Here is a 144,179-nt window from a genome sequence, read left to right as displayed (position 1 = left end):
TGATGGGCACTTTCTCTTTTCTTTCATGCTTAATGGGTTTGCTTTTTAGGAGCTTTTTGGGGACAAAATTTTTTGGTGGTTTCTTAAGGTTACCAGAGACAGAACTTGAGGTGACATTGGGATTTTAATCACAATCCAATAAATGTTTTTTAAGACACATATTAAGTACACTAAAAATAATTCTAATAATTATGTCTATTAAACCGTGGGCGGCACAATGGTGCAGTGGTTAGCATTGTCGCTCGAACCCGGGGTGTGGGAGCCCCTCTGTGAGGAGTTTGCATGTTCTCCCCTGTCAGCGTGGGTTGTCTCTGGGTTCTTCGGCATCCTCCCAATTAATTGGTGACTCTAAATTGCCCATATGTGTGAAGCTGGAATAGTTGTCTGTCTCTATGTGTGCGATAGTCTGGCGACTTGTCCAGGGTGTACCCCGCCGCTTACCCAATGACAGCTGGGATAGGCTCCAGTCCCCTGCGATCCCTAACAGGATAAGTGGTTATGAAAAGTGAATGAATGAATAAACAGAGGGTTCACGTCCACTCAAGAATTCAGGTGACTCAGAGAAATCGGGTTACACAGGTATTTTAACCATATCAGTAATAAATGATCCACCTCTGATTGTTTCTGTGTGCAAGCGTGAGTATCAGTGTTTGTGTGAAACCAACAAGGAACTGCCAAAAGCTGCAGTTCCTTGAATGGCCACTTGAGACTGGCTCCAGGAGCCAGTCAGTCCCCACAGACCCCCATGTTGGAGCAGAAATAAACATGTTTACAGCTTTGTACAAAAGACAGTTTTGGTCTCCATGTCACCTTCATGGCAACTGTTTTATGTAACTTACCCATTTACATTTTATTAAGGTTTAAAGTTAATGAAGGGTGGGGCCACTTGACTGACACGCCGTCTGTCAATAGCGCCCTCGGCTTCACAGTCAGATCCACCCCTCGCTCCTCCACAGCGTAGCCTCTTGCCCAAATATGGTCACTGCTGTCTCCAAAGATCCGGGATGGTGACCGCTGGAATGCTAAACTCGAGGCTTCAAAACCAAAAGAAGTCCAGTGGGTGACGTTACGGTAGCTAGGTCCATTATTTTTACAGTCTATAGGCCCGTTTCCACCGCAGGAACTTCGGAGTAATTTTACGGGGCCGGGGCCGTTGGTGCATGTCTCCACCGCAGGAACCACCCCCGAAGGACAGAGTTCTGGAACTTTTCCGGGGGCTAAACAAGTCCCTGCCTCGAAGTAGGTACTCAGAACAGCCCAGAAAGAGTCCTGGCTGGGGCTTGGGATTCACTTGGTGCTGATTGGATATACACAAGGAGGGATGTGACGACAACAGAAAGCAACAAAATATTTTAAAATTCAGCAGACGAGGGTTAGCTCGTTCATATAGCTTCCGCCGCCATGTAAAAAAACTCACTAAATGGCCTGTGAAAAAAATATTTTTTCCAGCGGATATCTTAGTTACAACATGATTGAGCTAGCAAAGCAGTTTTGTGTGGATATGTGTGGTATTTATTCAGTTTTGGGAAATCACGATGTCTAGAAAGCATCAGTGGCTGCAGCTGACAGGGACAGCTAACAGCAGCAAAGCTAACATCAGGACGTCATCTGTTAAAAGCCTCCTGTTGTCGGATGCGACATGAAATTACTCCAGTTAGCTCAATCATGTTGTAACTAAGACATCCGCTGGAAAAATATTTTTTTCACGGGCCATTTAGTGAGTTATTACAGACACCGCTAAGGGCTAACAGCTAATGACATCCCTACGTCGCCCCGGTAAATGGTCGCGCAACGATTACGTCACATCCAGAGCCCGTAACTTTACAGGAACCTTCCTCCTACTCCGCTCTCTCAGTGGAGACACGGCGGTTGAGAGGGCCGAGCGAGAGGACATTCCTGTAGTAGTTCCTGCCCCCAAATAGTACCAGGAACTTCTTCAGTGGAAACGGGCCTTATGGTTGGAGCTAACTAATCTATACATCATGGTTCTAGGGTCTTTGTTTTAGTTTGTTTCCTGTTGTATTTTGAAGGTCAACCCTCATGTGTCAATGTCTTGTTTTACTTCCTGTCTGTCCCTCATTAGCCTCAGTGTCACCTGTCCCTTGTTAACACTCTCCTCCTCCTGTGTATTTAGCCTCTATGTTATCCCAGTTTCAGTGTCAGTTCGTTTGCATTTGCTGCTGGTGTTTCTTGTCCCTCCTTCTCCTCATGCCATCCCGCTTTGTGTTGAAGATTTCATGAGGCTACTTTATGTTAGTTTCAGTTTTGTCAGTCTGGAAATATTTTAAATACAAGGATACATTATGATCTCTCCTTTTACCCCTTTCATTCCCCTATGTGAAGTCTTCCCCGTGCACAAGCACAAAAGCCAATTAGAAACCCGATTATGCGGATACATGGCCAATAAAATTGGCTTCCTCCTGAAGAGATCTAGGCGTAAAATCAGGCTTCACTAATCACCTACCACGATTGGATTTAAGGGATTGGCTTACTGCAAAGAGCTAACCTTAATACACTTACTGGCGTGCGTGTTGACGCATTGATTGTACAGTTGATTGGTATGCACCACCATCAAGTGATGTGTGATGGAAAATTGTGTAGTTGTAATCCATGAAATAACCATTACACACTTGCTAAATGTAGTGTTAAACAAATTTTAACAGAATTACAGTATGATGTGCTGAATTACAATCTGTCTCATTTCTGTGAAAAAGGATTTTTTGGAAATACTGGTGGGGTGCTGGCTCACAGGCAGACATCATAGAAAGAATAGGAAAACTCTGACGTACTATGAATGTAAGAGCTGATTTTTTAACCCATGGCACCTCCCAATGACAGAGCTCACATAGATTCAGGAGGGAAGAGATAAATATGATATAATTAGCATATTAAGCCAATTCCTTAAATAACTGAAGAAGCTCTTGACAGTACCATAAAGTTTAAATTGTTACCACTGTAGCAAACTCGATGACAAAAGCCTGATTAGAAAACATGCCTGCATCAAACTTGAGGCAAAAGAACCTCTTCCTCTAACAGCTGATATTGAAAATGCTTCAGTTGGGGTTTTGACGGCTGCAGAGCTGTAACACAGAGAGAAATGAGAAATGTGTCAGGCTGAGATGTGGAGGAAATGCTGCTCATGTCAACGCAGGAATCACAATGTGTCAAACAAATTCAGAACAAGATAACAATGACAGCTCGGCATTGGATTCACTTTTATAAAGTAGCATATAGTGTATTGTACACTATATATGTTGTCAGTTAAACATTTTCTTTTAATGTGTAATGTATTGAAGCATATTTATACTGCATATTTTCAAATAGATGACAGTGTATTCCTTTCAAAAGAGCCCAGGCGTGGCAATGTCAAATGCTGCCTGTTCTGCCTGACGTCCTTGTTTGCATCCTTATTTGTCTCCTGACCTTTAATCTCAATCTCCTCCCTCTGTTATTATGCTGTGTCATTAATAGCCCTGAAGTGTTTATCGTAATCAGAGGGGAAATAAAAGGGGAATGGCGGGGTGACAGTGGCAGAGAAAAGCAGAAAGAGAAATTTCTGTGTGAAAGGCATCAACCATCCAGACAGCGTCAGGGTTATCAGCCAGAGTAAACACATAAAATGCTCCTTAATGCGGATGCATGTGTAGGTGCTCCCCAGAGATTGCAGACACACCAACGCAAAGGCCATTAAAGGTTTATCAGAGGTTTGCAGTGGCTTGGCCGGAGCCGCTCACAAACAGATGAATATGTTTTTGTGGCATTAACAGCATCTGCTTAAATGGCTAAAGGGGCGTCCGACTTTTTCCCAGGATGACGGGAGGTAAGGCGAAAGACAAATGTGTTCTTTACTGCTGTAAAGAGAAAACCAGCTGAATGAAGCAAAAGAGGCAGCCTTCCCGCTGGTGTTAGCATCAAGATGACATCCCCATGGTGATCCCGCATCACCACCAATTCCGGATAAGCCCCCAGGTCAGAAACAATAAGGTGAGGACATGACCCCCATTAAATTCCTGTAACACATACATGTAAACAGTCCCCGTTCCCACTCGCCTGCGCGTACGTGCAGATGCTCCCTTGCAACAGCTTAACGCTCTCGCTGAAGAGGGCTCAGTTTGCAAATGACAGCACCAGCAGAGTTAAATCCCTTTAAATGTCCTGAAATGACTCGCACAGAAGGGTTTAATAGAAGTTATATCTGCAAAGGTCGACAGCCACCAGACCCGACAGCTGTAATGACCAACAACATGGCCTCGGTCACATTGGACCTGCAAGTAATCCTTTGTGTTTATTTTATCCAGCTGTACTGGAGGGATCAAAATGGGTGACATTCAAACATGAGGAATAATCCACATATATGGTCTCAGCTGAAGAGTCATTCAACATCAGGCTAAAAAGCAGTGTTTTACTGCCCTCTCTATTTGGAAGTCTGTTTCACCTCTGACCACAACCAGTATCACTATTGGATGTAGTCGGAAATGTGCTCTGTTGCACCTGTAACCACACCCAACAGTGATGTCACAGTGAACCGACACTCCCTGTTGTGCACTTTTACATGCAGCAGTTTTTGAGATCAGCAAAAATAGGAGTTTCAGCTGATGTGATGTTGCTTTTTTCGTCAAAGTATGCTGACTTTCAAATGGTCTCACAGTCTCAGTTTTCAGTATCGTATCTTAAGTGACATAGCTGTGATCACATATGAGCTGATCTTCACATTGGGAGGTGGAGGGGATGGTTGATGACCTGACACCCTAGTGAGATGACTGCCAAGCTGCGGACCACTGCAGACAACAGTTCAACGCCAACACACAATGAAACTGGAGACATGAAAATGTCCAACATGTCATACAAATCTAATGTATCAGTGGTTTGCAGAGATGTATGATGCCGGCATTTATTCTAACAATTAGGTTGTGGTGTTGCATCACACAGTGTTTAAACACATCCACAGTCATGTTAATGGCTCTGTGAGGCTACTCTCAGAACAAAGCATTGCTGATGATGAGAATTTCATTAGATTTTCAGGTATTAAACCGACTATTTAACAACTACATGAATGTCTGAAACAGATATCTTAACAATTCAGTTGTTGACATTTTACTAAAAACCACAGATGTGAACTTTATGGTGGCGCTAAAGGAAAAGTCAAAAGATCACAAAGTCAGTAGGTTTCATCCTCTGAGGACCATGAATCCATGTGCAACGTATCAAAGCAATTCATCCAACAGTTGTTGGGATATTTCAGTCTGCAATAGCCGCTGCACAGCTGCATTCAAAAAAAAAAGAAGCTTTAATGAAATCACTGTATTGGTGTCTATAGCAACACACCCACACCAGTACGGCCCCTTGCATTTCTTGAGGCAAATTAGTGCCAGTCTGAACATGGCCTAATAGATTGATATATGATTAACAGAAACTTTGATTTGAATAGTTCATATGTGATATGAGATATCAAATTAATGTTGTGAGTGGTCCTATTAAATGGTGTGTGGACACAACATGGACACCGAATTTCCATTCAGCCTGATAAATTTCATAAACGTTCTCTCTGGGGTCTTTAATTCTACATTATTCTCTAGAAAACAGCATACTGATCCCAAACTAATTGCTCTAAAGCGGTTGTAGTTGTGAAATCAGGTATACTAATTGACAAAGTGGGGTATAAAAGTCCTTAAGGCACCGTATTGATACTTATCATCAGTTTATGTGATGCAGTAATTTACAGTATGAACCACAATTATGAGATATTAGGTTAAAGGGGCACGGCATCTGGCACGCCACACTCTGTTTCACACTCATTAGCAGCTCATTAGGAGAGTGGTGATGGTTCATCTGAGCTTGCAGAAATATTGGATGTGAAAATATCCTCATAATGCATCGAAATCAAGGCTTTAATATCAATGCTTTGCCTCTTTTTTATATGCTAAAAGTCAGACTGTCTACCATCTCCAGCCAATCACTTTTATTGCACTGTGACTCTTAAATACTCCAATTTCAGGTTTTTTTTATTTAACAATTACCAGGCTATTATTGTAGATTTGATGGCGTCTAACTAGAAATACCAGCACAGTCACCAGAAGAAAATGTAGGTGTTGTATATTTCTGCCAACCACATACTTGTATCACATTTACCATGATAATAACATTAATAATCTTTATTTATAAAGCACTTTTCAAAACAGAGTTACAAAGTGCTTTACATGTCAAAAATTAAAACAGATAAGACATGAAACCAACAACTTTTAAAAGAACTGATAAAAACAATTTAGCATATAAAAACTGAGGAAAGAAAAGACAGTTTAACTGAAGTAAAATCAGGAAAGGCTCTCCAATAAAAGTATGTTTTAAGAAGGGATTTAAAAGAGATCACTGACTCGGCCGACTCAGGCAGATTGTTCCAGAGCCTCGGGGCCCTGACAGTAAACGCTCTGTCCCCTTTAGTTTTCAGCCAAGCCTCTGGAACAGACAAAAGACCTCTGCCCGAGGTCCTCAAAGTAATTCCTGGCTTGTATTGTACTAGGAGGTTGCAGATATAGCTGGGGGAAAGCCCATGAAGAGCCTTAGAAATAATCAGTAAATTCTTAAAATCTCTTCTAAAACATACTGGGAGCCATTGTAAAGAAACTGAAACTGGAGTGATGAGATCATGTCTCTTGGTTCTGGTTAAAAGCCTGGCATTTTGTTTCTGAAGTGATGTAAGCTAGTATATGAACTGGCTGTGCTGCTAGGAGGTGGAGGGTATGGTGGATGGTGTGTCACCATGGCAAGATACCTGCCAAGCTGCAGACAGCTGAGACCAACAAACAAGCAACAGCGGTTGTTTTTTAGTGAGACATCGCTGTGTTTCCAGCAGCTTATTGGCCATTAAATGTAGATGTTTTTTGCAACCCACTGCTGTGTTCACCAGGGATAGTACCACAAAAAAATGATTGTTTTTTAGTTGGGGAAGTTTGTGCCACCAAAAAGCGGGTATTTCAAGCCAGAACATAATCTTTTCCTAACCATAACCAAGTGTTTTTTGTGCTAACACCCAACTACATGTTAACCACAGCTTTGCTGAAACATTAAGGAATATAAAGTTTCAGCAGATCGGCCACATAATAATATACAAATGACATGTATCTGTGGTTTGCAGCTACCTTACAGTGCCCGCATTTATTCTGGCCTGAGAAATACATTTTAATAATTGGTCAACATCAGATGTTCTTCAGGTGTTACACTTGTTCTATATCTCAAATGACACACTGGCATTAACCCTCCCATGAATAGCAATGTTCAATCATAGCTCAGCAACCTGAGCTTGAACTTGACAGTTTGGGACTAGATGTTACAATCCCTTGATGCACATACTTGAGACTATGAGTGGGAGCCAATGGGTTAGATGGATAGAAAAGTAGGAAAGAGCTGTTCAGCTACATCAGAGAGGGCTTTGATGGGCATGGCCTTGAATTCCCATTTCTTTAAGCAGCCTGGTAGTTAACTTGCCTACGAAGCCTCAAATGTGTACTGTGTAGTATCTCCCCGTTGTGTGGGAGTCTGGTCCTATATCAGAGTTTAGGGTAATGTTAGTGTGTCTGTCCTTCTCTTCATTGGTTTGGATTCAAGCAAACCTGGACGAACTTGTTATCTGAGAGAATGTTACATTCAGCCCTGATCAGTTAGGACTGAAAGTTGTATGCCATAGAAAATAAACACCAGAGTTTCACCATGTAACTGTAGACAGGATCTCTTTCTGGAGTCAAACAAGGGGGACAGCCTGAAGCTGAAACAAAGACAAATGAAGTGCTGTGTGTATTTTCTAACCTTGGACTGATAATCCTCTCCCTGGGGTACACTATGACATTCCATGTTTCACTGAAAGTGCATTTGAGTGAGTCAGCGCAGTTCGGCTGCTCTGCACTCACTACCATTCTCCATTACCATAATGATGACTCAGTCGTGTTCTCTACCACCCCGTCCTGTCCAATCCTGTCTCAGTCCTCTGCTCTCATGCCCTCTCCTCTCCTCCCTTCTTCTCCTGCCTCTCCTTCCACCGTCCTGTCCTTTATCACCTTGTCCTGTCGTCTCCTATTCTTAGACTGCTCTGTCATCCCTTGACCACTCCTCTCCTCTTCCCAGATCGCTCCTGTTCCTGCAGTTATTCACTTTCTCCGTGCGCTGACAGAAACTCCCATAGCTGTCTGTTATAGTTTTTCCATTATGGTCAGGTAAAAGGATTTGAATCGCGACATTGTATTAAGGGACAACAATGTCATCGGTCCTCATTAACTAGTATAGTGATAAGTTACACTGGGTCGATGGATACTCGCCAAGTGTGCAGCCAGACTGTTCTACCTTCAGCCAGCTTTGTGTTTCCTCACCCCTCCCAGCAATCAGAGCTCATGTGCCTGGGCTGAAAATAGAATTTGCTGCATCAAATTCCCAGTCCTCCTGGTAAAGTACCTACGGCTTAACATACTGCTGTGACTGCTCGTCTAGGTGAAACTGTCCTGGATTTGGCAGAGGTTTTTCCAGAGGTACTGCAGTAGATATAGACAGAAGGATAGAATCTGCTATCTTCATCCCTGAAAACATATATTCTGGAGTTTCTCACCCAATGCAGTGGTATGGTCAAGGTAAATACAATAACATCTCTGCTGTTATTATGCTGTTGTGTTACATTTCTGATACTGGATCTGATGCTGGTCTTTACTTCCTCCACTTCCATCAAACGCATCCTCATACATCTTACAAACTATCTTCCAAAAATGGACATGATATGTGTGATACCTAACAAGTTAGCATTGTCACTTTCGTACTTAACATAAAGTTATATACCTAACATAAACTTAGGTTTAAGAAAAGAAACATGGTTGTGTGTCTTTAGGTTTAGGCAAGTTAAGTTACACAGGTAAGATTTAGAAAAAGAAACGTGACACGGTACCTTACAATTTGTCAAAATTTATTTGGTTTTACATGGTTCTGCAACCCGGTGTCACCCTAAAGTCACTGAAATCCAGCGCTTGGGCGGTGACTTGCTGTGTCAGACACTGACAACAAATGCTGCCCTTTAATGTCTGCATGATATGCGGCCGCTCGCTGTTATAGTTTAACAGCCCCTGGCAGCGTCAGGGGGAAACGCAATGGGACGTGAGCGAAAGTTAAGGTGGCAAAAGGCCGAGTGGGGCAGGCATGAGGGGTGGTGGATGGGTGCAACAAACACCAACTTTCACCCGAGCACCTAACTAGGTGCTTTTATTCTTAAACTCAACCACATGCCTTTGTTGCTGAAGGGGGAAAAAACGTCAATTTGGGGTGCTGTACCAACGTAGTGCGTTTATTTTGAAAGACACTGTATGTAAACGGTAAATTTCCTGTGAAAATGGAAGTGTATCTTGAAAGAAGACAATGCATGTAACAGGCAGAACATGGAAAGTCCATGACCAAACATCGTTATGTGACGATGTTGGAGCGAGAATGTGTTAGGTTGCAATCACTGGTCTCCTGGAGAAAAGTCCTGTGATTAAAGTCCTGTGTTTTGTGATCCATCTACCACCCCAACCTGCCCCATTATGTAGACTAGCTTCTTATTTACTCCTGTCAGCACATTGGTCACCTGATCAGAGCCTTCCTGATTATGTGGGTTATACACTGGCTCATGACTTCATGGGCTATGTACAAATTGTGGTGCATAGCTTTTTGTAGGAAAACATTCAAACAGAGCATGAGAACAGCCCAAATAAAGCAAATCACAACACTAAAGTATTGCATAAATTGCACACACAAAAATAAAAACTCCATCCAGCTAGATAGGTTTCTGTGTAGCTATTGATAAAAAACATAGAAAATCTAAATATGATAAACTGCGGGAAAATACTCATCCAGCCATTGTCAAGATACTGCTAGAGCGGTTACTGTGAGTGAATGAATAAATCAAATGGGGAATTTAATTTTGGGATCTTTCCTGGCAGGGCTTAAAGACTATTGGATGGCAGCATCTGATACTCTGGACCTGCCAGAGTGAAAGGATAATGAGTTTAAATGAAGGGTGCAAAGGGAGGCTCAGACCTCTGTGGACCATCAAGATCACATCCAGGCTCAAGGCAGGCAAAGATGTAATGCCATGCAATATGTTTGACTTGAATAGCAAATATGTGAATTTGATAAATGAATTAACAGCACTCATTGACATCGGAGTGGCTCCCTAATAAACTGAAGGATTTTAAAAAGCCTACACATCAAATTCAAGGTAATCTTTGAAGTGATTTGTGAATCCTTGCCAAATTATCTTTGAATGATGAAGGGGTGAAGCTTTCACAACTTTGATTAGGAAGCTGCAGAATGTTTAAAATAATGATCACAAAAAAACTACGAACACATTAATAGGTCAACCACGAAGGTCAGTTGTTTTAAAAAAGTTCAGTCTTACAAAAGCTAAAAGTTCATGTTTAATATACAGGAGAGGGTTTCAGTATTGTGATTTAAAGCTGCAAACGCCTGAACAACTGTTTAACAGATGTTTAACAAATGTACTAACAAATAATTTATCGCACATTAGTTAAACAAACTGGAGTGCAGTCCGGTGCAACAATTTAACATCCATGAATATTTCAGTGACATTGACTCAGTAATAATTAGGTTGTGGTTTAGAAATCATTAGCAAAAACTATGATGATAACTTTTTTATGTTGGTTTCACACATTTGAACACAAATGAATTGGCAATGATCTACCAGCAAAAGCATGGTTCAAAATTCAATTTATTTCATCACTTAACATAGTGTTTTTCATTTAGCACCAAGTAATATAGGAACCAATGCTTAATTCGTTCAACCTCTTGGTTTTTTTTAAAGCTATGCATTTTTATTCTACTCATATGATAGTATTTAAGTCAAGGAATTGCACTTCAGTGTTATGGTCAGACAAGCAAAATGCCACTAAACAGGGCATGAAATGTTTTGGCAATTCTTTATGGGTTTGTATAACAAGCATTTCAAGAATTTTCAGTCTTTAAAGGAATGTTTAGACTCCAGGCTTTTCAAGGTTTTTGTCACACTGTCAAAAAGAGAACTGTGCAATCAGTATTTCAGATATGAGGGATTTATATTATAACAATCATCCTAAGTTTTAAGCCTGGTTACAATTATAATTCGACAGCTGCTGTGATACTAAAACCTCAGTAAAAGAGGAAATTCAAAGAATTGGCATGCCTTAAAATCTGATAGCAACAAAGGAATGTACTGTATGGAAAATGAAATGTGTATGCTCCAACACAATTTATTAGAAAACAACAATGTGAGATAATGCAAGGCAAGCAAGTTAGTATGAGTGACATGGATATAGTGCATCAGATGTTTAAGCTTTTGAGGGTTTTCAGTATAAACCATTTATTATTTATACATATATTCTCCAAAATTGGTGGAGGACTCACACTGTAGGCCACACAGAGGATAGATCTCTCATTATCAGATGGTCAGAAAGCCGACATTCAATCCTTCAGCACCATGAGGTCAAGCATTATCAATCAGACTGTGCAATGATCAGTGAATTCATATCTAATTACTTTCTTACATCTAATCAACATATTGACTAACTCCACTGTGCTATCAATCAGAACAGGGATCTCTGATTTATTAAAGTTAAAAGAGGTATCAACTCTCATTGTCATTTATGCCCTATTTTCTATAAGACCTGTCATTTGTAGTCTGGTGATTTTGCTGTGTCTGTATCCATTGCATTGTAAGGCTAATCTGGGATAAGCCATTCATAAGGAGAGAAAATGCTAAAACAGTTGGCTTTGATAGAATTTTTTGGCAAACAGTAGAGACAATTTAATAAATGTCAAATTCGGACAGTGATGAATTATGAACACATTATTTCCTTCACGGCTTTAAGACAAACACTGTCCATCATGTCCAGGTAAGTCACAACCTAATGCTGTAAACTGTCTTGCAAAGCTCCACTGAGTGATACTTTTGACATCAACATCAAATCAAAGGACTCCCTTTAATGTGAAAGGGCTGTTATAGCAATGCTGATCCCACTGAGAATCAACACCCAACTCTGCAACCTGATGCACCTCTCAGATGATTGTTTGTAGCTAATACAAACCAATATTAAACTTCACAAATCCATGATACCCTACCTGACCAGCATGAAACCACTACGGATTTAAAGGCATCATGTGGTGGTGCTATTGAGCAATGTTTTTATGAGTGGTTCCCCAGCAGGTAAACAGTAATCTCAGAACCCACTCGCTATAGTGTGATGGCAATTTAGTTTTTTGTTTGTTTGTTTATATCTGCATTCAGATGCAGATATCTGTTTATAGAGATGAGCCAACATGACTGGCACATGCAAGAGGAAGTCTTGGCTCAGATATCTGCCGGCTAAACTGGATCAGCCCAATATACTGGCCCTCGTCCTCAGATTGTCATCAGACAATAGCTGAGAGGTTTCCAGATTGACGATGACAAATATTCACCAACTATTCACCTCCACTCAAAGCGAGTGAAGGACCACACGAAACATAAGCTTCTAGTGACAAAGCAAATGTGTCTCTTCACATCACATGGAGTTCAGACCATCAAAGTTGCAGCCACAACCAATAACAAAAAAATATGTGTTGCTGACCCCACCTGGCCATCATTGGCTGTGGTTTTCCAGCGGAGGAGATTGTTGCCATGTCTAACTGGCTGATATTGTATGATATTGGCCATAAAAAAATAAAAAATAAAAACCTACCCCATGTGAGAGATGCTGCAACATCATATCTCACCTTATTAGCAAACTAAGGAACATTCATTTTACCTCAGTAGACGATGGTCATTCGCCTGTGTTCGCTCATGTGTGACTGCCTTTGAGTGCACACAATCCAGTGGTGATTAACCGCTACACTGTGGGAATTAAATGCTTTAAATAGACTGCTACACTATTACACCAATGTTGCATGGTGGTCTAATTTTGCCATCACTGAAGCAACCTCTGGTTTAATTTAAGTGTGTAGCTGCAATTACAATGCTGTCTATGTATACTGATCTTTGATCTTACCGTCCAAAGGGATTACTATTATATCAAAGAGACTTTTTACAGGGTCATTCCACAGAGTCTGCAGCTAGCAATCCCAAAGTCTAACCCATTAACTGCTGGTCTTGTTCAAAACGAAGCGTACTTGATATTTGCCATGCAGCTCGGCTCACAACCCCCCACTGTGAGGCTCCAGGTTTCATCTGATCATGGTCAAACCTGTGTGATTCACATATGATCAAAGCTTTGATAAGTGTTAACCTTCTTTTGAGCTTCATCCTTACAAGGATGAGGAAGTACTTAAGTTACCCTTGTATGTATGTGAAAGGGTCACAGCGTTTGTCCTCAGTTTCATACGTCTTCATCAGATGAGCATAAGATGTGAAGAATATGAGATACGAGCTCTGCGACGTCTAAACCTAATTTAGAAGGGAATGAATGTTGTTGTTAGTCAATACTGAGTGTATGATTCAACACTATTGCTCGGCTAATTTAAAGTTCGGTTTTACAGTCAGGTTTAAAAACATTTAAATACTCCAAAGTGCAGGTGCACCACTCAGTCACATTAAGCAGCTTACAATCAAAAACAAACCTCTCAAGATCACTCACTCATTCAGGTATGCACAACAGCCTGGGTCCTTGTACTCCACCGTGGAGGAGTAGAGGTAATATTGATGAGTCTCTGTAGCGATTGTCCACATTCATTTGATCTGGTGGACAATTACTGTCCCAGTTGAGGGCTGTGTGTGTGTGCGTGTGTGTATGAAGCTGCGTATCAGTGCATACATTTGTGGTGATACAGATGCTGGCAGAAGGTGTTCATCATTCTCCATGTCACCAGAGCATCTGCCTGCGCACTCCTCCAGGCACTGTGGTTCAATCAACAACAGCTGGTTATTACAGCAAAAGGAGGAGGACTAGCTCGCCTCTTAAGGCTTCAACAGGCTCCAGCTGAAGCCTCAGTGGTCTGAAGCCTGTGGCTTCACAACTGAAGAGCATATTTCAATTCTTTCTTTCATTTAAGACTTGCCCTGTAACAAAAACAATAGCATTTTGTGTGGTAGACATTCTTCTTTTTCAGGACGAATGCAATATTCTGAAGATATGAGAGAAATAAATCTTAGTGTTATGGGATTTACAGTGTGAGAACAATTCATGGAGGGTCTAAATAACTGCAAACCACAGACAGGTATACTTGACTAATTCCCACATTTTTCTGTGTGATTTTCTACCTTTTAACATTTTGTTCTTTCACAGAGAAACATACACTCTCGGGGCACTGCAATTATTCTTAAAGCAAACACTAGTTTTATCATGTTTGGCACAATTCTCAAAGAAGATCCCTTGCTGATTGCACATGAATTTGCTTGTGCTGCCAAGGTTTAACAACACAACAATAAGCAGTGCTTTGATACATTAATGACCATAAAAGAGCTTCTACTCATCAACAAAACTGATCTCTCAATAAGGCTCACCAGCATCCAGAAATTTGTAATTTTGGGCAAATGATTAAAAATGTGCTCAAAGTTAACTCCACAATCATTTATCATGTTGTATTAACAACAGCAGATAAAAAATTCTCCTTGAGGATTTTTTTCAATACACAGTGATCCATTTTCATAGAAACATGCTTAGAGCAGAAAATACATTTTTGCCACATCACCCGATGGACAAGCAAATCATTTCTCTGACTTTTATTTTCCAAGTGATTAAATGAGCCATGCACGCTTCTCTCTGCATGGTGTAATTTAAATTTTCAACATCGCAGACAGATGCGTACATCTAACTGTCAAAATGTCACAATATCAAATATAACCTTCAGAGGAAATATACAAAATTAGACTGTCTGGGAGAGATTACAGAACACTCAAGTGTGTCATCATTGGCTATTAGTTTAAAGCTCAACTGTGTGATGGGTTTAATTTGTGATAGAGAAACATCGGTTGGTAAACAATGGGGTGAACTATTGTGAGACAAATCGATGTTTCCGCCACATTCTGCATGAGATCCTACGCACACTGGTGGGTGAACTTTAAAAAGGTCACTGCTGAAGCTCGTAATTGCTGTTAACAGCACAAGCTAGGCAGATAAGATGCTAATTAAAGCGCTCCAGATGACCCTTTGCCTGGTCATGCTCTCTGTGCAGGAGCACATTGATACAGACAATACAACAGAGATCTGCACAGATGCAGATAAAGGGATTCCTATTACTCTTTGTGTCATTAACATGAGACGATCACAAAAAGCATGTATTAGTGTTCTATCTTACACAGGCTCTGCCCTCTACTGGACTCTATGAGTAATACTGGACAATAAGGATTTGCCTACTCGAATACATGCAAAGCCCACAGTATATAAAGCCTACAGTCTACACCAGTGGTTCCCAACTGGTCCAGCCACAGGGTTCAGGGTTTGTCATACCTGCATTTGGCCATGTCATCAAGCTAGTTTTCTGTCTCTGTCAATTAGCTGTCCGTTAGTCACTAACTCTACAGCAGGAAATGGCAGTTAAACATTAAAGCTCCGTGCTTGTATGTTGAAGTTACGTTATAGGTTATATTGAAATGTACTTTACTTCAAAATAAAGCGTTTTTTTTTACAAACTCGACATGTTCGTGAGTCACTTGCGGTCTAGCTGGCAACTACTGTTCTATATCCTCCACAGTGAGCTGTGTGGGAATGGCAGGGCCCTTATATAAAGGGCTATGCCTGTGCGGGTAGAGCTAGGGCTACGACAGTGGTTCCCAACTGGTGAGTCGTGGGCCAAAAGTGGGTCATGGGTCCATACTGTGTGGACCACAGGTGACAGGTTTCCTGCTGTAGAGTGAGTGAATAGCTACTTAAAGGAGCTATATGTAAGAAATCTAAAGCAAATAGTCGTAAAATCCTCCTAATATGTCACAGAGACTAAGGAATAATGTTCATATAACATACTGATCTCACCGACAACAATAGTACAGCCAGAATATTCGCATTTAAAAAAATATTTTACAGTCCGCAAATCATGTTTATGTTTTGAATTTGTGTTTTGGCCTGTTGCGCCACCCACCGCCATCCACCAGTCACGCAGTCAGTAGAATCTCAGCATCAGTCACAGTTACGACTGAGCTACAGCAACACGGCAAGCAGCATTGTCCACTGTCCAGCAACCTCGAATCTGTAGGGGAGGGGGGGGCGGACATGACTCCCGGCAGTATTTTGAATTGGAGTGCAGTAACCGTTTTGGCCACATTCTTACATACAGCACCTTTAACAGGTGGCAAACTAGCTTTGCATAACACAAGTATGGCGCAACCTTTTCATGCATGAGTGTTTATATTCTTCTTCAGGCATGAAAAACAAAAATTTGAAGTTCATTTTTTTTAAACATGCATTTTTCAAGGAGCTTTTTGCATGTCCATTTGGGTGGACAGCATGCGTTTTCAAAGTTTTCAACTTTAGAATTATAAACCAATGGAAAAAATGAATGTATTATGTGAAACTATAAAAATATATTTTTACTGCTGTTAAATTAAAGTGTTCGCATTTTTGATATACTCCAACTCTGTTCGATGCCATTCAAAAGCTCTCCTCCTCCTCTCCCCTCTCTCTGTCTCCACCTCCTTTAAAAACTGTATTTCGTCTTGGATGTTACTTAATGTTTACAAATTTTACCTGCAAGAAGCTCCTATTTTAGTAGGATTGCCGATAAATTCCAGTGCTGCACAACATTTCTTGCGACCCGTCGGCCATCTTGGTTTTCAGAGCTTTGTGTTGCACTTACAAAATCTGGCCAGTGGGTGGCAGTGTATAGCAAGACGCACTGGGGTCCAATGTAGTGGCTTACATGCAACTAAAGCATCAAAACCCATACATAAAGAAAATGGCTTTTAAATAACTGTGGGTGAAAGGGCGTGGACCTCGAACTGATGTTTTCTTGAGAAATCTGGATCCAGTGGCTGGACCAGTTGGGAACCACTGGGTTACAATATCATGACTTTTGTTCTGTTGCAGCGCTAGATTGTGCTTAACTGTGCAAACTATGCAAGCGAGTGGCAGTATGGAGCAGAAATTTAATAACTGATTTTACCAGCCTGAAGTGATTGAATGGCCTTCTGTTACAGGTGAAAGCAGGTATTTGTCACTAGAATTTTGTCAAGTCTGAACAGTTTCTTTCATGAAGGATCCGCAGCTTTTGCCAGTGCAGGACAGAGATTTAAAAAGAGTACAAGAATGTTTGTCCTTCATCTTTGTCTGAAATCGGGCTGTTCAAAAAGCTAAAAGACAAACTGCAGCTCACAAAATAGTCTTGCCTGACACGAGCCGGTCTGTGATGCTGTTTTAAGCTCTTGGAGAAAAGGCATTTCTTAGAGATTCAGATGGCAAGCAGGAAATGCAAATGCACAAAGAAGATATCCCCCTGTCAGACTTATGAAAAAAACCTAGTTAATTTTATTTATCGTTCTTCTTATTCATGTGTCATAACATTTTAAATGTCAGACTTTGTAGATTTCGTGAAAAGCACTGTGGCCAAGGCGACTTTTCATAACAAGTTAAAGGCAATAACACATTTCAAGGGCAGTATTTGGAGGAAAAAAAAGAGGCTGGAGAGTGCAGAATTATAGTTTCATTTTCAATTGGTTTCGAGCAATTAAGCCAAAGATATCTGAGGAAAATAAATTTAATTTAATTATTACATTCAGTGCAGCAAATCATGCCGAGGGTAGCTTGTATTTCTATGTTTCTATCATTTCTGTTTGGATGTGTGCCAAGTGGATTTTTATTTATTTATTTAATTTTATTAAATCTGACTCATTTGAAGACTGTTGTCTGTAAATGATTCACACGTTGCAGTAAATACATACCTAGACCTAACCTGCTTAAGGGAACTAAAATGACTTTTGCCAGATAAAATCCAGAAATTAGGCTAATTATTTCTGTCACTCATATAAATGGCATTGATTATTTAGTTTTGTTCATTTCTCTAAAAATGTCAGAAATGTCTTTCAAGTTTCCATTTTAGAGTTTCCATAAATGATAAACCTCAAGCACTGATAAAGGTTGCAATAGATACTTTTTTGGATATTCAGTTGTTAAACTAAAGTACAGCACATGTGATTAAAAAAATGCATACAGATCATAAATATATATGAAGTGAGTGGGAGTATGTGGGAAGACTTAATAAATCTCTCTCTGCGTTTGTGTGTTGCTTTTGTCATCTACCCCGTTCAAGGTGAATCCAGATGGCTGGAAAAGGACCAAATGCTCTTCCTGTCCCCTCTATGTGTTTTGCTGTGATGTCCAATCAGCATGTCTGTTGCTCTACATGGTCATTAGAGAGATTTAGCAGCCTGACAGGTCTCTCAATTAAAACAGCAGCGCATTACAATAGCCATTCATTATTGTATTGTCACACTGTATTGTGAGCCATTGTGTTGGGACTGTTGTTGTTTGGACCACTGTTTCTGTGGGAGTTGTATGAAGAAGGACACAAAACTGGGAACCAAACATAATATATGCATATATAGATTCTACCAATGACAGCACAATAGTAACCTTGCATGTCAAAGTGAATGAAAAGGACACAGGGGTTGCTTGATTGACTCTGCCTCTTAATTTACTGTCTGACGGACAGCTCAGCGTGCGTGATCAGCAAATATTAAGCAGGTAAACATCAGGTCAAGAAAAACTGTGGTCTTTGCTGACTACCCAAACGAAACGCTCCCTTCGTGAGATTTCTCATCAGTGTCAAGCATATGCAAAGCTGGGTGTGTCAATTAAACTCAATATCATCAAACTCAAAACCTTTTCAAATGTGAGAAATAGTGCAGCATTCTGCCCGTAAGAACACCTGAGATACTTTTTAGTTTGAGAACATGTTAATGTGAAAATGTTTCCATATGAAAGAGCAGCTAAGTGGAGACATTTCTTCCTCCTGAATGTCAGGAAGCTGTCGGGAGGAGCGTACTCGCCTCCTGTGTTCATCTGCTCAGACAGCCACGGCAATCGTCCCATTTGCCTTTTCACTGCCTTCTCCTAAGTGTGCCCCAAATCTGTAAATTGATTTGGAACCTTTTGGTTAGTAGCTGCTTTTGATTATCAGCCTTGGCGGTTCACACTGTTAAGAGACGCTGGCACATTATCTAAGCAAGTACCCACTCTCAATGTCTCCCGCACCCATCCGCTAATCTGCTTATCAGCCTCTGAGAGCATGGGCCTGAATGGGCTCCACTAATGCCAGCTTCTCAAATCATAGACTTTTCTGAATAGCGACATTCAGAAATATGTTGCATTAAATGATGTATGTGCTGTATATGCATCTGCCTTATGGATTCAGATTTCATATTGTATTCATTTTTATTGATTTCATTTTTATGTTTCATGAAATGAAAAAGTCAGTGTTGTCAGGGGCCAGTGTAATAAACCTTGCCTTTTTATTCGGGGCACTGTGAATTTTATTTGATCAGTGGGAGGCAGGAGCACAGAATGGCAAATACCAATATGTGGGTTGTCATTCTTCCATGTGTCAGTCTGCTCCTTACAGATACTGAACCAGCAGCCAGGAATATTACTTGAACATCACAGCCCAAAAAAGCCCTGTCTCACTGTGCTGATTATTAGAATAATCAGATTAGACACACTATAGTGCGAACGCATTGTTCTGTGACAGTGTGGTGATCTAAGGATTGTTGTTGTGTCAAATTAAAGGCTAGTTAAGAAAAATGATCTAGTACATGTAAGTATAATATTTGAGACTTTCCTACCTGAGATGAAATGCCTTTTAGCGAGGCTACAAATCTTTCTGTGTCTGGTAGCAAATTGCCAGCGTCATGTCTCTAATTGTAACTGAGCAAACAATAAAATGTTTATGCTTATCCAAAAACACCATATGGGAAGCATGACGGCCAAGCAGCCAGCTACGAGCCAACAGCCAGAAAGTGTTAAGCTTTAACGACAGACAAATAGTCGTGCCTAATCAAAGATACCCAAAATAAAAGTACTACAGAGACAACATTGTCTGTGGAGGCACAGTAAATGCCAAAGATGTGCAGTTACATTCTGCATTTTCCATATATCAATAAAATACCAAATCTACAACAAAATTGTTTTACTAAAAAGTATGTTATGTGTATCCAAAATTTGATATACTATTCCTCTGCACCAAAAAGCTCAATTGTTGTCCAAAAATGGTGGTTGATATATTGTAACTCTTATATTCACACAGGCAGAGCCCTCCACTGAAACATAACCTGTCAATCAGGACGTGAACATCTGAATACGTGTGGACTTCACACAATATAAGGCAGTACCACAACAATGTCCGACAACCCACCCCCCTCTTTTTAGTGAACGGCATACAAGCATCATGGCACCTAGGTAGCGGACTCTACCTGTGCTAATAGAACTGGGGTTTCAATATTATAACCTTTGCTCTATCTCACTCAAGCTCCACTCCCCACTGGACCCCTTGGGTACAATGGGAGGAGCTGAAAAAATGAACACCCCTTTGAAAAATAATGATAATCCCGACCAGCTAAAGGTTAGACGGGCAGTTCACCTACTTCTTTGTAACCTAGGCCGCCACAGCAGAGGCGACTGGGGCCCAGGCCAATCCAGGTGGCAAGCAACCACACAGGGTTGAGCTTTGGTCGAACCTTGCAGGGGTTAAAGGACAAGCAATACAAACCCTGCACACCACATTGCTTGGGTCATCAAGAAGCACAGAAACATGCTGAGTGTATCATGCACGAAAGGGAGCCAGTCAACCCTTTTCACCAGTCCTGTGGCATTTCAGCGAGCACAGACCCCAAAAATGGATAAGCCATTGCTGAAGAGAACAGGATAACTGACATTGTTGTGGTGCTCCCTTATCTACTGTGGGCTCCACATGTTTATTCAGATGGGCAAGTCCTAATTGGAGAAATTTCAGTGAGTGAATGCATGCTTGTGATTGGAGGAGTGTATTATCCATAGAGTCCAGTAAAGGGAGGAGCCTGTGTGAGATAGAACTGTTTAAAACACATTGATGTAGCACACTTTTGCGCTGGGTGGCACATTATGATGAGTACTGTAACTTATTTTGGCTCAATCCCACATAAGCCTACAACATGCTACTGCTGTAAAGTCACTATAGAGCACCAGATGTGTATGAGTCCGCTGTTAAAAATAATCCCCACAAAGTACACTGTTTACTTCTGTTTGAATAAAGTTTGCTCAAAACTACAGTGCCTAGTTTCTTCAGGAAATTATTGAGCATTTAGTAGGAATAAAACTATAAGTAGTTTTCAACATGTACAGTATGTCTAGTGGAAAGGAATGGGCATGGGTGCATGGGAAGAAACTACTGAGATTGACCAGAACTTTGCTGATTCTGATCTTTAATGGGATTTTGACAATAACATTAACCAAATGTGGAATATTTGGAGCATCATCCAATAAGTGAAGTTGTCCTTGCATCCAAAATAAATGAAAGTGGATGAATGTTAACCATAAGAAAGTTTCGCCATATAGAGAATACAGTATGCAGTAGCTTCACACATAATAGCAAGGTTGATGTGATAATGTGACAACCTTTGAGATATTGCTGTCCACCTGCTTATATTGTATATTTTCAGGCATTAGACAAAATGAATAATGTACAAATTGTTAAACAATTTCATTTCGTGGTTAGGGTCTGGTGCACTATGACACCACGATGCATTTAAGGATGCAAGGTAAGCTATAAAAACACAGAGCTACTCTTATTTTTTTTCTCCGTGTAAAAGCAATACTAAAAATTCCTCAGGTGTCACAGTCGAGCTCCTGAGTTGGATAAAATTCGTTAGATGGGGATCAACCAGCTTATTCCCCCTCATTTGATTTACGATGGCCTATCTCTGTTTGTGGAATTTGCCTACATGATAGCGCTGTCAGATATAACCAAGATAAAGTGTTGGTGCTGTGTCAGGCGTATCTATAGGGATTCACTCTGTGTCATTATGGCTAAATCTTGTTTCCTTATATACCCAGCCGCTGGTTTTATCCCCCTGTATCTCCTCCCTCTGGGTACATAACAGAATTTAGATTGGATAAGGAACTAATATGAGATATGAGAAAAGCCAGAACACATGAATCATTTATTTAAGTCCGTAGTGACGTCAATTCCTCTGTGAGTATTTGTTTTATTGTTTGCTATTGTGATACATTTATGGTATAATCTCTAAATATCCCAAGCATTGTATTTCTCCTCAGTTAAGAAACAATATCAATTTAAAGTAACATAATAAGTTTTTTTATTGTAAGGGGAGCTCAAGTACCTGAAGTCCTATCGATTAAATGACACATTGCCTTTTTTGTTGATGCCCTCTTCAACGACACAAAGTTTAACACTTAGTTGTTAAGGGAAAAATCCATTTTATTATGTGACAATGCAAGAGTTGAGATTTGGCCAGGTTTAGGCTCAACAAAGTTTGAATAAGTACTAAGTAAACATTGTGGTTAGGTTTTAAATGATTCATTTTAAAGGTTAAGGGACCTTTATCACCATTGTTACCTTCATAAACATGTGGTTAAGGGTAGGGAACAATCGTGACCACGGCTGAAAGGAATGAGAAGTAGAAAAAAGGAAACAAATGGCTGTCGCCAGAGTGAATGTTTCATTTTGTTGACCCAACCATATATCCATCTCCTCCCTCTCTGGACTGTGTCATTTATAGCTGCTAGAGGCTTTTGTCACTTGACCATAAACATGTGTCGTTTTGGGGCGCCTTGTAACCTTGCAAACACAAATCTGTGGTAACATCACTCAGCTCCTAAGACCAGCCAATAGATAGGCTGTTCTCTAACAGTAGATATCAGTGTTTTTACAGATTTGGATTCAGTGTTTGGCTAACATATTAACTCCCTGTCTGTGTGTCTGGATGTCTGCATGGTTTACACTGGAGCATTGATGCTGGACAATTCTGTAAAATCCTGCATTACGTTAGTATCATCTAATGTAATGTAAATGTAAACTGTAAATCTCTGATCACTCACATTTGTAAGTGATTATTTCTACCATATCCATGTGCAGAAATCACACAGAGGTTAAGGTAGTTCTAAGTGTATGCAATTAAAACTATGTGAGGAGGAAAAATATTTTACATGCAAATATCACATGTTGATAGATATAAGGTTTAGCTGTCGTTCCTAAGTTAAAATGAGCAATGACGCTGCGTATACCTGCTGGAATATAAACCTGATATAAAAAAAACAAACTCGTCTGTTACTAGCTTTCAGTATTTATACTGTTGAAGTCCAAGATAGACCTTCTGCTCACACATTAACAGCGGACTGTAAACTAATTACTGTCAAGATTGTTGTCATGTTTATATATTATATACTCAAAAGAGCTGACTGGCTTTGTATTGGCATGATCTGAGCCTGAAATGTCAGAAGTGAAAAATGTTCCATGCCTGTCCAGCACCCTGATCTCCAAAACTTTTCTTCCTGCTGCATCATATCAACATCACAGCACCTCCGGCACTACATATTATAAACTTTACTGCAGGATTGTCTATAATAAAGTCTCATGTTATCTGTTTTAATTATTTTTCATATGAGTTTATTAACTTTTCATTCATTCATTACATGTTTCTTTTTTCATGAACAAAGTCTGTAATCCGTACTTTATTGAATCGTATCAACTGGGAAAAGATGCCAATCCTGAAGAAGACTGAAGCAATGACAGGAGTGATGGAGGCTGTGTGCTTACCGGCAAGCCGTATTAACAGCAAGAGTGACACTTTCATTAGAGTAACAGGAGGTTGTCTTAAATGGAGTGTCACATCGGTATTTTGGATTCTGATATGTGCGTGCGTGTGTGTGTGTGTGTGTGTGTGTGTGTGTGTGTGCGCATGCCTGAGCTTGTATGAGCAGCTATTTTCTTCTTTATGGTTTCATGTGTACATTTCAGTAACCTGATCCCAAAAGGGCAAATGTCATTTACGACTTCATATATATATATATATATCACATGGTAATAATTTAAACTGTCTTCTATGCAAGTTTGGGCTAAAAAAAAGGTGTCCTTCTTGTTCAGGTCATCATTTTGAAAGAGTAATCAAATTAAAATGTATTTCAGAGGTGCATCCCTGTCTTTCAGTTTGTCATCAGCTGCTCTTTGGTTTTCAGAGGCTACAGTCCTGTGAGTGAAAGCTCAGGTTTTCCCCTTTTGGACTTTTTGGAGGAATGAGACAGGCTTAAGAGGAAACTGGAATGCAGGTGTGCATGCATGCCAGAAATACCACAAAATACACGTTTAAAATTGTACTACGCTTCCATTTTGTGCTTTAAAGTCACATGAGGCATTTAAATGTTAAACACCAGGAAGACAGATTTCTCATAGGTGCACAACGGGGAAAGCGGAGTAGCAAACTCAGTTAAACCAGAACCAGAGACCATTTTCTGCTGCCTTACACTGAGGCTAGATAGGGGAGTTAAAATGCAGATGTGGTTAAAACATAGTGAGTAGTGCAGCAGATTTACCTGCTGTTTCTACGTTTAAATGAGCAACTGTGCAGCAAAGACCTACAGGAGTCAGAATTTAATTTCAGTAACCCACTTTGCTGCTATTTTTTTCTTCAATATTTACTGCACTCTAAAGCATATTAAAATGGAGGCTCTGCTCACACATTAGCATGGAATGTAAAAAATGTTTTCCTATGTGGTATTTAAGCTGCTCTACTGGACATCTAAATACACACTAATCAACTAATTACTTCAAGCTGCACGTTCCATCAGCCAAATAGATAATTAGCCCAAACGTAAACAGCCATGGTGGCTATCCATCCGTAAATGTCGAGTTTTATCTTTGAATGTTAGTGTCCTCTCTTCTCTGACACTTTCATTTTAACTGAAGCTTGCTGGGAGCTGATTAAAATAAAAAAAATAAAAAAACCTTACAGTATGTGAGCAGTAAGATGCCTTTTCACAGGAGATGCGGTTCAAAGTCAGTCTCTTGGATAAAGCTATTAGCATCCCTGCTTCCTATCTTGCTCTGCATCGTACTCTCATCTCATCTCACCAGAAATGGGTATGCAGTAGGAAATTTGTGCGTGCAGGGAGCGAATCTTTCACTTTGTAAATTAAAGGAGACAGGCTTTCACTACGGCGCCTTAAAAATGTGCATCTCTCCACGCTGCCTAGTATTAAATTTGAATGACTTTGGAAAGTATTTATTCCTAGATGTGTTTTGCACTTTGTCACACTGATAGCATGCAGAGGTTGACAGAGTTTGACCAGATTTTAAGGAGTGCATTTTGCTCATAAAAGAACTACATGTTCACAGACTATTAATCTTGAGATCTGTATGGGTGAGACAGTAGGAGCGTGTTTTCCTTTTTCTGCCATACTGTTAACACCTCAGTCACGATTGATTGAATATGAAGGAAATTGCTGCACTAGCCTCTTGAGCATTCAACCAAGAGGAAACTGCAAAGGGGGCAGGAGTATATATGACCCCAACTCTTAATAGAGGGAGTTTAGGTCCAAGGTAAAATTGGAAATACTCAGCTAATTTCATCCAGTGCATGACCTCTGCCATTCTGGGACTTTATTGCCTTTAATTCATCAAGGGTTTGAATTGGAGGCCATTATTCCTGCTGATCTGAGTTCTCTGCCAGTGTACAGGAGCATGTTGGGAATTGTACCATAATTTTATTTTCACTGTAAACTGCAAACTCTGCGCACCTGACAGGTCAGTAAGCCTGGATAGACACATGATTACTGCTGATAAGCTGCAACAGCTTCCTGACTTCACCTGTGCTACGCAGAGAGATGAGAATTTGTGAAATAGATTTTGTAATTGTCATTCTGCTGTGAACCGGCCGCAGTTTTGTGATGCATGCAGGTGTGCTGAAGCTGATTCTGTCATCCTTAATATTCATGGAAAGGTAGAGAAAAGTTACTGTCAAGACTGCAGTTATAATTCTGTAATAAATATCAAGGTAATTGCAAGGCAATCTCATAAACCAGGGTGTGTTGTCACTCCATCATTTGATAATGTGTCGCATCGACCTACAAAATGAAGCTTGAGTGTTTACAGGAAAAGTTAATTAAAGATACCAGTTTCAATACTAGTAACAGTGGTCACTGTGTTTCTATGTATACTATATATGAATGAAAAAAGAATGTTTTGATCCATCTTCCTTTATCGCATATCAAAACTCCTCATTTAAATGTTTTATTTTATAAATTAATTTATTCATATGAGAAGGCAAGCAGAAAGAAAAGGAAAAAGAAGGTGTTTATTTTACAGTGCATCAATATCTCAGCTCCTGCTGTTATACATAACGATCACATTAAAGTGATTTCACCTTGTTAGGCCTTGGAGCTTATGCATGCCATTAAAAGTGGTATATAACATTAAAAGCACCATTGCTATTCATAATATTCAAGTATCAAACAATATTCACGTGTCATTTGTCCATAAAATGGAAAAAAAAATCCCTGTGTGTTGCTCTGACGTGGCTTATCTTTGAAACCCGGTTATTATAATCCAGATGACTGAAGTTGTCCTCTCTGAAAGGCTTAAGATAAACTAAAAGGCAAACACATCAGCTCCCTCAGTGTAGCACACTTCCTCCAGCTAAATTAATCTCACATCCTGTCAAAACACACAAGGCCGTGCCTATTTTACTGACGTGAGAGTGCCACCTGCTGATCTGAAGCATGTCCAGCATCGATCTGACATCTCCACTAAAATGGCCCCTGTGTGTCAAGATGAAAACACAGCCAATCTTTAAATAGGTAAACAGCAGTTTCAGCTGGTTTTAAAACAGTTTATTATGCAAATACTCGCGGTTTTATTTTAAATCTCTTTAATCATCTGGGGAGGGGAAACTGTGATATAAGAGGCGAGAGGCACTGAATCCACCTAGTGTGTAATTGCAAGTGTCTTTCATGCAGCCTGTTAATGATGATGGAGATGTTCCATTTTTATAAGGAAAAGAGGAACAGGGGGATATGAATGTAGGGCTAGCAGCAGCCATGACACTCAGGAAAACCTGAAAAGAAGAGCACTTTCTTTCATGTACAAGCTTCCACACTTAAAGTGTTGCTTTCCAAGAAGCGATAAAGGATTTCTCCCCTTTTTGCAAGGTTTATGTGAAGATACTGGACATATTTCACACCACAGGCAGGCAAAAGAAACAAACCCCACCACTCATAAAATAATAAACTTCCTTAATGTCTGTATCCTCCTTTTATGTGCATTTTTATGATGTGCCTCTTTAAATGTATTGCTCTGTACCCATCCTCGTATCCTCCACCACAGACCGTGAGACAGCAGGTGTTTAAGATAAAATAATGATTTACAGTGAATGTCAATGTGCAGCTAATTGCATGGGGTATGATTAAATAATTGCAGTTGTGTGTACTGTCTGTCCCTGTGCATGCTATTGTCTACTCCTGCTGGTAATATAAAAGAGCTATAGTCTTTTATTTTCATAGGCTGGTTGCTTGGCAACACAGCATACTTTGAGGGTTAACAAACAAAAAAATAACAACAATAATGACAATAATAAAAATAAACTTTTTAATCATTCTTGTAGTATTTTTCCTATCTTCGTATTTCTTATGCATCACAAAATAACAGTAACAAACATGTAAATATAACAATGCTGTCAAACTGCACCTTTCACTGCTATTTGAAAAATGAGTATGGTACACTGACTTGTGGTATTTGCATCAAAGCAAAAATCACAATAGCTGATGAGCCAGATAAGTCCATTTATTAAGGTGACACTCAGCCAGGATTGTTCCTTCCAGGCTTGTATCAGTGTGGGCTTTGGTTTATGATCTAATGGCTTGCCACTGAAATAGAAAAGGTCATTAATAATGTTGTATTTGCATTTTGCTTTGCTGTCATTTTCATTTTTGCCCCTCTGGTTATTCAGTGGCAACATATTAGAAACACAAGGGTGAAGAGCCATCCTTCCACTGGTGCAGTGTTACATCGTATGCCAGCAGGGAGTGGATTTTCTTCACCATCTACTTCCAGCTGTTTCAGATGAAGCCATATTGAATGTATGACAGCAGTTCAGGTGACTAACACTCACTGTGTCTAAAACCTAATGCCATAAATAATGTCAAATGTACCTGTGCACTTATTTCCTGATGAGTAAGTAGAGACATTTCCTTCTGCAACAACAGCATTATTAAGTAACGTGGCAAGGCCTTAACCCATCATGATGCCAGGAACCAATTTAGATCTGTGTAGGAGGCTGAGAGCTGAAGCGGTATGTGAGGCTGGATGTGACTGGGGATATTTGTTTTGTTACTTTTCTGTTTCACATAAGAGCACAGCTCATATGCCAGTAATTAACTTCTGTGACATCTGTATGAGATTTGGTTTTCGAGACACAGTGCAGTGCAGTGCAGGACTGAGACATCTGAGACTAATATTAGCCTAATGAGCTAGCTCTGGGCTGCCCAGTTCTCCATTCCCTCAAAAGTCTGTACTGTCAAGAGGTCAACACAGCCTGCTATTGGTCTATAGCGCAAATTTGTGGGTCAAATTTGCTTTGCTCACTCCTCATGAACTAATTTTGCTCTGAAGTCTCACTGTTTTGACTGCTGGAATAAGAAGCTCTTTATATGAAAACATTTTACTATAGTGAGAACCTAACAATGATGACAACACTCCAGGGGTGCGTTCAAATACTCACTCCAATTATACCAGGGTACACTCTGGCACAAACTAAACCGTTAGTAAATTCAGAGTGGAAAGTACCGTTCGGTTATTCAGAGCACCAGCAGAGCGTAATCTCTTTCTGGGCAGATAGAGCAGCTGTATCTTCAAAAAACAGTGCTTTCATTTGTGTCAGATTGGATTTATGAACACACCCCAGGAAATTACTGCACCTGGCAAAGAAATAACACCACATAAAACCACAACATGTCTTTACACTTTTGTATGAATTGAACAAACAAGATATAACATGTTAATTATTGAGCTTCAGAGGTGCTGGCAGGCATTGTTTCCAGTCTTTGTGCTAAGCTAAGCTAATCAGCTGCTAGAAGTAGATTCATATTTATAGTTTTATCAGTCTACTAATCTAATTCTCCGTATTTTGAGCCTGGTCTCACTCCGAAGTCATCAAAATCCGATGCTTGGGCAGTGACTTGCAGCGTCAGAAACCAAGAAAAAACAAGGCATCCTTTAACATCGGCATGATACGCAGCCAGTTGCCGTTATAGTTTTACAGCGCCCAGTGGCGTCAGGGGGAAACGCGGAAGGACAAGGACAAAAGGTAAGGCGGCAAAAGTCAGAGTGGGCGGGCGTGTCCTGTAAGATTATAAAGCCAAACCCTGTTCTTTTTTCCGAAACCTAACCACGTGTTTTTGTTGCCTAAACCCAGCTAAGTGTGTTTGTTGCTGAAGTAAAAAAAAAAAAAAACATCAATTCACGGTGTTGTACTGACACAGTGTGTTTATTTTGAAAGAGAATGTAAATTTCCTGTGAAAACAGAAGTGTATTTTGAAAGAAGACACACCCAGGGTACCTTGCACGTTGTATCTGGACGTGGAAAGTCCATGGCAATTTCAAATTGTTTGTATGTTAGCTATAAGGGTTTTTTGAATTCCTGCCGAATTCTTGAATTGACTCTCTTTTCTTCAGCAGCTTGTTTTGGCACAAATGGGGCAGGGCAGTCTCATGTGTAAACTGATTTAGGTGGCAACGAGTGTGAAAGTGTAAAAGCGTGCTGCAATGTAGGCTACAGGAGATGATGCTCGGGCTCCTCTCATGCACCTAATAGCTGCCGAGTGACTTAAAGGGAGGCGCTAATTCGGAGGATTTATCACATGATGGATGGGAGCTGATGTGTTAAGAGACCTATGAGGGCCCTAGACAGCAGTCATAAATCTTGGTTCATGCATGAAACCACAAACATATTTGCATCTCTTATTTCACCACATGAAATTAGCTGTAAAATGTGATGGAACAGACCAGAGCCCATTCCACGGATCACTAGAGGAGGGATAGCCATTTTCAACCCAATTTCTACAATCTAATTTGAGCACTGGCTTGGACTCTGAAGTGGAGTGGTAATATTGAAGCATTACTCATACGGAAATGCACTGTCACATCAGTCTGATGCTGTCTTGGTCTGCATGTACAGAAACATGATAAGTAAATTACAGGTCTGGAGGTGCTGATGATGCCACATTTTTTCATTTCAGAGAGAGACTCAGGAATGCGTGTATCACTATTGATCTTTGTTGTGTTGTGTGTGTGTGTGTGTGTGTGTGTGTATGGTGGGGGATGGGGTTGCAATTAGATAATTGGAAGCCGGGTAAAAGTGTGCAGGCTGCTGTAATTGGTGAAGTGCTTCACAAGGTATTGTTCTCTCTCTCAATACAGGTAGAAGCTGTATATGGAGAAAACACCATTTTCTGTATTCCTAATGGCATTTGTCTTCTTGATGTGTGATATTGCTCACCAACCATATTGTTGTGTTATTGGTGTTGTTCCACGTTATTGATTTTTGTGAAGTGATTTTGTTGTTGTTTTTTTATGAAAGTGGCCAAAAACATCTATATTCCTTTTACTCATCATTTTTTCTTTCTTAATTGTATAATAAAGGTGTTTTGTATTTGACATATTATGTAAAATCAATAATGAAATGATTATAGCAATTATTCTGCACATCAGGAGCACATAAAAAGTTACCATTTACTGTTTAAAGCAGAAAATATGTATGAAAAATTATGCAACGCAAGGATTCTCTTAGTGAAAAAGGCTTCACGGTGACTCAAAACAACAGGCTGTTTTCTCCACTGTCAGTCAAAGCTTAATTTCAGGTTTGTATATTTATCCCCATGCCAGGGGATTGAATACATGTAATGGATACATCTTGAGGCAAGTCAAAGGAGCTTTAAGAGGCCAAGGCCACATCACTTTTGCTTTTTAATGGCCTATTCACAGAGTTTCTACAAGAGATATGTTAGAGGAAAAGCATCCTAGATAAATCAAAGATGAAAATATATGGGTCTTTTGTTTTACAGTCCCCTTCATTTGGTTGTACTTTTCAATTATGTGTACTTTTACCTCTTGTATGAATTATACAATGGCTTTTATAATGCCCAAAACAGACAAACAGTCTCCAACATGTCTAATAACCCAAAAGAAAAGCCCAATGATTTCCTAAAATATTTCAATCTGATGCTTTTGTGCCTTTATACATTGCTTCAAAATGAATAGCATTTTTAAATGAGCTCAGGAAGGTTATTCTAAAACCATTCAACCTAAATGAACAGCTTTTACTCTGTTAACTCAAATATTGTTGATAATTTGTGTAAAACACTTTCATAACTGACAGGTTTCAGTTCAGTAGAGCTGAGTTGATATAGCCAATGGGAGCAACAGTTTGTATTGTCTTGTGCATTTACTTCAAATTATCTCAAACTATGTCAGAGAGAGAATAGTAGCCTAAATATTTTTGACCTGCCTGACTCATTGTTTAAAATCCTAATCTAAGTATACTCAAAACTGGATTTTAAGGGTCAGAGTGATTCACTTTTGGGAACTTAAGCTCTCATTTCCAAATGGAAAAGAATAATTTTAGGTCTAAAATGTGTAGCATATGCATCATTATTAAATACTTATAAATACTTATTAAATACTTACTTAAAAACACAAACTGCTGTTAAGAAGAATTAAATTTAGTTTAAGAAATCCATTTAACCTCTGTCTTTGCACCTCAGTTTTGCAGTCTGAAGCCATGAACTAAAGAAGAAAGTGGTAACAAGACGCTATTTCCATATGAGCATTAATAATTATAGCAGACAAGATGTGAAGATTACATTCAATATTTTACATCGTAGCGTGTATCTTTCAGATATATCTCTCCCAAAACAGTCAGTTCAGAGAGATAACACCCATTCTGTTTCCTTTTCATCATGTTTTAAAGCGACATTGTTCAACTGCCTCTGTGTTAGAAGCTGTTTCACAGATGCTGTAAGAAGGCTGTGGTAGCTTTGACGGCTGTGTCAATTAGCAGTCAATCTGATGGGAGATAGGCAAGACTTTAGGAGACAAATTAAAAGTAAATCCATGGAAAAGAAAAGAACAAAGCATTCACTACAGAGTATTTGTCTCACATATATCTATTGTGTGAGATGTGAGTAGCAGCACACAGAGGCTGTGCGTACTACCCTGAGTCTTGGGCTTACATCAAGATAAATGTCCTATTTCAAATTTCAAATGTTATCACTGGCCTTTGAAGGGGTTTGTAATTAACACGGTAAGTGAACACGGAAAGCTGCAGGGTAAGGGCATATAATTTCATGTCTCACTCATGTATGTAGTTCCTCTACATCTTAATATAAATATACCCCATGAGCACTTTTCTGTACTGTTCTCTCACTGCTTCACGCCCCGACCAGCAGCTTTCCTGTTCTCTGGCCTATATCCATCACTTACATCTAAGTGTTGAGGTTTTGTGTTAAATAGCATGCCACTCAAAAAAATTAAAATATAGGCACAAAAGAAAAGACAAACAAGAAAACAGCCCACACTGGTTTACAATAGGTGATGTCAACTCTTGAATAGCCATTGCCACAGCAACCAGCAGGAGAGAACTAAGACATCACACAGTTTTACATTTTGATTTTAATGTCTTGTGTACTTTTTAGGCCCATAGATGGCAGCAGGCACACTGATAATAAAGAGATTTAATTAAAAGGTGTGTTTGATTATCTGACTATACCATTTGTTGTTCTGTTGGTGGTGTATGAATTATTATATGATTTATAAGGTCCAGTGTGTCGTATTTAGCGGGACATATTGGCAGAAATGGAACCCCAAATTGCTCACGGTGGCTGTCCCATCGTTGTGTGAGCGCATGTGAATAGTTACTGAGTAGCAGGTGGCACCATGTATGATAGCCTCGGCCACCAGTGTGTGAATGGGTGAATGTGACATGAAGCGTAAAAGTGCTTTGAGTGGTGAAAAGAGTCACCAATTAACCTATCCCCAACCTGCATGTCTTTGGACTGTGGGAGGAAGCCAGAGTACTCTGAGAAAACCCACGCTGACATGGGGAGAACATGCAAACTCTGCACAGAAGAGCTCCCTCCTGGGTTTGAACCAGGAACCCTCTTGCTGTGACTGACAGTGCTAACCACTACATCACTGTCACCCTAGTTCTACACATGACACATTTTTCTTCCCCCTTCAAGCTGCATTATAAATATTTTTATATTAACATTGAATTAGTAAAATAAAGAGGGAATTTTGCACAAAAGGACTGCAGCACTGGAAGATACTCACCTGACTTGTCAGACTGCCAAAGCCCAGAGCTTCAGTTTCACTTTGCAGCATCAGGACGGTGAAAGTTAGTCCCCAATCTATTCTTTATAGGAACTGCTTTAAGAAGGGCTCACTTCATTTCTAGTTTGGACAAGAGAAACAATTACAGCAACTAAAAAGTCTTGAAATGTACATATGGACTTGTGGATATTGTTGAATGTGAAATGTTTGAAATAAAATAGTAAACTTTATTTTTTCAACATCATTAAAAAGAGGTTTGAACTTTTGGGTTAGACACTTAGACGACATTATTTGATTAGATAAATATTCTTTTAAGATGATTTCTATCATGTTTGCAATTTGGAGCTGTCGTGCTTTTATTTTGAAGGTGCGCAGCCAGATGCTGACGTCACACAACAAAGAAAAGGCTGGCTCGGAAACACGGAAGTGTCAGTTAGTTACAAAGTTTTCTGTCTGTAACACGATATGCCGCTTAACATATCAGCCAACTGACTTCATAGTTTCTGACGGAGTTGTTTCCAGCTTTTCGTTTACGTGTGTTGTCTTCATCTTCCTGTCATGGCGATAACTCTGTGTGTTGTTTTGATATTTGTAGCTGCCATTCACAGATGTGGTGAGTACCGGGTGCCAAACTGTTTGTCGGCGTTTAACTGCTGTGCACTGAGGTTTAATGGCAACGTCACAGCTCGCTAAAATATAAGCTAGCTGAATATTTTAGCTTGCCAAAACCAAAACCCAGCTCTATTTGTGTTTTTATTTCTGACTAACCTCCTTTTATGCGGTTTTCATTCTCTAAATATTGTTCTCTTTGCATTGTTTTTGAGCACTGAATTGTTTGTGTGTATATGTGCAGAGGGGGACCTGAGCTTTGCCTCCTACTATGGGGACCACATGGTGCTGCAGAAGTCTCCAGAGAGAGCTGTGCTGTGGGGCTATGGCTCTGATGGAGCACAGGTGACCCTCATCCTGTCAGGACCAACAACACAGAAAACCTCACCAGTCACTGTGACAAATGGTGAGTACAGCCAGGTGGGGAGTTTGCACTCACAACCACAGACTATTGAAGAGGTCAAAGCAAAGACTGTCAATTATACATCGTCTTTTGGGCAAGCTGATTGAACCTGACCTGACAGATATGGCAGAGACTGCATTGTTGTAGTTAAACCACTGTCAGGCCAGTTCATCTGCGGCCTGATAAAAAGTGGAAGTTAGGAGGTTTCAGAAATCGCTTCCGGTTACATTTTTCAGTAAGCATTGTACAACATGTAACCAGGATTGCTCTTTTTATATTGACTTACATCCAGCATCCCAAGTACATGTCTCAGGTCAGGTGTCTAAAGTACATAAATGTATTATGAATCTGTCTCAACGTACAGCCCCTAACGTTAGAGAATATGAGCTGGAAGTCAAGTCAGGTCAATTTTATTTATTAAGATGTGTCACAGTTGCACACGTTTCTGTTCTTAGACCCTCGAAAAAAGGGTCAAAGTGTACAGCTTTCACTTATTCATTTGGTCACCGTCACAAACTGGCTCAGGGAAAGTGATAAGGAGGGATCTACCTAAAAGAAACTAAATATATTAAAGACAAAACCAACAATGGAGTTGCTAGATCAGCAATATAAGCAGTACAGGGATGTGTATCATGTGCTTTTGAGGTTTTGAAAGTGCAAAAGCAAAGCATGGTGGGTCTGAGCTCTAAGAGAGGAGGGACAGAATGCAGAAATACCAACTTTTCCAGCCTGTCCAGCTCAAGGGCTCAGGTTAGTCAAGTCAGCTGACAACTCTGTCATGTCAGCTGACTTGACTGCTGAGGTTGGCAAGAAATCTGTCCAAACCAGTGGGAGGAGCGTCACAGTCACTGAATGTTGTTTACAGCCACGGTTGCAGTTTAGCAGTCTTTTTTTTCTGACAAATGATCTTAACTGACTGAAATGACCAGAAAGTGTCTCAGAGGAAGTAAGAACTGGTAGAATTTATGAATGCTTCCTTATCTCCTTCAGCATAGGGTTCATTAGAAACAGCCTTTACAAGACTGAAGGAGGTAATAACATCCTACAATTCCTCAGCTGGTTTCAGCCATAATAACTTAAAAGCACAAGCAAGACAACATGAACTGTGTTTACTGAGTTGTGTGGTAGTCTAAGTTATTATATGCTATGCTTATAATCAGATTTATGCCTTGAATGTATGGTTGGTTTTTTTTTTTTGTTTTGTTTTTTTGGGTTTTTTTTTTAAAAACATGCTTATTCTGTTATTATATTGTGTTTCATGTCTTTTTATATTTTGTATTTACTGTGTTTGGAGCCTCTCAGCACAAATAGTTCACACCATTGTTGTTGTTTAACTGGAGTGAAAACAAATTCATCATGTTTGAAATTTAAAAATAATAAGTACAGTAGTATATTTGTAGACCAAACAAGTTATATTCATCTTGCATAAATTTAACGATTACTTTCATATGATGGAATTTAGTCAATAAATTTAAGTGGACAGGAGGGTGAGCGTGAGCAATCATTGTCAACATGACAACCATTTTGTTTCACTTCTGTGAATGGCAGTGTATATTCCTTTTTTTTTTTTCATTTTAATTCCAATCTTGATAAAGAAGTAATATTTTTCATCAGGTTCTCCATGTTTTTATAGATTCTTTTATCACTGCAGTTGTCTTTTTCAAAGTCCTTTTGAATTCTCCACATCTTTCCTTAACTCCACAATGGTTTTAATCAAGGTCAAGGAAAAGTGTTTTGGAAAGGAGACTTTTTTGACTGCAGCCCATGTATCTACAGTTGCAATCAAATTTATTCAACCCCCATGGCATATTAGGCTTATTGGCAAAATATACAATTTCTCAGCTGTTTGCAATAAACAAATTACACAAGAACTGTTTAAGTAGTTCAATGAAACTAATATTACAAGGGTTTTGATCCAAATTCAACACAAAATGCTACTTTTAATGACTACTGCAGTCTCAAAATTATTCATTCCCTTCATGACAAGCATCTTCAGTACTTAGTAGAGCACCCTTTTGCTGTTATGACCTGCTGTAAACATGCATAGCCAGACACCAGCTTCAGACAGCGTTCCTGAGGAATCTTAGCCCATTCCTCATGGACAATGGCCTCCAGTTCAGTAATGTTCTTGGGTGTGCGTTTTGCAACCGCCTTCTTCAAATCCCACCAGAGATTTTCTATGGGGTTCAAGTCAGGCGACTGTGACGGCCACTCTAGAATCTTCCATTTCTTCTTCTGAAACCAAGCCTTGGTGGACTTTGAGGTATGCTTGGGATCATTGTCCTTTTGGAAGGTCCAGTGACGCCCAAGCTTCAGCTTCCTCACAGACGGCACAACGTTTTTACCTAAGATTTCCTGATACTTGACTGAATCCATCGTGCCCTCCACACGCTGCAGGTTTCCAGTGCCAGAGGCAGCAAAGCAGCCCCAGAGCATCACTGAGCCACCGCCATGCTTCACTGTAAGCAGGGTGTTCTTTTCAGTATATGCTTCCTTCTTCTTCTTCCAGACATACCGCTGTTCCATAGGCCCGAAAAGTTCCAGTTTTGTTTCATCACTCCACAGAACAGAATCCAAAACTTCTGTGGCTTATTTATATGGTTTTGAGCATAATGGAGCCCACTTTTCTTGTGCTTTTGGGTCAGTAGTGGTGTACATCTTGGAGTCCGGGCATGGAGCCCTTCAGTGTTTAGTATGCGCCTTATTGTACAAACTGAAACCTCAGTGCCTGCTGCCACCAAGTCCTGCAGGTGTTTTGCAGTCACTCGAGGGTTTTTGACCACTTGCCTCCTCAGGAATCTGGTGGCAGCCGCTGATAGTTTCCTCTTTCTGCCATGTCCAGGTAGTGTAGCCACTGTTCCTTTAACTTTGAACTTGCGAACTATGCTTCCAACTGTATCTCTAGGAACATTCAGAGCTTTTGCTATCTTTTTGTATCCTTTTCCTTGTTTGTGCAAGGCAATGATTTCTTCTCTGAACTTTCTGGACAATTCTTTTGACTTAGCCATATTTCCAACATGCAATCAAACGTCACTCTCAACAAACCCTTAGCCAGTCCAGGTATTTATGTGTTATATCTCAAGCACACCTGAACTAATGAAGCCCTTGATTAGTTGCACCAGGTGTGCTTGAAACAGGGGGTTGAATAATTGTGATTAGTTGCATCAGGTGTGCTTGAGACAGGGGGTTGAATAATTTTGAGACTCCAGTAGTGATTAAAAGTAGCATTTTGTGTTGAATTTGGATAAAAACCATGGTAATATTAGTTTTATTAAACTATTTCAACTGTTCTTGTCTACTATGTTTATTGCAAACAGCTGAAAAATTGTACATTTTGCCAATAAGCCTAATATGCAATGGGGGTTGAATAATTTTGATTGCAACTGTATGGCTGTTTTTCAGGAATCTGGCGAGTCACCCTCGACCCTGTTGAAGCTGGTGGTCCCTACAATGTGACAGCAGTCACCAAGGACAGCAATGCCACTCTGACAGATGTGCTGTTTGGAGATATTTGGCTGTGTGGGGGGCAGAGCAACATGTGGTTTCATATGTCTATGGTAGGTCAAGTCAGGTGAACATCTGTCTTCTGATGAGCTCATTCACTGTAACAAAAACGTGCAATAGAAGTCTGTCTATAGGGTCAAATCTCAAAAGAAAACACTTTCACTTATATTACATACACAGCATAGGAGTAAGTATTAAAGTGGTGCAACAGATTTGGTTTCAGATAGCTGTAATTGTCAGAAAGATTTCACATAGGTGTTATAAAGGACTTTCAATTAATATGTATGTATGTATTCATATTTTGTTGTTAAATGATCTCTTCATTATTCATTCTCCAATAGGTTTTCAATGCAGCAGAGGAGCTGAAACTCTCAGAGAATTATACTGATGTGAGGTTTTTTATGGCGTCTTTGAGGACGGGTAAAACTGAGCAGCTTGATTTGACTGCCGTGGAAATTCCCTGGTCTGTGGCCCCAACAAGTACGTCAAAAATGTATTTATTAACTCATAGGGTTGTTGAGACGTGTTTGCAGCTAAAGATGTAGGTTAGAGATATTGAACTTGAACTGAGCCACTTCTATTTGCTGTGTAATGTAAACATGCATCCATTGCACAAGGTCGTAAATCCAAGCTAGTTTCTTGTTCAGGTGACAGCACAGGACTCCATAGTTCTGTATATTGTAATCAAATTTGATATATTAAACAACAGATATCAACCATGTTGCTGTTTGTTTGTGGGTGTACAACCACCCACTTGCATTGTGCTGATGGACTGATTAACAGGCAGGTGTATTTTCAGATCTGGAAGGTTTCTCTGCAGTCTGCTGGCTCTATGGACGTTACTTGTACAAGACGCTTCAGTACCCCATAGGACTGGTGGAGTCGTGCTGGGGAGGCACACCTGTCGAAGTCTGGTCATCTGCAAGAGCACTGCAGCAGTGTGGACTAGAGAATGCCGGGTAAAGTTATTAAAAAAAAAAAAAATACCAAACATAATTCAGCTAACCCACCACCTGATGTGTATGGTAACGGAACTAGGAAGGATATCGAATTTTACCATGTGGCACATTGTTCTTTTGTAAGAACCAAGAAAAGTGAACTTGCACTAACAACATTGTTGCTTTTTCCCACATTGAAATCTCTCAGTCCTAAAAATAATTCTGTCTTGTGGAATTCAATGATCCACCCGCTGCTCAACATGACCATCAAAGGAGCCATCTGGTACCAAGGTAAGACAACCTGCACAGGTATCAGACGGTCAGTATAGCCATGTGTAGTTCATGTAGGGTCGAGCCTGATTATGTCATGCATCTAATATTTGTGTTGATTTCAGGTGAGGCAAATACGTACCATAATGAAGACAAGTATGCCTGCTCCTTTCCTGCTATGATCGATGACTGGAGGATGTCGTTTCACAAGGGCTCAGGGGGACAAACAGCGAAAGACTTCCCTTTTGGATTTGTCCAGGTATGTTAGTATTAGTGTTTTAGTTTAATTTGCATAATAGAAACAACACATTTGAGAGTCAGCTTTATGAAAACTACTTCATAGAGTTAGTAAATTTCTGACATTGGTGCCCCCTTGTGGTTGTATAAAAGACACAATGCGTGCTGCTATTTGAAACTAAGTGGGTAAAATAAACCATTAATGCTTTTGCAAACATCTTTTGCAATACTGTCAATCTGTTCCACTTTCTATCTGTATTTGCAGCTGTCAACAGACATTAAAAACTCCACCAGTGAATCCTTTCCGAATGTCCGCTGGCACCAAACGGCAAACTTCGGCTATGTCCCGAATGAACGGATGGCGAATACCTTCATGGCCGTGGCTTTGGATTTACCAGATCCAGATTCACCCCTTGGCCCGTAAGGATTGTGTTTACATGTTCTTATAGCATATGAAATCTGTGCACCACAGAGGAGCATTACACTTCGCTCATGGAGGTATTTCTTAACTTGTACCACTAGATGTCCTAACGACTATTTTTTTGACATTTAAACAGATTATATTTAGACTGTTGGAGGAGTCCAGAAGTAAGGACATGCTCAGAAAATCATGACATTTAATTTAAAATTAAGCATTGTTGGAAAGAATATTGAGTATAAGAGACATTTGAAATCGTTAATCACATTTTTCATTAACCAAATTATATTTTAAAATGCTGCTGAGATGTGTGGCATTTTGCACTGTACTATGCAGGTTGCACATTATCCTACAAAACATGACAACAAATAACATTATTGAAAACAATATTCTCCAGGAAAATAAATCTTTCGGAATTCTACCTTTTTAGAATTCCAGGTAAAACCAACTCTAAATTTAGGACATACTGTGTGGTGCTATTGTTTAACGTCTTAGGCTATATTTATTTTAATGAGTTTTATTAGAGCAAATGGCATAAATCACACCTATTGAAATGTCTCTGCTCCGACTTCCAGTTAGTCTTTGGATAGATTTAAGATCTTTGCAAACATCTATAAAACTTTTCATGGATTTGTCCCTGATATGCTGCCAAGACCCAGCAAGTCCCTGGCATTATTCTCACATCAACAGACTTTTGTAATGTACTGAAGACTGGAAAACCAACAGGGAGACAGCTTTCACCTGTTTGTCTTCATGTAAAGTATACATATGATGATGTGACCTGCTTTTGTATGTCGTGTGATGAGTATGAGTACTGTATTGACTTTCAACCTCCCTATCTGGTCTTGCCAACTGGCTCACCCACTATGTTTGTTAAAATGATTAGTGTTTTTTTTGTGTGGTTTGTTCAGGATCCATCCCAGAGACAAGCAGGATGTAGCCTACAGACTGACACTGGGAGCAAGGGCAGTGGCTTATAATGAGAAGGGCGTGGCCTTCCAAGGACCTTTCCCCAACCAAATTCTGGATAACGGAACGCATGTCATCGTTAACTACGACCAGAAGATCTCTGTCAACAAGTCTGATCACATCTTTGAGGTAAGACCAGTCAGTGTGAGTTAAGGCTAGATTTTGGATACCGTAATATTGTAAGTGTTGCCCTTTCCTGGTTTTAGAGACAGTGTTACAGTGAGGGGATTTCATTTAATGAACTTATCAGGCTGATCTAGCTGTTCTATTATTTGCCTTTGCCCACTTAGTCACAGTCTCCACATTAGCGATGTGGATGTAGCAGTTTTCTTGGTATCACCTGGCTCTGGTGTGAGTCAAGTCCCACATTCACCTGCTGGCTATAACAATGCCAACACAAACTCAGTTTTAATGAGTATTAATATACTTGATGTTTGCTCTGATCATTTTTTTAACAAGCTTAATTCTTGCTAAATAAATAAATAAGAACATTTTCTTTTTTCTTCCATCAAGATCTGTTGCACAGAGACTCCAATTTCATGTGGGTCTAAGCCTCACTGGGTTCCGGCTCCCATCGTGTGGAGTAATAAGACCTCTGTCGAGTTGTCTACCAAGTTTTGTGAGCCTTCTCAAGAAGTGGGTGCCCTCCGTTACGCATGGAGAGACTGGCCCTGCGACTTCAAAGCCTGTCCAATCTACAGCGCCAATAAGATTTTGCCTGCACCTCCTTTTATTTTCAACCACTATTAGCCCTAAGGAAAGGAGAGAAGGAAACTGTAAGATGTGATAAAGTGCCTTTTTGTTTCTTTATGTCAAAGTTGGCTTATTTGTGGCCAGATTTGAAAAGCCAGATCAAGATCAATCAATCAATGATGAGATGAAAAGTGATAAGCTCTGAACAAAATGACAGACAGTGGATTGTTACTGTGAGAAGCTGAATTTAGAAAATTTTTGTTGTTTTTTTTACTGATAATTATGGCACTGACAAAGCACTTTGCCATACAATCTTAAAGGGAATGGTTTTGGGTTTTTTTGTTTTTTTTGTTTACTTGATTGTCAAGTTTTTTTTCTCTTTCCAATCAGTATGGGTGAGTTATAGGTAGAGTGGGGCAGTGCCAGATCCTATGAATCGTCAAGCAGTAAGCAACACTTACAATTCATGGCATCTGGATCCCAAACTTATCTTAACGTTTATTTTACTTTCTTTTTTACCACAGTAGTCAGGTTTTGTACAGCATCCACTGTGTCTCATCAGAGCGGAGAATACCACTAGACTAAGGCTGCTATGTCTTAGGTTGTAATGTCTGGCAGTTTTAGTAGTTAGTCTGGCTGAAGACTCGCCATCCATTTTATAGGTTTATTTTTTTATAGATTTATTGAAGCTTATAAAACCCTTGTGGCAGATGATTATATATTATTTTGGTTTCATCGTTTATCCTGTTTGAAGTGTATGCTGGTACAACCACTGCCAATAATTGCTGTAAATAGAAAAGCATGACAAATGTTTTATTTGAACAAAACTCTGGAATGTTTTTAAGTTTACAACAGAAATGAATCTTTATGATTTTACAATTTGCACAAATAAATGACAGCTCAGCGACTTTTGGTGGGTGATACTTTCAAACCTGATGCTTTTACATTTTTTTAAAATGGATGGATCACAATAAAATCATTGATAAATCAAATGTTTGAGCATCATTTGAGTTACTGTATGCCTCTGTTTACTGAATCACTAACTCAGGAAGGATTATAAAAGAAAACCTTGTCGATAAGTGATGTTTGCAAATAAGAATCAAAGGTCAGGAGGATTGTGTGATGTCAGGCTTTCAGAATCAGGAGCTGAAGTATGAGGTAGAGGGCTTCATGTTGGAGGAGGTCAGGTGGTGCTGATGAGAGGAGCTAGGAGACTGTGGTGCCTGTCCTGGGTAAAGACAGATAAATAGTAGAGAAAGAGTTACTGTCAGTGCTGTGTGATCATCATGTCAGCAGCAAATGATAACAAAACCACAATTTCTTTAAAATACTTGCCATTTGGACATACTTTTACTTTGAAATCCTAAAACTTAAATACTGCAACTCCTGTATAGGAGTACACTTTTATGTTTCTGCTTCCCGTGCCACTTACATGTATGATTTTTACAGCAGAGGCTGGAAGGAGCAGTTGGTGGGGTGAGGACAGTTATTCACAAAAACTCTAGCAGAGCAAAGTGTAACTGAGTTGTTCACTGCTTTGCTCAGACATTCTGACGGCAGTTGTCGAGAAAGAGGACAGTTTTTATTTGTAACTCCACCAGGGGACTCTTACCTGTGACCCCTGAGTCACAAGCCCAGCTGTTATACCTAAAGGCTAGCCTGGTTCATATTTAGCATGTTTGATGGACGCATTGGAACCAGGGTAGCCTGCATGCAATAATCAACATCCTCTAAATGTAACATGCACAACAAAACATGAGGTCATCTACACTACAGCCAAGCTAAGAACATCACCAGTTTAGAAAACTGATAATTAACCTGTAATGTGCTCCGTCTTGATGTTCTCATCAAAGCCCTGGTGTCTCTGGTAGGCCTCAAAGTTGACTGAAGCATCGTCCTCTGACGGGCTGCGAGGAAGCTGGCCGTCACCAGGGCGACACACCTCAAAACGTATCCAGCGGTAGCTTAATAAACAAAGTGAAAAAACATATCTATTAATTAATAAATCTATAGTCACAGTGGCTGTAAACTGGCTGAACACATGTATGTAGAGTGTATTGACATAAAATATTAGATAAATATAAATTCAGCATGTTTCCGTGACTTGGAAATGTTACTCCTGTTGTGTTTTCCTATTAAGTAAAGGTCTGAATGATTTAATATTGTGGTTTACACCTCATCCAGACATATTATCATCTTAATGTTTTACATCTGGGAAAACAGGTCGGAAAATATGTTTCAGTCTATATCCTGAGCCCGAACTGGAGATGGTATTCTGCTGCGGAGAGCCGAGGAAAGACTGTGCAGTGAAGGCCTGCAGGGCCTGCTACCTCTCCTCATCAGTCTGTGAGGAAACAGAGGGGGGAGAGGGAGACGGAGATCTGTTCATGTGCACCAGGAGTACCTGAGAATAACACTTGTGTGGCCTTCAGGATGGATGAAAATACAGACATAAATGTAAAGGATAAAATAACACTGATGGAGTTCACACTTAAACCGCTGTATGACACACAACAGAAGTTACTGAAAATCAACCGTGTACAAGATCTTCAAATTAAAATAAAAATGGAGATTTCTACTGTAATTTATTTCAGAACTTCTCCATGCAAATTTTCCCTCTTCTATTGTTTTGGGCCTTAGCAGTTTAAGGATTATTAAGGGCTTATGAGTACTGTGGAGTACTGCATCTATAATTAGATATTAGGTGGGACTTCTCGCTATCTCTGCTTTAAAATTGTCTGCAGCATGCAGATGAATGAGCATTACCATCACGTCGTCTCATCAGTTTAACTAAGAAAATACATAGTAGATATTCAGATTACCAGATAGCATTAAATATCCACTGGAAAACACTGTGTGTACCCATATAATTTTCAACATAAATACATGGTGTCATGTGATAGAATTATATCAGGCAGTGACGTGTATCAAACTGCAGTTCAGGACGAAGATCTTTTGTGAGCAGCAAAGCCTCAGAATTTATCAATGACCAATAGCCAATGACATTAAAGGTCAAATTCACTTACAGTACATTAAATATTCAAATTTTGTGTGAAATTGGCATTAGTGTCCTATATAACTCACCAGCAGTGCAAAGACTCCGTTTCTGTTCTCAGTCCTCTTGAATCTCCTGCTGCCTTTTTGTGTCTGAAACATAATGTGAGACTGAGGCCGATGCACGGGGCTGGAAAAGCCAAATCTGATTGCCAAAAGCTGGGGGTCAATTTAGACTCATTCCACCATTATTAGATACAGCAGGTTCAAGGCCTCTGCGTTTGAGCACAGAGCATCCTTTGTTCTGCTAACAGTGAAGAAATGTCTGTCTCTTTTTAAAGTTGTGAAATAAGGCCAAAGAAGCAGGATGGAAAAACATGGAGAAAGAAAAAAACAGCAACCGAAATACAGATGGTGCATGTAGTGTGTTAACAGAATTGACACAAATGTTAAATGAAGGTGCAAGTTATTACACTCAACAGCAGAGGTTGCTGTCAGACTGCATCTTAAACATCCTCCTTACCTCACAGTACATGACAGCCTCCAGGCTTGACTTTGCACTGCAAGGAGAGAACAAACACATAAGCAGAGTCTAAATGTAGACTCAGCAACAAGTTTACATTCTACTCAAGAAACTTATCATTCATAATTTGGCTTAACATGTGAAAACAAGGGCAACAAGGTGTGCAGTTAATTGAGAGGACTGCTGTACTTGGATTGAACAAGCCCCCTGTCGATGATTCTCTGTTTAATCTCCTTTATGTGCATGGGACGTCCAGCTTCTTCCAAGACAATCTACATGAGGGAAAAGGAGAAACAAAAACACTTAACTTTTAGCAAACTGTTATCAATAACAACAAACTAAAACATGACCAATAAAAGGCTATGTGAGGTTTGGCTTCTCTGCAATTTCACTTGGTGGTTCGCTGCAAATAGAAAAAGTTAAAATTATCCAGTGTACCATTATTTAATTTGTTGGCATTTTGAAAATCATCACTTATTCATTCATTTTCCATAACCGTAGGGGTCGCAGGGGGGCTGGAGCCTATCCCAGCTGATATTAGGCAGAGGCGAGGTACACCCTGGACAAGTCATCAGACTATGACAGGACTGACATAGAGACAGACAACCATTCTTTGTCATCCTATAACATCAGCAGCGCACACACACGCACATGTGCAACTAGCTCTCACTGCTGCACTGTGCCGCTTCAAACTGACGAGGCGCGTGTCCGCGTGCCGAAGATGCGCGTGTCCGCGCACTTACTGGCGGGCGCATCCTGAAGACCTGTGTGAATATTCCACAGGAGATATTTTTACTTTTTTGTCTATTCAAGAAATTACCCACAAATGCTATACACCAAGAATTATTATTTTATTTATCCATGTTTCTATTTATGTATGCCTTTTTTACTTATTTATTTCAATACTGTACCTGAAGTTATATTTGAGCAAAAAGGAAAATGTTTCTTAATAGGTTAAGAATTATGTCACTGTTTTTGTTTGTTTGAGATGATTCTTGAAAAGCTGCTTGTATCTTGGTTAAAATGTTCTAATAAAGCAAAGATAGAAAATATTGCAATATCTTGTGTGCTGTAAAGTGGTTTGAAAAAAATGAAATCGGAATCAGACAAAATCTGAATCGGCCATCCAAACACTCTGCAAATCGAAAATCGGTATCAGCCCAAAAATTGTAATCAGTGCAAGTCTAATTTGGAACCACACTCCTAACTACCACGTCCTTACCCCCAGATAACAACAGCTTTGTCCTGACCTTGGTACATTTAAATTCCTCTGTTAAACTAGATACTGGCAGCTGAAGTATCCCTTTTCCATACAATGCAACACTACTTAGGCACCTGGGAGCGCCCAACCACTTCCTAATATAGGAGCTAACCGACCTTTCAGTTCTCTCCACAACGGATGTTGGAATTTCATAAACTGACAATGGCCACATTAACCTAGGATATAGCCCAAACTGCAAACACCACAACTCAACTTTCCTGGAAGTTCTGATTCATCTGTTCTATCCAATCCTTCAGCCACATCCTTTCTGAATTTCACCACCTGTTCCTCATCATTCAACTCCACATTGTACCACCTACCTAAGCTCTTTACTGACTTTTCCCTAATTGTTGGGATTTCCTCATCATCTATGACAAACTTCCTATCACTGAACTTCCCTCTATGTATCGAGATGCTTCTAGATTTATTAGGCTTGATCTTCATGCTAGCCCACTTGAGGTTCTTATTTACCTTCTCTAGTAGCCTCTTTGTACATGGCATTGTTGTGGTCACCAGTGTCATGTCATCCATGCAAGCTCTAACTGGTGGAAGATGCAACCTGCCAACCTACCAACCCTGCCATGATGCCTATTTCTAGCCTCTTCCAACCTGTTGTGAAACCTGCCATACTTAGACACAGCCTAATTTCCTGAAAGTATGCTTTCACTAAGTTAACAACAACCTGTGGCACTTTGAAGTAGTCAAACACACTCCAAATGAGGCTATGTGGTACTGAACCAAACACATTTGCAAGATCTAAAAATATTACATGCAGGTCCCTTTTTTTAATCTTCGCTGCCTGAATCTGGTGCTAGATCATGCTAGTATGCTCTCAACACCCTGTAAAACCTGGTATTCCTGCCTTCTGTGCCATAGTATCTATTAAGCTATTCCTTTCTAAGTAGCTAGCTAATAGCTAATCATCCGGAATTGGCTAAGGTCCACAGACTCCTTCTCCTTAGGAATGAGGACACCCCCTGCCCTATGCCATGCTCTTGGGATAATTTGTTTCTCCCAAACTATTCTTAGCTGTTTTCACACAAATTTAAGGATATCAGGTGCACTTTTATAAACCCGGTAGAGGACTCCATTAGGCCCTGGGGCCGAAGAAGCCTTTGCACGCCTGACCACCTCCTGAACTTCCTTCCACCTGGGTGGCCTGGCATCCATCTCATGCTCTATCCCTCCTGGAGGAATGGAGGAATATCCGGTGGAAAACCTACTATCCAATTCTTCTCTAAATCTGAATATGTATTTCTCAAATATTCTTTAACCTCTAGCCTTTCTGCTTTGAGCTGCACTCCATTTTCCTGGCTGAACAATCCTTTAACAAACTTAAAAGGGTCCCTGAAATAACCTGTCCTTCCTTCTTCCTCCTCTTTTTCCTGAGATGCTCTGCCCTTCTAAGAACTGCTAGCCTGCTTCTCAACTCCTCTTACAACACATTCATTCCCTCCCTTTCTTTTTCTGTAGCCCTTTTCCACTGCTTTCTTAACTGCCTCCTTTCCTCAACTAACTTCTCTATTTCTCATTGCCGCCTAGACTTACCTTACTGTACCCTCTCACCCCTCTTCCTCTCATGCACCCCAAACCTCTCTGTACCATATGAGTAAATTATATCTCCCATCTTTTCTAACCTTTCAATTGCATTTCCTCTCAGCCTACTTAAGATTACTGACAAATCTCTATTAACTACCTCCCATTCTTTACTGTCATTTGCCCTAGGCCATCTAACTCTAACCTTTTGCTCCATGGGTCTCTCTCTGACTGGCAAACTGACCTCAGTGTCACCTGCATCCTCTCTTACTACCCCCTCCTCCTCCTCCTCAGTGGCAGTGTTACTGATATCCTGCGCACTGTGGTTTTCTACCTGCCACTGGACTTCATCCGACTGACTTCTTAGGAAGTACTGATCAATGCGGCTACTCTGCCCTTTCTTTGCCACACACTTCTTCTTTCCTTGATGAGTTCTGAGGCCTTTTATTGATGTTACTTTCTGCCAGCCACAAGGACAAACCTGAAGCATCTTGTTCTCAACTGTGCTATATGCGCTGGCCTTGCCCTGAGTGCTGCTAATTCTAGCCCTGATGGATAGGTCCGTGCCCCTATCCTTCACTGAGTCACAGATCCAATGCATAGTCCTGTTTGTTCCAATGTCTGTACCGTGTAATCCACCTGTGAGTCATTTTCCACCCCAGCTCTCACTGACTCTTGGGGGGTATTTTCCCTGTGTTGGCTGTAGCTAATTTTGGTTGTAATAAAGCTGCTAGGCCTCACCACTGCTACCATGGGTTGCTAGCCCGTGCCAGCACCTTTGGCGTCTTTTCCTTCCTGTCAGCTGTCTTTCCAAGCGGTCACATGGTCTTTCCCTTGTTGTCAGCTGCCCTATTAACAGCAGTCACTAGCTGGGCTAGTTCTGAATTCAAATAAACACAAGAAGTTTGTGCTCTAGAGAAAGGATCAGCACTCAGTGAATAACTTCCTAAGCCCTATGATAAGCTATTATAGCAAGGCTTAACTATGCAGACCAGTGAGCAGTGATAACTAACATGTCTTTGAAGTCATCAGGTGGGAACCTCTTTTCACCAGTGTTTCGTCTAGTTGGTCCCACGACACCTCCAGGAGGCTAGACAGTGATCTCTGGAAGAGTATATTGGATTCAGTGGACTAGCAATGAGGATTGCACATTGCAACCAGCTAAGACTTCATCCATGTGCCAAGCATGAACTGTTAGGTTAGGATTTCTTGAGTGTTCATTGTTAAGGAGATTTTTACCAGGAGACAAAATATCTGTAGACATCTCCGCTGTTCAGTTCGTTGCAGACAGTCCACTAGCCCAGCACCTGCTATTGTGTGCTCACCTTTTATCTCTGATAACTTGATGTGTACTAACCTTTTTTTATCCAAATGGTCAGGAAGCTTTACCAGGAGCGAAATTATCCACAAGTCTCTTCCTCTCCAAAACGGACCTGGTGATTAAAACCAGCAAAAACACTGAATGAGGCAGTTTCACGTTACAAATCGCTGTTTCTCTGACACTTGTTTGGCTCATTGCAGATGGGCCGCTGCCCTAGCACGTGCTAATGTGTGCACGCCTTTTTCTCAGACAACTTAATATCAAGATGTTCAGGTGTTTTGAGCCAAATTATCTGCAGAGGTGTCTTTCTGGCCTAAACAAACAGACCTGATGATTTATAACAGCAAAAAAAAGTCAGTGGAGTGACTCCACTGTTGAGGGCCCGCTCCCTGTGTAGATATAAATTGGTCATTCTAAGATAACAAAAACACTAGTATTCTTATTTTCAGGTTATTACACATTAAAGAAAACATACTAGACTTACCGATTTGTAGTGTTTGGAGGGCCGATTCCAATTTTGGCCGATTCCAATTTCATTTTTTTCAAACCACTTTACAGCACACAAAATATTGCAATATTTTCTATCTTTGCTTTATTAGAACATTTTAACCAAGATACAACCAGCTTTTCTATGATCATCTCAATCAAACAAACAAAAACAGTGACATAATTCTTAACCTATTAAGAAACATTTTCCTTTTTGCTCAAATATAACTTCAGGTACAGTATTAAAATAAATAAGTAAAAAAGGCATACTTAAATAAAAACATGGATAAATAAAATAACAATTCTTGGTTATAGCATTTGTGGGTAATTTCTTGAACAGACAAAAAAGTAAAGATATCTCCTGTGGAATATTCACACAGGTCTTCAGGACACGCCCGCCAGTCAGCGCGCGGACACGCGCATCTTCGGCACGCGGACACGCGCCACGTCAGTTTGAAGCGGCACAGTGCAGCAGTGAGAGCTCCGCAGTTCAGTTTAACACGGACAATTAACAACTTTCTTCTTCTCTCTGTTGATGTGTGTGCATGAATGATTAAGGTGAGAAGTCGCCCATGTTTCACTTCCTCACATCGCCCAAGCTGTGAGTTGCACATGTGCGTGTGGTCAAATTCCTGGCGCGCCGCATGATTGACATCATGTAACATCAGCAGCGCGCACACACGCACATGTGCAACTCACAGCTTGGGCGATGTGAGAAAGTGAAACATGGGCGGCTTCTCACTTTAATCATTCACGCACACACATCAAAAGAGAGAAGAAGAAAGTTGTTAATTATCTGTGTTAAGATGATTTCTGTGATTTCTGTCAAAATTGCAAACATGACAGAAATCATCTTATCTGTGTTAAGATGATTTCTGTCATGTTTGCAATTTTGAGCTGTCGTGCTTTTATTTTGAAGGTGCGCAGCCAGATGCTGACGTCACACAACAATGAACAGGCTGGCTCGGAAACATTGAAGTGTCAGTAACTTACAAAGTTTTCTGTCTGTCACAGGATATGCAGCTTAACATATCAGCCAACTGACTTCATAGTTTCTGACAGAGTTGTTTCCAGCTTTTCGTTTGTGTGTGTTGTCTTCAACTTCCTGTCATGGCGATAACTGTGTGTTGTTTTGATATTTGTAGCTGCCATTCACAGATGTGGTGAGTACCGGGTGCCAAAATGTTTGTCGGCGTTTAACTGCTGTGCACTGAGGTTTAATGGCAACGTCACAGCTCGCTAAAATATAAGCTAGCTGAATATTTTAGCTTGCTGTGGCACTGCCTTAAATATTTAAAACCAAAAGCCAGCTCTATTTGTGTTTCTATTTCTGACTAATCTCCTTGAATGTGGTTTTAATCTGTCTTCATTCTCTAAATATTGTTCTCTTTGCATTGTATTTGAGCACTGAATTGTTTGTGTGTATATGTGCAGAGGGGGACCTGAGCTTTGCCTCCTACTATGGGGACCACATGGTGCTGCAGAAGTCTCCAGAGAGTGCTGTGGGGCTATGGCTCTGATGGAGCACAGGTGACCCTCATCCTGTCAGGACCAACAAAACAGAAAACCTCACCAGTCACTGTGACAAATGGTGAGTACAGCCAGGTGGGGAGTTTGCGCTGACAACCACAGGCTGCTGAAGAGGTCAAAGCAAAGACTGTCAATTATACATCGTCTTTTGGGCAAGCTGATTGAACCTGACCTGACAGATATGGCAGAGACTGCATTGTTGTAGTTAAACCACTGTCAGGCCAGTTCATCTGCGGCCTGATAAAAAGTGGAAGAGGAGGTTTCAGAAATCGCTTCCAGTTACATTTTTTGTACAACATGTAACCAGGATTGCTCTTTATATATTGACTTACGTCCAGCATACCAAGTACATGTCTCAGGTCAGGTGTCTAAAGTACAGAAATTTTTTTTGAATCTGTCTCAACGTACAGCGTCTAATGTAAGAGAATATGAGCTGGAAGTCAAGTCAGGTCAATTTTTTTTTATAAAGATGTGTCACAGTTGCACACATCTCTGTCCTTGGACCCTCGAAAAAAGGGTCAAAGTGTACAGTTTTCACTTCAACTCATTCATTTGGTTACTGTTAGACTTGCACCGATTACAATTTTTTGGGTCGATACCGATTTTCGATTTGCAGGGTTTGGATGGCCAGTTCTGATTTAATTTTTTTCAAACCACTTTACAGCAAACAAGATACTGCAATATTTTCTATCTTTGCTTTATTAGAACATTTAACCAAGATACAACCAGCTTTTCAATAATCATCTCAAACAAACAAAAACAGTGACATAATTCTTAAATTGTTAAGAAACATTTTCCTTTTTGCTCAAATATAACTTCAGGTACAATATTAAAATATGTAACAACGGCATACATAAATAAAAACATGGATAAATAAAATAATAATTCTTGGTGTATAGCATTTGTGGGTAATTTCTTGAATAGACCAAAAAGTAAAAATATATCCTGTGGAATATTCACACAGGTCTTCAGGACACGGCCACCAGTAAGCGCACGGACACGTGCATCTTCAGCAGGACATGGCGGTTTCATACGACCTGTCTTCACCTTGCAAACTCACCCACTTCGAGACAATTTCCGATGAAACTCTTTCTAAACTGGTTTTCTCCTCCAATTCCACTACCTCCCTACTGGATCCTATTCTCTCTAAGTACATTAAGGACCTCTTCCCAATTCTTAGCCCACTACTACTATATATAATTAATAGCTCTCTTACCACTGGAATTGTACCTGCATCTTTTAAAACAGGCGTAATCAAGCCACTACACTTACAGACCAATTACAAATCTCCCCTTTCTTTCAAAAATCCTAGAAGAAGCAGTAGCCCAACAACTCACTGATCACCTCTCCTTCAATAATCTATACGACCCTTATAAATCCAGTTTCAGGAAATTCCATGGTACAGAAACCGCACTGACAAAAGTGGTCAATGATTTACTACTCGCCTTTGATTCCGACTCAGCTTCAGTATTGCTGCTACTAGACCTCACCAGAGAGTTTGATACATTTTATCACCATATTCTACTTCACTGTCTAGAAAACCACATAGGACTCACCAACTCTGCTCTCTTCTGGTTCAAATCCTACCTTACTGACATATCTCACGTTGTTTTTCATAATAACTGCTCTTCAGAACGCAAAAAAGGTCAATTATGGTGTACCACAAGGGTCTGTGCTTGGTCCCATTCTCTTTACTATTTACATGCAACCCCTCGGTTCATTAATTAATAAATAAAAAATTAGGTTCCCACTTTTACGCAGATGATACTCAGCTCTACATATCCATCAAGCCTGCCACCTCTCATCAACCGATCCATCTAGAACAGTGCACCCAAGAAATCAAACACTGGATGTCGTCAAACTTCCTTCTCTTAAATACTGAAAAAACTGAAATGCTAATCCTAGGTCCAAAGCACATCAGAAACAAATTCTGCAATCTCACTTTAAACTTAGCTGGTTCTATCATTTCACAAAGCCCCTGTGTTAGAAATCTCTATTTTATTCGATCCTAATCTCTCCTTTGAAGACAACAACAACAGCATATTTTCACCTACGTAATATTGTCAAGATTCGTCCAATTCTCTCCATGACTGATGCAGAAACACTGGTTCACGCTTTTGTCTCATCCCGATTAGATTATTGCAGTACACTTTTCTCCATCTTACCAAATTCAACCATTAGGAAACTACAACTCGTTCAGAATACTGCCAGGATATTAACCAGAACCAGAAAATTTGACCATATCACCCCTGTTCTCATCTCATTACACTGGCTCCCTGTACACACTATAGATCGGACTTCAATATTCTGCTTTTAACTTATAAAATATTACACGTACTTGCACCATCCTACTTATCTCTACTTACTCCACGTTTATCAATCAGGCTTCCACAATCCCATGTCGGTCTCCTATCCATCCCCAAAATTAATAAATCATCAGCAGGTGGTAGAGCCTTCTCATACCGAGCCCCTCTCCTCTGGAACTGCCTTCCCATTCAAATCCGCGAAGCCAACACAGTCGATTCCTTCAAAAGTAAACTCAACACACCTTTTTGCATCTGCCTTTAACATCACATAGTCTCTGTCCTTACATACTACATCATAGTTATCTACTACCACTCAGTCATTGTGCGCATCAATTTATGTTTAGTTTTTTTTAAGTGCCAGTGTTATTTTTGTTTTGTTTTTTTGCTTTGTTTTTATTTTGTTTTGTTTGTTATTGTCATTTCACTTGTTTTTATATATTTTATTTTTTGTGTTATTTGGGATTTGCTTATGTGTTTTTATGTACAGCCCATTGAGGCTGGTGACTTGACTTTTTTGACTTGACTTGACGCACCTCGTCAGTTTCAAGCGGAACAGAGCAGCAGTGAGAGTTCCGCAGTTCAGTTTAACACGGACAGTTAACAACTCTATTTTAATGTGTGCGTGAATGATTAAGGTGAGAAGCCGCCTATGTTTCACTTCCTCACATCGCCCACGCTGTGAGTTGCACATGTGCGTGTGTGTGCGCTGCTGATATTACACAATGTCAATCATGTGTCGCGCCAGGAATTTGACCAGCATTTTAAATCGGCATATTTTAGACTGATCGGCTGGTGGCAGGTCACTGTTGTCGTCAGTTTGACCCGGAAGGGCAAAAGGTTTTTGACTGCTGTGGCGCTAACTGCTGGCGTTTTTCTTTGTTTGATCAGTTGTCAGTGAAATCGGAATAAACATTTGTTTTATAGGCTACTGCATCAGAAGACCAGCGTCCGGACTCCTTACTGAGCATCAAGAACGGTAACGTTAGTGTAAGAAACCAGTAAGTTAGCGAGGCGCGTCAACCAGGTTACTCTGGGTCAAGCATCAAGCATCTCAGTAGCTTGAAGTATAAGACTTAGCTCCTATATTATTAGTCAAAAACCCTGCACCAGCTGGAACTTTGTTTGGACACTTCTGCACGTCTGGGACATAAGGGAGGCGACTCGACAGGACGAGTGTAGCTGCTGGTAGCCTTTGCTGTTTGGACTTTTGTTGTTTGAAGCCACGTCTGCATCCGTGTTTGGATGTTGAGACGCAGGAGCTACGGTGTTGATGCTGAGCTGGCTGTGCGTGGAGCAACGGACCATCGGATCACCACCTGAGTACCGGACCATTGGGTCACCGGATCACCGCACGGTGCCCAACGCACGGAGGTAGCGCTACACTGGCCATTTAAATTGCGTGCACACATAACTGGGCATAAACCCAATGCATTGGTTGCCAAAGCAGGGGGACAATAGACTTTACGTTGATTATTCGTTGCTGTGAACTGCTAATTGACTGATTATTCACCATGGAGACGCAGGGATGTGCCTGACCAATTTGGAACCCTAGGCAAGATATTTGCTTTGCTGCACATCACATCACATGATTACCTCGGTCTCGTTCACGTTTCTCCTCCTCTTGTTTTCTTTGTTTCTGTACTGCGTCCCAGAGAGCTTTTGCCTTTTCATGACGATGGCACCCGACTGTCAACTTGTCACTCAGCAGCATCATTGCGGGTAGGGACCGTGGCGGAATTGATGCTGCCTGCCAGAGAGGCAGAAGGATGCCAGGCAGGCAGAAATTTAAATTAGAAATACTATTTCATTATTATTTAAAGACGTATGGCTATATGTACTGTTGTTGTTTTGTAGTGTATTCTTGTCTAATTTTTCGAATAGAATGGGAAAGAAAAAAAACACCTCACTCCCTGGCGCCCTCTGGTAGTGATGGTGAGATGAAGCCTCATGAAGCATTGAAGCTTTCCAGCAAATTGGTTCAGAAAAGGGTTCATTACTCGAGGCTTCATGTGCACACGAAACCAACTGCTGGCCAAAGTGTGTAAAACAGGCAGCTGTGATCTGTGACAATCAGTATATTGTGTCAGTAATGGCTGTTGGGAATGACAATAATAATAATAATAATAATAATAACTTTCTTTTTATCAATATAGTGTATTTTCTAGTGAGTATATTATGACTATACTGTATCAAATACATCTACAAAAACTGTTATTGTTTTGTGAATGCATCGTATGTGTACAAACCAATCATTTGGCTAAAAATTGTATTGTGGTGTAGTGTCATATAATACAATAATGGCAAAAGGGGTAATATTCGTGTAAGCATCGGCACAGCATGTAACATCACTACCCTCTGGCATGCTGGCGCCTATAGCATTTGCCTAACCTGCCCAATGGGCGGCACGGCCCTGTGGAGACGCGCGATGCAGTGTCGGACTTAATTAGCATTGGTGGGACTAATGTGCGAACTGCTAGTAAAGCCAGTAGTGTGACTAGCGGTGTGTAAACACAGACTCAAAAACGAGTGCTTAAAGAGGACATGAAACACTAAACATAGTTATCATAATTTAAAGAGGGTCTCTCACCCTAAAAAGATCATTTTAGTTTAAACACTGAAAATGAAAGGAATCTCAAAATCCTGTCATTTAAGTTCAGCTGTTAAAACAAAGGGCGGCGCCATGTCTGTTGTGTCGCCGGACGTGACGTCAGCGAAGTGGTTGTCAAACTAGTAATTGCAGTGGAGCATTTCTGAACCGGGTTGAGCGCCACACTTTTTGACAATGGAGGAAGACGAACTGTAGAGGCCTGTTGAGTCTGTGACAAGCCCCACTGCCTACGCATATGAGCCTATGAGGCGTGGGGATCGAGCAGTGGTACAGGAGGAAGAAGTGGTTGAATCGGTGATTTGGGGTCAAGGGCATGTCGGCAACATTACGTGGTGTCAGTACGCCAATGCCCACTGTGCCAGAGTCCATTTGCTGCCAGGAGGCTGGTCTGGACCATCTTCTCCATGACCACCCCTGCATCACCATGGTGCGCTCATTCAGCACTCTGTGCTGGGAGGTGGACGTGTTGGAGGTAGCGATACTTTCGCTGAGGGATGTCAGAGCTGAGACGCTGCAGCATCCCGTCAACAGCAGGTAACATTAAGTCAAGCTAGCTGTAACCGCGGGCGAATGACTCTAACCATATGCAGTAAAGAAAACAAATGCATGCACTACGGTGTTGGCCAGGAATATGAACAATGTTTCCACTTGCTGTTTGTTTACATACAGTTGTTTTCTGACCGAAACGTCTTTGTTTATGTCGTTTCTCCGGTACTAATTGCTAGCTAACCCTTAGCGTTAGCTAGTTGACGCTAACAGCTAACGTTATTAGCTATCAATGCTGGTACCTATCTTTATTTCGCCGGTTCACATCGCTAACTATGTCACATATTGCAACTGGTGAATGAACCAGTTAGATGCGGAACATGTCTGAAAGGCCTGACGTAACAATATAATGCCACATGAATGCTTTCTATACGTAAGGTTAGTTTGTTTACATCGTGTTGTGCAGCACGTTATGAAACCAACGTTTGGGAAACCGCTGTCAAAACACCGTGACGCAGACAGTTTGATGTCCGACATTCAAACGGGTTCATCCTCAATAACTTTTGAGTGAGATTAGCAATACACAGTTGACGTATATTCTGGAATCTGAAAGGAATGATTCAATATTTTGTACTTTGTAGGTGACATAGAATAATACATAGAAGTGGATATGAAGCGAGGCTCAGGTTAACATCAAGTTAATGAAGTATGAATTGAATTGAATAACATAAATTACCAAATGGATTTCCACTCTCACACTCTAACAAGTGGACACATATAAAAGAAAAAAGACGCCCTGTTATATCTTTCCTGACAAACAACTTGTTTATGATCTTAAAAAAATGTTATAGTAATAGTTCTGGAGAGGAAATGTATGGAAATATGTGGTTGTACTAACACTGTGAAAAAAGGTAACTTCTGCACACAGCCACAAAAGCATAATAATGACAACGTTTTATCTCACTTGGATCTTCGTCAGGTCACAATGTTCAAAAATGGTAAACATACCTATATTTATACATCATGCACACCAATAGGCTGATCGGCAATAGGCTCTATGATGGCAGGTGTGGTTATCCATCCAAACTGCCCAGGTTGATAAACATCCAAAAACAATTAACAATTCAGTAAAGTATATAGAAAAATATCAAACATACATCTCATATCATCTTTCTTTATTTCCCTGAGGGAGTCGTCCCAAGGGATTAATAAAGTTCTATCTAATCTAATACATTATATCAGAGTCATCATCCCGTCTATCAGAATGTACATCACCTATGTTCAAATATTATTTACTAAATCTAACCAATACATTTCTTTTCCATCAGTCTCTAGGTTGACTGCCTACAGACAGTTTACCCTCTGGGCCAGGGGCCATTTGGGAAGGAAGAACCGGGTCCCGATTCCAGCCTGTGTGGCCTGGCCTTCCACAGATGTACAGTATGAGTGGTCATTGTTTATGACCTGTTTGGTAAGTATGTCATCTGTCAAACTGCCTGTGCAAATGTACTGCTTATTGTCTCCCTCTTCTGTATCCTGTTGAAATGGATCGGTCTGGGTGCCGACACTGCCTGTCACCTGCTCTATCTCCTCACTGATGTCAGCCTCTGGGAATTTGCTGCTGGCCACCAGTTGCATGCATGCCTGCCTAACCTGTTAACACAAATGTACACAACAAAATTATAATGTTAATATCACATTTCTTGTAAGAGCCTGGGTACAGAATGTAGCAGCCAGAATCATATGTCATAATGTCACCAGTTCATTTCCTCACTGACTTATCTTCTTTTCTACAATTCTACTAGTTATTATTATTTTGTGACTATCAAAAGTATCAATGTACAGTTATTTCTAATGTCCATGGAGAATCATGCACCTCACTACATTAGCAATGTCCTCCTGATTTGCACTAATGTACAATGTGTTTTTACTAGGTGCTGCAGTAGGTAATAGTTACTAGTACTAGTTTTTAGAGACTGATAGTATTTGTCATGAAGTGTTGTGTGTTACTGCAGTTCAGGACCAATACAAAGTTCCAGTGCTATTTGCATAAATATCTACAATGTATGTTCAGTAAAAGGTAAAAGCTAGACTAGAATGAAATGCTGAATAACTGCCAAATGCATATTATTAGGCCTGCCACCGCGACTATTCTTGTTGACGTTTTAGTGTTATGGTAATGTTGGTTATGACTAAACATCAGCAGTAGCGAGCGGATAGCGCTAACATCGGCCAATCAAAAATGCTAATTTTGTTGTGAGCAAATCAAGTGAGGCCTCAAGCGGGTTGCTGGACGGACGGTCAACACTTTAGGTTGAAAAGTAAATTATTGTGCTTTACGTTGTGTCGTGATGGCTCCGACATACATATGTACATGTATATTTATTTTTTAATTTGCCACTAGACGCGTGTGACGGCTTTTCGGCAGCCGAGCCATGTTAAGGAAAAGCTAGCTAGAAAAAACTTTAGTGCATGCATGGAAAGAGATGGCAAGATGAATAAACAGGATGACGGTGAGGAAGATAACGGGATTGGAGTTAATGTATGGGGATTTTATTACGTTTGGATTCCTGACTGACTGCTTTGGAAAACGTGGAGTCACGGTAAGTAGTATTTCTTTAGCGGTTTGCATCAGCTGTGATGACCGCTGACTGTATGGTGTGGGATAACATGACTCTCAGGCCCGGATGTTTATATGGGTTGTGGTTCGTTTTTAGTTTCGGACAGTAACTTTGGCACATGCACCATGCAGTGTTGCCGACCCTCTCCTGGCTGCCATCCTCGTCCAGAGCAGCTGCCTCCTCCTCCGCAAAATTGTGACTTTCCACCCTCCTCCTCGTCACTGGCTCAAAAGCATAGGCCACTGGGTTTGATGGTAGATCAATATATCTTTCGGCTTCGTCCTCTAACACCTTTTCATTCGGTAAATTTCCTAAATTACTGCTGCTTCGTCTTTCTCCGTCTACAGAAAAGTGTCGTGAAACCAAACCAACCAACCACTCCGATGACGGAAAATAAAGATGGCGCTGAGCACGGCCCAAAACGTATCGTAAATGCATTTAAAAAGTGGATTTTGTCTCAAATAGGCTGACTTTTCTGACTTTTTATTTCGTCAGTATGTCTTAATAATGCACACATCTCCTATGCTGGTGTCTGTTCTGTTGTTTCATGTCCTCTTTAAGCTCACTGCAAAAGCGCTTGCCAATGAATTGGACAGGTTGCAGTCTGATAGAAAAGCTAAGTTAAACAAAGCAGCTAACGTAAGGAAATCAATACAAGGTTTAATGTTATAGCATGAGAAAACACAGGTACAGGATGCTCTTGGAGAACTGATTAAAGTGTGTGGTGAAGTAAAAAATGTGCATGATACATTGTTGGGTTATTGCCATGTGATGAAAAGGAAAAACACAAAACATGGTTTAAAGCAAAAAATGTTGCCTAATAATAAGTGTATTGCAGATGCAAAAAACGTGGATTTCATGTGATGAAGGACATGAAAATGGTAATGGATGACATTGATCCTAATGACGATGTTTCAAATGTTGATAAACACTCAAGTCATAGGAGCCATAACAGTGGTAGGCAGTGCTTAATTTGTAAAATTAGAAGTAGGGGAACACTTTGGGCCTCTGAGAGCAGTGTTTCCCCCACTCCCAAAAGTGGGGGAACCCTTTTTTAAGCAGCACCCGAGCCGCCTCACTGCGCAACTCCAAATGGAATGGTTGTGACATCTAGTGTTGTCACGGTACCAAAATTGGGACCCACGGTACGATACCAGTGAAAGTATCACGGTCCTGAGTAGTATCACGATACCACAGCGAAAATGAGGCAGATGTGCCTTTTGTCATTTATAAAAAGTTAAATCACTTTTCTATAATACATCAATGATATTTCAATGGAATAAATTACTTATTGACTTATTCATACTTCAAAAACAGCATCAGTAAGTGATTAACATTGGTGGGGGATCGAAATAAAATAAATACATTAAATAAAAATCAACCAGCCACCCTCCTCCCCTGACAAGTAAAGAACAGTCCCTTCATAAGTAAAGAACAGTCCCTAAAGTGCGGTGAGGTTTGTGGATCGTTACCTGCCACAAAGAGAGAAATGTTAACGGCTCGTTTCTCCTCTGACACGCCACATACCTGTGTGCCGCCACGGCTCGGTTGTCCCGGCACTACTGGGCAGTCATGACACCAACGAAAGAGGAAATTACTGGACCTTGATTCGGACTTCTCTGTCACCGGTAAGCCGTTATCTTGCACCGTAGAGCACTTTGAGCCTCCGCCGTATTCCTGTCTGTGACCCCCGTTCAACCCACAACCGCCAGGATTCGCCTTTCGTTTCTGCTGCTGGTTGAAATCTGTACTCACACAGTGAGCTGAATGATTTATTTTGCTCGCAGAAAACTATTTTTAGTCGCAAATGCGAGGAAAATGCTCGCACGTAGAGCTCTGTGGAAAACAAATCACTACCGACAAGTATAAAGAAATAAATAATAACTTTCACTGCTCAAAGATACTCACATGTCTGGAAAACAAACCACTACAGCAGCATATTGAGTGCCAGGTGGCCAGCGCGCACTGTTATTGACCAGCGTGTGCCGTTATTGGACGGTGCTTGGACACACCCTCTTGCGATTGGACTTTGAACTTATCCCACAGTAGTGGTAGGCTACATGAGGCACCGTAGTACTACGGTACTCCAACATTATGGTATCATATGTAGTGTGGAGTTTTAGTACCGCAGTCTACCGTTACCAGTATACACTGCAACACTAGTGACATCAGCTAATACTGTATGTAGTTTTTAGATGCAAAAAGTTCTAGACCCATCCAATTAGTTCTGGAATGCGCCAGGGCCTTTTCTGAAAAGATCCTGGTATGCGTTCCAGTACGTTCCGGCTCAAATTAAGCACTGGTGGTAGGTCAAGTATCCTACCACATCCTCTGCAGCCATAAAGGCTGAGGCAGAAACGGCCGCACTTGTTGCTCGTGCTGCAGCTTTAAAGCAAAGGCATGCTTTGGAGGGGCAGGAAGAGCAGCTGAGGAGGAAAAGAGAGCAGCTTGATTCGGAAGCTGAAATAGCTGCGTCCACTGCTAAGTTGGCAGTATTTCAGGCTTCAGATTGCAGAAGTGCTTCTTGTGGATCCAACAATGGCATGAATTCCTATTTGGAAAAGAAGACAGGAAAAAGGGAAACTGACACTGTGTTAAATCCTATGGCGGAAGAGTACAAGCCTGAAACATGGAAATCAATGCAAGATGATTTGACAAAATGGTTATTACCACCCAACAGAACCATATCAAAGGATGTGCAACCCAAGGAAAGTGAGCAATGGGTTAAAGCTGCTTCAAGGCATCAGTGCAGCCCCAATGAACAGCAACAGGAAAGCAACACACTGGAAACATCACAGCATTTTCAACAAAAATCCACAACTGTTCAACCTACTTACCATCATCAAAGCAGTCTCAATCTGCCTGGAGACATATTTACCATCATGCACAGGCAGAATGAAATAACAACAGCTCTGGTGCAGCAGCAGCATCTGAGGTCACTGCCACCACGAGGTATTCCCACATTTGAAGGCGACCCTCTCCAATACAGGGCATTCATCAAAGCCTTTGAGCAAGGAGTGGAGGAAAAGGCAGATAAGGCGGATTGTCTGTATTATTATTGTCTGTATGGCTCCTGAGCATGGCTACACAGTGGCAAAGGAACTTTGGAAATCAATATAAAATCGCAAGTGCGTATATGGAAAAGGCTTTGGCCTGGCAAACAATAAAATGTGAGGACGTCAAAGCAATCCAAGCCTACTCCTTGTTTTTGCGTGGATGCTGCAATGCAATGGAGGAGCTCTAGTACATGCAGGAACTGGATATGCCAGTAAATATGAGAGCCATTATGTCAAAGCTGCCATTCAAAATGAGGGAGCAATGGAGAACCATAGCTCATAACATAATGGAGAACACCAACCAAAGAGCTCACTTCACTGATCTGGTCATGTTTATCGAGCGTCATGTCAGAATTCTTTCTGACCCTCTGTTTGGTGAGATACAGGATCCAACATCTGGGGTTGCTGGGATAAGGACCATCACCGGGTTTAAATCACAGCCCAGGAACAGAATAAAGGGAAACGTTGCCACCACAGTAACATCTATGGAAGTGTCTGAAGGAGTTAAAGAGCCACCAACATCAGACTCAGGGAAGGCTGAGAGAGCTGGATGCCTTTGCTGTGCTCGTAGCCACTCTTTGGAGGAGTACAGACAGTTCAAGAGAAAGAAACACAAGGAAAAAATTCAGTTTCTGGGAGGAAAGGAGGTTTGCTTTGCATGCTTATGTGTTGGTCATATGAGCCGTGAGTGCGAGAGATGCTTGACATGCAAGGTATGTGGTCAAACTCACCCCACTGTGCTTCACATCAAAAAGCAACCAGCTCCGGAAATGTTGGACAAATCTAACCAGCCAGCTTCACTCCTAACATGTGGACATACAGGAGCCGGTAAGGACCGGTGTGTTTTGTCCATTCTCCCAGTGAAGGTTAAAAGTGCAAAGGGAAATCACATCATAAAAACCTACGCCTTCTTGGACCCGTTTAGTTCAGCCACGTTCTGCTCAGAGCATCTAATGCAGGAGCTGAATGTCAAAGGCAGAAGAACCAACTTCTTGTTGAGCACAATGGGGCAAAAAACAGTTGTGACAGCCTACTCATTGGTTGGTTTGGAAGTATCTGATCTGGATAGCAATGACTTTCATGTTCTCACACAGAGAAAAATGCCAGTCACTGTTGACACCTGAAGAACTGGCAAAATGGCCATATTTGTCCAAGGTGAACATCCCAAGCATAAAAGCAAATGTTGACCTGTTAATTGGAACCAATGCTCCCAAGATATTGGAACCTTGGGAGGTTATTAACAGTTGCAGGAATGGCCTGTATGCTATTAAGACAGTGCTGGGGTGGGTTGTTAATGGTCCACTGAATGGAAACAGTGGTGCTTCAGAGGCGGAAATGTGTGGTTGGATCCAAAATGGCAGAGAACTGGAGCGAGTTGCAGCTGAAGAGATTGATGTCGGTGAAGAAGAGGAACCGGAGCATTTAACAACGTCAGAACCGTCAACAGGCGGCAGCAGCGGGGTTACCGGGCAGTGTACGCCGCAGTCAGGAGGGTCTCGGGTAGATGGTATGGCAATGGCGGAGCAGCGGGCGGAGTGTACGTGGAAGAAACACATCTCAGACCAGCTGAAGCTCAGAGACCGAGTCTAGAGACAGGCCTTTGAGAAGATCGTCCTCAATATAACCGTCTCCTGGAGAAGTCCAACCTGCAGGCTGTACTTTCAGAGAGATACCAGACGGACAAGTATGATGTCCAGAGAGGACACAAGGCCAGCTCGGTGGTAGACTGGAGCCGCAACGACGCGCTGCAGCAGGAAATGTCTCAGATGAGAATCAAACACCAGGAGGAACTGACGGAGCTGCACAAGAAACGAGTAGAGCTGGTTCAGAGTGTGATCGAACTCAACAACCAGATCCAGCAGAAGGACAAATAGATCCAGAGCAACGAGGCCAAGATGATGGAGTACCAGCAGCAGATCTTAAGTCTGGAGGGAGACTGTTGAGAGCTGAGGACCTGGAGAGGGCCAACCAGACGCAGAAGGACGAGTATGACGCCCTGCAGATCACCTTTTCTGCTCTGGAGGAGAAACTGAAGAAGACCACTGAGGACAACCAGGAGCTGGTGTCCCGCTGGATGGCTGAGAAGGCTGAGGAGGCCAACAAGCTCAACGCCGAGAACGAGAAGGACAGCAGACGCAGACAGGCTAAGCTGCAGAAGGAACTGGCCGATGCCGCCAAAGAGCCTCTGCCCATCAACCTGGACGATGACATCGAGCTCCTGGCAGAGGACAGAGGGAAGGGCGGTGGAGAGACCTCGCTCAACAGGGCGCTCAGCAGGACTCCCAGTAAGAAGATGTCCCAGCCTCCTCCTGGTGGTCTCCTGGACTCCATCTCCAACATCTTTGGGCGTCGAACAGCCAACTCCTTCAGCCCGTCACCTGAAAACACTGAGGCCCCCTCAGGAGTGTGTGCGGAGGTTCGAGTCCCCTCAACGGCTCTCCACATGTGTGAAGCTCACGACGGTGAGGTGAACGCAGTGAGGTTCAGCCCCAGCTCTCGTCTCCTAGCAACAGGAGGGATGGACCGCAGGGTGAAGCTGTGGGAGGTGGTGACCGGTTGCTGTGAGCCTAAAGGAGCTCTGACCGGCAGTAACGCTGGAATCACCAGCATCGAGTTCACCGCAGCACGTGGCCAAACCAACATGGCCGCGCCCTGTGCATGTTAGTCAGAAGTGGAATGAAAAGAAGAGGAGTTTGACAGCTGGAGATCATGGATTCTTCAGCTCCACGTGGTTCCTGGCCACTTCGCAAGGTTCTGGAGGTTTTTCCAGATAAACAAGGGCTTGTGCATTCTGTGAGATTACAGACAAAAGCCAACATCATTGAAAGGCCAGTGACAAAGCTCTGTTTGGTGCATGGAACATAGATTTGCTTGGCTGCACTGTATTTTGCTGTAACTTGGTTTATCATAACATTTTTGCTCCCTTTTTTTGGTTGTATTTTTTGAAATTGTTATATCGGTCTGCCATTAACAATTAGGGGCCGGTGTATAGGAGCCAAATATGTTATTGTGATCATAAAAAATGAATTATTGTTCACTCTGTGTGTGTTGGGTGTCGCTGTGTTGTTACCTGGGGTTCAGGTATAAAGGTAGCTACGTCACTGTTGTCGTCAGGTGTTTGACCCGGAAGGGCAAAAGGTTTTTGACCGCTGTGGCGCTAACTGCCGGTGTTTTTCTTTGTTTGATCAGTTGTCAGTGAAATCAGAATAAATGTTCGTTTTACACTGCATCAGAAGACCAGCGTCCGGACTCCTTTTCTAAGCATCAAGAACGGTAACGTTAGCATAAGAAACCAGTAAGTTAGTGAGGCGCATCAACCAGGTTACTCTGGGTCAAGCATGTCAGTAGCTTGAAGTGTAGGACTTAGCTCCTATAGCACTCATGGGGTGTATTTATAGTAAGATGCAGAGGAACTACATACATGAGTGAGATATGAAATTATATCCCCTTACCCTGCAGCTTTCCGTGTTCACTTACCGTGTTAATTACAAACCCCTTCAAAGGCCAGTGATAACATTTGAAATTTGAAATAGCACATTTATCTTGATGTAAGCCCAAGACTCAGAGTAGTACGCACAGCCTCTGTGTGCTGCTACTCACATCTCACACAATACGAGACAAATACTCTGCAGTGAATGCTTTGTTCTTTTCTTTTCTGTGGATTTACTTTTAATTTGTTTCCTAAAGTCTTGCCTATCCCCCGTCACATTGACTGCTAATTGACACAGCCGTCAAATCCTACCACAGCCTTCTTACAGCATCTGTGAAACAGCTTCTAACACAGAGGCAGCTGAACATATTTCGTGTTAAAATAGACTTGCACCGATTTATCGGCAGTGCTCGGAATTGGCCGGTTTTCATGTGATCGGCCGTGACCTGCGACCGGCCGGTCAGTCTAAAATATGTCGATTTAAAACGCCGGTCAAATTCCTGGCACGCTGCATGATTGACATTGTGTAACATCAGCAGCGCACACACCCGCACACGTGCAACTCACAGCTTGGGCGATGTGAGGAAGTGAAACATGGGCGGCTTCTCACCTTAATCATTCACGCACACAAATCAAAAGAGAGAAGAAGAAAGTTGTTAATTGTCTGTATGATTTCTACCATGTTTGCAATTTTGAGCTGTTGTGCTTTTATTTTGAAGATGCGCAGCCAGATTGTGACGTCACACATCAATTAAAAGGCTGGCTCAGAAACACTGTAGTGTCAGTTAGTTACAAAGTTTTCTGTCTGGTACACGATATGCAGCATTCCGTTTACACTCGTCGTTGTCTTCGTCTTCTTCTTCTTTTTCTTCTTCTTGATGTTGTCATTGTGTGTGTTTGGAAATGTTTAGCTGCCATTCACAGACATGGTGAGTACCAAACTGTTTGTCGGCGTTTAACTGCTGTGCACTGAGGTTTAATGGTAACGTCACAGCTCGCTAAAATGTAAGCTAGCTGAATATTTTAGCTTGCTGTGGCACTGCCTTAAATATTTCAAACCAAAACCATCTCCTTTTATGTGGTTTTATTCTGTCTTCATTCTCTAAATATTGTTCTCTTTGCATTTTATTTGAGCACTGAATTGTTTGTGTGTATATGTGCAGAGGGGGACCTGAGCTTTGCCTCCTACTATGGGGACCACATGGTGCTGCAGAAGTCTCCAGAGAGAGCTGTGCTGTGGGGCTATGGCTCTGATGGAGCACAGGTGACCCTCACCCTGTCAGGACCAACAAAACAGAAAACCTCACCGGTCACTGTGACAAACGGTGAGTACAGCCAGGTGGGGGGCTTGCAGTGACAACCACAGACTATTGAAGAGGTCAAAGCAAAGACTGTCAATTATACATCGTCTTTTGGGCAAGCTGATTGAACCTGACCTGACAGATATGGCAGAGACTGCATTTTTGTAGTTAAACCACTGTCAGGCCAGTTCATCTGCAGCCTGATAAAAAGTGGAAGTTAGGAGGTTTCAGAAATCGCTTCAGGTTACATTTTTTGTACAACATGTAACCAGGATTGCTCTTTATATATTGACTTACATCCAGCATCCCAAGTACATGTCTCAGGTCAGGTGTCTAAAGTACAGAAATGTATTATGAATCTGTCTCAACGTACAGCCCCTAACGTTAGAGAATATGAGCTGGAAGTCAAGTCAGGTCAATTTTATTTATTAAGATGTGTCACAGTTGCACACGTCTCTGTCCTTGGACCCTCGAAAAAAGGGTCAAAGTGTACAGCTTTCACTTATTCATTTGGTCACTGTTAGACTTGTACCGATTACAATTTTTTGGGCTGATACCGATTTTCGATTTTCAGAGTGTTTGGATGGCCGATTCCAATTTTATTTTTTTCAAACCACTTTACAGCACACAAGATATTGCAATATTTTCTATCTTTGCTTTATTAGAACATTTTAACCAAGATACAACCAGCTTTCAATAATCATCTCAAACAAACAAAAACAGTGACATGTTTCTTAACCTGTTAAGAAGCATTTCCTTTTTGCTCAAATATAACTTCAGGTACAGTATTAAAATAAATAAGTAAAAAAGGCATACATAAATAGAAACATGGATAAATAAAATAACAGTTCTTGGTGTATAGCATTTGTGGGTAATTTCTTGAATAGACAAAAAAGTAAAAATATCTCCTGTGGAATATTCACACAGGTCCTCAGGACACCCCCTAAGCTTGGGTGATGTGAGGAAGTGAAACATGCTTAGGAAGGATCTTAAAAGTATCTTAGAGGAAGTCGTGATAAGAGCTGGTAGAATTTTCTGAATGCTAAACAGAGGTGCTTTACTGCCTCCTTCCTTATCTCCTTCAGCATAGGGTTCATTAGAAAGAGCCTTTACAAGACTGAAGGAGGTAATAACGTCAAAGAAGAAGGGCTGTGCGCACATCCAAAAACCGATTTAGGTACCAGGTGCAGGACAAACAGGTGAAATCAAGATAAAAGTAAAGTGTCCGCACACTGAGTTTATGCTCCCGCTTTTATTTAGCTCAAAGCTGCAAGCTTTCAACCCTATCGGGTCTTCATCACGCAAAAATAACGTTAAATAACACAATTTAACATTAAAGCACAATCAAGTCAACATGAATGGTGTTCACTGAGTTGTGTGGTGGTCTTTAAGTTATTATATGCATAGTCTTATAGTCAGATATATGCCTTGAATGTATGTTTTATGTATTTGTGTTGCTTCTTATAAACGTACTCTGTTCAACACAGTAGATTTTATATGCTTATTCTGTTATTATATTGCTTTTCATGTATTTTTATATTTAGTATTTACTCTGTTTGGAGCCTCTCAGCAAAAAATATTTCACACAATTGTTCTTGTGTAACTGGAGTGAGAACAAACAAATGTACAAGATCAGTATAAAGGTATTAATCTTAACACAGAAGTCTGTCTTTCAAGAATAAGGGACGTTTTCAGCCAGATGATGTTTTTAATTCAGCATGTTTGAAACTAAATGATAAGTAGTAGATTTGTAGGCCAAAGTTATATTCATCTTGCATAAATTTAACAATTACTTTCATACAGTCTTGCTAACAAGGATTCATGTCAATAAATCTGAGTGGACAGGAGGGTGAGCGTGAGGAACCACTGTCAACATGACAACCATTTTGTTTCACTTCTGTACATGGCAGCCTATATTCCTTTTTTCATTTTAATTCCAACCTTGATGAAGAAGTAATATATTTCATCAGGTTCTCCATGTTTTTATAGATTCTTTTATCACTGCAGTTGTCTTTTTCAAAGTCCTTTTGAATTCTCCTCCACATCTTTCCTTCACTCCACAATGGTTTTAATCAAGGTCAAGAAAAAGTGGTGTGGAAAGGAGACTTTTTTTGACTGCAGCCCATGTATCTATGGCTGTTTTTCAGGAATCTGGCGAGTCACCCTCAACCCTGTTAAAGCTGGTGGTCCCTACAATGTGACAGCAGTCACCAAGGACAGCAATGCCACTCTGACAGATGTGCTGTTTGGAGATATTTGGCTGTGTGGGGGGCAGAGCAACATGTGGTTTAACATGTCTATGGTAGGTCGAGTCAGGTAAACAGCTGTCTTCTGATGAGCTCATTCACTGTAACAAAAACGTGCAATAGAAGTCTGTCTGTAGGGTCGAATCTTGAAAGAAAACACTTTCACTTATATTACATACACAGCATAGGAGTAAGTATTAAAGTGGTGCAACAGATTTGGTTTCAGATAGCTGTAATTGTCAGAAAGATTTCACATAGGTGTCATAAAGGACTTTCAATTAATATGTATGTATGTATTCATTTTTTGTTGTTAAATGATCTCTTCATTATTCATTCTCCAATAGGTTCGGAATGCGTCAAAGGAGCTGAAACTCTCAGAGAATTATACTGATGTGAGGTTTTTTATGGCGTCTTTGAGGACGGGTAAAACTGAGCAGCTTAATTTGACTGCCGTGGAAATTCCCTGGTCTGTGGCCCCAACAAGTACGTCAAAAATGTATTTATTAACTCATAGGGTTGTTGAGACGTGTTTGCAGCTAAAGATGTAGGTTAGAGATATTGAACTTGAACTGAGCCACCTCTATTTGCTGTGTAATGTAAACATGCATCCATTCCACAAGGTCCTAAATCCAAGCTAGTTTCTTGTTCAGGTGACAGCACAGGACTCCATAGTTCTGTATATTAATATATAAGGTATGGTATATATCAAATTTGATATATTAAACAACAGATATCAACCATGTTGCTGTTTGTTTGTGGGCATACAATCACCCACTTGCATTGTGCTGATGGACTGACTAACAGGCAGGTGTATTTTCAGATCTGGCAGGTTTCTCTGCAGTCTGCTGGCTCTATGGACGTTACTTGTACGACACGCTTCAGTACCCCATAGGACTGGTGGAGTCGTGCTGGGGAGGCACACCTGTCGAAGTCTGGTCATCTTCAAGAGCACTGCAGCGGTGTGGACAAGACTACACCTGGTAAAGTTATTAAAAAAAAATACCAAACATAATCCAGCTAACCCACCACCTGATGTGTATGGTAACTGAATTAGGAAGGATATTGAATTTTACCATGTGGCACATTGTTCTTGTGTAAGAACCAAGAACACTGAAAAAAGTATAACCTTGCTCAAATTAAAAAAAATGATGTCCAGATATCACAGCTAAAATATCTGACTTCACAGAATCTAAATTGAGTCACTTGTTATGACCTGATTATTTTATGTTGATGTAAACAATAATACTGCACTTTACCCAACCTTAAATCTTTGCCTTGATCCAAATGATTTTCTGAACATTTCAGTTGTTGAACCAAACTAATATATTGAAATTGAACCAACCTAATGTATTTACTTTTAACTAAATTAACATGAATGCATTGACACCAGTTAATTCATTTACATATAACCAAACTATAATTTTCACATTTCATTTGACTTTACTTCAAAAATAATTTGCATTTCCCATCTTATAAACTCTATAAAAAAAGACACTTGGCCAACAGATTACTTTAAATGTATTTATTCATCTTTAACATATGAACCATATGTAACATATTTAACATTAAAACAAATGAAGGCCAATTGCCTAATCTAAAAGAGGGCAGATATTGTCCAGTCAATATGTGAGTAACCCTGGACTATGAGATGCTGACTAAAATGATACACTGTATATCATCCCTACAGGCACTGCAAGGTGGCGTGGGGAGGAGAGAGGTGAGGATGGAGAGGAGGAGAATGGAAAGGAGGAGAAGGAGCAGATGAGAGGGGAGGAGACGGTGGAGAGAAGAGGAGAAAGGCTGGAGAGGGGGGGAGAAGGGAGGGGAAAGGGTGGAGAGGGGAGAAGAGAAGATGAGAGTGTGGAGCCAATTGAAACTAAAATAAAAAGAAAACACAGATGCTTCAAGAAAGGATGAGATCCCTGTTGATATTGTTATCACTATCCTGTAATGCCTGGGATCAAACATCCAGATGCAAAGGCTAGTCAGGTCAGGAGAAGATAGGATGGAGAGGGCAGTAGAGTGGAGAGGGGAACAGAGGAAAGGATGGAGAGGATGAGAGGCGGGAGAGAGGAGGATAGAGAGCAGGACATGGCCATGAGGGCAGGGGAGGATGCTATATACTGTAGCACACAGGAATAATAACAATGCTTTATCACCCTCTGGCAACTGGAATCTCCCTTTTAAATGGGCAGTCTTTATCAAGATGGCATCTGAACTTAGAATCTGCTGCAATGTTTTCTGCACGGATATAAACTGTAATGATCTTTAAGAAATGCAAGTCAGGTAAAAAATAGATTGCCTACCAAGCAAATGAACCAAAACAAACACACACATGGTAGTAGGCCTATACACAGGCTCTATCAAATCTGAACTGTAATTAAATTAAATTAAATTAAATATTGCTTTCTGGAAGCAGTGTTGACCCTCAAACGACCAAATTCAAAACACTCACTCAAAGCCCAACAATATAACATAGCCTTAAATGGCTACAGCACCCTTGGCTAGGTGCAACTAAGTGCCGCTGAGGTTCTCCCCCTCGTAAAGTGCTGGCTAGCAGCTTGTGGTTACTACAGGCTACCTTAATACACATACACACAATCACAGGTGCATGCCGCAAACACACACAAGCATGTGTACGCATGCCACACATACTACTGTGCAGTGAAAAGTGAGCTTGCACTAACAACACTGTTGTTGCTTTTTCCCACATTGAAATCTCTCAGTCCTAAAAATGATTCTGTCTTGTGGAATTCAATGATCCACCCGCTGCTCAACATGACCATCAAAGGAGCCATCTGGTACCAAGGTAAGACAACCTGCACAGGTATCAGACGGTCAGTATAGCCATGTGTAGTGGGGCTTTCATTCTCTGCCCAAATTAGACTGGCCCCAATGCTTGGTTTGGGCCGGGCAGTAATTTCTCAACATTCCGCCAGGCAGAGATCAGGTCGGGTTTATGCCTATTTCTTTAGGAACTGACGATTTGTCAGGTTTAACTGCGCTTGGCTTTCTGTTGCTCCACCTCCTCGGAGTAGCCTACACTCTGCTGCTCCCGAGAATTTGGTGCTCTCAATAACTGAACAGTATATTCCAACAGCGCTCAGAATTTACAATCGATCCAGTTTGTGCCAGAGTGTGTTTTGGCGCAAGCGGCTATTTACTAATGCACCCCCTCACACAAATGTCTGTAACCACACTGAAAAGATGTTAGTTGACTTAAGCTTTTTTTAACATTGGAAAATTAGGGGTTTTTAATCTGGCTCAGGCCCAATCCTGCTGTTGCGGTTTGGGCTTGAGCCAGACTTGGACAGAAACTGTGGGTTCATGTAGGGTCGAGCCTGATTATGTCATGCATCTGTAATATTTGTGTTGATTTCAGGTGAGGCAAATACGTACCATAATGAAGACAAGTATGCCTGCACCTTCCCTGCTATGATCGATGACTGGAGGATGTCATTTCACAAGGGCTCAGGGGGACAAACGGCGAAAGACTTCCCTTTTGGATTTGTCCAGGTATGTTAGTATTAGTGTTTTAGTTTAATTTGCATAATAGAAACAAAACATTTGAAAATGAGAGTCAAGTTTTTGAAAACTACTTCATAGATTTAGATTTCTGACATTGGTGCCCCCTTGTGGTTGTATAAAAGAGGAGACAATGCGTGCTGCTATTTGAAACTAAGTGGGTAAAATAAACCATTAATGCTTTTGCAAACATCTTTTGCAATATTGTCAATCTGTTCCACTTTCTATCTGTATTTCCAGCTGTCCACAGACATTAAAACCTGTGCCAGTAAATTCTTTCCGAATGTCCGCTGGCACCAAACGGCAGACTTCGGCTATGTCCCGAATGAACGGATGGCGAATACCTTCATGGCCGTGGCTTTGGATTTACCAGATCCAGATTCACCCCTTGGCCCGTAAGGATTGTGTTTACATGTTCTTATAGCATATGAAATCTGTGCACCATCGAGGAGCATTACACTTCGCTCATGGAGGTATTTCTTAACTTGTACCACTAGATGTCCTAACGACTATTTTTTTGACATTTAAACAGATTATATTTAGACTGTTGGAGGAGTCCAGAAGTAAGGAAATCCTCAGAAAATCATGACATTTAATTTAAAATTAAGCATTGTTGGAAAGAATATTGAGTATAAGAGACATTTGAAATCGTTAATCACATTTTTCATTAACCAAATTATATTTTAAAATGCTGCTGAGATGTGTGGCATTTTGCACGGTGTACTATGCAGGTTGCACATTATCCTACAAAACATGACAACAAATAACATTATTGAAAACAATATTCTCCAGGAAAATAAATCTTTAGGAATTCTACCTTTTTAGAATTCCAGGTAAAACCAACTCTAAATTTAGGACATACTGTGTGGTGCTATTGTTTAACTTCTTAGGCTATATTTATTTTAATGAGTTTTATTAGAGCAAATGGCATAAATCACACCTATTTAAACATTTCTGCTCTGGCCTCCAGTTAGTCTTTGGATAGATTTAAGATCCTTGCAAACATCTATAAAACTTTTCATGGACTTGTCCCTGATATGCTGCCAAGACCCAGCAAGTCCCTGGCATTATTCTCACATCAACAGACTTTTGTAATGTACTGAAGACTGGAAAACCAACAGGGAGACAGCTTTCACCTGTTTGTCTTCATGTAAAGTATACATATGATGATGTGACCTGCTTTTGTATGTCGTGTAATTATGAGTACTGTATTGACTTTCAACCTCCCAATGCGGTCTTCCCAACTGGCTCACCCACTATGTTTGTTAAAATGAGTGGTTTTTTGTGTGGTTTGTTTCAGGATCCATCCCAGAGACAAGCAGGATGTAGCCTACAGACTGACACTGGGAGCAAGGGCAGTGGCTTATAATGAGAAGGGCGTGGCCTTCCAAGGACCTTTCCCCAAACTAATTCTGGATAACGGAACGCATGTCATCGTTAACTACGACCAGAAGATCTCTGTCAAAAAGTCTGATCGCATCTTTGAGGTAAGACCAGTCAGTGTGAGTTAAGGCTAGATTTTGGATACCGTAATATTGTAAGTGTTGCCCTTTCCTGGTTTTAGAGACAGTGTTACAGTAAAGTGATTTCCTTTAATGAACTTATCAGGCTGATCTAGCTGTTCTATGATTTGCCTTTACCCACTTAGTCACATTAGCGATGTGAATGTAGCAGTTTTCTTGGTATCATCTGGCTCTGGTGTGAGTCAAGTCCCACATTCACCTGCTGACTGTAACAACTCAATTTCAATGAGTATCAAATATACTTGATGTTTGCTCTGATAAGAGCATTTTCTTTTTCCTTCTATCAAGATCTGTTGCACACAGACTCCAGTTTCATGTGGGAATGAGTCTCCCTGGGTTGCGGCTCCCATCGTGTGGAGTAATAAGACCTCTGTCAAGTTGTCTACGCATTGTGAGCCTTCTCAAAAAGTGGGTGCCGTCCGTTACGCATGGAGAGACTGGCCCTGCGACTTCAAAGCCTGTCCAATCTACAGCGCCAATAAGACTTTGCCTGCACCTCCTTTTTTTTATCCTATGAATCGTCAAGCAGTAAATACCGCCTACAATTCATGACTTCTTATCTTAACGTTTATTTTACCTTCTTTTTTACCACTAGACTAAGGCTGCTATGTCTTAGGTTGTAATGTCTGGCAGTTTTAGTAGTTAGTCTGGCTGGAGACTCACCATCCATTTTATAGATTTATTTTTTATCATTTTATTGAAGCTTATAAACGCTTGTGGCAGATGGTTATATATTATTTTGGTTTCATTGTTTATCCTGTTTGAAGTGTATGCTGGTACAACCACTGCCAATAATTGCTGTAAATAGAAAAGCATGACAAATGTTTTATTTGAACAAAACTCTGGAATGTTTTTAAGTTTACAACAGAAATGAATCTTTATGATTTTACAATTTGCACAAATAAATGACAGCTCAGCGACTTTTGGTGGGTGTTGTGTTACTTTCAAACCTGATGCTTTTACTTAAGAGTAAAATGGATGGATTCACAATAAAATCATTGATTTATCAAACGTGGTCTGTTGTTTGAATTGGGGGAAACAATCTGTAATGTGTTGGTATCATACTTTAAGTTGCAGCTCTAACAGTTCATACCAATGCAACAGTGTGCCATGTACCAAAGTGATGGTGTATGGGAAAGAATAAACCTTTTTAGTAAACTACTTTACTTCAACTGTGGCTCAGTTTCTAAAATTCAGCACATTTTTATCCACACAAAAATTCATATGTCAGTACAGAGGTGTTGGGTTTATGGTTACTATTGGCACCTAAGTGCAAAGCTAACTCACCAGCAACATCCAGTATATTAGCATGCTGGCACACATCCCCAACACTGATTGAGACTTACAAGATTATGACATACAATAAATAGCATCGTTTGAGTTACTGTATGCCTCTGTTTACTGAATCACTAACTCAGGAAGGAGTATAAAAGAAAACATTGTTGATAAGTGATGTTTGCAAGTAAGAATCAAAGGTCACGAGGATTGTGTGATGTCAGGCTTTCAGAATCAGGAGCTGAAATACGAGGTAGAGGGCTTCATGTTGGAGGAGGTCAGGTGGTGCTGATGAGAGGAGCTAGGAGACTGTGGTGCCTGTCCTGGGTAAAGACAGATGGATAAATAGTAGAGAAAGAGTTACTGTCAATACTGTGTGATCATCATGTCAGCAGCAAATGATAACAAAACCACAATTTCTTTAAAATACTTGCCATTTGGACATACATTTACTTTGAAATCCTAAAACTTAAATACTGCAACTCCTGTATAGGAGTACACTTTTATGTTTCTGCTGCCCGTGCCACTTACATGTATGATTTTTACAGCAGAGTCTGGAAGGAGCAGTTGGTGGGGTGAGGACAGTTACTCACAAAAACTCTAGCAGAGCAAAGTGTAACTGAGTTGTTCACTGCTTTGCTCAGACATTCTGACAGCAGTTGTCGAGAAAGAGGACAGTTTTTATTTGTAACTCCACCAGGGGACTCTTACCTGTGACCCCTGAGTCACAAGCCCAGCTGTTATACCTAAAGGCTACCCTGGTTCATATTTAGCATGTTTGATGGACGCATTGGAACCAGGGTAGCCTGCATGCAATAGTCAACATCCTCTAAATGTAACATGCACAACAAAACATGAGGTCATCTACACTACAGCCAAGCTAAGAACATCACCAGTTTAGAAAACTGATAATTAACCTGTTATGTGCTCCGTCTTGATGTTCTCATCAAAGCCCTGGTGTCTCTGGTAGGCCTCAAAGTTGACTGAAGCATCGTCCTCTGACGGGCTGCGAGGAAGCTGGCCGTCACCGGGGCGACACACCTCAAAACGTATCCAGCGGTAGCTTAATAAACAAAGTGAAAAAAGACATCTATTAATTAATAAATCTATAGTCACAGTGGCTGTAAACTGGCTGAACACATGTATGGAGAGTGTATTGACATAAAATATTAGATAAATACAAATTCAGCATGTTTCCGTGACTTGGAAATGTTACTCCTGTTGTGTTTTCCTATTAAGTAAAGGTCTGAATGATTTAATATTGTGGTTTACACCTCATCCAGACATATTATCATCTTAATGTTTTACATCTGGGAAAACAGGTCAGAAAATATGTTTCAGTCTATATCCTGAGCCCGAACTGGAGATGGTATTCTGCTGCGGAGAGCCAAGGAAAGACTGTGCAGTGAAGGCCCGCAGGGCCTGCTACCTCTCCTCATCAGTCTGTGAGGAAACAGAGGGGGGAGAGGGAGATGGAGATGTGTTCATGTGCACCAGGAGTACCTGAGAATAACACTTGTGTGGCCTTCAGGATGGATGAAAATACAGACATAAATGCAAAGGATAAAATAACACTGATGGAGCTCACACTTAAACCGCTGTATGACACACAACAGAAGTTACTGAAAATTAACCGTGTACAAGATCTTCAAATTAAAATAAAAATGGAGATTTCTACTGTAATTTATTTCAGAACTTCTCCAGGCAAATTTTCCCTCTTCTATTGTTTTGGGCCTTAGCAGTTTAAGGATTATTAAGGGCTTATGAGTACTGTGGAGTACTGCATCTATAATTAGATATTAGGTGGGACTTCTCGCTATCTCTGCTTTAAAATTGTCTGCAGCGTGCAGATGAATGAGCATTACCATCATGTCGTCTCATTAGTTTAAGTAAGAAAATACATAGCAGATATTCAGATTACCAGATAGCATTAAATATCCACTGGAAAACACTGTGTGTACCCATATAATTTTCAACATAAATACATGGTGTCATGTGATAGAATTATATCAGGCAGTGACGTGTATCAAACTGCAGTTCAGGACGAAGATCTTTTGTGAGCAGCAAAGCCTCAGAATTTATCAATGACCAATAGCCAATGACATTAAAGGTCAAATTCACTTACAGTACATTACATGTTCAAATTTTGTGTGAAATTGGCATTAGTGTCCCATATAACTCACCAGCAGTGCAAAGACTCCGTTTCTGTTCTCAATCCTCTTGAATCTCCTGCTGCCGTTTTGTGTCTGAAACATAATGTGAGACTGAGGCCGATGCACGGGGCTGGAAAAGCCAAATCTGATTGCCAAAAGCTGGGGGTCAATTTAGACTCATTCCACCATTATTAGATACAGCAGGTTCAAGGCCTCTGCGTTTGAGCACAGAGCATCCTTTGTTCTGCTAACAGTGAAGAAATGTCTGTCTCTTTTTAAAGTTGTGAAATAAGGCCAAAGAAGCAGGATGGAAAAACATGGAGAAAGAAAAAAACAGCAACAGAAATACAGATGATGCATGTAGTGTGTTAACAGAATTGACACAAATGTTAAATGAAGGTGCAAGTTATTACACTCAACAGCAGAGGTTGCTGTCAGACTGCATCTTAAACATCCTCCTTACCTCACGGTACATGACAGCCTCCAGGCTTGACTTTGCACTGCAAGGAGAGAACAAACACATAAGCAGAGTCTAAATGTAGACTCAGCAACAAGTTTACATTCTACTCAAGAAACTTATCATTCATAATTTGGCTTAACATGTGAAAACAAGGGCAACAAGGTGTGCAGTTAATTGAGAGGACTGCTGTACTTGGATTGAACAAGCCCCCTGTCGATGATTCTCTGTTTAATCTCCTTTATGTGCATGGGACGTCCAGCTTCTTCCAAGACAATCTACATGAGGGAAAAGGAGAAACAAAAACACTTAACTTTTGGTAAATTGTTATCAATAACAACAAACTAAAATATGACCAATAAAAGGCCATGTGAGGTTTGGCTTCTCTGCAATTTCACTTGGTGGTTCGCTGCAAATAGAAAAAGTTAAAATTATCCATTATTGTACCATTATTTAATTTGTTGGCATTTTGAAAATCATCACTTATTCATTCATTTTCCATAACCGTAGGGGTCGCAGGGGGGCTGGAGCCTATCCCAGCTGATATTAGGCAGAGGCGAGGTACACCCTGGACAAGTCACCAGACTATGACAGGACTGACATAGAGACAGACAACCATTCACACTTTGACATCGTGTAACATCAGCAGCGCACACACACACACACATGTGCAACTAGCTCTCACTGCTGCACTGTGCCGCTTCAAACTGACGAGGCGCGTGTCCGCGTGCCGAAGATGCGCGTGTCCGCGCGCTTCCTGGTGGTCGCATCCTGAAGACCTGTGTGAATATTCCACAGGAGATATTTTTACTTTTTTGTCTATTCAAGAAATTACCCACAAATGCTATACACCAAGAATTATTATTTTATTCATCCATGTTTCTATTTATGTATGCCTTTTTTACTTATTTATTTCAATACTGTACCTGAAGTTATATTTGAGCAAAAAGGAAAATGTTTCTTAATAGGTTAAGAATTATGTCACTGTTTTTGTTTGTTTGAGATGATTATTGAAAAGCTGGTTGTATCTTGGTTAAAATGTTCTAATAAAGCAAAGATAGAAAATATTGCAATATCTTGTGTGCTGTAAAGTGGTTTGAAAAAAAATGAAATCGGAATCAGACAAAATCTGAATCGGCCATCCAAACACTCTGCAAATCGAAAATCGGTATCAGCCCAAAAATTGTAATCAGTGCAAGTCTAATTTGGAACCACACTCCTAACTACCACGTCCTTACTCCCAGATAACAACAGCTTTGTCCTGACCTTGGTACATTTAAATTCCTCTGTTAAACTAGATGCTAGCAGCTGAAGTATCCCTTTTCCATACAATGCAACACTACTTAGGCACCTGGGAGCGCCCAACCACTTCCTAATATAGGAGCTAACCGACCTTTCAGTTCTCTCCACAACGGATGTTGGAATTTCATAAACTGACAATGGCCACATTAACCTTGGATATAGCCCAAACTGCAAACACCACAACTCAACTTTCCTGGAAGTTCTGATTCATCTGTTCTATCCAATCCTTCAGCCACATCCTTTCAAAATTTCACCACCTGTTCCTCATCATTCAACTCCACATTGTACCACCTACCTAAGCTCTTTACTGACTTTTCCGTAATTGTTGGGATTTCCTCATCATCTATGACAACCTTCCTATCACTTCACTTCCCTCTATGTATCGAGATGCTTCTAGATTTATTAGGCTTGATCTTCATGCTAGCCCACTTGAGGTTCTTATTTACCTTCTCTAGTAGCCTCTTTGTACATGGCATTGTTGTGGTCACCAGCGTCATGTGTTACGCCCCGGTCTAGGGGTGTGGGTGCGTAACATAAGGACACACAGAAACACGAGAGTAAATGTACAAGTGAGCAATTTATTGCTACACACTCCAAAAACACACTGTACAATATCGCACACAAAATGAAGCAAAAGACATCAGGGTGAGCCCAGGCCAAAACAACAAACAAAAAGCAACCTGTCTACCGACCGGCGAAATAACTAATCCCTAACAAAAACAAAAGAAACAAAAATACAATACTAGGCCTAACTCCCTAGGCTAACGAAAAAACAGGAGAAAACAGGTATAACAAAAATAGCAGCTCACCCCTACGCTCCGTGCAAACAATAATATGTGACAACGACTATTTACAATATATACAAACGACTCAGTTGGCCCTACGGCGCTGGTCTTAACAAAAGAATTAATTATTTAGCAAGCAAGCTAAATAATCACACGTGGATCACACAACAAAGCACTTATCAATTACAAAACCAGAGAACGATACAATGTGCTGCTGCCATGTATGAGCGTGGGTCTCCCGGCTTCCATGTGGCCGGCATTATATAGGCCGAGCCCCTTGCTCAGTCAATCCCGCCGGAGCAACGTCACGATCGTCCAGCGAATCACCTGCACACCTGTAAACACAACACACACGATCTCTGGACAGAAAGAGAGGTCTAACTCTCCACTAAACATGGTGATCAAATCCATAGACTACATAGACATAAACACATACACATAATACATACACAGGCGGCTGGGGGACGTAACACATGTCATCCATGTAAGCTCTAACTGGTGGAAGATGCAACCTGCCAACCTACCAACCCTGCCATGATGCCTATTTCTAGCCTCTGCCAACCTGTTGTGAAACCTGCCATACTTAGACACAGCCTAATTTCCTGAAAGTATGCTTTCACTAAGTTAACAACAACCTGTGGCACTTTGAAGTAGTCAAACACACTCCAAATGAGGCTATGTGGTACTGAACCAAACACATTTGCAAGATCTAAAAATATTACATGCAGGTCCCTTTTTTTAATCTTCGCTGCCTGAATCTGGTGCTAGATCATGCTAATATGCTCTCAACACCCTGTAAAACCTGGTATTCCTGCCTTCTGCGCCATAGTATCTATTAAGCTATTCCTTTCTAAGTAGCTAGCTAATGCGCTACTACACTCAAGAAACTCTTCCCCTCTACATTCAAGAGAGAAATCATCCGGAATTGGCTAAGGTCCACAGACTCCTTCTCCTTAGGAATGAGGACACCCCCTGCCCTATGCCATGCTCTCGGGATAATTTGTTTCTCCCAAACTATTCTTAGCTGTTTCCACACAAATTTAAGGATATCAGGTGCACTTTTATAAACCCGGTAGAGGACTCCATTAGGCCCTGGGGCCGAAGAAGCCTTTGCACACCTGACCACCTCCTGAACTTCCTTCCACCTGGGTGGCCTGGCATCCATCTCATGCTCTATCCCTCCTAATGGAGTAATATCCGGTGGAAAATCTACTATCCAGTTCTTCTCTAAATCTGAATATGTATTTCTCAAATATTCTTCAACCTCTAGCCTTTCTGCTTTGAGCTGCCCTCCATTTTCCTGGCTGGACAATCCTTTAACAAACTTAAAAGGGTCCCTGAAATAACCTGTCCTTACATGCTCCTTCTTCCTCCTCTTTTTCCTGAGATGCTCTGCCCTTCTAAGAACTGCTAGCCTGCTTCTCAACTCCTCTTACAACACACTAATTCCTTCCCTTTCTTCTTCTGTAGCCCTTTTCCACTGTTTTCTTAACTGCCTCCTTTCCTCAACTAACTTTTCTATTTCTCTTTGCCGTCTAGACTTACCTTACTGTACCCTCTCACCCCTCTTTCTTTCATCCACCCCAAACCTCTCTGTACCATATGAGTAAATTATATCTCCCATCTTTTCTAACCTTTCGATTGCATTTCCTCTCAGCCTACTTAAGATTACTGACAAATCTCTATTAACTACCTCCCATTCTTTACTGTCATTTGCCCTAGGCCATCTAACTCTAACCTTTTGCTCCATGGGTCTCTCTCTGACTGGCAAACTGACCTCAGTGTCACCTGCATCCTCTCTTACTACCCCCTCCTCCTCCTCCTCCTCAGTGGCAGTGTTACTGATATCCTGCGCACTGTGGTTTTCTACCTGCCACTGGACTTCATCCGACTGACTTCTTAGGAAGTACTGATCAATGCGGCTACTCTGCCCTTTCTTTGCCACACACTTCTTCTTTCCTTGATGAGTTCTGAGGCCTTTTATTGATGTTACTTTCTGCCAGCCACAAGGACAAACCTGAAGCATCTTGTTCTCGACTGTGCTACAGATGCGCTGGCCTTGCCCTGAGTGCTGCTAATTCTAGCCCTGGTGGATAGGTCCGTGCCCCTATCCTTCACTGAGTCATAGATCCAATGCATAGTCATGTCTGTTCCAATGTCTGTTACCGTGTAATCCACCTGTGAGTCATTTTCCACCCCAGCTCTCACTGACTCTTGGGGGGTATTTTCCCTGTGTTGGCTGTAGCTAAATTTGGTTGTAGTAAAGCTGCTAGGCCTCACCACTGCTACCATGGGTTGCTAGCCCGTGCCAGCACCTTTGGCGTCTTTTCCCTCCTGTCAGCTGTCTTTCCAAGCAGTCACATGGTCTTTCCCTTGTTGTCAGCTGCCCTATTCACAGCAGTCACTAGCTGGGCTAGTTCTGAATTCAAATAAACACAAGAAGTTTGTGCTCTAGAGAAAGGATCAGCACTCAGTGAATAACTTCCTAAGCCCTATGATAAGCTATTATAGCAAGGCTTAACTATGCAGACCAGTGAGCAGTGATAACTAACATGTCTTTGAAGTCATCAGGTGGGAACCTCTTTTCACCAGTGTTTCGTCTAGTTGGTCCCACGACACCTCCAGGAGGCTAGACAGTGATCTCTGGAAGAGTATATTGGATTCAGTGGACTAGCAATGAGGATTGCACATTGCAACCAGCTAAGACTTCATCCATGTGCCAAGCATGAACTGTTAGGTTAGGATTTCTTGAGTGTTCATTGTTAAGGAGATTTTTACCAGGAGACAAAATATCTGTAGACATCTCCGCTGTTCAGTTTGTTGCAGACAGTCCACTAGCCCAGCACCTGCTATTGTGTGCTCACCTTTTATCTCTGATAACTTGATGTGAGCTAACCTTTTTTTTATCCAGATGGTCAGGAAGCTTTACCAGGAGCGAAATTATCCACAAGTCTCTTCCTCTCCAAAACAAACGGACCTGGTGATTAAAACCAGTAAAAACACTGAATGAGGCAGTTTCACGTTACAAATCAGTGTTTCTCTGACACTTGTTTGGCTCATTGCAGATGGGCCGCTGCCCTAGCACGTGCTAATGTGTGCACACCTTTTTCTCAGACAACTTAATATCAAGATGTTCAGGTGTTTTGAGCCAAATTATCTGCAGAGGTGTCTTTCTGGCCTAAACAAACAGACCTGGGCCCGTATTCACAAAGACAAAGAGTCCTCTCAGAGAGCTCCTAACTTAGCCTAAAAATTCCTAGCAAGGAATCTTAGCTTAAGAGTGATTCAGGAAGTTTCTGAGAGCAACTCTGAGCAAGGAGAAGACAGAAACTTTTATCTTAGTGAGGAGGTGTGGTTGACCCTGTTGCTCGGAGTGACGCAGTCTTCTAAAAGCTGTGATTGGTTGTTACAAAAAAGAAAAAAAAAGAAAATCAAATGCGCTCCTAGTAATGAATGGACAGTGAAATCAACCGATCATAGAGTTTAGACTGTATTAAGAAATGTGTAATCGTGAAAATATTTTTTATGTGATGATGATGAAACTCAGCAAAATTAAATTAATTGTTACATAGCTTCAAAATGTTTGAACGTACCTCATTCACGTGCCGATTATTATATTGATTTGCTTATTGTTATCTTTACTCGCCATGCTGGTAATTTTACTACTCAATCTATTTGATAGTAATGGTGGACGCAGACTCAGCTGTCAGCAATTACTGTGATTGCTGGCCTCCTTGTAAAAAGCGGTTTGATTTGGCAGAATGACCAAAACATGAATGAATGCGAATGAATGAATGAAATGGAGAAAAAAAAGAACGAGAAAGCCGAACTGGACAGAAGAGCAGTGCCTGCTGTTGGCGCAGCTCGTGGAGGAGAACAAGGGAGTTTTAAGAGGTAAATTCGGTCCCGGGATCACGGCACAAGGGAAGAGGCAGACTTGGGAGCGCATTGCCCGACAAATCAATGCGTCGTTCCCTCTCCTTTTACGCACAAGCGATGAGTGTGAGAAGCGCTGGAACATGCTGCAATCCAAAGCAGGTGGTATTGCGTTAATATGCTGGGTGGGAAAAGTAAGCTCATCCCCAATGAGGTCAACCACAAATATTATCCCTGCACGATCAAGCCGGTAGCGTCTTGTTAAATCACTGTCGTTCAATATACGGATAATATCTCTCCTTCCTCTGTCTTTCCGCCATCTTCTCTGTTTAAGACACTCTTCGGCTTCTTAAAAGTCCTCCTCCCTCCTCTTTACAGTTTGTCACCTTAGGAGCTCTCTTAAGGCCAAAGATGCTTTGTGAATAACTTTTATCTTACCAAGGGAAAATTCTAAGAAAAATCTTAGAATTCGAGGAATTCTAAGATTTTTCTTAGAATGACGTCACTAAGAGCTACTTTTAGTCTTAGGATTCTTTGTGAATATGGGCCCTGATGATTTATAACAGTAAAAAAAAAGTCAGTGATTTTCCACTGCTGTTAGAAGTCGAGGGTCTGATAACTATGGTGGTCAAAAACGTGAAAATGTTTGGTTTTTCCATTTTGAGCTACTGTTGAAACATGGCGGTGCAACATGGCGGACTCCACTGTTGAGGGCCCGCTCCCTGTGTAGATATAAATTGGTCATTCTAAGATAACAAAAACACTAGTATTCTTATTTTCAGGTTATTACAAATTAAAGAAAACATACTAGACTTGCACCGATTACAATTTTTGGGCCGATACCGATTTGTAGTGTTTGGATGGCCGATTCCAATTTCATTTTTTTCAAACCACTTTACAGCACACAAAATATTGCAATATTTTCTATCTTTGCTTTATAAGAACATTTTAACCAAGATACAACCAGCTTTCAATAATCATCTCAAACAAACAAATAAAAACAGTGACATATTTTTTCTGAGGAAGTGAAACATGGGCGACTTCTCACCTTAATCATTCACACTCACACATCAACAGAGAGAAGAAGAAAGTTGTTAACTGTCCGTGTTAAACTGAACTGCGGAGCTCTCACTGCTGCACTGTGCCGCTTCAAACTGACGTGGTGCGTGTCCGCATGCCGAAGATACGCGTGTCCACGCACTTACTGGCGGGCGCGTCCTGAAGACCTGTGTGAATATTCCACAGGAGATATTTTTACTTTTTTGTCTATTCAAGAAATTACCCACAAATGCTATACACCAAGAAATATTATTTTATTTATCCATGTTTCTATTTATGTATGCCTTTTTTACTTATTTATTTCAACACTGTACCTGAAGTTATATTTGAGCAAAAAGGAAAATGTTTCTTAATAGGTTAAGAATTATGTCACTGTTTTTGTTTGTCTGAGATGATTATTGAAAGCTGGTTGTATCTTGGTTAAAATGTTCTAATAAAGCAAAGATAGAAAATATTGCAATATCTTGTGTGCTGTAAAGTGGTTTGAAAAAAATGAAATTGGAATCGGCCATCCAAACACTCTGCAAATAAGAAATTGGTATCAACCCAAAAAATTGTAATCGGTGCAAGTCTAACAGTGACCAAATGAATAAGTGAAAGCTGTACACTTTGACCCTTTTTTCGAGGGTCCAAGGACAGAGACGTGCGCAACTGTGACACATCTTAATAAATAAAATTGACCTGACTTGACTTCCAGCTCATATTCTCTAACATTAGGGGCTGTACGTTGAGACAGATTCATAATACATTTCTGTACTTTAGACACCTGACCTGAGACATGTACTTGGGATGCTGGATGTAAGTCAATATATAAAGAGCAATCCTGGTTACATGTTGTGGCTGTACTCACCATTTGTCACATTGACCGGTGAGGTTTTCTGTTTTGTTGGTCCTGACAGGATGAGGGTCACCTGTGCTCCATCAGAGCCATAGCCCCACAGCACAGCTCTCTCTGGAGACTTCTGCAGCACCATGTGGTCCCCATAGTAGGAGGCAAAGCTCAGGTCCCCCTCTGCACATATACACACAAACAATTCAGTGCTCAAAAACAATGCAAAGAGAACAATATTTAGAGAATGAAGACAGATTAAAACCACATAAAATGAGATTAGTCAGAAATAGAAACACAAATAGAGCTGGCTTATGGTTTTGGCAACCTAAAATACTGAGCTAGCTTATATTTTAGCGAGCAGTGACGTTACCATTAAACCTCAGTGCACAGCAGTTAAACGCCGACAAACAGTTTGGCACCCGGTACTCACCACATCTGTGAATGGCAGCTACAAATATCAAAACAACACACAGAGTTATCGCCATGACAGCAAGATGAAGACAACACACGTAAACCTAAAGCTGGAAACAACTCTGTCAGAAACCATTAAGTCAGTTGGTTGATATGTTAAGCGGCATATCGTGTTACAGACAGAAATAAATAAGTAAAAAAGGCATACATAAATAAAAACATGAATAAATAAAATAATATTTCTTGGTGTATAGCATTTGTGGGTAATTTCTTGAACAGACAAAAAAGTAAAAATATCTCCTGTGGAATATTCACACAGGTCTTCAGGACGCGCCCGCCAGTAAGTGCGCGGACACGCGCATCTTCGGCACGCGGACACGCACCTCGTCAGTTTGAAGCGGCACAGTGCAGCAGTGAGAGCTCCGCAGTTCAGTTTAACACGGACAATTAACAACTTTCTTCTTCTCTCTTTTGATGTGTGTGCGTGAATGATTAAGGTGAGAAGCCGCCCATGTTTCACTTCCTCACATCGCCCAAGCTGTGAGTTGCACATGTGCGGGTGTGTGCGCTGCTGATGTTACACGATGTCAATTACATGGCGCCGGGAATTTCACCGGCGTTTTAAATCGGCATATTTTAGAGTGACCAGCCGGTGGGAAGTCATGGCCGATCACGTGAAAACCGGCCGATTCCGAGCATTGCCGATAAATTGGTGCAAGTCTAGTAAAAACACTGAATGAGGCAGTTTCACATTACAAATCGCTGTTTCTCTGACACTTGTTTGGCTCATTGCAGATGGGCCGCTGCCCTAGCACGTGCTAATGTGTGCACGCCTTTTTCTCAGACAACTTAATATCAAGATGTTCAGGTGTTTTGAGCCAAATTATCTGCAGAGGTGTCTTTCTGACCTAAACAAACAGACCTGATGATTTATAACAGCAAAAAAAGTCAGTGATTTTCCACTGCTGTTAGAAGTCGAGGGTCTGATAACTATGGTGGTCAAAAACGTGAAAATGTTTGGTTTTTCCATTTTGAGCTACTGTTGAAACATGGCGGTGCAACATGGTGGACTCCACTGTTGAGGGCCCGCTCCCTGTGTAGATATAAATTGGTCATTCTAAGATAACAAAAACACTAGTATTCTTATTTTCAGGTTATTACAAATTAAAGAAAGCATACATTAGATTCCATTTCTGCCAATATGTCCCGCTAAATACGACACACTGGACCTTATAAATCATATAATAATTCATACACCACCAACAGAACAACATATGGTATAGTCAGATAATTCAACACACCTTTTAATTAAATCCCTTTATTATCAGCGTGCCTGCTGCCATCTATGGGCCTAAAAAGTACACAGGACATGAATGTTTTAGTTCTCTCTTGCTGGTTGCTATGGCAACGGCTATTCAAGAGTTGACATCATCTATTGTAGTAAACCAGTGTGCTGTTTTCTTGTTTGTCTTTTGTGTCTATCTTTTTTTTTTTTGAGTGAGTCATCTTCTCAAACATAGACAACTTGAGATGTTTACACACTTTCTGAAATGTTTTTGAATAAATGAAACTCACATTGGACAAACTTTCCAAATGTAGACACCAGATCACTTCTCAGCCAGCATCATGCTGCCAGTTGCATAATGACTCAAACTTGGGTAACACCAACAACAAGATAAACAAAACAGAAAAGTCAAACACAGCTGGAAATGACAGATCACATCTATAGATGACACCCACATCCTCTAGCCTACACCCTCAGTGCAGCAACTACTTGTGAAACTTTAAAAACTAACATAATTGCATAGTTTTTCACGTCTTCCCCTTTACATTCCCAACACAGCATACTACTGTGAGGTGAATCTCTATGAAGGCCAAAGTAATTAACATCTATAGACTAAAAAAACACTAACCCTAACCCATGAAAAATGAAAAGCAGGTGGAACATTCATTATCCAGCAGTTTACCAGCCAGGTGTTTATTTACCCAAGCGTTTTATGCATTTGCCTGTAGTAAAGACAAATGAACAGGCCGTGTTCTGTTGGCATGCTATTTAACACAAAACCTCAACACTTAGACATAAGTGATGGATATAGGCCAGAGAACAGGAAAGCTGCTGGTCGGGGCGTGAAGCAGTGAGAGAACAGGAAAGAAATGCGCTCATGGGGTATATTTATAGTAAGATGCAGAGGAACTACATAGGCCTACGTGAGTGAGACATGAAATTATATGCCCTTACCCTGCAGCTTTCCATGTTCACCTACCGTGTTAATTACAAACCCCTTCAAAGGCCAGTGATAACATTTGAAATTTGAAATAGGACATTTATCTTGATGTAAGCCCAAGACTCAGGGTAGTACGCACAGCCTCTGTGTGCTGCTACTCACATCTCACACAATAGATATATATGAGACAAATACTCTGCAGTGAATGCTTTGTTCTTTTCTTTTCCATGGATTTACTTTTAATTTGTCTCCTAAAGTCCTGCCTATCCCCTGTCATATTGCTAATTGACACAGCCGTCAAAGCTACCACAGCCTTCTTACAGCATTTGTGAAACAGCTTCTAACACAGAGGCAGCTGAACATATTTCGCGTTAAAATAGACTTGCACCGATTTATCGGCAGCGCTCGGAATTGGGCCGGTTTTCACATGATCGGCCGTGACCTGCGACCGGCCGGTCAGTCTAAAATATGCCGATTTAAAACACCGGTCAAATTCCTGGCGCGCCGCATGATTGACATCGTGTAACATCAGCAGCGCACATACACGCACATGTGCAACTCACAGCTTGGGTGATGTGAGAAAGTGAAACATGGGCGGCTTCTCGCACACGCACATACATCAAAAGAGAGAAGAAGAAAGTTGTTAATTGTCTGTGTTAAGATGATTTCTACTATGTTTGCAATTTTGAACCGTCGTGCTTTTATTTTGAAGATGCGCAGTCAGATTGTGATGTAATGCAACAAATAAAAGACTGGCTCACAAACATTGAAGTGTCAGTTAGTGACAGAGTTTTCTGTCTGTAACACGATATGCCGCTTAACATATCAACCAACTGACTTAATGGTTTCTGACAGAGTTGTTTCCAGCTTTAGGTTTACGTGTGTTGTCTTCATCTTGCTGTCATGGCGATAACTCTGTGTGTTGTTTTGATATTTGTAGCTGCCATTCACAGATGTGGTGAGTACCGGGTGCCAAACTGTTTGTCGGCGTTTAACTGCTGTGCACTGAGGTTTAATGGTAACGTCACTGCTCGCTAAAATATAAGCTAGCTCAGTATTTTAGGTTGCCAAAACCATAAGCCAGCTCTATTTGTGTTTCTATTTCTGACTAATCTCCTTGAATGTGGTTTTAATCTGTCTTCATTCTCTAAATATTGTTCTCTTTGCATTGTTTTTGAGCACTGAATTGTTTGTGTGTATATGTGTAGAGGGGGACCTGAGCTTTGCCTCCTACTATGGGGACCACATGGTGCTGCAGAAGTCTCCAGAGAGAGCTGTGCTGTGGGGCTATGGCTCTGATGGAGCACAGGTGACCCTCATCCTGTCAGGACCAACAAAACAGAAAACCTCACCGGTCAATGTGACAAATGGTGAGTACAGCCACAACATGTAACCAGGATTGCTCTTTATATATTGACTTACATCCAGCATCCCAAGTACATGTCTCAGGTCAGGTGTCTAAAGTACAAAAATGTTTTTTGAATCTGTCTCAACGTACAGCCCCTAATGTTAGAGAATATGAGCTGGAAGTCAAGTCAGGTCAATTTTATTTATTAAGATGTGTCACAGTTGCACATGTCTCTGTCCTTGGACCCTCGAAAAAAGGGTCAAAGTGTACAGCTTTCACTTATTCATTTGACTTGCATTCATTTGACTTGCACTTGTTAGACTTGCACCGATTACATTTTTTTGGGTTGATACCGATTTCTTATTTGCAGAGTGTTTGGATGGCCAATTCCAATTTCATTTTTTTCAAACCACTTTACAGCACACAAGATATTGCAATATTTTCTATCTTTGCTTTATTAGAACATTTTAACCAAGATACAACCAGCTTTTCAATAATCATCTCAAACAAACAAAAACAGTGACATAATTCTTAACCTATTAAGAAACATTTTCCTTTTTGCTCAAATATAACTTCAGGTACAGTGTTGAAATAAATAAGTAAAAAAGGCATTGTAGAAGCAAAAAAGTCAAGGTCCCGAGCCGTGCCAGAAAGCTCGCGACCTCGCTCTTCTCCTCTCAAACGGACTTTCTTTGTCTTCCATTAGATATCAAAAACTCAAATACTCAGAGGTCAAAAAATCACTGGAGACACATAGAATCAGATGCAACTGAGTTTAATGTGCTCGCAGGCAACAAACACATCACAACTCAATGAGTCAAGCTCCGGAGCGAGACTGAAGTTTCTTTGTTTGCGCTCGCTCTTTTATCGTATAATTTCTGCTGAGTCATCTCTTTTCCTTAAACTTTTCCACTGGGCGCTGATCATAAAGGTGTCACATTTCTGCTGAGTTTTAGTCCTTCCCACCATATCGGTGTCACATTTCTGCTGACTCAGCACTTTTTAGTCCTTCCCCCTCTAGTGGCAGGCCTTTTTGCCTTTGTTCAGACACATCTGGACATGCCCAGACATGCCCAGGCATGTCCTAATGGTGTAATCTTTTTCTCCCGGCCTACTACTACTGTCTACTATCACACTTCCAGGCAATATATGGAATGGTATGTGTGTGTTTTCAATATATGAATACGCAAACTTGTGTAAAAGTGCTTTGCCATACATGGATACATAAAACATGGTTACATGAACTCCAACCTTAATCAACTTATGCAAAATGAAACATTTACCTGATTAGTGGTTAAATCTTACACTACAGCATACATAAATAAAAACATGGATAAATAAAATAACAATTCTTGGTGTATAGCATTTGTGGGTAATTTCTTGAACAGACAAAAAAGTAAAAATATCTCCTGTGGAATATTCACACAGGTCTTCAGGACACGCCCGCCAGTAAGTGCGTGGACACGCGTATCTTCGGCATGCGGACACGCACCACGTCAGTTTCAAGCGGCAGAGTGCAGCAGTGAGAGCTCCGCAATTCAGTTTAACACGGACAATTAACAACTTTCTTCTTCTCTCTTTTGATGTGTGCGTGAATGATTAAGGTGAGAAGCCGCCCATGTTTCACATCCTCACATCGCCCAAGCTGTGAGTTGCACATGTGCGTGTGTGTGTTCACTGCTGATGTTACACGATGTCAATCATGCAGCATTTTAAATCGGCATATTTAAGACTAACCGGCCGGTCGCAGGTCATGGCCAATCATGTGAAAACCGGCCCAATTCCGAGCCCTGCCCATAAATCGAAGTCTTATCGGAGTCTTATCGGCAGTGCTCAGAATCGGGCCAATCCGTCAAATTCCCTGTGCACCGCATGATTGACATCGTGTAACATCAGCAGCGCACGCACATGTGCAACTGGCAATGTGAGGAAGTGAAACATGGGCGACTTCTCACCTTAATCATTCACACTCACACATCAACAGAGAGAAGAAGAAAGTTGTTAATTGTCCGTGTTAAACTGAACTGCGGAGCTCTCACTGCTGCACTGTGCCACTTGAAACTGACAACGCGCGTGCCCACATGCCGAAGATGCGCGTGTCCGCGCGCTTACTGGCGGGCGCATCCTGAAGACCTGTGTGAATATTCCACAGGAGATATTTTTACTTTTTTGTCTATTCAAGAAATTACCCACAAATGCTATACACCAAGAATTATTATTTTATTTATCCATGTTTCTATTTATGTATGCCTTTTTTACTTATTTATTTTAATACTGTACCTGAAGTTATATTTGAGCAAAAAGGAAAATGTTTCTTAATAAGTTAAGAATTATGTCACTGTTTTTGTTTGTCTGAGATGATTATTGAAAGCTGGTTGTATCTTGGTTAAAATGTTCTAATAAAGCAAAGATGGTAGAATTTTCTGAATGCTAAACAGAGGTGCTTCGCTGCCTCCTTCCTTATCTCCTTCAGCATAGGGCTCATTAGAAAGAGCCTTTACAAGACTGAAGGAGGTAATAACGTCCCACAATTTAACATTAAAGCACAATCAAGTCAACATGAATGGTGTTCACTGAGTTGTGTGGTGGTCTTTAAGTTATTATATGCATAGTCTTATAGTCAGATATATGCCTTGAATGTATGTTTTATGTATTTGTGTTGCTTCTTATAAACGTACTCTGTTCAACACAGTAGATTTTATATGCTTATTCTGTTATCATATTGCTTTTCATGTATTTTTATATTTAGTATTTACTCTGTTTGGAGCCTCTCAGTTCTTGTGTAACTGGAGTGAGAACAAACAAATGTACAAGATCAGTATAAAGGTATTAATCATAACACAGAAGTCTGTCTTTCAAGAATAAGGGACGTTTTCAGCCAGATGATGTTTTTAATTCAGCATGTTTGAAACTAAATGATAAGTACAGTAGTAGATTTGTAGGCCAAAGTTATATTCATCTTGCATAAATTTAACAATTATTTTCATACAGTCATGCTAACAAGGATTCATGTCAATAAATCTGAGTGGACAGGAGGGTGAGCGTGAGGAACCACTGTCAACATGACAACCATTTTGTTTCATTTCTGTACATGGCAGCCTATATTCCTTTTTTCATTTTAATTCCAACCTTGATGAAGAAGTAATATATTTCATCAGGTTCTCCATGTTTTTATAGATTCTTTTATCACTGCAGTTGTCTTTTTCAAAGTCCTTTTGAATTCTCCTCCACATCTTTCCTTCACTCCACAATGGTTTTAATCAAGGTCAAGAAAAAGTGGTTTGGAAAGGAGACTTTTTTTGACTGCAGCCCATGTATCTATGGCTGTTTTTCAGGAATCTGGCGAGTCACCCTCGACCCTGTTAAAGCTGGTGGTCCCTACAGTGTGACAGCAGTCACCAAGTGCTGCAGTGCCACTCTGACAGATGTGCTGTTTGGAGATATTTGGCTGTGTGGGGGGCAGAGCAACATGTGGTTTAACATGTCTATGGTAGGTCGAGTCAGGTGAACATCTGTCTTCTGATGAGCTCATTCACTGTAACAAAAACGTGCAATAGAAGTCTGTCTGTAGGGTCGAATCTTGAAAGAAAACACTTTCACTTATATTACATACACAGCATAGGAGTAAGTATTAAAGTGGTGCAACAGATTTGGTTTCAGATAGCTGTAATTGTCAGAAAGATTTCACATAGGTGTCATAAAGGACTTTCAATTAATATGTATGTATGTATTCATTTTTTGTTGTTAAATGATCTCTTCATTGTTCATTCTCCAATAGGTTTTCAATGCAGCAGAGGAGCTGAAACTCTCAGAGAATTATACTGATGTGAGGTTTTTTATGGCGTCTTTGAGGACGGGTAAAACTGAGCAGCTTGATTTGACTGGCGTGGAAATTCCCTGGTCTGTGGCCCCAAGAAGTACGTCAAAAATGTATTTATTAACTCATAGGGTTGTTAAGACGTGTTTGCAGCTAAAGATGTAGGTTAGAGATATTGAACTTGAACTGAGACATTTATTGAACTTGAACTGAGACATTTCTATTTGTTGTGTAATGTAAAAATGTATCCATTGCACAAGGTCGTAAATCCAAGCTAGTTTTTTGTTATGGTGACAGCACAGGACTCCATAGTTCTGTATATTGCAATCAAATTTGATATATTAACCCTCTGGTTCCCCTCGGACGGAAAATGTCCTTTTCAGTCATTTTTCAGTTTTTATTTTTTAATAACTTTGGCTGTGTTCATGCATATAGCATGACATTTGGTCAGAAACCTTATTTTTGGTGATATTTTGAAATTTTAAAGCCGCTCCTAAATCAGGCCTAATATACACAAATGGCAACCTTTTACGACACCTTGCCCTCCCGGACGAAAAACGTCCCCATTGAAACCCATTAAAACAACATTTTTTGATTCCCCTTCCATTCACATAAAAAACATGATTTTTTTTCTATCTCTGGCAGTCACATTGGTTAGAGAGACCCAATAATGGGGCAAAAAAAAACCCAGATGGGGCCAATTTCCATTTTTGGGGCCCTGCTGTCTTTTCAATGCAATTCCTGGTTTGGCCACTTGAAGTACTATCGGCCCCTAACAGGGAGGGCAAATGCAAAGTAGATCAAAAAATGGTCTTGCTGTGCTCATAAGGATGTGACAGTGTGGTCTGCATAAAAATATTGCAATATTAGTTTGTGTGTGTGTGTGTGTGTGTGTGTGTGTGTGTGTACGTGTACATGGACTCAAAATACCCAATGTCAAATCCCTATGTGAAAATATAGCTCAATGTAAAACCATAAATTCCGTATTTGTTCATCACATCCTCATGGCAACTCAAAAACATGAATTTGATGGTATCATGCATTCCAGAGTTAGGGGATCAAAATGGAAGTTTTTACTAAAATCCAGCTGAATCATACATTTTCTCCTGCTTCCCCAGCAGAGCAAACACACACTAAATAATAAGCAGGAAAACTGCCTGTATTTTTCTCCTATTTTTTCATCATTGAGGTTTGCGAGCCATTGTTGCAAAAAGAAATTAAAATAAATGCTAGTTTAGTGTTGATATGGATGTCTGGGGGCTGTGTAAAAAAATAGTGTGTGTGTAATTGTAGCTAAAAATTGCAAATTATGAGCTGCAGGTTGCTGCAAGGTTACATTACTGTTTTTTTTCTCTCTCTCTCTCTCTCTCTCTCTCTCTCTCTCTCTCTCTCTCTCTTAATATTTAATATTTTTATGGTTGTTTTTCAACAAGGACAAAAAACGTCCCGAAGGGGAAAGGTGTCGGTGTTTATTGAAAAATTGAAACTGCACAAAAAAATAATAATGCATCAAAATTGGTGTTGTTATCAATCATTCACATATCCCAGACTGTGATAATTAGAAAAAAAAATCCATTCAACATTTATTATATAGAAGGTAAATCATAATTCATGTTTTAAGTAACGGTGACTTCATGTAAAGAAAATGGCATATAAAGGGTTAAAAATCCTCAAAATGAATGAATATTTGATATGTATAATCTGAGTAGGAGTTGGTTTAAAGATTTAAGCAAAAAAAGTAGAAAAAAATATTAATATTTGGTATTTTTATGGGTGTTTTTCAACAAGGACGAAAAACGTCCCAGAGGGGACAGGTGTGATGGACTGATTAACGGGCAGGTGTATTTTCAGATCTGAAAGGTTTCTCTGCAGTCTGCTGGCTCTATGGACGTTACTTGTACAAGACGCTTCAGTACCCCATAGGACTGGTGGAGTCGTGCTGGGAAGGCACACCTGTCGAAGTCTGGTCATCTGCAAGAGCACTGCAGCGGTGTAGACAAGACTTTGCTGGGTAAAGTTATTAAAAAAACAAAACATAATTCAGCTAACCCACCACCTGATGTGTATGGTAACTGAATTAGGAAGGATATCGAATTTTACCATGTGACACACTGTTCTTTTGTAAGAACCAAGAAAAGTGAGCTTGCACTAACAACATTGTTGCTTTTTCCCACATTGAAATCTCTCAGTCCTAAAAATGATTCTGTCTTGTGGAATTCAATGATCCACCCGCTGCTCAACATGACCATCAAAGGAGCCATCTGGTACCAAGGTAAGACAACCTGCACAGGTATCAGACGGTCAGTATAGCCATGTGTAGTGGGGCTTTCATTCTCTGCCCAAATTAGACTGGCCCCAATGCTTGGTTTGGGCCGGGCAGTAATTTCTCAACATTCCGCCAGGCAGAGATCAGGTCGGGTTTATGCCTATTTCTTTAGGAACTGACGATTTGTCAGGTTTAAATGCGCTTGGCTTTCTGTTTCTCCACCTCCTCGGAGTAGCCTACGCTCTGCTGCTCCCGAGAATTTGGTGCTCTCAGTAACTGAACAGTATATTCCAACAGCGCTCAGAATTTACGATCAATCCAGTTTGTGCCAGAGTGTGTTTTGGCGCAAGCGGCTATTTACTAATGCACCCCCTCACACAAATGTCTGTAACCACACTGAAAAAACATTAGTTGATTTAAGATTTTTTTTTAACATTGGAAAATTAGGGGTTTTAATCTGGCTCAGGCCCAATCCTGCTGTTGCAGTTTGGGCTTGAGCCAGACTTGGACAGAAACTGTGGGTTCATGTAGGGTCGAGCCTGATTATGTCATGCATCTGTAATATTTGTGTTGATTTCAGGTGAGGCAAATACGTACCATAATGAAGACAAGTATGCCTGCACCTTCCCTGCTATGATCGATGACTGGAGGATGTCATTTCACAAGGGCTCAGGGGGACAAACGGCGAAAGACTTCCCTTTTGGATTTGTCCAGGTATGTTAGTATTAGTGTTTTAGTTTAATTTGCATAATAGAAACAACACATTTGAAAATGAGAGTCAAGTTTTTGAAAACTACTTCATAGAATTAGTAAATTTCTGACGTTGGTGCCCCCTTGTGGTTGTATAAAAGACACAATGCGTGCTGCTATTTGAAACTAAGTGGGTAAAATAAACCATTAATGCTTTTGCAACATCTTTTGCAATATTGTCAATCTGTTCCACTTTCTATCTGTATTTGCAGCTGTCCACAGACATTAAAACCCCCACCAGTGTATTCACTCCGATTGTCCGCTGGCACCAAACGGCAGACTTTGGCTATGTCCCAAATGATCGGATGGCGAATACCTTCATGGCCGTGGCTTTGGATTTACCAGATCCAGATTCACCCCTTGGCCCGTAAGGATTGTGTTTATGTGTTCTTATAGCATATGAAATCTGTGCACCACAGAGGAGCATTACACTTCGCTCATGGAGGTATTTCTTAACTTGTACCACTAGATGTCCTAACGACTATTTTTTTGACATTTAAACAGATTATATTTAGACTGTTGGAGGAGTCCAGAAGTAAGGAAATCCTCAGAAAATTATGACATTTAATTTAAAATTAAGTATTGTTGGAAAGAATATTGAGTATAAGAGACATTTGAAATCGTTAATCACATTTTCCATTAACTAAATTATATTTTAAAATGCTGCTGAAATGTGTGGCACTGTGCACTTTGCAGGTTGCACATTATCCTACAAAACATGACAACAAATAACATTATTGAAAACAATATTCTCCAGGAAAATAAATCTTTAGGAATTCTACCTTTTTAGAATTCCAGGTAAAACCAACTCTAAATTTAGGACATACTGTGTGGTGCTATTGTTTAACTTCTTAGGCTATATTTATTTTAATGAGTTTTATTAGAGTAAATGGCATAAATCACACCTATTGAAATGTCTCTGCTCCGACTTCCAGTTAGTCTTTGGATAGATTTAAGATCCTTGCAAACATCTATAAAACTTTTCATGGATTTGTCCCTGATATGCTGCCAAGACCCAGCAAGTCCCTGGCATTATTCTCACATCAACAGACTTTTGTAATGTACTGAAGACTGGAAAACCAACAGGGAGACAGCTTTCACCTGTGTTTGTCTTCATGTAAAGTATACATATGATGATGTGACCTGCTTTTGTATGTCGTGTGATGAGTATGAGTACTGTATTGACTTTCAACCTCCCTATCTGGTCTTGCCAACTGGCTCACCCACTATGTTTGTTAAAATGATTCGTGTTTTTTTGTGTGGTTTGTTTCAGGATCCATCCCAGAGACAAGCAGGATGTAGCCTACAGACTGACACTGGGAGCAAGGGCAGTGGCTTATAATGAGAAGGGCGTGGCCTTCCAAGGACCTTTCCCCAAACAAATTCTGTATAAAGGAACGCATGTCATCGTTAACTATGACCAGAAGATCTCTGTCAAAAAGTCTGATCGCATCTTTGAGGTAAGACCAGTCAGTGTGAGTTAAAGCTAGATTTTGGATACCGTAATATTGTAAGTGTTGCCCTTTCCTGGTTTTAGAGACTGTGTTACAGTAAAGTGATTTCATTTAATGAACTTATCAGGCTGATCTAGCTGTTCTATTATTTGCCTTTACCCACTTAGTCACAGTCTCCACATTAGCGATGTGGATCATCCTATCACCTGGCTCTGGTGTGAGTCAAGTCCCACATTCACCTGCTGGCTATAACAATGCCAACACAAACTCAATTTTAATGAGTATTAATATACTTGATGTTTGCTCTGATCATTTTTTAACAAGCTTAATTCTTGCTAAATAAATAAGAACATTTTATTTTTCCTTCCATCAAGATCTGTTGCACAAAGACTCCAGTTTCATGTGGGTCTAAGCCTCACTGGGTTCCGGCTCCCATCGTGTGGAGTAATAAGACCTCTGTCAAGTTGTCTACGCATTGTGAGCCTTCTCAAGAAGTGGGTGCCCTCCGTTACGCATGGAGCACCTGGCCCTGCGACTTCAAAGCCTGTCCAATCTACAGCGCCAATAAGATTTTGCCTGCGCCTCCTTTTATTTTCAACAGCTGTTCACCCTAAGGAAAGGAGAGAAGGAAACTGTAAGATGACAAAGTGATGTAGTGATAAAGTCCCTTTTTGTTTCTTTAGGTCAAAACTTTGCCATACAATCTTAAAGGGAATGTTTTTTTTTTGTTTGTTTGTTTTTTTTTTTAGACTTGACTGTCAAGTTTTTTTTCTCTTTCCAATCAGTATGGGTGAGTTATAGGAAGAGTGGGGCAGTGCCAGATCTTGTGAATCGTCAAGCAGTAAGCAACACTTACAATTCATGGCATCTGGATACCAAACTTATCTTAACATTTATTTTACCTTCTTTTTTACCACAGTAGTCAGGTTTTGTACAGCATCCAGTGTGTCTCATCAGAGCAGAGAATACCACTAGACTAAGGCTGCTATGTCTTAGGTTGTAATGTCTGGCAGTTTTAGTAGTTAGTCTGGCTGGAGACTCACCATCCATTTTATAGATTTATTTTTTATCATTTTATTGAAGCTTATAAACGCTTGTGGCAGATGGTTATATATTATTTTGGTTTCATCGTTTATCCTGTTTGAAGTGTATGCTGGTACAACCACTGCCAATAATTGCTGTAAATAGAAAAGCATGACAAACGTTTTATTTGAACAAAACTCTGGAATGTTTTTAAGTTTACAACAGAAATGAATCTTTATGATTTTACAATTTGCACAAATAAATGACAGCTCAGCGACTTTTGGTGGGTGTTGTGTTACTTTCAAACCTGATGCTTTTACTTAAGAGTAAAATGGATGGATTCACAATAAAATCATTGATTTATCAAACGTGGTCTGTTGTTTGAATTGGGGGAAACAATCTGTAATGTGTTGGTATCATACTTTAAGTTGCAGCTCTAACAGTTCATACCAATGCAACAGTGTGCCATGTACCAAAGTGATGGTGTATGGGAAAGAATAAACCTTTTTAGTAAACTACTTTACTTCAACTGTGGCTCAGTTTCTAAAATTCAGCACATTTTATCCACACAAAAATTCATATGTCAGTACAGAGGTGTTGGGTTTATGGTTACTATTGGCACCTAAGTGCAAAGCTAACTCACCAGCAACATCCAGTATATTAGCATGCTGGCACACATCCCCAACACTGATTGAGACTTACAAGATTATGACATACAATAAATAGCATCGTTTGAGTTACTGTATGCCTCTGTTTACTGAATCACTAACTCAGGAAGGAGTATAAAAGAAAACATTGTTGATAAGTGATGTTTGCAAGTAAGAATCAAAGGTCACGAGGATTGTGTGATGTCAGGCTTTCAGAATCAGGAGCTGAAATACGAGGTAGAGGGCTTCATGTTGGAGGAGGTCAGGTGGTGCTGATGAGAGGAGCTAGGAGACTGTGGTGCCTGTCCTGGGTAAAGACAGATAAATAGTAGAGAAAGAGTTACTGTCAATACTGTGTGATCATCATGTCAGCATTAGCAAATGATAACAAAACCACAAAAATCCTAAAACTTACATACTGCAACTCCTGTATAGGAGTACACTTTTATGTTTCTGCTGCCCGTGCCACTTACATGTATGATTTTTACAGCAGAGGCTGGAAGGAGCAGTTGGTGGGGTGAGGACAGTTATTCACAAAAACTCTAGCAGAGCAAAGTGTAATTGAGTTGTTCACTGCTTTGCTCAGACATTCTGACAGCAGTTGTCGAGAAAGAGGACAGTTTTTATTTGTAACTCCACCAGGGGACTCTTACCTGTGACCCCTGAGCCACAAGCCCAGCTGTTATACCTAAAGGCTACCCTGGTTCATATTTAGCATGTTTGATGGATTGGAACCAGGGTAGCCTGCATGCAATAGTCAACATCCTCTAAATGTAACATGCACAACAAAACATGAGGTCATCTACACTACAGCCAAGCTAAGAACATCACCAGTTTAGAAAACTGATAATTAACCTGTTATGTGCTCTGTCTTGATGTTCTCATCAAAGCCCTGGTGTCTCTGGTAGGCCTCAAAGTTGACTGAAGCATCGTCCTCTGACAGGCTGTGAGGAACCTGGCCGTCACCAGGGCGACACACCTCAAAACGTATCCAGCGGTAGCTTAATAAACAAAGTGAAAAAAGACATCTATTAATTAATAAATCTATAGTCACAGTGGCTGTAAACTGGCTGAACACATGTATGTAGAGTGTATTGACATAAAATATTAGATTAATATAAATTCAGCATGTTTCTGTGACTTGGAAATGTTACTCCTGTTGTGTTTTCCTATTAAGTAAAGGTTTGAATGATTTAATATTGTGGTTAACACCTCATCCAGACATATTATCATCTTAATGTTTTACATCTGGGAAAACAGGTCGGAAAATATGTTTCAGTTTATATTAATTACACTAATTAAAAGACCCATCTGTAAAATCCACTTATAGTCCTTGTCTGGGAGGCAAGTCCCCACATTTAATGGTTTTCCTAAAGTTACTACACAACCTACAGTAAGTGCTTGTTTTACTAATGAGAACATTATTAAACACAAGACGTGCTTTCTTACTTGCTACATTTGCGTGCTCCAGGACAACTCTGGATGAGATTCTGGATGGTGGGATGTGAGAAGCCAAAGAAGTCAGCTCCTGATGGCACGATGGGTGCCACAGCCTTGGAACTAAGAAACATGTTGAAAGCGTTCATAATTGTAACAATAAGTTTTAAAATAAAGCTCTAAGACATAGCTTTCTAAAAATATTTGCCTTAGACATATGGTGGAGTTTTTCTAGACTGACACAAGTCATCGCAATCACAATGCATGCCTTGAGTTGAACTCTGGTACCTGACAGACGCGATGGCCTTCAGAAGATTGGAGTGGCATGTCAGGGCCGAAGAGGCTACGATGGCATTCTGAGGATCTTCTTCAGGCACAATCTCAAACTTGGGGGACAATATTGGATTGCATGTGTCAGTTAAGTTTCATCAAAACCATTTTATTCATTCCATTTCAAATGAACAAAACGTATTCAACAAGGCAGTATACAGTACTTTTGACTGACTTCAGTAACAACCGTGTGTGTGTACCTGTGGACCTGCTCCCCCATCCTTGATTTGGCAGGTGTAGAGGCACTGCTGGTCAGGGTTTTTCATACTGGCAAAGACTCGAGTGCTGCAGAAGCCCACTGGGTAGATGGCACACTCATCATGGAACAACATTCTGTCTGTGATGATCTGGAGAGCAGTCAAAAGTTTGCATTCGTTAAATTGCATTCAGTGGTTAGTGTTAGCTTTTAGAAAGGCTTTCACATGATCAACATTTTGTTGTGTTACAGACTTCATATTTATTTATTAAACCAGCATCTGATGGACTGATTAGAGAACATGTATGATTAATAACTGACTGACTAGCTTATCTTTTATTTTCTTCTGAACTATAAATAGGATATAACGTGAGGCTGGATATCACAGGCTGTCCATGATTATACCATGGTGATAATAAAGCTGTGACATGTGACTCAAGCCAGACCCTGACCTCTCCCAGGCTGTAGACTGTTAAACCTCCCAGTACGATGGGAAAGACAGGACGACCAGATGAGTCCAAAGGAATGGGCTGCACCAGTTTCCGAGACCCGTCTGCAAGCTTTCTCTTCTTGGTCATCTTCTTCGGAACTGAAGAAACATTTGAGGGTAAAATAATGAACCAACTGTCTTTAAAGGTGGATGTAAATCAAATCACATATATTTTCAATATGCATCTACATTAATACTTGGCAATATCCTGGCACTCACATTCCTCCTTTCCATTTTCTCTGCCTCGCTCTTTCCTTTCCTTCTTGGGTTTTTTAAGAGGTCCCTCTTCCCCTGTTGACACCACTGATGTCAGGTTATGCCCCCCAGACAGGCCTGAAGCCCCTGCAGGACCTGAGGTTAATGCTGCAGGCGGCACAGGGGGATGAGAGCTTGAGTTTGGTGTTGGCAGTAGCTCTCCTTCTGACAAAGACTGGTACTGCAACAACGACTTCAGTAAAAACCTGGAAATGAGAAGTACAAATGTGAATGAATCATTGTTGAAATGATGTGAAATGAGCAAAAAAATGGCACTTGACTATCATGGAGCTTCACTTTTTAACAACAGCACAGCCACATCCATTATGAACAAAAGTAAAAAAACAAAAAAAAAACAAGGATAAAGTGAGAGGAAGACGAAGGCCCTCGGGAAGGTCATGGGAAATATAGGGATAGCTAAAGCACGTCCTCTTACCTCCGCTCCTCCTTTGCCCTCAGAAACTTCTCCTCTAAGTGGGCAACTTCATCACAGAGAGCCGCATTCTCCTGTGGGTAAAACAGTATTCCATCACTCATAATTACAATGCTGTGTATCTAAACTGTCATACCATATATGCACAATGTGGCAGAAAACAGAGCAAGTCTGAGTTAATAGCTTACTCACAAATATCATGGCGCGGGCAGCTTTACGCAGTCTAAGGTACTTGAGTCTGTACTTTTCATTATGGTTTTTTCGTGGACCTCTCTTCATCTTGGTCTGATGCTCTGAGGAACTGGTGGGGGATGGAAAGACGGGCACCGAGGCTCCTGAGCCCGAACTGGAGATGGTATTCTGCTGTGGAGAGCCGAGGAAAGACTGTGCAGTGAAGGCCTGCAGGGCCTGCTGCCTCTCCTCATCAGTCTGTGAGGAAACAGAGGGGGGAGAGGGAGACGGAGATGTGTTCATGTGCACCAGGAGTACCTGAGAATAACACTTGTGTGGCCTTCAGGATGGATGAAAATACAGACATAAATGTAAAGGATAAAATAACACTGATGGAGCTCACACTTAAACCACTGTAAGACACACAACAGAAGTTACTGAAAATCAACCGTGTACAAGATCTTCAAATTAAAATAAAAATGGAGATTTCTACTGTAATTTATTTCAGAACTTCTCCAGGCAAATTTTCCCTCTTCTATTGTTTTGGGCCTTAGCAGTTTAAGGATTACTAAGGGCTTATGAGTACTGTGGAGTACTGCATCTATAATTAGATATTAGGTGGGACTTCTTGCTATCTCTGCTTTAAAATTGTCTGTAGTGTGCAGATGAATGAGCATTACCATCATGTCGTCTCATTAGTTTAAGTAAGAAAATACATAGCAGATATTCAGATTACCAGATAGCATTAAATATCCACTGGAAAACAGTGTGTACCCATATAATTTTCAACATAAACACATGGTGTCCATGTGATAGAATTATATCAGGCAGTGACGTGTATCAAACTGCAGTTCAGGATGAAGATCTTTTGTGAGCAGCAAAGCCTCAGAATTTATCAATGACCAATAGCCAATGACATTAAAGGTCAAATTCACTTATGGTACATTACATGTTCAAATTTTGTGTGAAATTGGCATTAGTGTCCCATATAACTCACCAGCAGTGCAAAGACTCCGTTTCTGTTCTCAATCCTCTTGAATCTCCTGCTGCCTTTTTGTGTCTGAAACATAATGTGAGACTGAGGCCGATGCACGGGGCTGGAAAAGCCAAATCTGATTGCCAAAAACTGGGGGTCAATTTAGACTCATTCCACTATTATTAGATACAGCAGGTTCAAGGCCTCTGCGTTTGAGCACAGAGCATCCTTTGTTAAGTGAAGAAATGTCTGTCTCTTTTTAAAGTTGTGAAATAAGGCCAAAGAAGCAGGATGGAAAAACATGGAGAAAGAAAAAAACAGCAACAGAAATACAGATGGTGCATGTAGTGTGTTAACAGAATTGACACAAATGTTAAATGAAGGTGCAAGTTATTACACTCAACAGCAGAGGTTGCTGTCAGACTGCATCTTAAACATCCTCCTTACCTCACGGTACATGACAGCCTCCAGGCTTGACTTTGCACTGCAAGGAGAGAACAAACACATAAGCAGAGTCTAAATGTAGACTCAGCAACAAGTTTACATTCTACTCAAGAAACTTATCATTCATAATTTGGCTTAACATGTGAAAACAAGGGCAACAAGGTGTGCAGTTAATTGAGAGGACTGCTGTACTTGGATTGAACAAGCCCCCTGTCGATGATTCTCTGTTTAATCTCCTTTATGTGCATGGGACGTCCAGCTTCTTCCAAGACAATCTACATAAGGGAAAAGGAGAAACAAAAACACTTAAAAGGGATAGTGCACCCAAAAATGAAAATCATGTCATTTGAACTCTGTTTTTAGCTTCATTGTAGCCTGTAGCTGTAACTGCCTCTCTGTGCACGCTTGTGCGCGCTTACGCACGAGACCAGCGAAAGCAGGTGAACACACATGAAGGTGGTGCCCATGTCTCACGGTCTCGCACAAGCACGCACACGTGAGCGCAGTGCACAGAAAGACAGTTACAGCTACAGGCTACAATGAGGCTAAAAACAGAGTTCAAATGACGTTTTTCCAAACAACTTTTTGTGTTGGGGCTTCAGGACACTTGGATCACTACGGACGAGCAGTATGGAGATATTTTGTGGTTTCAATTATGTGTTTTTTGATATTTGAATCTGGGGCGCCGTAAGCCTCCATTAGGTGGAGTTGTGTTGCTACCCCCTCTCTCCTTGTATCTCTGCAAGGGATGTGAGGACTCTGAAACTTCACCTGAGGCTCCCTCTGCATATGGGTGAGTAGATAATGGCTGAATTTTCATTTTTGGGTGCACTATCCCTTTAACTTTTGGTAAACTGTTATCAATAACAACAAACTAAAATATGACAAATAAAAGGCAAATACCTGTGCAGCATCAAGCCATGTGAGGTTTGGCTTCTCTGCAATTTCACTTGGTGGTTCGCTGCAAAAAGAAAAAGTTAAAATTATCCAGTGTACCATTATTTAATTTGTTGGCATTTTGAAAATCATCACTTCTTCATTCATTTTCCATAACCGCTTATTCTGGTAGGGGTCGCAGGGGGGCTGGAGCCTATCCCAGCTGATAGTAGGCAGAGGCGAGGTACACCCTGGACAAGTCACCAGACTATGACAGGACTGACATAGAGACAGACAACCATTCACACTTTCAAACCTACGGCCAATTTAGAGTCACTAATTAACCTAGCTTGCATGTCTTTGAACTGAGAAAACCCACGCTGACATGGGGAGAACACGCAAACTCCGCACAGTAGGGCTCCCCCACCCCAGGGTACGAACCAGGAACCCTCTTGCTGTGAGGGGACAATGCTAACCACTGAACTACCATGCCGCCACCATTACTAATTATATTTTTAGGTACATATTCATCCATATTTTGGTACATAATAAAACTGCACCACTGAACTGAACATGCCAGCAACTGCAAATAACTCAAGACAGGTCGTGTTGATACATTTTGATCCCAACATGTGAGATCTATTGATAGCAAATGATGTGAGAAAAAAAAAAGAAAATATCTTGAATGAAAGAGTCCAGAATCGCAAAGCACTTCCCCAGTGGAGTTTGGTATTGCATCACAGCACTGATTCTGACTTGTATTATGATTTGATTTCCTGTGAGCACAAACCTACACAGATGTGATACTCCTCTCTGGAGCAACCTCACTTTTCAATCTAAATGGATGCATTACATAATACAGGGCATATATTCTTTATCTATAAGCAATGAGTCTACGGTGGATGTTACAAAGGCATGACGCTGTAACAACATGTTTTAAAATCATATTATTTTCAACAACCTCTCCAGGGTCTCAGTGGTCCCAGACAGACTTGCAATGCTGTCCAGGGCAGGAAAGAGAGAGTAGTTCCCCTGTCCATCAGCCTCCATCTCTGATTCAAAAGTGTTGAGTGACTCCATAGGAGACAGAAACCTGTACAGAGAAGACACAGAGACAATACATTTACTGTATTTGTCTGTTTATCCGTAACGCACCTCATACACTCATCCAAAATAACATTAGCAACGTTGCGACTGTGAGCAAGAGAACACACAGGCATCTGCATATTCTGCTTTAGAGTAGCTAAGACTTATTAGCTGCACACAACAGATGATAACATGATATACAGGAGAAACGGTTAGCTGGAGGCAAACACATACACACCTCAGTGAAACTGCAGTAAACCAGCAAACCCACTTCTTTTAGCTTGTGCTCCGGTTTGTTTGTTTCCGTGCGTCTGCCGGAACCTTCGGTCGTCGTCATCGCACCGTTTACATACGGAGTAGCTAAACGCTAACGCTAACGAGCAAATAACAACCTAAAATGACATTACGGAGCTGCGTACTGAAGAAATACTCCACTAATCTAGTTGAAAACGCGAGTGGTATTGACGGAAAAAAAATATATATACGTAGATAGAGGAACTAAAGTGCGTGGCTGACACCGGACACTATTCATGGGAGCATTTGTACCGGATATCCGGTTTGCTTACAGTCTATGGTTTAGAAACCCTGGTCATAAAACAAAGTTTGAAAGGTGATTAAATGGCAGTTTTACGTGTTCAGTTACGACGACAGTGAGACGTTAAAGATGTAAATCGTGTTGTAAATGTAAATGACGCCTTTGACATTAAAATAAACGTTACGGCTTAAATAAAGATCAATAATATGCTGAGTTTGTGAAATGATGTTCAGATTAAATTATTTCTAAGCCTGTGGATGTATAACAATTTTTAACCTGTCAAAAAAATAAATTTAAGTTTGTTGGTGTTAAAAATGATTAATTTGTACCAGACTAACACTTCACCCTGGTGTGTCAGTGCATCTCTCTTTGTCTCACACCACGTGGAAACTTTGAGAGCGGAAACTTGAACATTGAAACTGAGCATGATTTTACCAAGAGTTTTAGACATTTTCTGATTCAAATGCACGTGTACCTTGATAATAAAGCCATTCACATCAGTGAGGAAAACAATGGCACAAGATGATGTAATTAGCACAAAAAGGAATTTATAGGCTTAATTACAATTTGGAGAAGCAGTTGTCTGTGTTACATCAAATTACAATGGAAAAAAATTCTACATTTTCTCTGTAATTACTGTTGAAGTGTTCATTGAAGTAAAATGGAGCCTGCCTAACTAAACCCAGTCATTGTTCAATGCAGTAGCCTATAATCTTTCCTCATCTTAAGATACCTGGCATGGATCACATTTCTCCATCCAGGCTTTAATGTTTTTTGTTCTATGCAGGGCCCTGTCATAGCTGACCTCCATACACTATACATCAATAGAGTTTACTTTATGGTCAAGACTCTCCAAAACAAATTCTCTTTAATTTGATACTCAGATTTCCTCTTTTGGCACCTTGTTGTTTTCAAATGATATATCCCATATCTGTCATCATTGAGAAATGACCTACAGTAGCCTATGTGGCACGGTCCTAAATGCTTGTTGGTTGCTGGTTGTTTTACATGCAGAGAACAAAGCAGATTACAGGGTCATCTCGCAGAGCAAATATGCCACACCTTCAACCAAGAAGGATTAAAGTCATTTGAATTCATGGGTGGCTGTCAGAAATGAGGACAAACTGAGCTCATTTGCTGTGTAATCAGCATCTCCAAACTAAATTACAGTAGAGTTGTTGCATGTTTTCTGTCTTTCTGGCATGGTAGCAGGTCATTAGCCTTTCCTGAAATTTCATTTAAGCTACTTTACTTTATATCAGTGTTTTCTTGGAGGAATACTTCCCCCACAAACTTACCTTTTTATATAGTTATGTCATGTGGTGAATCTGTGAGGAAAACTTAGTTTTTCTCCCATGCCTCCACAGAATATAGCAATGATTGATTGGGGACTGCATTTAACAACAGCAAATTCATATCACATCATCTGTTTACAATCTCACACACAACTTGTGCAGTATAATGCAATTTCTAAAGACAAGCTTTCTTTTGCTAAAAACATTGTAGGCAATTTAAAATTGAACTGAATGTGAAATGTATCTAGGCCTATGCTTTCCACAAAGCCAGACTCCAATACTTAACTATTTTTTAGCTTTCTTGTGGGGCAATATAGATAGGAATTATCTGGAGCGTGGGGACCCATTGTGTCTGGAGAGAGATTGTGTGAATGTGTGCTGTGAAGATGTCACAAGGTTCCATTCATATCCATTATACTGGAGTGGAAGCAGAATGATCACTGATAGATATCCCAGTACCTCAGAAAATAAACGTAAAACAGTGATGTCTGGATACCATCAGAGGCAATTACAGAAAATGCATTTTGTTGTGACTTTGATGAACCCTTGCTTTAAAGCTCCCCAAATTCTTGCTGATTGTAGCCCATATTCTGAATTTGATCACCTCCTTGGTTTGTTTTGTGCCTCCACCAGGATCTTCACACTATAAAATCCTTAATTTATCCACGTTCATGCAAACAGCAGTGACTCAGCTCTCTTTCTATATTGGATCTCCTCTCATGTGGCTTTAAGTTGCACAAAACAAGCCTTGTGGTCCTAATTCTAAAATTAAAGCATCCAGGCAAAAGACAGATGTATTTCATAATATAACCATTTGGACATAACAACTAATGGCTTAAACTGTTTGTTAATTTTATTTCTGTGTAATCCAAGTTGATGTAGGCTATCTCAGTATGAATGCTCTGCAATCTGGGCCCTGTTATGGCCAGAGGGGGCAATTGAATTGCATGGGAGCTCTTTATTTGTAACCCAGAGATGTGTTCAGAGCGTAACTTAAAACCCTTTATTTTACACCCAAAATTGTGCAATTTACCATCACTGAAATGAGTAAACATCTTCGAGCAAATACATTCACCATCAGTACATTCCTTTGCAAATTCCATACAAGAAAAAAGAAGAAACATAAACAACTATTTTAAAGTAGGTCAAAGATTATTTGTAGACTTGATCTTTGCTTCACTTTGATCCTGTTATTTGCTACACGTGAACAGCTAAGCAGTAGATTGACTTTCTCTGTGAACTGTTCACCACACCATAAAGATATGTAATACCGTTATTCACATGTTTATTTTTTTTCCTTATTTTAACTGCATTTACATCTTCAACACAGACATCTGAGTTGTTGCCTCTGTGGGTTCTCAGTAACAGTCGAGCCAGCCGTAGTTGAGCAGTACACGATTCACTCTCTTGTACTGCAGATAGTACTCAGTCTGTCTGGAGCCGTCTGAGAAATACAGATATCCTGTTGGTGGGGGGTGGGGGTGGGGGGGTGGGGGGGTGGGGGGGGGGTTAGTTCATATACAAATATTGGACTTAAAGGAGCAGTTCAGTTTAACCTACGATGACTTTCTGGTAATGTAAAAATGCAAAAGGCCCTTTGTAGAGCCTGTGTTTGATTTGTCTGTTCTGGGCTACTGTAGAAACATTGTAGTGCAACATGGTGGACTCTGTGGAAGAGGACCTTCTCCCACTATAGATATAAAGGGCTCATTCTAAGCTAATGAAAATACAACGATTCTTAGTTCCCCCTGCTTCAAAGCTTAACGCTAAGCTAACTTTCTAATATAAGAATACTGATTATGATAATAATTTTCAGTCATTCTAACCAAATGTGAGTCTTGACTTGTATGATATAGTTTAAATAAGAAAAACGAATGACATTTCTCACCATAATTCTCAAAAGCTGCATCTACTTTGGAGCCTATGCCCGGGAAATCCTGAGTGATGAATTGTGGGTATCCAGAGTCCATTCGGCTTCTGGACTCATCATAGCTGCATGAGAGATAAGAGAGACAATTTGGCTTTGTCAGTATGTAGCCACACCCGATAAACATCTCAGTGATCTGAGTTTATATTCATTTTTATTTACTAAAGACCTACATGTCAAAGTAAAGACTCAGTCATGACCAACACTCACCTCCAATACTGGTTGTTGACAAAAATAAGGGTTTTTCCAGTAAATGCAACATAAACTGCTGCATCCACCTTACTGACAGAGGAGGGGAGGCCGAGACTAGTGATGGACTTTGGATAACCTGACATCATTCTCTTTGTGTAAGAGCTTATGCCCCAGTATTGACGACCTGTAGAGAAACAGTTGGAGGTTGTTGATAATGTATCTGTACAGCTTCACAGGAATCAGTGCACAGTATTGAAAGCTGAGAAAACCCTATTAACATTACCTTCAAAAAGATACACCGTGCGCTCCCTGGGGACTTCAAAGGCAGCGTCCACAATGTTGATTTGTGGCCATATTGTGCTCACTTTAGTTAAACGTATTCCCCTGGCATTCTTCCTCCAATAGTATCTAGTAAAGGTTGTAAACTGAACAGTAAAAAGATGCATTTATGTGTTGCCTCACATAAACAAGAAATTCATCTCATAATCATCATCACCCGTTTTTGAAGAAGTACAGGTCTCTCCTAATGGAGGTAGCAGCGTCAAACACCAGATCGTGGTTGCACTGCTCGTCTCTGGGGTTGGGCAAAGGATCTGGTTTATCTGTTGGGTCCTCTGGATCAGGATCTGGGGTAGGAGTTGGTGCTGCTGTGGGCACTGGTGTACGGCTGCCTGAGAGATGAATCAGTAAAATTTGTGACCTTCAGGCATCATAAAACAAATGACTATCTACATAGATAACAAGATGTACTTTTAGGGAACTTTAATTTATGCTTGTGCCTTGAGCTTATGTTTAAAATCACTCTGACTGTCAAGGATATAAAGCACAATGAATATTAAATGCATCCACTTGTAGAAAATTGCAAACTGCAGCACAATTCATTCATAGGTCAGTTGTTTACTGGTCATGTAGCTCAGCTAGAGCCAAAGGTCTAAACCTCAGCATAGCTTTCAATTTGAAATCTGCGAACTGACCATTTTAACAGAAGATTGTCTCAACTTAATGTAATTTTAATGTCAATCACTATATTGATTCTGATGTTTTTGCTCACCGTAAAGGGCTTGAACCCCACGCCTGTCATCATCTGGCAGCTTGTACCCGTTTGTGTTGACATATTGATAAGTAGGGTACATCAGTGCACTTCTGTCCCTGGAGTGATCCAGGCCCAGTGCATGGCCAAACTCGTGGGCCGCCACCAGCAGCAGATTCACACCTCAACAAAACAAATTACAGAGAAGCAAGTCAGACATCATTTACCTGATATACAGTGCTGATTCCTATGTAATGGTGTGCTTATTTTTAAGGACATAGAAATCGAATTGTTGGGAAAATCCTGCTGAACATACAGGTTTTATTTTTTCCCCCACAGTGTGCACACAGTTTACTCTTCGGATATACAGGGAACTACACAGATTACACTTCCTCCCTGGTGGATGTGGCAGCTTCAGCTTTACTAAAATGCAGAGAGCATTTACCTCTCTGGGTAAGAGTCCAGGTTTCATCTTCATCAAAGTGTGTGTCCCCTCCCTGCCCCTGTCCAGGAGAGTTAGCATGAGCCAAGACTCCGCCACGCCCATCAAAAGGGTAAAAGTCCCCATGAGCTGCAACAGGACAAAGAAGATAATTAAATATATTTGCATGTTAAGAAAAGATTCTCATAAAGTTCAGCTGGCTGTTTAAGACCCTCTTGTTCAATTCAGACTCACATCCGCCTTTAAAGAGGATCATGATGTCAGCGGTACCGCTGTAGATCTGTTTAAAGTTCAGAGGGGTGACATCGCTGTAGAGCTGGAAGGCCTGGCCAATGGCTGTATCCACCTGACTCTGGGTCAGATCTGGAGTGTACTGAGTGATCCTGTTAAAGTCATGTTATACAAGTATCAATTAATACTAATACTAATAATAATCTCCTCCTACAGTATGTAACTTCTTGTTACCTGTATGTAATCAGGGTTTTGCGCCATTTGGGTCTCCCATGAAAGTGTGCATATCGGCTGATGTCTGACACACCACACCTGGGTGCCTTCATCACCTCCACAGTCTCGTTATTCAAGACACCAGTTACCTGATTGTCAGGTGATCATATGAGGTAGCAAAAACAAAGAGATTTTTAAAGTGAGGTTTGCCATATATTTTTTATTTAAATTTTTTTAAGGCATTCACACCGTAAATCGAAGCAGAATTGGCAAAAATTGGTGCATCAAAATTCACAAAAATGCTGGAAATGATGTGTTTGAAGCTTATTTTTTTTAATGGATTAAACACTGAAGTTATTAAGTCACAATTGCTTTGGTTGCAATAAGGCAAACCTAAATCAAACCTTTCATTCATTATAATTACCTCCAGGCCAAAGAAAGCCTGCATGGCCTGTAGATCCAGGTTGAAGGAGCTCTTAGCAAGTCTTCGCACTGAAGAGTTTGTCATCCCAACATCTCCATAGAAGCTGGACAGGTATGCCTGATTCCAGGAGAAGGAAGACAGTTTTATTGCAATTGATTCATGTTTTAATTTCACCTGACTATGGCAGTGCTTATTTCCTGTCAACACCATCTAAATCTAAAGACTGTTTGCAACCTGCCTCACCTCTGACATTTTTAAATGCAAGAAGTTTCCCTGTAATCACCTGGTTAGTCCAGAAAGTTCCTAGTTGCTAATATTCATGCATAATATAAACTGCAGTACCTCCGCCAGGTCTTGCTCCTCTGGTGAAACTGTCGGAGCGATGGTAGGTGCTGCATGACACAGGGCTAAACAACCCAGCAGCATGATCCAAAAACCAGCAAGAGACATCTTGTGAAAATGTCTTCTTCTCTCCATCCACTGTGCTCTTATAAAGGCAGTCCTGAGATGCGTTTGGTTCTGATATAGGCTGAGTAATCGTGCACAGTCACCCTTTGTTTATTCCAGTCGATGTTAAAACAAACCCCTGTATCTGAGGGGGTAGAGCGTAAATAGTGGCCCCTCTGATAACACAGTGGGAGGAGATGATATGATCAGTGTAACTTCACTTATAAAACATCTGTGAAGCAGTTTAAAGGAATACTTCTGCCCCAAAATACATATCAGTTACTCACCCTGTGCTACCTTGAATTCTTGAAGAAAACCTAGGTCTTCTAACATGCTTCCACGGAGAACGAAGGATCCAGAAACAGGGACAATTCTTGATAAATTGAAATAAAAGACAAACAACAGCAAAACTATATCAAAACATCCGTTTGCAAACTCTCACACAACTCGTGCAGTTAAATCCAAGGCTCATTTATCCAGTCGTATGATCAGTACTTCCCAAACATGCATTTTTGCTAAAACCACCCTATGCACAACTTGTCTACTGAGAGTGTTTGTGGGGAAGTGTTTCAAATAGTAAGGTTTTAGCGAAAATGTGTGTTTGGAAAGTACTTGTATCTGTTATGCTCTGTTAGATCCTTAGTGTTTTCTTTTATTGATATGTTTCATACGCCTCTTCAAACGTTTCATCCCACATTTTTCATTTACCTTCTGATGTGTTTGTTTTATTTGTCACATGTGCAAAGTGCAGTGATCTAGGTAAGAGCATTGAGTAAATATACTGCAGACACATGCATTTTATCTGCCCAAATCAAACACTGAGCTGCAGATTAAAATCCCAAATGAATAAGACTGATTTGTGTCATTTATCCACTATAAATTTTGGCGTCACTCTAACATTAACAAACACCCACTCTGTCAAGAAAAAAAACGTTGCCAACATTTTGTTTTTGTCAGTGTTCTCTTGCACTCTCTGATAATCTCTGATGCACAGTGACCACAGTCCAGTTTGGCAGGTAAACATGTGTGCAGTCAACTTAGGTCACATGACATTTTTTCAAGACTCTAAAGTCCACTGACTGAGGCTGGAACTACCTCTTACTGCCATTCGGGGACACCAGTGTTGCTTAAGTTGCCTTCCACATACGTCATCAACACAGGCATTGAGTGTTGCAGCTGACTGAGAGGACAGAGGCTGCTTATTTTTACCTACTTGTCTACTTATTTTTATGTCTAATTAAAAAAAAAAAGTAGGACTCTGGAGCAGTGATGGAAGGGGTTTTATCTAAGTATTGTACTTGTAATACAATTCTGAGGTACTTTATACTTGTACTTCATCTTGACAGAAATATTGTATATATATTCCATATTCCACTAGGTCTACATTTATTTGCTGTAGCTACTGTTGTATACCATATCATATCTTGTATATCATCATCTGCATTATGAGTTCTTTAACTTTAATTCTTATAATACATGTTGTTATAATGCACCCTAAAAAATACTGGATCAAGTCACTAACCCAGGTTCAGGGTATTGGCTTTCTGTTGGGTTTTTTTCTGATGCAGAAGGAATAATGAACCAAATATTAGTACTGTATGACATTTTTGACCTCATAAATAGGTGGCTAGTTTGTTTTAAAACTGGATCAAATAACAGGGGATTTTGGCATGATTGATGACCCAGTGGTTTTTGTACTCATGGATACAGGGTAAACTTAACCCAGTACTGGGTCAGTGCCAGATTTACCCAGTACTGCATACCATGGTTGACGCAAATATGGGTTAAAATAGACCCATAGTTTTTCCCTGTGTACCTTTTCATGTACTTTTACGTAAGGTGAATTTTGAATGCAAGACTTTTACTTGTATTTCTGGTTTTACTGAATCTTCCACCACTGCCTTGAAGAGCAAACAATGTGGTGCACAATGCATCTGAGATTTTATTGAGTTCAGTATAATAAGACACATCCTGTTTTTACATATTCAGATTGTAGTCAAAGCTACGTTAATACCAACATCATGCAGTCATGAGGTTTTTAATTAGTATTCAGTTTTAAATGCATTTTTTCAGGACAAACATTCTGAAAAAAGTCCACAATATTTGAAAAAGTGACACTTTGCACTTGATATTCACATTACATGTCCTCAGTGCTGTACATCCTTACACATAAGAAGCATTAATACCATTGTATCAAAAAGGACAACCAAGATCTAAACCGTATAACAATTCAGACAGATAAATAATGTTATATACGCATCATCTCAGCTTAACAACTACAACCTATCTAGTTCTTCTCAGCTATATAAAGGATGTATTCTCAGTAACCACTGTATTGACTGTATCAACATCCTAGCCAAGAATTTGCTGAAATGATCTTCACCATCCGGTTCTGTCTGAAGTCGTACTGGTAGGATTTTGTCCCACCGAAGAGGAAGATGTTTCCTGTCAACAGAATGTCATACAAAGAGTGTGTTATCTCCTCGTGGTGTTTCAAGACAAATGAGGTGAAATGTAAACGACAAAGTTTGACTGTAAACACAAGGCTTCTACTTGGGTAACAAGTTGTTCTAAAACTGGGGCAAATGGAGCTTTCCATATAAAAGTGTGCCCAGTGCGGTGAACCCCACCCGTCTACCACCTAAACACGGTAAAAACAAGAAATTACAACTTCTATTTCAGTTATGTTCTATTTGTATCCTGCCGTTTAGGTCCACATTATACAAAGTTCATGACCATAAAGTGTGACAGTTTTTCTCGTTTTGTTTACCATCTAACTTAAAGGCAGCATTGACCTTTCTCGGGATTCCGGGCCAGTCTGTTTGGATGAGTCTGGGGAAGCCGGGGTCCATCCTTCTCCTGCGCTCGTCATACCTGAGGTTGGATCATTCAACAGATGAATTTTTAGCGCCCTTTTCAGTGTGGGAATGTCAGTATGTTCAAGTATAATGTTGTTCACCCTCTTCAATAATATAAATAATTGCATAACTCAGTAAATATTGTGCTTTCTGAATACAATTTCAGCTGTTGGGCTACAGTGTAAACTTCCTTTAGTCAAATGGCTAGTATGTCAGTAGTCATACAAACTGATCTGATGCCTTTGAATGTGCATTTTGGTTCAATGTAGACTCTGATAATGTATTCATCAGCTCATTTTAACAGGTAAGTTTTGACTTTTCAAGAAATATACAATTAAAATGGAAAAAAAATGTGAAGAAAATCAACATTTGAAAAAATTACCTGTAATAAAACTCCCCTACGAAGAAGACTGTTTTCCCATATTCACTGACATGCACGGCAGCGTCAACCTGCCTGACGCTGGAGGAGAAGCCGTACTCATGGATGGAGCCAGCATGACTTTTTGTCTTAAGCTGTTGAACCACCCAGTACTTATGACCTGGAAAAACACAGCCGTGTCACTGCATTTTGGGACACTATGAAAAACAGCAACATACCACAAGCGCTGCCAAACTCAATGAGCCTCTTGCATGAACTGCAACACTTAAGTTGCACAAGGCTGTAATTTGGGTGCGACTTTGTGTTTCCCCCCACCAACTGGAAATCCAGCCATGTCATGCTGACAAGGCCTAAGTGATGCTTTGCAGACTGCCCATTACTCTACCAGTGAATATGTACACCACGCCTTTGGCAGGGATGTCATAAGCGGCATCCACGTGAGAACTGATGCTCGGTAAATATGTGCTGCTGTGGCTCTCTCGCAGGCGATTCCAATAAGTTGTCTGTGTTGTTCTCATCCACATGTACCTAAGTTGAAACAAATGAGCAGTCATAGCTGCAGCTCAAACACACTGAAGCTCTTGTGCAATCATAATATGAAGAATATTTTACATTTACCTGTTTTTAAAGAAAACAATCTCATTTCCAATCAGAACTGCTGCATCGAAAGAGAAGTTGGGGTCACACTTTTTGGGGGCTGCTGTTTCCACTTTTATTGTAGGTTTTCCTAAGACACATTATAACAGAATGCATTAAATATGACATTGCTCATTATGATGCACTACTCCCTGATCATTTCCAGTTTCTTAATTTGCTTCTTACCGTACAGTGTTTGGATCCCTAGCACATCATCTTTGGACAGGGAGTACTGGGTACTGCTTTGAGACTTGTAATTGGGGTACATGATAGCAGAGGGGTCTCTTGAGTGACTCAGACCCAGCGAGTGGCCGAGCTCATGAGCTGCAACACTGAACAGGTTGTAACCTGAAATACAGCAACAGATAAGCCTTATAAGTCACACTGAAAACTGTCTGTGGGTTTGAAACTTTCAGGGGTTTTTTTTGCAATTCTGGCTACATCCCAATGATGATGTCACAGCAGGACTGGAGTCTGTCGCTGGTGCTTAAAGGTTGGGTCTGGAGGATTTTCCAGTTGCTGTTTGTAAACACACATTCAAATTTGGCCCCTCCTATCAGGTTCAACTCTCCCGGGTGTACGGAGCCCGGAGGTACGGAAGAAGGCTTCACAGAAGAGGTTCAGGCAAGGCTTGAGCATGCTGAGGCACGGCACCTGCACTCTCTCATTGGCTGGGGAAATCTCCGCCCAGAAGCGGTCCGAGCTCACAAAAACATCAAAATACAGTTAAAGGGCAGGAGCTCTGCAAACAGAGCCACCACCACACATGAAGAAGCCCATAGGTGATGATTAAGCAGGATTTCATTTGTATATGTCTATATTTTGTTTTGTTTGAAAATCCTCCAGATCCTACCTTTAATGTTTCAACTCAGAGTTATATTATTGTATAATTCATTCATTCATCCATTTTCCATAGCTGCTTATCCTGTTGGGCGCCGCAGGTAGGCTGGGGCCTATCCCAGCTAACATTGGGTGAGAGGCAGGGTACACCCTGGACAGGTCACCAGACTATCACAGGGCTGACACATAGAGACAGACAACCATTCACACTCACATTCACACCTACGGACAATTTAGAGTCACCAATTAACCTGCATGTCTTTGGACTGTGGTACCCAGAGAAAACCCAGGCTGACACAGGAAGAACATGCAAACTTCGCACAGGAGGGCTCCCCCATCACAGAGTTTCGAACCCCCACCCTGGATTTGAACCTGGAGTTGTCTTGCTGTGAGGCAACAATGCCAACCCCAGTTTTTAGGTATAATCCTAATATATAATGTTACTAAAACTGTAAAATAAATAGTATAAAGTATAATGATTCCCTCTAAAATGTAGTGGAGCAGAGATATAAAGTAGCATAAAGAGGATATCGTCAAATAAACCTCTTAGTACCTTAACATATATTAGCTATTCTCCTACTTTGCAAGAAAATATTGATTTACCTCAACAACAAGTCTAAAGGACAACGATTGTACTCTTGACAATCTGCAAAAGGTTTCCTATTCCAGGATAATCTTTATTGTTTCATTCTGACAAACCTTTCTTCCCCGTCGTCCATGTTTCATCCTCATCAAAGTGCACATCTCCTCCCATCCCCTCTCCTGGTTGAAAGGCATGAGCCAGCACACCCCCGGGTCCATCAAAGGAGAAGAAATCTCCATGAGCTGCAACAGAAAAGACAAGCATCTTCACACTCTGAATCAGATGGGACTTCAAAACCTAGTATGCTGTTTTTGTATGTTTCTTTTTCTTTCTAGGCATTCTTGACCATAATTGGGAACTCTGTTTTCAGTTTATCTTAAACAACTCTTTAGAGGTGGTTTTCAGATTTACTTCTGCGGGCAAAGGAGATGAGTATATCAGCTTTGCCATGGTTGTCTTTGATGAACCTCAGTGGTGCTGCATCACTCCACATCTTCAGGGCTGAACGAAAGGACTTTTCCACATCCTCTCTTTTCATGTCTGGAGTGTATTTGGCAATCCTGCATATCATAGATGGACACACAGACGTCAGAGTGTGGGACCACCAAGCTCCGCAGCTGCAGCTACAGTAACATGTTCACTAAAATAAAACAATCCATCCAGAAAATTATATTATAAATACAATGTCTTACATGTATGTGATGGTGTGGTTCTTCCATTTAGGCTTTTCAGGGTAAAAACTGAAGCTTTCCACATCTGGAACGCCACACCTGGGCTCCTTCATCACATCCAGGGTGTGACTGTCCAGACGACCTGTTTCTCTCAGACCAAAGAAGTTTTGCATTTCTCTGATCTTCTCTTCCATGGCCGACGTGGACCTGATCCTTCTCTCCAACATTTTGCCTCTGCTTCTGGGGTTCAGGTTGTAAAACCTCCTGAGGTAGCCCTGTTGATGAAAGACATTTGGGTCTGGAGGTTTAGGTGTAGGTTATCATGACGAGATGTGTAAAATGTATCTGCAGATGGTGTTCTGTGTTTTTCCCTGGTATGTTACAGTATTGAAATATGATGTAGTTTATAAGGCATAAAGAATCAAAGTCCAGGCACTCAGATCGGTTTGGAAAAATGAAAAAGCCTTTATTTAATGGGCAAGAGTCATTAAAAAAACCAACGCATGTCGGCTTGCGCCTCCCTCAGGGTGCAGTCTATATTTGATGAAGTTAAAACTGATTTTTTTTTTGTCCTTTTACTCTAAATTAAAACAATTTAAGCGTTGCCATTAAAGAGTTTTTGTTTGTTTGTTTGTCAGGATTATCTCATATTGATTCTACTTATTAAATGTACGCTGCATCGTTTGCATAGAGCGAGATAAGGAGCGAAGAAGTTGGATCAGGATTTTGAGAGACGCTGCAATTTAAAACCAAAGAGATGATTTTTATTTTTATTTCACTATTCTCTGTCCATCACTAATCCATAATTTAAAAGGCACCAAATGTGTTCTGGTTCCATGTGGGTAAAACCACAATGGGCAAACTCACTGACAGTCACTTACCTCTTTGTGACTTTCAGAAAGTAGCAGTGGACTTGGGTTGGGAACCGGAGGCTCACCAGCTCTGGTCTCTGTCTGGACCAAATATGGAGTGTGGACTGGTGACTGGAGAAGTGCCAGTTCACTGCTGAGGTGCCCTTGAGTAAGGCACTGAACCCCCAACTGCTAAGGTGCCTGTCCATGGGCAGCCCCCTCACTCTGATATCTCTGCATTTAACATGTGTATAGTCCTGTTTGTGCATGTGTGTGTATTCGGGCCTGTGTGTATATGACGACAAATCAATTCAGTATATGAAAAAATTGAATTTCCCCTCACGGATCTATAAAGTATATCTAAGATGGAGGCCAGAATCGCATCTTAATAAACTTTGGTTTCTTATTTTGCACGTGTTGTTCTAATTATCTGATATGCACAGACTGATACCAGAACAGTTCATATTTTGAGTCTCACAACAATCCTGTTTTGATTTTAGATGATTCCTTGTTTTTTAAATAAGCTGATTCTCTTCTCCTTGAAAAGTCATACTACACAAGCTTTAATTTCAAGAAGTGCATTGGTTGTAAGGAAAAAAACATTACCTGGGAAAAAAACACACCCAAGTTTTTGTTGTTGTTGTTGTTGTTGTTTTGTTTTGTTTTGTTTTGTTTTTCAAAAAAAAAACACACAGAGACCTCCATTTACTTTTGATTATTGGTAGGGCAGAGATTTTATCAGGGTGGCCATGGCTCTCCAGCAGCCACCCATTAGTGCCGCCACTGCAAAGTAGTTTGGCTTTTCTTTTTTAAAATAATGTCTATATTTTCAAAGTAAGCGCTTGTAAAGTGAAAAACATAGTACTTCATTTGGTTTAGATAAAAGAAATGCATAAATATAGATGGATATTTGTAATAGGGTTTACCTATCTGCATTATGTTGCAGCTATAAAACAAATCAAATAAGTGCAACTTTTTAAATAAATGCAACTAAGTAACAAAGCATTGCCTGGTTACAGTTTGAAATAGTTCTTCCTATAATGTTTCTGCACAGCAAAGGTCACATTCTTATTCATGGAAGTTAATGTGTGCAGCGCCACCATTAGGATATCTGTGTCTAATATAACCTTTAAAGATAGCCATCCACCCACAAACCTCAGCCAGCTCCACATCCTCAGGCTTCGGCAACAGATCCTGATCAATGGGTAGAGTCCACAAGACTTCCACTAACATCAGAGAGCCCAAAACTGGTATCCACAGCAAGAGCAACTCCATGATTTAAATGCATATTTCCACCAGGCTTTACTTTTTTATATGGGAGTGTTGTCAGGGTTGTTGGGCAATCACAGCTGGGTCTACCTGCCCCAGTTTTCTGGAGGTTTTGTGGTTAAAACCTCCCAATGAAATGTCTGTATAACACGTCTGGGCTTTCTGTCTGTAATGGGCAAAGACGTGTGTGCAGTGTGTTTTGTAGTGTAGAAACCAGAAGCTGAAAGTGTTGTTTGTGAATTCTGTATATTGTAGTCAGTCAAGTCAAAACCTGCAGCCATTACACTCATCTGCCCTCATATCTGTGTATCAGTCTTACACAGTGATAAACAGATTCGATCATAAAAGCTGATGCAAGGAGAATTTGACTGTGAGACACATACAAAAACACACACACATACATATATTGTAAGGTTTAAACAGTCATTCTTTTATTTCGACACAATGTGACTGATAAATAAATCTCCACTCAAAAGTGAGGAAGTACAGTGTTTTTGCTTTTCATTGTTTAATTTAATCAATGTATTCGGGTAATTTCCTTGCTGCATGTTTATGGATTTACAGTATTTCAACATCCAAGCCAGGAATTTGCTTTCTCAACTTCAACAACTTGTTTTTGGGTGTAGTCGTATTTGTGGACTTGTGGTCCGATGAAGAAGTAGATGAAACCTGAGAAGAAAAATGAGATGTTAAAGGAGCAAACAAAGTGATTCACATATTTAGCCTTTATCGTGCTGTGTTGTCTGGAATGTTTTTGCCGTTTGGTGCTGTTGGTGATGATTATGATGAGCATCTGAACTTGAATATCCACTTTTGCTCACAAATGTATGTCTTTAAGTGGTAAAGAGGGTAAATCATACAGTTTAAATCATAGAGGGGAACCATATGCTCAGTAAAAACACCTCTACACTGAGCTGATGTGTACTACTTATAAGAATGCAACTTGCTCCCTCAAGCTACAGACAGAAGTATACCACCTCCAAACTTTACACTGTTGAATGTGTATTATGTATTTTTTTTCTTGTGGAACATTTTTACATTTGAGTAAGATTTAAATGAACGAGCAACGTTAATACTGTCTCACCCTCTTTATAAAAAGCTGCATTTATCGTTGTGTTGACTCCAGGAAAGTCCTCGCTGATGTACTTTGGGTAACCAAAATCCATAACCCTTCGGTTTTCATTGTAACTGCGAAGAGACACGATATAAACAAAGTGAGAAGGCACGACTCATGATCATCAAAGACAAAACATTCGTTCCTGGCTGTTACTGTTATGGTCATGTCATCAAAGTCCAAATTGAGCCCTCTGTTCTCTGTGTGAGGTCTGAATGACAAACAAAATCTGCAGGTCGGATCTGAGTCAACTTCTTTAATGTGCAAGTCCCTACCTACCGGTGCTTTGTGATTTGCTTCGGTTATGCCACCACATTTTCATTTAATATGATGTAATAAAGGCGCTTAGGGTAAAAAAAAAAGTAGTGTGTCATTTAATTTAATTCAGTCTGTAGTGCACACATACATGGATTTGTTTTGATGCTTTTGATAATGCCTGTCTTTATAGAGGAAAAATTACATTTTACAGTGCCAGACATGAGTATTCTCGTTCCTGCAGTGCATGGCTTAAATGGTTAAAGTCCCCCTCCAGTACTTAAACTAGTACTTTGTTTAACATGGTTTTCCCACAAAAAAAGATACTCTGAAAGGGAGCTGGAGCAGATCTACTCTCTCTCCCTCATTCACAAATTCTGGATCTGGCTTCCGCCCCACACACCAACACTGCGTGTAGCAACTTTCGGCTTTCCCCAGCTCTGACACAGTGCTACAGGGGCTAAACTGGTGAAAGAGCTTTGAGCATCAAGATGGCCAGCGTTAGCATTAGAGGAAATATTGGCATGAATTAGCCATTGTTATGTGCAGCAGCCTGTTCCCTCTCTCTCTCTGTCAGCCTGGTCTCCCTCCTCCCTCTGCCTGCTGCGCACCTGAGTGCAATCAGGTGTGATATGTACTCAGGTAGAGAGAGGAGGAGGTGATAAGAGGGACAGGGAGTGTAGAGACAGGAGAGGCATGGCACATGGCACACTGACAGCCGATCAGGTAGGGAGGAGTCTTTTTCTTCCTCCCTTGTTTTTCCTCTCCCCAAACTGGTTCTTTTCCCCCATGCTCTTTTAGGTGCTGGGGTTTTGTTGTTTTAGTTTGTTGTGTTAGTTTGGGTTGGAGATTGCAGATAGTCATGTTATTCGTCTCTTTTGTTTCTTTAGGTTTAATTAGTTTAGGGGGAGACGCTGGGAGCGACTGCCCACTGCGTGGCTGGCCCAGCGTCTTGCCTCCTTTTATTCCTTTTGGCCAGGGTCTCAGTCCCTTTTTGTTTTCCTTTTAGTTTGTTTGTGCTTTTGTTTAATGTTTTGGGGTATACAATAAAGCTGGTGGGTAAACTGTTACCTTTGGTGTGGCGTCCTCTTTTTATATGTTGCAGCCTCCTGCCCCTATTGAGCCGGGTTTTGTTATTGTTTGTATGGAGGAAGTGCACAGACATCACCCCTCTCCGTAGAGGGAATGTGAAAACATTTATCTAGTGACAAACTTTGCACAGATACTAATCATGATACACAAGGTTAAACATTTTAGGGTACAGAAATATGAGAAACACTTATTTTGGTAGAGGGGGACTTAAAATGAACTTAAAACAATCATAGGAATGGTCCTTTAAGTGAGTGCAATAGTTATCATGGTCATGGTCATTTGTTGTCTTACCTCCAGTAAATATCATGCATAAAAAAGAGGGTGCGTCCTGTTTTCACGACATGCACTGCTGCATCAACGTCCTGCACCCAGGCTGGAAATCCAAAGTGTGTGAGTGCTCGGGGCTTTCCCTTCACAAGAGAGCCTTTCACTGTCCAGAACATGGATTCTGTCAAAACAAGGTAGGAGAAAAAAATCTATGTTTTGATATTCATGTATATCAGAGGGCTTTCACTCATTTGGTGATTGTCAGAATCATAATATCTTTGAATCTGTTACACTGAATGTTTGTGTGTGTAGAGTTCTGGGGTGATTATTGGTTGATTGTGTATAGAAACTGGGGTTAGATTTAATCATAAGAAAACCTACTGTCTGTTGCACTTTATTTGAAACATTGAATTATTAAAGATGACAAACGTACCATGAATGAGGTAAGCAGTGGATCTGCGAGGCACCCAGAAGGCAGCGTCGATGCTGGATTCAATTTTGGGCATAAAATTGGTGATGGGACCTTCTTTGATGTCATATTGCTCGTTGTGTTTAATCCAGAGATACCTTGTGGGAGAACATGTTGGTTAGGTCAAAACATTCATGATTATGGCGTAAACAATCACATATTCATCTACTTGGAACAAAGTAAAACCATATAAATGTATTGCTACTTTTACATGACAAGAAGAAGATGGTATTCAGTTTGTATTAAATGGTAAAATAACACTTTTACATATTAAACCATCAGATCTGAAGAACATGAGACTCACTCATTTACAGATACAAAAAATGACCTTTGACCTCTTTCCTTTTCTGAAGAGTAAATATATCTTCTTATGAATAATAGGTGTGAATTAAAGAAAGAAAGAAAAATCATCAACATGCTTTTCTCTGAAAAAGAAGGTGGCATCCCCGACAGTGGACACGGCGTCAAAGGTCAGGTCTTTAGCACATTTGTTCTCCATGAGTTGAGGGAACAGCGATCCCGACAGCCAGGCATTATTCTGTGAGCTCCAGCCATGCCTTGGAAAGTAATTCGGACGACCTCTAACTGGACCTAATCAGAACACACTCAAAGGTCAGGTTCTACTTCAATACAACTATTACTACAGTGTTACTGTTTTCAAGTGCAATACGTTCACAATACAAAATAAATAAAAATTGTTTACTGTAAAGTGCGTTGATATTTGCTATATCCTCGTTGGATAATAAGTTGGCTGAGTGAGAGGATTTGTACGTCGGGTACATCAGAGACTGTGGGTTTCTGGAGTGCTTCAGGCCCAGAGCATGGCCAAATTCATGTGCAGCGACAACAAACAGATTAAAACCTGCAACAGCACAACAAATACATCCAAATGAATGATATTGTCTAATAAATTCCTTCAGTATCATCATTGAGTGCCAGTGTAATTCATTTCAGCACCTGTCTGTCCTGCTGTCCAGTGCTCATCGTCATCAAAGTGTGTGTCCCCTCCAACGCCCAGCCCTGGACCAAAGGCATGAGCCAGTGTGCCTCTGGGTCCGTCAAATGGGTACAAGTCACCATGTTCTTTATGATATAATCCGGGCCAAACATGAAATCGAAACCACAGAGAACACAATTTTCTTTCATGCCAAAAGAAAATTACAGGCTTCTGTTCACATCGTCTAAATGAGTCTGTGAAGTTCAGCAGCCACAGCATGATGACACTGCGCTGGTTAGCAATTAGATTACAACCGAATATCCCTGTGTGTACAGTATATCCAAGGGATTGTGTTTTATACAACACATGATTTATCACTGAAAGGCGTATTTCTGTGAGCATGAGTTAACATGTTAAATGCACTTCAAAATATCGTCTCTACTTGTCCTGTGTGAAGCAAAAAGACAAACCCACCGTGGGTCGCAAACTCCACCATGATGTCAGCGTTGCGGGTGTGCGACCTGACAAACGTCAGACTGCTGGCTCTGGCCCAAACACTGAAAGCTGACTCAACCAGCGAGTCGACAGTGTTGCGAGGCAAATCTCTGGTGTACCTGCCAATGCTGTAACACAAATAAGTACATGGCATGTTGTTGATGAACACAAGGATCAAGACACAGTATACCTTGAACATAAGTCTCGTAAATTGGTCGTAAATTCTTCAGACTTTTTGAAGAATAAGAGCTACCCAATGTCCACAGATGACATAACATGTACTATAGGTTACACGGCTTTCGACAATAGCTGCTTATCTTAGCTTCTCTTTAATTATGGATGTATTCTGTATGAAAACCAGCTGGCGTGACTCTAACAGAACGAGCAAAAGAATGGATGAGGATGTTCCAGACAGTGTTACATAAGTTCAGGCATGTATGGCGAACTTGGCACACTAACAAGCCCATAATAGCTCCCAAAGGCAGGAGTCCCAAACCCAAAAATCTGTTAGCCACGATGATTTGTGACAGCTACAACTCCCTATTTCTCCCAAAGGTTTTATTGCCTGCTGCCGTAAATGTTTCCCACGTATTGGCGGTGTTTGCGCTTTAGGGACAACCATACTGTTATATTTTTGGCAAGTTCAGTTCAGTCAAATGTTTCACTACAGATGTATCTTTTAGACAGTAATTCTATTAGACTTTACAAGTAAAAAGAGTGATAGCATGTTGACCATTAAACATCATTAAAGATCACATAGATACCTGTAGGTGATGACATTCTTGTTCCATCGTGTCCCCTGGATGTGGCTGTAATCCTCCACATCTGGAACGCCACACCGAGGGCTCCTCATTAACTCCAGCGTGTCTGAGTCCAGCACGCCTGTTGCATTGAGCCCAAAGAATATCTGCATGTCTTTCACCTTGGAAGTGAAGGAGGGCCCGCTCCGCTTCATGCGCCCCATGGTTTCTTTTTCCAGGTTGTAGTACTGCTGGAGGTATTCCTGTGAGTAGATTCGAGGTCCAAATCAGACATCATGTTGCACTGAAGAGCCAGGCATATTAACTTGTCCCGTGCAACTCAATTAATTGCCAAAGTTGTATTCCCTTTGTGGATCCTTTTGTTTTGCAGCATGCATTCTAGCAGATTACACATTTTTGTCGTACTTTGTAGCATCTTGCACATTGCTTTCATTCATTTCCCATGCAGATCACCTTTCCCAACATTTCCTTCCATAGAAAAACAAGAGTACAATTATGAAAGCAAATTAAGGAGAGAGTAAAATGAGGATGCTGAAGGATGCATGCAGTATAACAGCTACGAGGACTCCGAGGGCAGAGCAGTTACTTACCTCCGCCCCCCACCCACACAAAAACAGAAGAAATAAATACATAATCTCAGTATCCCACACACAGCTGTGAATGGATCCTCGCAATTTCCCTCCTTCAATAGAAATACCTCCAAATTGGCATGTTTCTGGCATTGTACAAGAGATTAAGTCACATGCAGTTCAATCTCAAACTTTTGTATTGCAGCTCATGCAATTATGCACTTACTGTGGCCAGCTTCAAGTCAACCTGTGGTTCTGTGGAAGGAGTGCTCTCTGTCTCCGGCATAAATGTGGGTGCCGTAAAACACGGACCGGGCATGAGTAAGACCAAGAGACAGCAGGAAAGCAGCATGACATGCATTTCACAGACTTACACTACTACATGAATTGTAGTGGCCTAGTTTAAGCACATGAAGATGGAAGTTCTGGTTAATGAGAAAGCCTTTTAAATGGTTATTGTGACTCATGCCACTTGCAAATCCAAGGGAAGCCTCACGATGGAATTGGGAGGGGTTTGCAGAGAGCCAAGGACAGTGAAACGAGAAAAGAAAGAAATGACAGTTGAACAGTTTTGGTCATGTGACATTTTTGCTCCAATGATGATCTGATCTCATCTGGCTTCAATTTCAAGATCTTCAATCCAATGCAAATTTAGGAAAGATTGTGTTTCCATAATGATCAAAGCAATGTGAATAAGATTAAGATACAAAATTTACACAGGGATTTTAAGAATGTGCAGTGTCCTGACTCACTGATAATCCCAAACAAATGGTGAAACTGCAACATGAGGCAACACACAGTACAGTCAATGATTCTTTCTGCAATCATGTTCTTATTGTAACTGTAAGTATGTTATGCATAAACATGTTGATATTTCCACCATCAACAGCTCTGATATTGAGTAAATTATTTCCTCTGCAGGGAACCTCAGCTAAACTGCCTGCAGACTGATGCAACACAATGAACTGGGTGGCAGCGCTCAATCCCACGCATTCTGCAAGCTCTCCCGAAATAACCCCGTCAAAGCCTATTCTTGACCCGTTTTAGCAGCAAGTGCATGTAAGACCTTCCAATCAGAGAGTTCGCGGAGAGGGAGCCTAAATTGCAGGGGTGGATTTAAGGCCTTCGAAAAAGAAAAATGGCCGCCAGCCAGGCCGCCTGACTGGCAAGGGTGGTGCCGAGCAGTACATTCAGGCTACAATTACGGTTGATTGGTCATTGTGGAGCTTTATGCGACCGACAGCATTCCTCTGTGGGGCAACAGGAGCTGAGTTTTCCATAATACGCCGCGCTCTTTTGCAGAAGGACTTGAAAATTTGTGTCACTCTGGTTTTATGGTCTGAGTACAGACATGGTAATGAAGTCATTTTAAGGAGGAGTGATGATTGAAAGTGTAGCTTGGAGCTGCAAGGTTACAAGCTGGGAGAGACCGCTGTGGTAATGAAACCAGTGGAAACATCTCTGTTTTGCCCCAACACTTTCTCACAGACTTGGTGCCAGAGATGGTTCATTTCAGAACAAATAGCTGAGATGAGTAATATTTGTCTTGGAAAGCGGCTTCTTTTCTGTCTGTAATTATAAGTAATACTTTATGCAGTGCTTCAAGACACCATTTATCATCAAAGTACAAAAAGTACTGAAGGGGTGACTGAGAGTCAGATTCACATGACAGATGAATGCATTAATAATGCAAACACCAATGAATAATATTCAACATCAGCATCATAAACTGAAAATGTATTCTTTCATGTCTCCTTGTCCCTCAAAACCACACCAAACTGTGAACACGCTCCAGATTTTTCTTCCCTGCTTCAGATTTCTGTGGTCTTTTAAAACGTGTCACTCCAATATTTATTTTGCAAGCATGCAAATGTAGTTGTTTTAAAATGGCATATCCACCATGAGATATAGGCACTCGAACAAACAGTGAATTAAACTAAACTGAAACAAATGCTGGTGCCTTTAAAGCCTCTGTGCCTCTGTGTAGCATTTGAAAATATCTGACTTTGGCTCCCCCTAGTGGCAGTATCAAGAAACGTCACATCCAAACTGAGATGAATTGGTGAAAGCAATATTTACAGGTCCACTGTGGGATTTGGGAGGATATATTCGCAGAAATTGAATATAATAAAATAAGTATGTTTTCTTTAGTGTATAATCACCTGAAAATAAGAATCATACTGTTTTTGTTAGCTGTTTATATCTAAACAGGGAGCGGGTCCTCGTTTACAGAGATCGCAATGTTGCACCACCATGTTTCTACAGTAGACCAGAACGGACAAACAAAAAACACTGGCTCTAGCTGGGCCCCTCTGCAACAAGAGCATCAGAAAAACACCCATTTATTTAACTTGAAATTGCTTAAGTGTTTGCTTTATTCATATTCAGTGTCATCCAGACAGGATGTTAGTGTGTCTGTGACTTCCTGGAACTTACGGACTGAAGGCTGCTGGAAACTAGCCTCGCGTAAATACCCACCCCCTTCGTCTGTCTCATTTGAACGAGATGGCGGAGAAGTAGTGCAAGTGTACCTGTTACATGCATTCTTTGCAATGAAACGCTGTAGGCTAATTCACATGCCTATGTGACTACAAAGAGTAACGTTAATGATATTTCGTGCAAGACTGTCATGTTATAATTAAGTTTATTTCATTCACAACGGTGTTCAGCGGACTGTCAGTGATGCACTGCGGTCAAGCCAGCTGTGGTTCGCTTTTGCTTGGTCAAATCAGCTGCATGGGGCGGCACGGTGGTGTGGTGGTTAGCACTCTCGCCTCACAGCAAGAGGGTTGCCGGTTCGATCCCGGGCGTGGGAGCCCTTCTGTGCAGAGTTTGCATGTTCTCCCCGTGTCAGCGTGGGTTCTCTCCGGGCACTCCGGCTTCCTCCCACAGTCCAAAGACATGCAGATTGGGAACTAGGTTAATTGGTAACTCTAAATTGTCCATAGGTGTGAATGTGAGCGTGAATGGAATGTCTCTATGTGTCAGCCCTGCGATAGTCCAGGGTGTACCCTGCCTCTCGCCTGATGTAGCTTATGTGTAACTTGTATGTAACTTATTTTCCATAAGTAGTCCATGATTCATATACCACTAAACTTAGTACTTCCTAGACTACGTGCATGAATAATATCAAGTACTTTTACTGTGTACTTCTCGAGTAACCCTGTGTCAAAATCCTTAACAGATGACAAGATTAAGGATAGTTCACCCAACTTTGATGTGGAATAAAAAACTTGTTTTCCATAAGTAGTCTATGATTCATATCCCGCTGAACTGTGGTATTGCTCCCTTTTTGTTAGGTAAAAGATCAGAGTATTTCCTCTAACACTGTGTAAATCTGAAACTTGGATTCATGAGTAGGTGTTTTTCCAGTCATAACACCCCAAGCACATATGGCCATGGATACAACTTGAGAACTGAGTTGACCATCAGCCAGCAGATGTTGACTGTGGTTGACTAGGAGCAGAAGAGAAGAGAAGAGTTGAGATAGATTTGCCAATCCTAGCTGACAGTAACATCAAGAAGATGCCAGGGCTTCCTCAGTAACTACTTATTAGTTCATCATTTGTTCCTCATTAGTTCCCCAGTAACTACTCTAATTTTGTGTAGCTTAGTTCCTCAGTAACTACTCATTCGTTCCTCATTAGTTCCTCAGTAACTACTCTAATTTTGTGTACCTTATTGTAAAGTGTTACCCATAAATCATACAGAGACGCAATCTGGAAAGGAAACAAGACAGACTGTGTCCTCATTCCCCTGCTTTACCTGCATTATACAGGTCACATATTTGTCACCGTGGTCTCCCAGCCCTGGCATCTTCTTGATGTTACTGTCAGCTAGGATTGGCAAATCTATCTCAACTCTTCTCTTCTCTTCTGCTCCTAGTCAACCACAGTCAACATCTGCTGGCTGATGGTCAACTCAGTTCTCAAGTTGTATCCATGGCCATATGTGCTTGGGGTGTTATGACTGGAAAAACACCTACTCATGAATCCAAGTTTCAGATTTACACAGTGTTAGAGGAAATACTCTGATCTTTTACCTAACAAAAAGGGAGCAATACCACAGTTCAGCAGGATATGAATCATAGACTACTTATGGAAAACAAGTTTTTTATTCCACATCAAAGTCGGGTGAAATATCCTTAATCTTGTCATCTGTTAAGGACTTTGACAAAGGATTACTCAAAAAGTACACAGTAAAAGTACTTGATATTATGCATGCACGTAGTCTAGGAAGTACTAAGTTCAGCGGTATATGGATCATGGACTACTTATGGAAAACAAGTTTTTTTATTCCACATCAAAGTTGGGTGAACTATCCTTAATCTTATCCTCTGTTTAGGATTTTGACACAGGATTACTCGAAAAGTACACAGTAAAAGTACTTGATATTATGCATGCACGTAGTCTAGGAAGTACTAAGTTCAGCGGTATATGGATCATGGACTACTTATGGAAAACAAGTTTTTTATTCCACATCAAAGTTGGGCGAAATATCCTTAATCTTATCCTCTGTTTAGGATTTTGACACAGGATTACTCGAAAAGTACACAGTAAAAGTACTTGATATTATTCATGCACGTAGTCTAGAAAGTACTAAGTTCAGTGGTATATGAATCTTGGACTACTTATGGAAAATAAGTTTTTTGTTCCACATCAAAGTTGGGCGAAATATCCTTAATCTTGTGATCTGTTAAGGATTTTGACACAGGATTACTTGAAAAGTACACAGTAGAAGTACGTCATATTATGCATGCACGTAGTCTAGGAAGTACTTAGTTCAGTGGTATATGAATCATGGACTACTTATGGAAAATAAGTTTGTTATTCCACATCAAAGTTGGGTGAAATATCCTTAATCTTATCCTCTGTTAAGGATTTTGACAAAGGATTACTCGAAAACTACACAGTAAAAGTACTTCATATTATGTATGCACGTAGTCTAGGAAGTGCCAAGTTCAGCGGTATATGAATCATGGACTACTTATGGAAAATAAGTGTTTTATTCTACGTCAAAGTTCAGCAAAATATCCTTGATCTTGTGATCTGTTAAGGATTTTGACTAAGGATAGACCGATACATCGGCCGGCCGATATATCGGGCCGATATTTGAGTTTTTTACTTGTATCAGCATCGGCCGATATGCGCATGGGTTCGCGGATTTATTTTTCCCTGGCATGATTTACAGACAGGCATCCACGGGCAGCTCTGTGTTGCCGGAAGACCCTGCAGCACACATGCAGCGAATCCTACTGTGTACAGTAGTTGTTGTTTTATTTATACTTCAGCTTAAATATTTGTTTATTTTATAAAGACATTACTGGAAGATTTAAGAGCACTGAACTCTTTTTTTTTATTTGAATGTATAATAATAATAATATTCTACCTGTTCTACCTCAACTTTCCATCTTGTTTTAGTATTTTTTACTGTTCAATAAATGTTTCTTATTTTAAACTTGAGACCTGTAATATTTGTTATCATTAAGTCATTTTTTTATGTAAATTGAGGGAGCAAAAGCAGTATCGGCCCCAAATATCGGCTCAAGAAAATCAGCAGTCTATAATCGGTCATCGGCTATGGGTGATGGAAAAAAATCGGTATCAGCATCGGCCCTAAAAAATCCATATCGGTCTATCCCTAATTTTGACACAGGATTACTCAAAAAGTACACAGTAAAAGTACTTCATGTTATTCATGCATGTAGTCTAGGAAGTACTTAGTTCAGCGGTATATGAATCATGGACTACTTATGGAAAATACGTTTTTTATTCTACGTCAAAGTTGGGCAAAATATCCTTCAACTTTGCCTGTGCAGTCTGACCCACAGTCACTCCCAGCAGCTCTTCAGAGCCGTTTCATTACGATTACCGTAAGTGTTGGTAGATTCGCGCACTAGAAAAAACGTGCGGCTGATTTGACCAAGCAAAAGCGAACCACGATAGGTGGCTGTTAAATGTGCAGCTGCTCGAGTGATATCACCACGCACACACACATACACAAACACATTTGCCCATCATTAATTGTCCTGCATGTCATGTGAGTAGAATCATGTTTAATAGGCTGTAGGTAATATTAATTATTAATATTAATATTAATATTAATATTAATATTAATTAGCCTATTATTATTACTTTCACCAGAATAGGACGTCGCTTTACGTGACGCTTCAGAGTAAGGCCGTCTCATGTCTCTTACCAGCAATCCTCGCTCCTCACTCCTAACTCCTGACTCCTTAAATGTTTTCCTAAGTGGGAGGGACTAAACAGTTTGGTAAGGTAGCTAGGTTAGGTGGTTAGCAGTAATTTCAAGGGACTTCTTGGGACATACCCCTGGTGTCTATTCACTCTGAATTTTGTCTGGATTCTGTTTCCGGTCTAGGGAGCGGATGCGGTATTCACCAAATTCACCAAACTAAAAGTGTTCACCATAGTAAAACTTTAAATTCTGGCGCACCATCGATTCGGGGTGATGAGGGGTGTAAGAAAATCGATTAACTTAATGGCTTGGGGCTTTTCTTGTAAATTATATTCTTTAAATTAAAAGTTTCACCGCATTTTTATTAGCTTAGTGCTTTTATTTTTATGGAAAGGCACATCCATCGAATTCCGGATCCTGTCTCACTCGCCCTGGTTCCGTTTCCTTACCAAAACGGTCACTAACGGCCCCAGACTAGCTGGAAACTGTCGGGAAACTGTCCGACTTCACCGCAGCTTTTTGTCACCGCCCCTGCTGCGGCCGCCTGCTCTCGTCTACTTTTCATGCTGTGCAAAGAGGCGCAAATTACAAGATGAGACCCTTATGAAAGTTTCACTTTAGTTCACACTGGTCTACTGCTACAGGCATTAAAATATGTGATGTTTAGATTAATTGTTAGTGTTTAGCCACCATGGAAATAAGCTCACATTAGCTTGCAAAGGTCACAAAGGTGACTTGAGAACATTTATGATGTTGGGCTACTTTTTAGGGCAACATGGCATAGCAACATACCTGCTAACAGAAATTAAAGTGAGTTGTAGGGAATATATACACCATATAATGTATAGGTGCAACAAGCAGTGGTAACATAAAAATTCTAGAGTGTTGACATATCTGCCGTTGCAATATTGCCAAATTGAGTATCCCTCAATATTTTTGCATGTGCCTTTTAAATTTGAAAAGTAGTAAAGTTTAAGTCAACAATTTAACATAGCCAGCATGCTAGCTAGCTAGTTAATGCTTTCTACATACCAACTGCTTGATAATTTACGTTAATAACTCCCCCCACTGCTAATTTAAAAAGGCCAACACAAACAAATGCTCTTGGTTTATCATGTGAAAGATTGCTTCCTCATAAGCCTCGCTTTAATTATGCAATACCTTCTATCAGTGGGCACAGTTTAGGCCACAGTTGACGGGCTAGCACGCTAACGCTAGCATGCATATATTAGCATGCTAGTGTTAGCGTGCTACAGCTAGCCCACTAACTCTGGCAGCCAGAAACAAATATCTATGACTCAATGACCCTTTGTCGACCCAAACAAAAACACATTTTTTTGTAGTGGCCTTTCTAAAAAGAGCAGGAATGAAAGTGTTACTGTAGTAGATAATACTAAGCAGCTAGCGCCCTAGCTGGCTAACTGTTAGCTCACCTTTGCAAGCTAATGTGAGCTTATTTCCATGGTGGCAAAATACTAACAATTAATCTAAAAAACATATATATATATATATATATATATAGATAGATAGCAGCAGCATGGCGCTCTTTGATGACATCACAAACGTTGATTGGCTGGACACAGTTCTGTCCCAGGACTATCATACAAAATATTCACAGGACTACAACCACTTGGCAAAATCAGGATGTGTGGAAGAGACAGACTATTTAGCTCCCAGTAAAACCTACTGAACGTCTGTATCACAAATAAGATGAGCATGAAATTAGTTATCAGAGAAAAGCTTGGGTGCAAATTCACCTGCTGTGGATGAGCCACCGAATTCTAACATGCCACACGTCAGGGAAGCGCTGATTTGTTACGTGAAACTACTTTAATCAGTGTTTTTAGTGTTTTCAACTACCTAGTCTATTTGTTGTAGAAGAGACCTGCAGATAATTTGGCCTCCTGTTAAAAACACCTGAACAATGAACACTGAAGAAGTCTCACTAGGTGAAGTCTCAGCTGGTTGCACTCTCCAATCCTCACCACTAGATGCCACTAAATCCCCCTAAATTTTACACACAGACCATTGAAGGCATTTGCACACCAAGTTTGTATTTTTTGTCTGATATGTTCAAAAATAAATACAACTTAAGGTTGTGTCAAAACTTTTACACATTGACTCAGAGTGTTCAACACCATTGTTTCCAACACTGAGCTTAAAAAACTGCCCCACACATTTCACAGGTATGCACAGGTGTGAGGGAACTAATCAGCTGTGGGTGTGTTTCTCAATAACTGACAACAGCCTGTGCACATACACAATAAAGGCTATTTACAAAATTATTCACAAAAAATGCGGATCTAATGAATGAACACATCGGCCTTGCAGCTTTCATAAACCACTCAAAATTTCCAACATTGTATATTCCTATGCCATGTGTCATAAATTGGTCTTTTTGAGATCCCAAAACCATTATAGCATGTTGGAAATAATGGTGTTCAATGCACCTGCATCTGAGACAAGTTGGAGTTGGATGTGCAAATACTTTTCTTCACACAAATAGAACAATAAAAAGCATCAGACTCTGTGCAAGTTTCTGTGCATAATAATTCTTATTGGATGACAGATTAATGAAACACATAACCAGTGAAAAATGTAGATTTGGTGTGCAAAGGCCTTTAGACTGCACTAATTATAACTGACTGTCTCATTTTTCCACAAGAAAACCTTTGAGAAGATTAAGTAATCTGTAATCACATAAATGTTCTGTTCGCAGTGGCTTTAAAAACATGTTGGATGTAATGCACTTTCACAAAAGTAACATAAGGAATGATCCAAAAGCAACAACCGAGACTAGATAGCAAATCATTTTGTAGTGACATGGATATTTCTGGTTTCTTCCCAGAAAACATAAAAAAATATATATATTTTTACAGGCTTTTTTTGGAAGACAGAACTAATCTGACATCAAAGTTGTTTGTGCTCTATTTATTCAAATTTAGCACTTCAGCATGAGGTTGTGGTAATGCCGGGGCATGACGAGAGGCATGCAGGAAACCAGAGGGACAAGAGCCGTGAGTTTGTGGGCTTCCACTCCATCACAGCCTCCTGCTAGAGTCTCTGCTGCCCTCCTGAGGTTCCTCTCCAGTATGTAGCTTATAAATTTTGCTGAGTGGGTCTGACCTTACACTGCGGCCGTCATTGTGGTTTGAATGTCAGCGGCTGCTCAGAAATTGCAGTTACTCAGCATTTTAATTGAAGCCTTTTTGGTGTTTTATTTGTAGACTTGCAATGTGCGAAGATGAAATTACAGTTTCAACCGTGTACTATATCATTTCTGATACATCTTTAGCATCTGTGTAATCTAAATCCTCTCTTTACTGTAAACTGTAGCTGATTCATATTGTGGCTCACAGACCAAGCCCATTGCCATAATCTAACCCACATTACACGCACATTCAAGATAAACGCAGATATAATGTTACAAAAGAAGCAGTATACAAAGTTTCAGACAACAAAAAAGTTGATTGTCATCGAGTTTGTGGTGATGTATTCCACACTTGGAGAAAACTTTAGGTAATCTTTTTTTTTGCAAGGGTAGCACGTCATATTGAAACCTAAAATCTGAATCAAAATGAGCAAAACAAATTAGCAAAAAAAAATTAAAAAAAAAACACACACATACAGCTCACTGAGGTGCTTTGCTGACAGAGCGTGTTTGAAGTTTGTTTGAAGCAGCTACAGGCACACAACAAACACTCAGTTGTTTAGTCACCAAATGCATATTTACACCAAAAACATTATTAAAATGTAGACTTGCACATTAATGATGATGTTGAATGTGGAACAAAGGGAAGAGGTTCCACTACAGCTCCATAAATGAGGCTGTCTTCTACTTCCTTTGAAATGTACACCGTCGGCTGTAGAATCAGCAAAATGTAAATGCAACTTCCATTTCATGACTCACTGTCTAGAGTGAGGCAAGTGATTCATTAATCCTTGCATGGGTAAGGACAAACTGAAAAAACTGCATAAAAAATGTGTGAATATACAGTACAGGCCAAAAGTTTGGACACACCTTCTCATTCAATGCGTTTTCTTTATTTTCATGACTATTTACATTGTAGATTCTCACTGAAGGCATCAAAACTATGAATGAACACGTGGAGTTATGTACTTAACAAAAAAGGTGAAATAACTGAAAACATGTTTTATATTCTAGTTTCTTCAAAATAGCCACCCTTTGCTCTGATTACTGCTTTGCACACTCTTGGCATTCTCTCCATGAGCTTCAAGAGGTAGTCACCTGAAATGGTTTCCACTTCACAGGTGTGCCTTATCAGGGTTAATTAGTGGAATTTCTTGCTTTATCAATGGGGTTGGGACCATCAGTTGTGTTGTGCAGAAGTCAGGTTAATACACAGCCAACAGCCCTATTGGACAACTGTTAAAATTCATATTATGGCAAGAACCAATCAGCTAACTAAAGAAAAACGAGTGGCCATCATTACTTTAAGAAATGAAGGTCAGTCAGTCCGGAAAATTGCAAAAACTTTAAATGTGTCCCCAAGTGGAGTTGCAAAAACCATCAAGCGCTACAACGAAACTGGCACACATGAGGACCGACCCAGGAAAGGAAGACCAAGAGTCACCTCTGCTTCTGAGGATAAGTTCATCCGAGTCACCAGCCTCAGAAATCGCAAGTTGACAGCAGCTCAGATCAGAGACCAGATGAATGCCACACAGAGTTCTAGCAGCAGACCCATCTCTAGAACAACTGTTAAGAGGAGACTGCGCGAATCAGGCCTTCATGGTCAAATAGCTGCTAGGAAACCACTGCTAAGGAGAGGCAACAAGCAGAAGAGATTTGTTTGGGCCAAGAAACACAAGGAATGGACATTAGACCAGTGGAAATCTGTGCTTTGGTCTGATGAGTCCAAATTTGAGATCTTTGGTTCCAACCGCCGTGTCTTTGTGAGACGCAGAAAAGGTGAACGGATGGATTCTACATGCCTGGTTCCCACTGTGAAGCATGGAGGAGGAGGTGTGATGGTGTGGGGGTGTTTTGCTGGTGACACTGTTGGGGATTTATTCAAAATTGAAGGCACACTGAACCAGCATGGCTACCACAGCATCCTGCAGCGACATGCCATCCCATCCGGTTTGCGTTTAGTTGGACCATCATTTATTTTTCAACAGGACAATGACCCCAAACACACCTCCAGGCTGTGTAAGGGCTATTTGACCAAGAAGGAGAGTGATGGAGTGCTGCGGCAGATGACCTGGCCTCCACAGTCACCGGACCTGAACCCAATCGAGATGGTTTGGGGTGAGCTGGACCGCAGAGTGAAGGCAAAGGGGCCAACAAGTGCTAAACACCTCTGGGAACTCCTTCAAGACTGTTGGAAAACCATTTCAGGTGACTACCTCTTGAAGCTCATGGAGAGAATGCCAAGAGTGTGCAAAGCAGTAATCAGAGCAAAGGGTGGCTATTTTGAAGAAACTAGAATATAAAACATGTTTTCAGTTATTTCACCTTTTTTTGTTAAGTACATTACTCCACATGTGTTCATTCATAGTTTTGATGCCTTCAGTGAGAATCTACAATGTAAATAGTCATGAAAATAAAGAAAACGCATTGAATGAGAAGGTGTGTCCAAACTTTTGGCCTGTACTGTATATGAAAAGAGAGTAGGTGTACACCCTAAAAGATAAGTGTAACTGTAACATGCTGCAAAACAAATTTAAAATCAACTTTTAAAAAAGGATCAGATCTTAATACAACAATGAAACTATGATGAAACTAATAGAAACACCCAATTGAAATCAAAACCAGGGTGTTATGCGAAAGCAACCAGTTCCATGTTCCATGTTTATCACGGCACGTCCGTCCGTTTGAGCTCATACATCATCTTTCGTCTGACGCAGCAGGGAAGTGGTTAATTTTTTGAATAAATCCATGATTCACAGTCACTTCCTCTGACACGATGAGGGCAAAGTTGCAAAAGCAGTGGGCTAGTCTATTTACACCAATTCCAGGCACTGGAATTAACAATAACAAAACCTAAAAGGCTTTGGGTTGGATGTTAACAAAGTGTGGATCTATCCTGAGATACAGCAAAGTGGGTCTTACAAGAAAATAAAGGCAACAAACCAATAAATAACACAGTCATGCAGCCAAAGCCGATGAACGATATGAGGTACAGTGGCCACTTCCTGTTGTGTCACAGAAAGGATGATGCAGGATGATGAGGGACCAGATGGGAGAGGAGGGAGAAGATGGTCTGTCCCTGTCTTCCTGGTATATGAGTATGACTTTGTGATGTCAATGATCTTTATGATATGAGTATGCGTGTCAGCTGGGTTATTTTGTGATGTTATGATGAATTGCCTGGGTGATTAGGCTATGCTGCAAATAATTTTTTCCACAGGGACAAATAAACGTATTTCGCTGGCAACCTTGTCATCTTTCGTAATGCTCCGTTGCAAACTTGGAAGAGCAGCTCATAATCCCAATCTTTGGATTCCTGTCTTCATAAAACACTTAATCTGATGCAGTTACATGCAAAAAACCATGACATGAGAACAATACCGCAATACCTGCAAATAAAGGCAGAACCACAGAGCTGTCTACAAACATCTAGCATATCAAACTAGCCACCTCAACACTGGATGTGTTACACAGCTAAACCAAGCATAATATGATATCTGAGAGCATGTTTTGATGCAGTGAGGTTGGACCCAAACAAAGGACGCTTAAAGGCAAGGAGACGGGGGTGTAATGGGAATGTATTTATTAAGGCTGGGGAAAAGGAAATGCAGACGTGGGAAAGCTTGGGCGGGTAGCTAGGAAACTGGGGCTGAAGCAGGTAGCGAGGCTGCTGGAGCAGGGTCTGAGGCCAGGGCTAGGGCTGACGAAACAATGGACAGGAGACATGGACTGGAGCCAGGGCAGACGGAAGTGCAGGAGACAGTTAGGCAGGGGATAACAGGCAACAACAAGCAACCAGGATAAATGCAGGTGAGCTGACAGGTAGCAGAGACTACAATCTGACAGACAGAGAAACAAAGACAGACAGAGAGGTGCTGGAAACACCTCGCCAGACCATTACGAGGCAGATAATTTCACAGATTCATCCAGGTATGGTGGCTGTTAATGAAAGTCTGACAACATAAAGCCAAGCCTTAGAAGCTGAGTCTGAAATGCCCACCCACACTTGTTATAGAGGACAAACATGAGTTTCCCAACATTATTTAAAACATTTTGCCCCTTTAGTGGTAACAATTCAGTTTCTTTGCAGTGTAATGAGCATTAAAGTCTTATGGGACGTCTAGGCTGTAGACTGTTGCTTTGAGACATGTAAGAACACCTCTTATTAAAAACTGGCAATGTTGCTAACCTCAGCAACCTGAAGTAATGTTCTAATTTCCATAACAGGAGTACCAAATAGTGTGCCATTTGTGGCTCACAGGTGAGTTTTCCAACCTGCCACGACCATAGAGGTCACACAACATGATTTTTATTTTTGACTACAGCAAGTGGGCCAAACAAAGTAATGTGTATGTTTCCATGTATGTCTGTGTTTGTGTATGTGTTTGTCGTGACATTTTAAAATAGCAGCAAAAATCCCCCTAGCTGCTAACTTCCCCTGGGATGACTCAGGAGCCCTCTGTTACCACCGTCTAAACAATGATGTTACTCCAAAAACATTTGTCTCCACCGGACGCTTAAGTGTTTGTTTTACATTACACATGATATCACTAATAGGATGCAGATGAGCATTGTTTATTCTGTGATGTTTGTGTAGCGCTCCTTTGTAACAACAAGTGACACCAGCAGTGTAATCTGTACGTCTTAATGACATGTGTGAGGTTTGGTTTTCTCTGGCAGCGCAGCAGCCTCACACTTTACAGCAACACTTGACAAACAGTCTCATACTTAGCCAGACATTGTCATTACGTAACATTTTCCTGAAGTATGTTGATAATTACTGGAATTGTGTCACTGTTAAATCATTCTGCCAAATGTCAAAACATCTCCTTATTGTTGTTATCGCGGCATTTTAAGTTGCTGCACTGTGTTTGTATCCAAGTTTGATTTAGGACAGTGTAAACAATTAAAAATGTATAATTCCAGTCATTTACAAGCCTTTTTTCTACTATGTAGAAGTTAAAGAGTTTCATTGTTGTGGCAGGAGCAAATAATTATACACCTTTGTTGTCTCACACAGACACAGATGTGAAAGATGCTGCATGTCTTTACCTGCCTAGACTCCACAGACCTGCAGGTACCCATACCTACTGTCTAGAACAACACTCGCAAGGTCTTTTATTGCCAAATATCATTTTGAACGCTGGTACTGCAATGCCAAACAGAAGAGTGGCTTAAACTTGTCAGAACTTTTCCTTTGAGATTACTGAAATATTGTTTCTTTTTTTTTTCTTTGAGAAGCATTGTTGTTTTCCATAAAATCAGTCCAGGTGCTTTAGTTCACAGCAGTACTTTGAGCTAAACGCTTGCTGAATGCTAACACGCTCACATTGAAATGCTAAAATGCTGATGTTTAGCAAATATTGTGCTCACTATGTTCGCCATTTTAGTTAAGCATGTTAGCGTGCTAACATTTTCTATTTAGCACTAGACACAAAATAAACCAGGCTAATGAGAGTGTCATTAGTTTTACAGGCATTTGGTCATTTTTATTAAAAAATACGAATATACCGGATTCATCCATCCATTTATAACTGCTTATCTGAAGCCGGGTCGCAACACTTTCCAGCTCCTCCTGGGGGACCCCAAAGCGTTCGCAGGCCAGATGAGATATGTAATCCTTCCAGCGTGTTTGGGATCTACCCCAGGGCCTTTTACCAGTGGAACGTGCCCAGAACACTTCCATCGGGAGGCACCCAGGAGGCATCCTGATCAGATGCCCGAACCACCTCAAGTGACCACTTTCGATGCGTAGGAGCAGCAGCTCTACTCTGAGCTCCCTCTGGATGTCCGAGCTCCTTACCATATCTCTAAGGCTGAGCCCCTCTGAGGAAACCCATTTTGGTCACTTTGTATCCGCGACCTCATTCTTTCGGTCACTACCCAGAGCTCATGACCACAGGTGAGGGTTGGGATGTAGATAGACCAGTAAATCCAAAGCTTTGCCTTCCGGCTCAACTCTCTCTTCACCATGATGGTCCAGCGCAGCACCCACATCACTGCACAATTTTACCTTATGATAGCGCTAAATGAAATGATAAAGGGACAGTTCTCCCCCAAATTAAAAATACATGATTTTCATTTTGTAGTGCTGTTTATCAGTCTAGATTGTTGTGGTGTGAGTTGCTGAGTGGTGGAGATATCAGCCATAGAGATGTCCGCCCTCTCTAGAATATAATGGAACAAGATGGCACTCGGCTTATGGTGCTTAAAGTGCCACAAAATGTCGACTGGAGAAACTCAACAGTGATGTCTTTATCCAGAATCATGACCCTGTTGCTCAAGATAATCCACAGACCTTGTTGTGAGCAGTTTCATATAGGAACTATTTTCTGTCTACTCAACTACACCTGCCAACCGCATCGCTGAGCAGAAGGAAGCGTGCATGTACTGCTCGCTCAGCTAGCACCACTGAGCTAGCTAATGTTACAGCTCAGCCGAGGACAACGCCATTAATGTTTACATCTCGTGCTGTCGCAAGCCTCTTGTCCATGAGTAGATGCACACTCCCTGCTGTGCAGTGATACGGTTAGCTGGTGTAGTTTGGTAGACAGAAAATAGTTCCTACATGAAACTGCTCACAACAAGGTCTGTGGATTATTTTGACCAACGTGGTCATAATTTATGGAAAGAGACATTGCTGTTGAGTTTTTCAGATGCACCTTTTTTTGGCACCTCAAGCCGAGTGCCATCTAGTTCCACAATATTGAAGAGAAGGCAGGCATCTCTACAGCTGATATCTCCAACACTTTGCAACTTACACCAAAACAATCTAGACTGATAAATAGCACTACAGTTAAGGGGGCATACCTGATGCGTGAACAAAATTTAATCATCATCTACAGTAGAAATCTAGTAGATGTAGTGATATTTCCCTGACTAAGTGAAAACTTACCTGACCTGTTGGTGCACTAGATCAAAAACATAGGTGATCACTAAAGTCATGAGGATTCAGCCTGTGGGCATTGTGAAGTCTGTACAAAAGCTTGAAACAGTTAATCTGATAGTTGTTGAGATATTTCAATCTGGACCAAAGTGGTGGACCAACACAGATCATTACTGTCATCCCAACAACAGTTCGAATTTCCTATTCATGATCAAATTGCTGTCTTGTATTTTGTGTTTTTTGCGCATCTGTAGATGTTATCATGACGTTAGCTGTGTGTTGTAATAAGCGGTTATTCAGAATTTGACGTGCAATTGTGTGTGTCACCAAGGTTTTCCTGCCGTGATCAAACCTCCTTCAGATTACGGTTCCCCTTAACTGAGAGAAACTGGGATCATTTACCTAATCAGTTTGTCATTGATGCTCTGTGTAATCCTGCTGACTCTGAGTCACACAACTACTGGACTTGGTAGGGAAAAAACTCAAATCAAGAAGAGCTGATTTCCATTATTACCACACAAAAGCCATGCAGAGAATTGTTTGTCTGGTTGTTTGTCTGTATGAGACGTTAATATCATAGAGGACATGTAAATTTAAACATCATGCTTTCATCATCTCTCTCTCTAGTTTGACGTGTGTTTGTTAGTCATGTATCCTTAAATGTCTTTACCTAAAATAGCAAGACACAGAATGACTATCATGAGACCAGCAGCAGCAT

The 144,179-nt window shown here is 40.7% G+C and overlaps 6 protein-coding genes and 1 pseudogene across 18 annotated transcripts; 3 read left to right on the top strand and 4 right to left on the bottom strand.

Annotated features, from left to right (window-relative positions):
* The first annotated feature begins 33,680 nt into the window (after nucleotides 1-33,680).
* On the top strand, nucleotides 33,681-74,987 carry LOC125888277 (sialate O-acetylesterase-like). 7 transcript variants are annotated; one of them, XM_049575541.1, is made up of 13 exons: nucleotides 33,681-33,886; nucleotides 50,870-51,026; nucleotides 57,694-57,836; nucleotides 66,636-66,797; nucleotides 68,921-69,075; nucleotides 69,364-69,502; nucleotides 69,840-69,999; nucleotides 70,707-70,736; nucleotides 71,746-71,828; nucleotides 72,402-72,535; nucleotides 72,785-72,939; nucleotides 73,845-74,031; nucleotides 74,356-74,987. In XM_049575541.1, exons 4-13 carry the CDS (start codon nucleotides 66,674-66,676, stop codon nucleotides 74,617-74,619), a joined length of 1,431 nt encoding a protein of 476 aa, XP_049431498.1. In that variant the 5' UTR covers nucleotides 33,681-33,886; nucleotides 50,870-51,026; nucleotides 57,694-57,836; nucleotides 66,636-66,673; the 3' UTR covers nucleotides 74,620-74,987. The 7 variants fall into 7 exon arrangements, with proteins under 7 accessions (XP_049431498.1, XP_049431494.1, XP_049431495.1 ...); XM_049575539.1 differs by lacking the exon at nucleotides 33,681-33,886 and adding an exon at nucleotides 50,428-50,598; XM_049575537.1 differs by lacking the exons at nucleotides 50,870-51,026; nucleotides 57,694-57,836.
* Nucleotides 42,382-106,949, bottom strand: tbrg1 (transforming growth factor beta regulator 1). Of its 6 annotated transcripts, none has more exons than XM_049575533.1 (15): nucleotides 106,680-106,949; nucleotides 106,317-106,448; nucleotides 105,383-105,440; nucleotides 104,672-104,754; nucleotides 104,483-104,519; nucleotides 104,057-104,119; nucleotides 103,081-103,317; nucleotides 102,892-102,962; nucleotides 102,420-102,661; nucleotides 102,163-102,299; nucleotides 101,715-101,861; nucleotides 101,473-101,570; nucleotides 101,197-101,307; nucleotides 76,260-76,405; nucleotides 42,382-42,542 (listed from the first exon to the last, which is right to left on the bottom strand). In XM_049575533.1, the coding sequence occupies exons 2-15, from the start codon at nucleotides 106,433-106,435 to the stop codon at nucleotides 42,454-42,456; spliced, it is 1,638 nt and encodes a 545-aa protein (XP_049431490.1). In that variant the 5' UTR covers nucleotides 106,436-106,448; nucleotides 106,680-106,949; the 3' UTR covers nucleotides 42,382-42,453. The 6 variants fall into 6 exon arrangements, with proteins under 6 accessions (XP_049431490.1, XP_049431491.1, XP_049431488.1 ...); XM_049575534.1 differs by lacking the exon at nucleotides 76,260-76,405 and adding an exon at nucleotides 43,133-43,278; XM_049575531.1 differs by lacking the exon at nucleotides 76,260-76,405 and adding an exon at nucleotides 100,603-100,748 and having other exon boundaries at nucleotides 42,393-42,542; nucleotides 106,680-106,946.
* LOC125888276 (autophagy-related protein 16-1-like) lies at nucleotides 57,862-64,713 on the top strand (annotated as a pseudogene).
* On the top strand, nucleotides 89,243-99,021 carry LOC125888278 (sialate O-acetylesterase-like). 2 transcript variants are annotated; one of them, XM_049575543.1, is made up of 10 exons: nucleotides 89,243-89,400; nucleotides 89,651-89,812; nucleotides 93,126-93,280; nucleotides 93,569-93,707; nucleotides 95,459-95,618; nucleotides 95,797-95,879; nucleotides 96,454-96,587; nucleotides 96,836-96,990; nucleotides 97,897-98,083; nucleotides 98,452-99,021. In XM_049575543.1, exons 1-10 carry the CDS (start codon nucleotides 89,346-89,348, stop codon nucleotides 98,689-98,691), a joined length of 1,470 nt encoding a protein of 489 aa, XP_049431500.1. In that variant the 5' UTR covers nucleotides 89,243-89,345; the 3' UTR covers nucleotides 98,692-99,021. The 2 variants fall into 2 exon arrangements, with proteins under 2 accessions (XP_049431500.1, XP_049431499.1); XM_049575542.1 differs by having other exon boundaries at nucleotides 89,331-89,460.
* Nucleotides 106,950-109,487: 2,538 nt separating the features above from the next.
* mmp30 (matrix metallopeptidase 30) lies at nucleotides 109,488-113,353 on the bottom strand. The gene is made up of 11 exons (XM_049577221.1): nucleotides 113,073-113,353; nucleotides 112,731-112,847; nucleotides 112,328-112,455; nucleotides 112,097-112,245; nucleotides 111,866-111,991; nucleotides 111,442-111,603; nucleotides 110,887-111,061; nucleotides 110,674-110,798; nucleotides 110,409-110,574; nucleotides 110,160-110,263; nucleotides 109,488-109,733 (listed from the first exon to the last, which is right to left on the bottom strand). The coding sequence occupies exons 1-11, from the start codon at nucleotides 113,205-113,207 to the stop codon at nucleotides 109,630-109,632; spliced, it is 1,491 nt and encodes a 496-aa protein (XP_049433178.1). The 5' UTR covers nucleotides 113,208-113,353; the 3' UTR covers nucleotides 109,488-109,629.
* Nucleotides 113,354-115,521: 2,168 nt separating this feature from the next.
* mmp20a (matrix metallopeptidase 20a (enamelysin)) lies at nucleotides 115,522-121,270 on the bottom strand. The gene is made up of 10 exons (XM_049575891.1): nucleotides 121,151-121,270; nucleotides 119,166-119,419; nucleotides 118,885-119,033; nucleotides 118,590-118,715; nucleotides 117,237-117,398; nucleotides 117,033-117,141; nucleotides 116,800-116,942; nucleotides 116,418-116,574; nucleotides 115,948-116,051; nucleotides 115,522-115,622 (listed from the first exon to the last, which is right to left on the bottom strand). The coding sequence occupies exons 1-10, from the start codon at nucleotides 121,268-121,270 to the stop codon at nucleotides 115,522-115,524; spliced, it is 1,425 nt and encodes a 474-aa protein (XP_049431848.1).
* A 562-nt stretch (nucleotides 121,271-121,832) lies between these two features.
* mmp20b (matrix metallopeptidase 20b (enamelysin)) lies at nucleotides 121,833-127,660 on the bottom strand. Its single transcript, XM_049577222.1, has 10 exons — nucleotides 127,450-127,660; nucleotides 126,658-126,896; nucleotides 125,873-126,021; nucleotides 125,419-125,544; nucleotides 125,165-125,323; nucleotides 124,881-125,052; nucleotides 124,426-124,559; nucleotides 124,017-124,173; nucleotides 122,349-122,452; nucleotides 121,833-121,933 (listed from the first exon to the last, which is right to left on the bottom strand). Exons 1-10 carry the CDS (start codon nucleotides 127,582-127,584, stop codon nucleotides 121,833-121,835), a joined length of 1,476 nt encoding a protein of 491 aa, XP_049433179.1. The 5' UTR covers nucleotides 127,585-127,660.
* Between the last annotated feature and the right edge of the window lie 16,519 nt (nucleotides 127,661-144,179).

The sequence above is a fragment of the Epinephelus fuscoguttatus genome, linkage group LG5 (assembly GCF_011397635.1).
Source record: "Epinephelus fuscoguttatus linkage group LG5, E.fuscoguttatus.final_Chr_v1".
In the NCBI taxonomy this organism is placed as follows: Eukaryota; Metazoa; Chordata; class Actinopteri; order Perciformes; family Serranidae; genus Epinephelus; species Epinephelus fuscoguttatus.
The sequence above is the reverse complement of the archived record's forward strand: the minus strand, read 5'-3'. Positions and strand labels throughout refer to the sequence as shown.

Coding starts and splice junctions, on each gene's coding strand:
- LOC125888277 (XM_049575535.1), top strand. CDS start 66,290: ATGCAGCATTCCGTTTACACTCGTCGTTGTCTTCGTCTTCTTCTTCTT. Junction 70,737..71,745: donor GTGGCGTGGGGAGGAGAGAG/GTGAGGATGGAG, acceptor GAAATCTCTCAG/TCCTAAAAATGATTCTGTCT. Junction 72,940..73,844: donor CCAGATTCACCCCTTGGCCC/GTAAGGATTGTG, acceptor GGTTTGTTTCAG/GATCCATCCCAGAGACAAGC.
- LOC125888278 (XM_049575542.1), top strand. CDS start 89,346: ATGGCGATAACTCTGTGTGTTGTTTTGATATTTGTAGCTGCCATTCAC. Junction 96,991..97,896: donor CCAGATTCACCCCTTGGCCC/GTAAGGATTGTG, acceptor GGTTTGTTTCAG/GATCCATCCCAGAGACAAGC. Junction 98,084..98,451: donor AGTCTGATCGCATCTTTGAG/GTAAGACCAGTC, acceptor CCTTCCATCAAG/ATCTGTTGCACAAAGACTCC.
- tbrg1 (XM_049575533.1), bottom strand. CDS start 106,435: ATGGAGTCACTCAACACTTTTGAATCAGAGATGGAGGCTGATGGACAG. Junction 104,755..105,382: donor CATGGCTTGATGCTGCACAG/GTATTTGCCTTT, acceptor TCCCTTATGTAG/ATTGTCTTGGAAGAAGCTGG. Junction 104,520..104,671: donor AGGGGGCTTGTTCAATCCAA/GTACAGCAGTCC, acceptor CTCTCCTTGCAG/TGCAAAGTCAAGCCTGGAGG.
- mmp30 (XM_049577221.1), bottom strand. CDS start 113,207: ATGGAGAGAAGAAGACATTTTCACAAGATGTCTCTTGCTGGTTTTTGG. Junction 112,848..113,072: donor AGGAGCAAGACCTGGCGGAG/GTACTGCAGTTT, acceptor TCCTGGAATCAG/GCATACCTGTCCAGCTTCTA. Junction 111,992..112,096: donor GATCCTCTTTAAAGGCGGAT/GTGAGTCTGAAT, acceptor GTCCTGTTGCAG/CTCATGGGGACTTTTACCCT.
- mmp20a (XM_049575891.1), bottom strand. CDS start 121,270: ATGGAGTTGCTCTTGCTGTGGATACCAGTTTTGGGCTCTCTGATGTTA. Junction 117,399..118,589: donor ATGGACGACGGGGAAGAAAG/GTTTGTCAGAAT, acceptor GCTGTATTTCAG/GTTACAACCTGTTCAGTGTT. Junction 117,142..117,236: donor AGGGATCCAAACACTGTACG/GTAAGAAGCAAA, acceptor AATGTGTCTTAG/GAAAACCTACAATAAAAGTG.
- mmp20b (XM_049577222.1), bottom strand. CDS start 127,584: ATGCATGTCATGCTGCTTTCCTGCTGTCTCTTGGTCTTACTCATGCCC. Junction 126,022..126,657: donor AAGAATGTCATCACCTACAG/GTATCTATGTGA, acceptor TTTGTGTTACAG/CATTGGCAGGTACACCAGAG. Junction 124,560..124,880: donor ACCTTCTTTTTCAGAGAAAA/GCATGTTGATGA, acceptor TTCTCCCACAAG/GTATCTCTGGATTAAACACA.